Source organism: Vigna umbellata, chromosome 4 (assembly GCF_029865625.1).
Source record: "Vigna umbellata cultivar VRB3 chromosome 4, Vumbellata_1.0, whole genome shotgun sequence".
Classification (NCBI taxonomy): domain Eukaryota; kingdom Viridiplantae; phylum Streptophyta; class Magnoliopsida; order Fabales; family Fabaceae; genus Vigna; species Vigna umbellata.
The window spans coordinates 36,885,815-36,989,726 of record NC_142168.1 but is presented as its reverse complement, the minus strand read 5'-3'; the positions used below and the strand labels follow the sequence as shown (position 1 = coordinate 36,989,726).

The 103,912-nt window shown below is 29.5% G+C and overlaps 3 protein-coding genes, 1 long non-coding RNA gene and 1 pseudogene across 5 annotated transcripts; 3 read left to right on the top strand and 2 right to left on the bottom strand.

Annotated features, from left to right (window-relative positions):
• Positions 1 to 2,167: 2,167 nt before the first annotated feature.
• Positions 2,168 to 5,600, bottom strand: LOC124822647 (cullin-3A-like). 2 transcript variants are annotated; one of them, XM_047294677.2, is made up of 3 exons: positions 5,441 to 5,600; positions 5,171 to 5,360; positions 2,168 to 4,424 (listed from the first exon to the last, which is right to left on the bottom strand). In XM_047294677.2, exons 2-3 carry the CDS (start codon positions 5,329 to 5,331, stop codon positions 2,384 to 2,386), a joined length of 2,202 nt encoding a protein of 733 aa, XP_047150633.1. In that variant the 5' UTR covers positions 5,332 to 5,360; positions 5,441 to 5,600; the 3' UTR covers positions 2,168 to 2,383. The 2 variants fall into 2 exon arrangements, with proteins under 2 accessions (XP_047150633.1, XP_087969618.1); XM_088113492.1 differs by having other exon boundaries at positions 5,171 to 5,352; positions 5,441 to 5,597.
• A 6,159-nt stretch (positions 5,601 to 11,759) lies between these two features.
• LOC148200061 (uncharacterized) lies at positions 11,760 to 13,055 on the top strand. The gene is made up of 2 exons (XR_015786303.1): positions 11,760 to 12,258; positions 12,747 to 13,055. It is a non-coding gene; the product is annotated as an uncharacterized LOC148200061 (long non-coding RNA).
• A 13,826-nt stretch (positions 13,056 to 26,881) lies between these two features.
• On the top strand, positions 26,882 to 37,533 carry ABCB19 (ATP binding cassette subfamily B19). The gene is made up of 10 exons (XM_047294667.2): positions 26,882 to 27,536; positions 27,670 to 27,724; positions 28,187 to 28,362; positions 28,907 to 29,107; positions 29,734 to 29,993; positions 30,087 to 30,403; positions 30,574 to 30,797; positions 30,921 to 31,740; positions 31,817 to 32,058; positions 36,099 to 37,533. The coding sequence occupies exons 1-10, from the start codon at positions 27,291 to 27,293 to the stop codon at positions 37,305 to 37,307; spliced, it is 3,750 nt and encodes a 1,249-aa protein (XP_047150623.2). The 5' UTR covers positions 26,882 to 27,290; the 3' UTR covers positions 37,308 to 37,533.
• Positions 37,534 to 66,295: 28,762 nt separating this feature from the next.
• Positions 66,296 to 68,647, top strand: LOC148200060 (transcription factor PRE5-like). The gene is made up of 2 exons (XM_088111436.1): positions 66,296 to 66,905; positions 68,228 to 68,647. Exons 1-2 carry the CDS (start codon positions 66,783 to 66,785, stop codon positions 68,378 to 68,380), a joined length of 276 nt encoding a protein of 91 aa, XP_087967562.1. The 5' UTR covers positions 66,296 to 66,782; the 3' UTR covers positions 68,381 to 68,647.
• Positions 68,648 to 87,674: 19,027 nt separating this feature from the next.
• Positions 87,675 to 89,927, bottom strand: LOC124821585 (uncharacterized protein At3g28850 pseudogene; annotated as a pseudogene).
• Between the last annotated feature and the right edge of the window lie 13,985 nt (positions 89,928 to 103,912).

Here is a 103,912-nt window from a genome sequence, read left to right as displayed (position 1 = left end):
TTTTCAAATTGAAACAAAATTAATTTTTTCATAAATCTTAAATTGATATTTTTATTAAATATTTCTAAAATTATATTTAAGCCAACTCTATCATTTTTACAAATATTTTTATTAATTAAAATAAATTTTTATTTATCTAAACTTGTTTAATTAATAATCATATATAAATTTTTATATGTAGTTTTAATCTATATTAATAAGTTTAATATGTTTGATCTATTTTAACCAAAATTAGAATAAAATGACCAATTTAATCTTAATAAAAAATTGTTTATAAAGTAATTTATATAATATCAATTTTAATAAAAATAACAGCATAAAATTTATTTAACATAAATTTAATTTTAATTTGAAGAAAGATAATATTACTGTATTTTAACAAAAAAAATAAGATTAAATTAAATTAGATAAAAACTATAAAAAATAAATTAAAGAAAAAAAACAAAAATAAAAACTAAATTTGTTACATAACACAGTATGGTTAAAGAAATAATGGCATGGCATAACCGAAATGATAGAAAAGTATACTACAGTCAAGCCATAAGCTAAAAAGTTTCAGTTTATTGATATCCATAAATAAGCATAATGTTTTAAATAATAGGCAGAGTACAACTTATATATACTGTAAAACAATATAAAAATAGAACTAGTAGAGAAAAGAGGACCATACCCATGACTGCATGAGATGAAAGAAGAGCACGACCATGTAAAGAGAAAATTCCCAATTTAATAATTAAAAAAAATCATGGTCCTTTGTCAAATGCTTTCTAGTTCTATCAAATGATATTCTATCCTCCCCCTAATTGGACTTATGCTATTTTCACTCCAATAAAAGTTTTTTTTTTCTCAAAAGGTAAAATAAATAACAGATTTCATCAAAGTTATTATCAGTTATCATGTTATCTCAAGTTTATTATCACTTATCATGTTTGTAACACAGTAAAATAGAATATTAAATTATTATATAATAGTACCCATAACATAGTCTAAAATTTCCCAATATTTTATTTTTTTATTTAATTTAGTCTAATTTTTATTAAAACGAAATAATATTGTTTTTTTTTAATTGAAACAAAATTAATTTTTGTATAATTCTTAAATTGATATTTTTATTAAGTATTTCTGAAATTATATTTAAACCAGTTCTATCATTATTACAAATATTTTTATTAATTAAAATAAATTTTTATTTATCTAGACTTGCTTAATTAATAATCATATATAAATTTTTATATGTAGTTTTAATCTATATTAATAAGTTTAATATATTTGATCTATTTTAACCAAGATTAGAATAAAATTTCCAATTTAATCTTAATAAAAAATTGTTTATAAAGTAATTTATTTGAATATAATATCAATTTTAATAAAAATAACAGCATAAAATTTATTAAAAAAATTAATTTTAATTTGAAGAAAGATAATATTATTCTATTTTAACAAAAAATAGGACTAAATTAAATTGAAAAAACAAATATTAAAACTAAATTGAAGACAAAATTAAATTATAGGTTTAATAGGTTCGGAGGTCCTTATATTTGTGGGTTCGTTTCAATTGGGTCCTCCAATTTTGAAAGTGATCAATTTAGTCCCTAATTTAACAAAATTGAGTCAATAATACCCTTTCCGTTAAATGTAATGGACGACGTTAACTTTTTAAACATGTAGCATGTTGAGGCATCCTTTTATTTACAGGTTGCACAGTTTTATTTGAAGGATGCTTCAACATACCACATGTTTAAAACGTTAATGCCGTCCATTGCATTTAACGGAAAGGGTATTATTGACTCAATTTTGTTAAATTAGGAACCAAATTGATCACTTTCAAAATTGGAGGACCCAATTGAAACGAACCCACAAATATAGGGACCTCCGAACCTATTAAACCTAAATTATAAAAAACAAATATAAAAATTAAATTGAAACTTTGTTACATGATATTGTTACATCACATAACTCTAAATGTATTTACATTTACAAATAGAGACTAAAAAATACAGAAAAAGCAACTTGACATTTATGGACGAAAATTAAGACTAAAAGAGTAATTAAACCAATGTTCTTTTTTCTTTTTCTTTCTGTTAATTTCATGGCGAAGCTTCCTTCTCAGGCAGCGTGGTTAAAGAAATAATGATTGAAAAGTATACTACAGTCAAGGGCCACAAGCTAAAAAGTTTCAGTTTATTGATATTCAGGAAAAAAAAAAAAGCTAAAAATGATCTATTAAGTTTTGCAGCCTGAAAGAAGTGAACCTAACAAGTCTACGTTTTGTTGATATGCAAAGGAGAGTTACACTACTTGGCAGAAATATTTTATGATGAGCATCTAACTCATGACAGACAATCACAAGCTGGAGTGCCAACAAAAGAAGCAAATACACAGTTCAAGCAAGATAGCGATACAGTTTTCTGTCCACTTTATCCCTCTCCAAAAACTCACGCTCAATAAGGGATTCAATTCTTTTCTTAATAACAACAGGATTAGGCAAAAACCGTGACTGCAGCTGCTTAGTGACCTCAGCCACAATATTATTATGATCTAGAGTTCGTCTTGATTTCATTATCCTCACAATTGCTGCCTCGATCTGCGGCTTTCTGTCTTCCTCCACTCTTTGCCGAGTTTCTAGGTTTTCTGGTTCAGATTCCCTCTGTGCAACGACAGTGCCTATCTTTACCTTGAAGAACTTGCTTGTGAATTTGTCATTAAAGAAGAATGCATCATCCTCTGCTATGTCCTTGCTCATTGGCTCTTTTCGAAGAACATTTTTTCCTTTCACACAGGCAAGAGACTGAAGGCACCTCCTCAAATCTGACATGGGAATGGCTGTGGCTTGCTCTATCTCCTTACAAGTCAACTGCTCAACGTTGTTGAAAAGCATTAGTACACACATTTGGTATGTGGAAACATTCAACTCGTGCTTTTGGCCTTTACCAAATGTTGCTTTCAAATCAGCAGTCCCCATATTAGTTTGCCAGGACAATCTCCTACCATTGTGTGTGCCCAGATAATATGTTCGAAACTTGTCACATACACCCAATATTTCTTGTGGAAGATTACACGGTGGGCTAGGCTGAGTAGGCCATGATCCTGTCGTAAGCACCTGGACAGATAGTGTAGGGCCGTCCCCCAACTCAGTACCTTGGCCACCATAGAAACCCTGCATTGTGTCATGAGAAGTCTTCATGTCAGTAAACATACCCTCTAACTTAGAAGTGAATTGATATCCGCATTCTGTTTTGAGCTTAACAATCAAACTCCTTTCTGCATCATCAGATATAGTCTTCCCTGAAAGAAGCCTTTTTGCCAAATGTTGCTTGTAATATTTCTCAAACACATCCTTCTCCTGTAGGTACCGGAAGAGCATCATTACTTTGTCTAGTACAATCTCCACATCCTCCTCACCAACCCCTTTCAACCCTCGGCGAAGTTTGTCATCCACAAACAAAGAGATGAACTCTGGAGACCGGGCATTCAAATTGATGAAATATTCAAAAGAGGAATTCAAGGCATTCTGAAATGTCTTATCATTATTAAAAGACATTGTAATAACCTTGTCATATTTATCCTTCAAATCTAACAGGCGTTGAACAAAATCTACAGGATCTCTCAACCTTTCAGGATCCATAATTAGCTGTTTACCTGTATCCCGTATAAAGGAAGTCATGACTTCTTTAACAATTGTGAGCCCGGTAGGCACCCTGCGAAACAAATTATACATTCTTTGCAAGTCTTCATATTTGTCATCTACAAGCATACTAACTAGGCCTGAGTTCTCCATATGAACTAGAGTGTGCATATGGCTTTCAATCATCTCCTTCTCCACCACATTAGTTATCTTTGACTCACTCCTAGGATCCAAGTAATGAGATACTCTCTCCAACTCCTCATTTAAACGTCTCTCAGCTTTTTTCAGATAATCACCACAATCACAAGTTTCAATGAATTTCTGGGACTCACAACAGTAAAAATTTGCTGATACATCAAGAAAATGCTTCTCAAAGTCATGCTGGTAAACAGGCAAACCCAAATCCATAAGCATCTTTATTATATTTCTCATCAATCCTCTGTTTATCACCTCACCATTCCTTTCCCTAAGCACAAGCTCAAGAAGCGTATCTAGAAGCCTAGCCTGAGTTTTGCTGGAATGGATCACAACATCTCTCCAAAGATTCAATCCAAGCTCATGAACAGGTGTTTTATGGTTGCTAGGTATAAATGTTCGATCCATGTACATCAGTATATCTCGGATCATTTGCAATGCCTTGTTATGATCTACCCACTTCCTATTGAGCTCATCCAAGAAAATTTCTCCTTGAGCAGATTCAATTGATTGAGAAATTTCTTTTAGATGAGCAGTCATGGTCGTCACAAGTCCTGTGTAAAGTTTCTCCCCAAATTTGTGTAGCACCATATTATAAGCATTCCTGAATGGGCGTATCAAAATGATCAGAAATTAATCAAATACATACAAATACACGAAAATGGGTAAGGAGATCTATGGGCAAATTAATTAACCAAGCTTGGGAAATTAATTAAATAAACTGCAGGCAATAACATAACGCTGATTATAACAAACTCCTGATTTTTGTTCAATTCAAATAAATTTACGGGAGGTATGTAGCATCAATTAGTAAATAACTAGATATAGATCGGAGCTTTTTCTTCTAACTGAATGGTAGGCTGAGAACAAACTACATGCAATGTCCATGTGAATGAGAAGTACAAGCTGGTGAACTGATCATACAAAAAAGCATAATAATCTACAATGGCCAAACAGCATCACAGGGAAATGGTCAATATAATGTCATATAAGAACCTCTGTCAATATTTGCAAGTTGTAAGCCCTGAGGCAACCACAACATCTTTTATATAAGGTCATAATACTTCTTTTTTTACAAATAATTAAGGATGAATACTATAATGTTCTTCAAAAATTAAGGGGATTAGTGCAGCAACTGAAAAAGAAGAGACATCATGTGCAAAAACATAAGGAGTCAGTGTAATTTACTCCAAACAACACGAAACAGAACCACATAAAATACAACAAAATAACACTATTGAAAAAAAAAAGCAAAAAAAATCCAAAATCGCATCTCGCACAGTTCACACCAAAGTTGGAGCACTGAAATCGGAAAAGCGTTAATTGATAGTTAAACGAATAAATCAACACCGGTAAAGCTCTTCAAAGCTAAGTCCACTGGCGTTGTGGTTGTATATCTCGTGGATAGCGTGTTCTAGAACCTTCCATGTCTTCTCGGCGTACTTGGGATCGACCACCACGCGGTGCTTGAACGCCTCTATCTGGAACGCGCGCTTCTTCTGCGTGCTCATCTTCCCCGGCGAATCGGAACCCTAAAGCGCTACGCGCAAAGTTCAATTCAGAGAGAGAAGAGACGGAGAAAGGGGAATTGGAGAAATCAAGAGAGGAAAGGAGACAAACCCTAGCGACGGGGCGAGAAGGAAGAAGCGATTGGGGAAATTGGGAATTAGGGTTTTTGAGAGAGAAAAGAAGGAATTGCAGGAAGCAAAGAATGAATGGGAGTGAGTGGTGAGTAGTAAGTAACGTTACATAGTTGAGAAGAGGGATTGACAAAGGAGGACTTTCTCATAAACCAAATCACATATATCATAAATCTTTTCACCAATTTGGAAAATTTTATTTATTTATTAGTTAGATATTAGTTTTTATGTTTTGTATTAGAAAATGAAAGTATTCAGACACACACAAAAATTTATATTCATTTAATTCTATCGTTCATTACTTTTTTATTCATTTTTAACTTTTTATTTATTTTTATTTTTATAAAAGTTTATTTTTCATTTTTATAAAAGTTTATTTTTCATTTTTATAAAAGTTTGTTTTTCTATAACTATTTTAAGTCTATATCGTGTAAGAAATGAATGTAAATATTGTAACGGTATCATTACTTTTTATATTAATTCCATTATATGACAGCTAATGAAATCTTTATTGTCATTGAAATTTCAATTTTTGTGTCTTTGTAATAATCTTGGTCCTTTAATTTTGTTAACATTCATACATCTTTATTTTTCTTTATCTTTCTTTTTTTAAATTTAATAATTGATGAAATTTGTTTATCGTTTTAAAAATTAAAATCAAATAGTTTAATTTAATATATAAATTATAGGGAAAAGAACCAAGATTAATGAATGGTTGTGTCAAGTATACAACCTTTTTAGTTTTAAATATCATTATCCTAAATTATAATACTTGTATGTATTTTAAAAATAATATTATTATCTTTTAAATTTAGTTATTATTTTTAATAGGAAAATGTTAACTAATGTCTTTACGGTATTGTTTAAGATATAAATAATGATTCTTAATTATATTATTTATATTTATATTGAAATTTGAAATAATTAAATTTATTAATTAAAATCATATAAACTCATAAAAAAAATAATTATTTTTTATTAATAATTATTGATTTCACTAATGTTAAAATCTTGAATAATTATCTTCATTAACTAAAATAATATAAATTTATGTAACATATTTTAATTATTTTTTTTAATATTTAGATATTTAGTAATTTATTACTCGGTAGTTGACATACTGGATTGTTTACTTTTTTTATTTATTTTCGTTTGTTGTTTTCTATGTTAATTTAAACTCTTTGTTACGTTTAATTATATTTTAATTTTTAGCAATATTAAAATAAAAAACAAACAGTTAAAAAAATGGTATAACAATATTATAATTATTTTATTAATTTTAGTTTTGTTTGTGTATATGAAATAAATTATTAATTACAGTTTTATAATATTTATAGACATTTTTATCTTCTACATAAAGTAAAACTATATTAAAAATTATTAAGCTCAAAATTGATTTAATGTCACGTTTAATTATTAACTTTTGTAAAATTTAATGTTTATTAATTATTTTTACATAATTTGTCTGTTAGCAAGATCGTATTTTATAAAACATATAAATGTAGAGTTGGCTTAAAGTACATTTAAATTGCAGAGTAAACGAAGGAAGTAAAGAAAGTCTTTCTGATTATTATAAGAAAAAAAAACAGTCATCCAAAAAGTAAAAGAGAAAAAAATCAATAAAGTGTCATTACAATAATTAAAAACAACGTTTACTATTTAGTAGAAGAGACGTTCTCTCTGTACCTATAAGTTTTATGAAAAAGCATGCAATATCTGAAACAAGTGAGATATTGGGAAAATGAAAAGGGTAGATACAAAGGTTAAAGTTGTGTCGAAAGGATGAGAGAGGGAGCACCGAGAGAGCTTGTTCTTGGAAGCCATACAATGAAAGCGGGAGTTGGAAAATCTGTACACGGATTGAATTGAGAGTTGTCGAGAACGGGAAATAAAAAAGGTACGAGAAACTAACCCTACTTGTCTATGTTTATTGTTGGATGATATGAATTGGTAAATCTTGTTCGAGTTTGATGATTGAGGGTTTGATTATGGTAATTATGAAGGAAATTGATGAGATTGTATTCACTATTAGATATGATGAAACAAATGAATTTTGTTGTGTTGTTATGTTATTCATTCAATTGTCAGACTGTACTTTTAGGAGTTGTTAGATGAAATGCTTTGGTGAATTGTAATTTCATGAGAGATATGCTATTGTGGTGTTTATGTGGTGCTAACTGGTGTTTATGTTTATAAGATGGTGGAAGAGATGAGTCTCTTCGTCCATGATGACGATGGAAGGGATTAAGATTCGAGTGTTGCCATTTCTTTTTGCGAGAGGATGGAAAGGAGTGAATGTCTCGTCCGTAGGATTCTGACTCATGTTGAGTTTAGAGTTGATGTGAGCAACTTGAGGAGTAAGGGATGTAGGTCCAAAACTACACTGAAGGACCACTTGAACTGTCTAGTTTGTTGAATAGGAATTGTGCGATGAAGGTTGGAAGAAAACATACATTTATAAAGATGGTGGTATTGGCCAAGGTCATACATGCAATACATAGAAACCTCGCTTGCATGGAAAAATGTGAAAACGGAGAAAGAGTAAAAAACTTACTTATATTTGAGAAAAAATCGGATAGACTTGAAGATCTCACTGTAATTATCGTACAACATGTCTCTAATATTCAAACAAATGAATAAGCACAAAGAGAAGAAAAATAGTTTTTAAAAAAATAGTATGTTTTAAAATAATAAAATCTGTTTATAAGAATTTCTTTTATATTAAAACTTTTAACCCACCCATCTCTAAAATAGCATTTTCTTAAGAAAAACACCTATTTTTAAGTTTTATAAATAAAATGATGAAATGAAAAAATAGAGTATTTTATTTAAAAAAAACAATAATGAATAAAGAAAATAATGTAACATTTTTATTGCTTAAAATTAAATAAATCTGACCATGAAATTTATTAGTTCTGAAAACTGGGTATTCAAAATCAAACTCATAAAAATAATAATAATAATAATAATAAAAGTTGTGAAGGCTAGATTTTCTTTCAATATTTTCTTTTTATTATTTGTACTTCTATACTTCTGTACTATCTATCATATATAAAAGTAATTCACTCTTTTTCAATCTTATCATTCAATAAGTAATATTTTTTAAATCAAAATTTTAAATATTTACTTTTCTAAATTTAACTTTCTTTTTAGTTTTACAATTTTTTTAACTTAATTATTAAATTCATATAACTATTTATAATAAAAATGATTTACAAAAATAAATAAAAATCACATACATAAAATTATAAAATTATTTATATTTATTTCTACAATTATAATTTTATTATTTTTTGTTAATAAAAAAATGTAAATATCCATGTATGTAGTGTATGCGTGTTTTACTAATTGAATTCAAAGTAAATATTAAAATTAAATAATTAATTATTTTTATGTAAAATATCATATATTTAGAATTAAAGATCGATTAACAAATATACATAAAGCTGTATCTTAAATTGTTTTATATTTTAATTTTGTTTGTTACAAATAATAATTAACTTGTATTAGAAAATTTAATTACAGAATTGAATTTTATTTTGTGAATATAAAATAAAGTTAAAAACTTTTATTGTAAAGAAATTTTGTTGAAACACATAAGGGAAATATTTCTCCATTTGATGTACCAATAAAAAGGAGAGGAGGGGGATTGTATCATGGACACATGTTTGAAATACAATTCACAATATTTCTAATTATACAATTTTAAAATTTTAAAATTAATATTTTTTTGAATTTTAAATTATGTAATTCGAAATAATCACGAAATTGTATAATTCAAAATTATAATTAAAACAAGAAAAAAAAATCTTAAACTATCTTTTTTCTATTAATTTTAGCCAGAACACAATTGAAAGTTGGCTTAATACCCTATTTTGTCCCTAGTTTCGCTCGACAATGTCAAATTAATCCATTCTTTAAAACGTGCGTCAATTACGTCCCTACTTAATAAAATTTATACCAATGACATCCCTTCCGTTAAATCCATACAAACGGCGTTAATTATTTTTCTCTCTCTTTTATTAACGCCGTTTGTACGGATTTAACGGAAGGGATTTCATTGATATAAATTTTATTAAGTAGGGACGTAATTGACGCACGTTTTAAAGGATGGACTAATTTGACATTGTAGAGCGAAAGTGGAGACAAAATAGGATATTAAGCCAAAGTTTAAAAATTATGGTGGTGCAGGAAGAAAACATGGAATGCCAACAAATTCCCATGAAGATAGATTTTAAGAGAAGTTTGGGAGTTCCAATAACAAGGCCTTAAAATGAGATGGTAATTTCCTGGAGATTTTTTCTATTCACACCTCCACTTTTCTACATTTTGACCAAAAATATTTTGTCCTCTGTTTTCACTATTACACCCCAGGAAGTTGCTCCCTCCACCACCCCAAATACTCTCTGCACCTACTTGTAACCCTCTACACCCCATTAATTAGAAAAAACTAAAATGGTTTTTGTAATATGGTCTCTATGTTTTTACTTTCTGCAGCCCTACAATTTCTTCCAAGTTTTCCAAACCATTTTAACTTTCGTAAAAGTGACTTATGGATTATATGTTTATGAAATATTTTAGAACAAACTTTTCAGAATAAAATTTTTAGAATGAGATTTCCGAAGTAAAATTTTCAGAATGTATGAATTGTATTTTGGATTTTGGAATAGGATTTCCAAAACAAACTTTTTGGAACATATAAAATGCCTTCCGAAACGAATTTTCTAGAATACAATTTCAGAATGAGCTTTTCGTTTTTGGGTTTTCTTTCTTTTTCCCATAGTGTGTTTTTCTTCTTCTTCTTCCAAAGCTACATAGCAACGGTGGTCACGGTTAGTATTTTGAAACATAAAATAATTTAATTAATTAATTATAACTAAAAATTTATATGTAGGAAAGGTTTATTATGGAGAGACCCATTAACAATATTTTAATTGGTTGAAATTTTAAATTAAAATATTGGAACTTAAATCCGTGAGTATATATTTTCTTTCTCTTCATCTCCATTAAAAAATAAAATTAAGAAAGAATCTAAGGTGTTTTATAAAACTAAAGATCATATACCTATATTTATGGTTCATTTCTGTCTAATCCAATTTTTCAGTTTTTATTGTAAAGAAAATTAAAAACTGTCTTATTTATGAAAAAAATTTATTGTTCATTAATTATTAATATGTATGGAACAATAATGAATATTAATTTTTTTTTTTATTATTATTATTAGTATTATTATTAATGTTGGAGTGGAGTTGGTAATTGTGGGGTATAGGAAACAATGGGCTATGAAGTATTACTAAAACTATTTTTTGAAAGAGGCTATTTTTGTTGAAGGAAAATATTAACATGTTGATTAAATTTTATGAAAACTCACAAATTCATACTGTTATATCATTTTTTAAAATTTTTTTATTTTATGGTTTTAACAAATTTTAATTAATCTGACAATACATTTTAGAATAAGTATGTTGTTGATATTTTATTTTGTTAAAAGATACAAAAATAAGGTACGCGTGTGAAGAGTAAAAAGGGGAGTGTGTATATAGTCAGTAAGCCTATTATTGAGGTTGGTTTTGGGCCACTTGACTGAAACCCAAGACATAATTGATCGTGGTAGACTTAGTCCCCATAAAATTCTCAGACACATTTGATTCATTTTGGAATGAAATTTTTATAATCCATTTTTTTACCTTTTTTTTTCTTTCGAAAATTCGTTTCAAAAGGAATAGAAGATATTGTCTGTCTTTCTTTTCAATGGTTGAGTTTTTTTAATAAAAAATTGATTCTTTTTATTTGTTAATTTATTTTTAAAATTTTAAGATAACATAGTTACGGACGTCTCTCAATATTTGGGCCAACAAAACCCAATCAATCAAAAGAGAACTATTTGACACAGTTAATGAATAAATTGGAGCTTTGACTTTTTGGAAAAATAAAAAAGAATGTTAGAGTTTTTCTTTTGGATTCACAACGAATAACGAAAAAATCCAAACGAAAGGTTGTAAAATATAAAAATAGTGAGGATTAAATTGTATATTTTACAAATAATAGTGAAATTGTAAGTGATGAAAAATACAAATAATACAAAAACAAAAAAGAACTTGTAAATAACCTGGCATTATTATTATTATTATTATTATTATTATTATTATTATTATTATTATTATTTTGGTACTATTGGTGATCCAAAATTCAAGCCACACATTTATCTCATTATCAATGTTGTGGAAACCTGGAGCATATGGTGTCACCAAATGAGTTGTCTAATCCAGAAACCTCTCAAGAGATAAAGTTGGTATGGTGTGAGAAGAATTTATTTATTTTAAGAAAATGCATAAATGTTCATCCAAGATCTACCTAGACCAATTCGTAAAATTTATTTAACAAATAAAGTTGAATTAAAATTAAAATCTGATCAAATTTATCGATTTATTATTTATTAGATATATCATAATTTTGTTGAAATTGATGATATTTATTGTAATGAAATTAAAAGACAGGAACATGTTTTTGATCTGTGTTGGAGATCTGAAAAGAATAGGTAAAGATTGTGCATGTTGATGAAGAAAACTTTGTGGCTGAAGCTTCTTGTTCTTGTATTTGTTGTTGAAATTGTGATGAGGTGCCAGACATGGTTCACTCGTCAAATTTATGACCACTCATGAAAGTTGCAAAGGGGTGTGTCCACATGCAAAAAGCTACCTGCTGGTGCCTTCGATCATTCATTGTTCGCCGTTATTGCTTAAAATAGTGTTGTTTTTCCCTCAGCAATCAAAGCTTATAAAGTGAGAAAACAGTGAGGTATGTTTGGTCATATCATTAAGATAATCATGGATTCAAGGGCCCCCCAAAAGTATACAGTGAAGTGTGCTTCATTCAGGTTGTGTTCTGTAAGGAAGGAATAAAAAAGATGAAGTGATTTATTGATTTAAATTTTTCGGATAGGTCTAATATCTTGTTTTTTTGAGTTTGTTCACTGTGTTCGATCTGTTTGATATATTGCCTCAAAGAACCTAAGAGTTATTACAACTGTGTTTTGTCACGTTTTAGTGGGAATAACATTGCAGAGTTTTTTTTACCAAATGAATGTGATTTACTTAAATGCATGTTACTCAGTATATTTTGTACTTTTTGAATCCTTAGGATGAAAATCTCACTACATGTTGAAGGGCCTATCTACGATTCATGTTACTCCATGTTTCTAAATAGCATTGGACTTGGACACTGTATGCTAGGGCCACAAGCAAGTTAGAAAAGAATAGGAAAGTAACATTTTGGTACTCTTGTAGGGCACCCATTTAAAGTAGAAGACAACCTTTTTTCCAGAGCTGAATGTACAGAATGGACCAGGTCAAGAAAATGGAAACTGAGGCAAACTGCATGATGCTATTCAAGCATATGGGACAGAGGGATTGCACATTTTTCATGGTGCCCTGAACAACTACATGAGCAAAAAGCAAGCAATAATAAATTAGCAGTAGTGGTGGGTAAATAATTGAAAGAGTTTGAATGATTTGTTGCAGTATGTGGTATTTGACCCTCTTGTGCTGCCATGTTTAAAAGAAATATAAAGGGACAGCAATAATCATTTAATCTTAGCTGCTCGTATGATTCTACCTATTTGAACCAAGGATCACCACTACATCAAAGATCTTTAATAATTATGGTGATTAAGAAGGGAAAGACCAACTTACAGCTGCTAATCTAATATTTATTTCGTCTGCAGGTACTTAACATTATTATAGTGTAACTAGCTACCCTATACAGAGTAGGACCCTATACTCCAAAGTTTGTGGTCCTCTACTTTGTACCTCGAGTCTCCATTTTAAAGCCTAAATACATAACTTTAAATGGTTACATTCTTTGCCATTCAACAGCAAATAGTTACTGATATCCACCTATTCACCTATGAAGAAAGAAAACCAGTCTAGTTTATGTTGGATTGAAAAATACTCTAGAACTATAGAGTATAACTTTTCTTGTATGGTATTAATCACATGGAAGAATGGAATAGTGAGATTAGCAAGAGATAAGGCTATAGGGTATGATCTACAAGCTAGGACAACAAGGATTTAAAGGACAAAATGGAATCCTAATTAAGAAAAGCATGTCACATGCTATATGATATGTATGGTGTTATTATTAATACATATACAAGGACTGAATTAGCTCACCAAAACGGATCCCATGTTCCCAAAAGGGGCTACAACACAGCTAAAGCCACTTCATCAGTTTCTAAATATATTTTGTTGAAAACATTTTCAAAAACTGTATTGGGGTTGTTTTCATCACACTTGAGACTATAAACAAATTTTCCTTGACTTTTGAGCAAGAGAGGTCCCAATAGCCACACAAAGTACAATTGAGTGCTGAAGAACTACCCGACCAATTCCAAATTCTGTGTGACCTCAATTTCTGAGGCTGTTACCACCAAGCATCTGTGTTGTTTATACCTTTCTTTTCATTGATTAATGGACTAAGTTATCAAATGCTAATGATTTGTTTGCAAGTGAGTGAAGCTTTCATCTCTTTCTTCTTGTCATGTTAATGGATTAATAACACCAAAAGTTGTAACTCAACCATGCTTCTAAGTTGCAGTTGCAGTTGAGAATGTAAATCTATTTCAAGATTTTCACATTGTAAAAAACTTTAAACACAACTTGTGCAGTAATAATTGTGATCATGATACAATATATAATTTAAATTTAGCACTGTGATTTAAAATCTGAACTGAACTGATATAATTTAGTTAATCTTTTTGGAGGGATTAGACTTTTATTGTATGTTCAATGTGATTATGGATTGATAAATAATGGTAAATGCTGTTGTTTTCCAGAAAGATGCCAAAACTTGTCACATGGATTTATCATGTAGTGTATGTCATTAGTGATCTCAAATATCTCTATCATTTTGGATTTTGTGTGAATGATTAGAATTAAAATGAATGGTTGAACTAATTTACACTTGCATAAGAAAAAAAATAAAAATAGAACATACTTAACCAGTTTTTTACAAGTATGATTTGTGAGGAACAGAGGTTTAAACAATGCTTGATATTAAAATGAAACTTTTACTTGCGGTAATTCTGTCATATAGGGTGGAATATGAGTTTTAATGATGGGATTTTTAATAGTGAATAAATAATATATGTATTAACCTTAATAATTGAAATTGAGTTTAGTAGAAAAATTCACTGAAAAAGGTAAGTTTAAGTCTAGTTCAGATTTACATAATCGATTTATAAAATAGTAATTAGTTTTATTTATTTATTTTAAATTAATTTTATCTTTAATTTATATAAAATCTTTAATGTAATTTATCAAATTATTGAATGATCATATTAAATAATTTAATATTATTTTTAAGAATAATACGTGAGAAAGAAGAAAATATCCAAACATACATAGTCCTTTAAGGTATTTTTTTTAATTTTTTTTTAATAATTAGCTTAGAAGGTAAAAGCTCAAACTACTAATAACGGATGGCCATTAACTCTCATAACTTATTAATTAGTGTTAAATTTATTAATTTTTCACTTCCCACATGATTTTTTTAGAGTAAAATTTATTTGAGAAATGAGAATATCTTTAAAAATTCGAACTTTGGTGACACTATAGAAGGTACTACTAGGAAGTAGCCCATTTCACTACCCTTATCCCTTTGAACTAATGTGTTAAATTAGTTTTACCTTATTTTTTCTTTTAAAGGATTCCAACAACAAACAAGCACAGCTTTGAAAACATTGTATAGGTCAAGAGTTATAGGCTAGGCCTTATTTTATAGGGAAGGAGTCAACAAAGGGTGAGTTGCAAACCCATAACATCTTATTGGGCCCACTGGACCTAAAGCCTCATCCAAGCCCATATATATATAAGAAGTGTGATTGATTGAAAGCAAAAGCAATGTAGATAAGGGTTTGGATGTGACTTGGTAAAGTGTGAGGAATGTTTTTGTAGGGTTGCTAATAGAGAATTTGTTACTTCCAAAGTTTGATAGTGACAAGCATAGCTCGTGTGAGATTTTAGGGCATAGCTAGGATCGTTGGTGCAAACTATGTTTTTCACTTGATTTTGCCATTCTAACTACTCCAAACACATAACATTCCCTTTTTAATACAAAATAATAATAATAAAATTGACCCAAACCTTTCTCTTTCAAAACTAGAACAAACCAAGATTTTGGGTATTTGAAAAGTACACAAATAGGTCAAAAAGTAAGTTTATTATCCCATATCAAAATATTATTCTATCTCCTATCTTTTTACCTTTAACATTATCTTTGACCTATTTTGAAAAAAATGTCCCAAAGGTTTGGTTTTGCTCTAATCTTGTGTTTTCTACACATAGAGAAATTCATATTGCTATAGTCCTTATAATCACACAAAAAGATCACTTTTTTTTTTTCAAAAATAAAATTATTTTATATGGCAATGGAAAACATAAAAAAATAAAATAGAAAAGCTTCATTTGCTCTCTCCTTTTCACTTTTTTTTCAAAGATGAAAACAAAAACTTATTTTAAACTGAAAAAAAAAATACTTTGTGAGTTAAATATTTCTTTTGTCTCATTATAAAAAAATGTGTTTTTATTTTTATTTTTGTACTTTATTAAAATCATGTAACCATATTTCTCCATCAATAACATATATAGTATTTTTCATGTAACAAGCGAACCGTGAACTATACTATAACTACTTCGTATAGTTTGTTGGAAAAATGTTTTATATAACTTTTATAGAATATAAGAATAAAATAATTTATCATTTAATTTAAAGACGAAGCATAAGTTTGTATAATTATTTTAGAATAAAAAACTTATTTGATCCGTTGTTTTTTATTGAAATCAATTCAAAATTTTGTTTCATTTATCTATTTGTGATTTTAGTTCATAAGTAATATTATTCTAAATAAAACCAGTTTCGCTTTACCAAAAATAAATAAAATTTACACATTATACATGAAACTATTTTTTTATTGTTGTATGTCTTATAAATTAGTTATTGCAATGGTTTGAATATTTATGGGAAGAAAAAGTAGGTTTAATTTGACCGTTGCAGTTTGAAGAAAAAAGTTTTCCAATTTTATGTGTACTTACTAATATGATAGCACACAGTGTTTGGTGTGTGAAATTATTGTTCTCTCCTATGAATGCTTGTGACGATCATTTATGCAATTGAAGAAGAGACATAAATTCGCATTACAAAATTGGGACCACAAAAAATCTTATTACCATCATTCTCACAGCTTTTTTCTTTCAACAAAATTTGTTTTCAACAACAATCTTAAACCATCATGGAAGAATAGCATTCTTAATAGACAAAACTTTTCAACTCAAAAGGAAAAACACTAACATTGTTTTCAAATCATACAACAAGTCTTTTGGGCCATGCCTATTATACTATTTCTTCAACTTTTTTTATTTATTTTAATAATAAATCTAAAATATTTATTTTCAACTTTTTATTATCTTTGATAATGTTATGCAAATTTTACTTAATTAAAACAAGTGTTAATTAACTCTTTCTCAACTTTTACCTATTTTATAATAAATTTGAATGTGCCTTGTTAGTTGCAACTCTTTTAACTGGTTTTTGTCATTCATTTTAACTGCAGAGTTTAAATTAAAAACAATTTGATAACTATAGATTTGAAGCAAATGCAAATGTATTATAATGATTTTTAATTTCTCTCAAAGATTAAAAATAATAGAGTTGAAAAAGTATAACAATTAAGTTTTATGTCGTGAAATCGCACTTTTTTTATTTATTTAACAAAAATGGTCCAAACTTTTCACTGAAAAATGAAAGGAATCATTTAAAATTATCTATCTATCTTAAAATTTAAACTTAAATTATTTAAAGAAGTCACGTGTAGATATTTAATACTTTTAAAAATGAGCAGAATTTAATAGTTTTTTATTTTGCTTAATTTTGATTATGTTTTATTTAGTGTAAAAGATGGAATGTAATTAAAATTCTTTCTACATTCTCGTGTTTTAATTATGATTTTGTATAAGATTTTATATAAAGTAATAAATGTTACCCCTTCCATCACAGGTTGGATTTTCCAGTCGTAAAGCTCAAGTCATACCATACAAAAATTCAATATTTAAAATGTATCACTAACTTCAACTGCTTTAAAATAATTTTTGTTTTGGTCTATTAAATTATATATATATATATATATATATATATATATATATATATATATATATATATATATTAGTTATTATGACATGATTCAAACATAAACAGGAAGGATTGTCTTGTAAGCATGGAAGCAAAAGAAAACTAATCTCATTTACTATTTTTCTATTATTTTAAGAAGCAGTAAATTTTTACACGGAAATTTTTGAACTTAAATGAATTTATAAATTAAAAAACAAATAATATATTTTTTTTATTAAAGTTATATTTTCATGAACTATAATTGTGATTTTTAACTATTTAATTGTGTAAATTCAACCCTTTTGTGAGATTATGAAACCGAGACAAGCTCTTTATCAATATTTTGTTGGTTAAACAAATATAATTGAGGGAATAATATTTTGGTACTATGTAGAACATAGTAATTAAAGTCCGAATGATATTCGAACCGATTTCAAAAAGATACTAATCACAAGGGACCTTAATTGTAAGTAAATAACGTAAAATAATGTTAAGACAACATTTGATCTTTGTTAATATGTTAATTAGTAGAAAATCCACCAACTATCCTTATAAATAAAGGGTGAGATAATGGTAAAATGTTAGTGAATTCATATAGATTAGTGATACTTTGATCACCCAATTTAAACTTTTATTGACTTGATCATCTAAGTACTTTTGACAGATATATTTCCTCTTGTGTGAATTGATATCGAGAACTGAAGACCGAAGACTAACTACTAAGGACCGAACACTAAGTGTTGATAATCGAGAACCTAAGAGGAACCGATAGAGAGAATTGTGATCAATCGATAGGAGTTGGCCGAAAAAAAGCATAAAGTGATGAAATATGTAAGCTCAAGTGATGAGTGTAAGCTCATAATGTTAATCATTGTATACATCACTTCCCATTGCTTGAGTTATGAGTGTAAGTTCAAGTGATGAAATATGTAACTGAAGCGAAAGTTTGTAACTTAGGTGAATATAGGTTACTCAAGAGACGATGGACAATTGTGCTAATTCCTTATTTATGAGTTTAATCATATGTGTGTATGTGGTAGATTTTCTACATGAGTTCAATTTTATAATTTTTAATGATAATGATGTATAAAATGGAAGGATTAATTATATATGCATTGAGATATGTGATTAACAATCGATATGTATATAATAAATATACTGAATGAAAAATATATGTATGATTTGAGATCTTAGGCAATGGTATTAAGCATGTTAACCATTAATGTAAATGAGATATTCTAATTTCAATAATGACCTAATCAAGAACACACAAATTAATTCATCAAATGGTGATAAGTTCAACGAGATCTATGCACTAGGCTCAAAGAAAGTGCATATACTATATGGTAGGCACTTTAATTTTTAGTGGAGTATGCTTAATATATATGTGTCATATGTAGAAGTTGTCATGTGGTGATGTATATAAGCTTTTAAATTACATTAGTTCACCCTATCATGCAAGGGCGTCAATTTGAGCCAACTTAGCTCAAACAAGTTGACTCACCATAAGTCGAGCTAAAACTGAGTTAGCCCAACACGATTCACTTTTTAATGAGTAAAAAAATTTGTAATCTGGTTCGACCCACCATGAGTTAGTGGGTTAATGAGTTAATTCACTTATAAAGATGTTTTGTTCTTTTGATTTATGTTTTATATTTATTGTAGTATAATCAAAATGAATTAACTTGATTCATCTTTTATAGCACTACAATCAAAGTATTCACCTATTTCACCTATAAATATAGAAGTTGTAAACTAAAGTATCAACTTATACAACTTGGTAAACAAATAAATTAAACATCTAAACTATTAAAAAAGTATTAAACAATATCTATTATTTAAAAATTAAATTGTGAACATACATAATTAAAAAAAGTAAATAATTATAATAAAAAAACTTATGAAAAAATGTTACAAAATTAATAGAGTTATTTTTTATGGGTTACGGGTCAATTCACTTTTAATTTGGTTCAAAGTTGTTTAACTCATGGGTTAAGTTGGTTGAGTTCAATTTAAACCTTGTTTAAAAAAAATTGAATTTTCCAATCCATCTCAGCTCGAACCCGTGTGAGCCAAGTCGGCTAATAGGTTGAAATCTATTTTGATATCTTTACTTGCATGTTTGTGTATGATGATTGTTATGATTTTATATGGTACGAGAACAAATTATATTGCAGGTGATAGTAGTAAAGTTACCTAAAATGTGATATATTTCAATATTATTAAGATGCATATATTAGTTTAAGGGGCTTATAACACAATACACTAAATACATATGTACATTTGTATACACAAACTAATATATGTGTAATTTTTCAAGATATTACATTAGTGGTATCATAGTGACCCATGCTAAGATTACCTATGGGAATGGGTGATACTATATATGTTGTGTTAAGATGTATTAAATGTAATACAACTTGATTAAGATATGTGTGTGTAAGTCCTATCCTTTAGGTGTTTGAAGATGGACACATAAACCCATTACTACTTATCTAACAATCGATATACCACATATGTCATTGCCAATGACATACGAGATTATGACTACTAAATCATAATAACATAATGTCTCTATGTCGTAGTAGCACTAGGCTATGTTACATTAATTGGAGACAATTAGAAGGATAATTGAAACAACTCAACCATAATTTCATCATGTTATGAGACATAAACCTCTTAAATTCAGTGAACACTTAAAGTCTGATTAGGTAAATCAATGAATCAAAGACATGAAGAAGATCTTTCAACATTATATGGGAAAAAGAGATATTTTTATGTTATATAAATGTTGGCTGATGATAAAAATTTATAACTTTTTTATTAAGAGAATTTAGAAAAGTATTTTCTTGAATACATCCAAACTTTACAAGACTTAAAAAATGGCCTAATATATAAAATAATAGGAAGTAGTGATTTTTTTTTATCTATTTGAGAGTTTTGCACTTTAATTAAAAAAATAAGTTTTAATTACTCATTCGGTTTTTGTTTTTGTAAAAAAAATGTCAAAGTTGGTTCTTCATTTGGTACCATGGACAACACAAGGAAAAACGAAAGGGTAAGCTTAAGTAAATTAATTTATACATCAACATATACACCAACATTTCAATTCACACAAGCACATAACTCAACATATAACATCATCCTACATATGTATATATATATATATATATATATATATATATATATATATATATATATATATATATATATATATATATATATATATATATATATATATATATATATATATATATATATATTCTAGACCGACCGTCCGGACTGTATGAATCTGTGTAGTTACAAGCGTCCTTGCACCCGAGTGATGTAGTAACTGGGATACACCAAACAGCTGCCACTCGAGGTTAGTCCGTTCTTACGTCACCCATGTTAACTTATGGACTAAGGACCTCCTGCCGTTCCCACACATGACATACTCCCTCTACATGAGGATGAGTACTCACGGAACATCAGGATGGACAGCGAGTCTTAACTTATCCACAGTCATACTTTACCAAATTTAATATTCCATATAAGTAAGAGTCGTTCCACCTTGGAACGCTCGTTCAAATTCCATAATCGTATAATCGTTCCATATAATGTTCACCTTTTAAATCTTCATACTTTATTATCATTTTCATCATTCGTTTTAAATACTCAAAATAACGAACGTTCAACCCTCTGAAGGATGAGAACGAACGTGAGCGAGACCGAGAAGTACTCGTCGCCAATCAGGATAACTCGACATATGATTATTTGACGAACGTTACTGCTACTCAATTCAGTTGAATGAAATGACTCTAAAATGATACCATCAATATTCAGAATATTCTAAGTACTAAGATGTTAAACAGAATCCAATCGGATGAAGATACAACAAGATGAGGAATCGACTACACTATGAACCATTAGTTTAAAGGAGTCGACTGCCAGTCAATGACCGAACGTGACAATATACTTTTACGAAGTATTTGGACGAACGCTGGTTACATCCGTTAAGAAAATTCAAGGTAAGGACGAACGTTTGGTATAAGACCGAACACTTCATTAGCACAAACGCTGGGTAGATGACCGAGTACCAATTCTGACGAACGCTTAGTACAAAACCGAGTGCTACTTAAGACGAACGCTTGGTTTAAGACCGAGCGCTATTTAGAACGAACGCTTGGTATAAGACCGAGCGCTACTTATTTTAAGGTGTAATTTAATATTGTTTGATTTAAGGTATACGACATCTCTATGCTAAGCCGAACGCTCAAACATAGTAATTCAAATGGGGACGCTCGTTCTCGATCAGAGTTCTTTCCAAATGAAAGAATTCCATTCTAAGTCATTTTCAGGGAAACCGAACGGTATAAGACCGTACGATGACGAGCGTAATTTATCATAGAGAGAATTATCAAATTCATATTTTTCAACTATCTTGACTCAACATTTTTCATACAACTCAAACTTTATCATTTTCATCTCCATCATTAGTTCACATACTTTATAGAATTCCTCATAGTACAAATTAAACTATACAATAAATATTCATCTTCCAACCCATACGTATCAGAATCAACATGCAGTTTCAACCAACAGAATCACATTCATTCATGCATAAAAACGATCGTTCATGCATACTCAATCAGCACATATACATACAGTAAATCCATATCATGCTTTCCTACAACATACCAGTATAAATTAAATTATTAAGCTTCCCTTACCTGGATCAGAAATGAACGTCCTACTCAAAGTGTTTTGATCCGTCCGCTAACAGTTTTCTACCCTCAAAGGATCACTTAATTCTTCCAACCAGATCTAACCATAAAACCAAGAAATACTAAGAACTTAACCTTTCATGCTACCAGAATTTGGCTTTGCATGAGACAGAAAACGTTCAACGAAGAAGAGAAACTTACCAGTTTCAAACGTGAACTTGTTCGATTTACTGGAAAGCTTAGGACGCCGGAATCTCTTCTACTGTCTCTGAAATGGGATCGGAGTAGAAAATGGTGAATTACAGTAGAGAGAAGATGAGGGGTTCTAGAGAGAAGGTGGAGAAGAAGAAAGGTCAGAATCTTGGTGGAGAAGAAGGTGCATGTAGAGAGTGGGGAAATGTTTTCAGAAAAATTAGTTTTCTTCCCAAGGTCAAAAACGGACGTGCACTCTCATGCGGACACCTATTTTCCACTACCGATTCAGAAGGTTCCAAAGTGACATTTGACAGACGGGTGGCAGAGAATGTGAGTGGATTTTAATGTTCTGAGTAATGACGTGGGTGCGTTTTTCAACGCACGGCAGAGTGGTTTAATTGCATTAAATCTGATTGGACAGGTGTTTTGCAGAGGTAATTATCTAGGGTCTTACACAATTTATGAAACGATCTTGATTTATAAAAAAAAGTGTAATTTGGTATTTTTTTTGTTAAATTTCTTAACAAATAAAAAAAATTCATTAAAATAGAACCTGTTAATAAGGATGGTTAATTTTATTTATGTAATTAACATAATCTTAGTGTCATTTCTAATAAAATATATTTGTTTTATTTTAAAAAATAATTAAAAAATAATTAAATTGTATCAATTTTTCAAAAATTATAACCAAGTTACATCATTTTTCACAAACGAAAATGACCGGGACTATAAAAAGCTGCATTATATCAACTTGACATTCTTGATTTAACACACTAGCCAAAGATAATTAATAAAAAAATAATAATGATTAAGGAAGTAAAAGTCACTATAAAAGTGATTCGAATAAAAATAAAAGAATAATTTTTAAATTTTATTTGTATAAATATTTATTGTTCTTTTAAAATTAAAACAATTATTATTTCTAATCGTAATATTATGTAATACTAATTAATAATTATTTATTAAATCAAATGTTAAATAAAATATTTTGATATCTCTTTTTCTGTCCACATCCATTTTTCAATTTTATCTCTAAAATGAAAGTTATTTTAAATTTAAAAAAATATTTTATCAATTATATCTTTTAAGTGATACTTTCTTTAAATTTAGTCATTTTATTTGATAGATCGTTTTTTAAACTTAACTATTTTTTATTCAAGTAAGATGTTGTAATATTAGTAATTTGAGCATGGAGAATCTTGTATATTAGAAGTAAGATGTTGTAATATTAGTAATTTGAGCATGGAGAATCTTGTATATTAGAAGTAAGATGTTGTAACTATTTCCTTCTAAAATTCATGATAGAAAAATGTTGTTATTGCAGTTTAGAAATTATATATATATATATATATATATATATATATATATATATATATATATATATATATATATATATATATATATATATATATATATATATATATATATATATATATATATATATATATATATATATATATATTATTTTTCCACCAGTCTTTCTGAGTCAAATTATATTAATAACAATGTGATTGCTATTAATTTGAGAAGCTTTCTATACTATAAAAGGTCTAACAATTTCCCTTTTATATAGATAACAATGACGACAACCTATGAGATATTTAAATTATATTTTTTCCACATTGCATTTTGACTGTGTATTATATTTAATAAATATAGTATTAAATGAACTTTTACAAGTATTTGAAGTCAATTATTTTAAATACTATTTTCTGGGTAACAACAGAATGGAGGACTTTTATACATAAATAAGAACTAATAAATATGTTACTTTTTTTATGAACAATTTTACCTTAACTCTCTGTGAATGAAATCTTGTTATTGCAAAAAGGAATACTTAGTTTAGAAACACATTGGAAAGAAGTCAAATAGGCTAATTCCACTTGCAAAATGAAATATTAGATTTCATATTTAATAAGTGTTAATAAATGTTACATTTATAAAATTGGATATACAGCCTTCTTCAACATTTACTACTGTAATATTCTCCATAAAAACTAATTGAATAATGTTTTCAATTTAAATTATAAATATTGATCGGATACTATATTTAAATTATATAGTATAATTTTATTTATATGTAGAATAAATAGCTTACTTCCTTTGAAATTCTTAGTTTTACATTTAATTAGATTTATGTAGTAGATGTCACCAAATTTAAGTTAGTTACTTGATTATTATTTTATTATTTTTTTTAAAGTTATAAGTGAGTAATTTTAACTGAAATTAATTTAGCCAATAAGATGAAAGGTGTATTAAAAATTAATATTGGTTTTTAACTGAATTTAAATTTTGTTTTGTATAAAACTCCATAAACTATGGGAATGAACAAATGCTGACAAAGAATTTTAATTTTAATTGCATTAAATTATAATTGGATAACAGCTATGACCAAGGATACAAATAACAATAATTTTTAATTGCATTAACTCTCAGTTAAATTTGTGTTTTATTTGTACTAAATTTATCCATACAAGAATGTGAACAGTTGATAAAAAAAACTGATATCGATTTTAACTAATTTTTTTTGAAAAGAAATAAATAAAAATGAAAAAAAATAAAATATAAAATAAACAAGAAATATTGTTCGAATGAATAGAAGTAAGAAGAAAAAAGAAAATAGTTCTTTCAATTGTTTGAATGGATGTAAAAAAGAAGGTTGAATTATATGAAAATAATTTCATATTATTACTTTGTTTTCTCCTAGTACAAAAAAGAGTTATTATTATTTTTTTAAATAAAATTGTTTTGTCACATAATAAAATAACAATTCAATATTCTATCTAATTGACTTGTCTTTAATAATATTTTTTTTATTAATATGAATATTTGTTTTAAAAAATAAGGGTTAAATATGTTTTTAGTCCCTAAACTATTGGGCGTTTCTGGTTTTCGTCCCTGTTTCAAAGTAAGGTACAATCTGATCCTCATTCTTTTCGAAAACGTTCGTTTTAGTCATCGAAAACTAAACACTGTTTAAAAATTTGGTCCTCATTTAGCAACAAATGAGGACTAAAACCAAAATTCCGGGAACTAAAACGAAAGTTTCGAAAAGAATGAGGACCAAATTATACCTTACTTTGAAACAGGGACGAAAACCAGAAACGACCAATAGTTTAGGAACTAAAATCATATTTAACCCAAAAAATAATTATTGGATTGAAAAAAGTAAATAACCATCAATTTGAATTTTTTAAAAAAGAAAAATTAGCATGAAATGAGGTTAAAGAAATATAAACTGATTGATGTTTTCACCTGAAAGAAAAACTAATTTGTTATTTTTTTATTAATCTATCCTAAAGTTGAGTATTTTGTTCTGGCATCAATTTTAAGTGTTAACATTGTTAGAAATATAAAGATAAAATTCTGCCATTGTTATTTTTTATTTACGAATTTAACCCTATTGCTACTATACCATAAATGTTGAAGTTGCTAAGTTTATTCCATACATGCTGAAAATTTCAAAAGATAGTTATTAGTATGAATTAGCACCTATGACCTTGTATTAAAATTTTCAATTTTTTACCAATGAAAGAACATTAGTAGTGTAGTACTACTAAGTAAAAACCAGACACTGCACGAAATCCCATATCACTGCACAAAAATGGAAATATTTTCATATGATTACTTTGTTTTCTCTTATTACAAAATAATATATAATTTTTTTTAAAAATAAAATTATTTTGACACATAGTAGTGATGAAAACAGTTTCCACTTGACACCTACAAAATTTCAGTACATAAAAAAATTCTATCTAATTGACTTGTCCTTAATAATATTTTTTTTATTAATATGAATATTTATTCAAAAGAAAAAATATTGGATTGAAGGAGATAAACAACCATCAACTTCATTTTTTCTAAAATGCTTAACAGGAAATGAGGTTAATGAAGTATTCTAAAGAAAAATATAAACTGAGAGATGTTTTCACCTCAATGAAAAAAATGATTTTGCTTTTTTTTACTAATCTATCCTGTAATTAACTATTTTGTTCTGACATGAATTTTACATAATAATATATTGTTTCAAGGGTCAACATAATTAGAAAGATAAGGATCAAATTCTATTATTATTTTTTATACTTATTAAATCCTATTGTTACTATACCATAAATGATGTTGAAGTTGCTAATTTGACTATATGCACATTGAAAATTTAAAACAAAATATATTAGTATGAATTAACATCTAAGACTTTGTATTAAAATGTTTCATTTTTAACCAATGAAAGAAAAGTAGTAAAAACCAGACACTGCACAAAACCCCATAACACTATTCACTGGATTCCTTTATCTTTGTGGCTTTATCAACCAAACCGAGTTTCATTGTTATACATTCCAATTCACAACCACAGTTAAACCAAACCACTCACTCTATAAAACCACACTTCACACATCTCTCTCTTCCCAAACTCTTTGTTCTCTCAACTTCCTTTGACCACTGTCCAACAAAACACACACACATACTCTCTCTCTCTCTCCCTCTCTCTCTCTCTCTCTCAACTTCTTTGCTCACTCTACCAAACCAAACTTACAGAACCAAAAGCGATATTGACACTGCAAAAAAGAGAGTATATTGCAAAAGGGGTTGTTGTTGGTTCAGATCTCCTTCATTCAATGTCCAGAAAAAAGTCACATTACACACTCCACTAGGCCTAGATCTCCTTGTTCATGGCATTGAACCACGAGTCACTCTAAAAATCCTATTTTGATTCCACCCTTTTGTTCTCCCCTTCCCAGAAGCTGTGTTTTTCTGTGACTTGCTCTCATGGCTGATGCTGCTGAGCCTAAAGCATTGCCAGAGGCAGAGAAGAAGAAAGAGCAGACTTTGCCTTTTTACAAGCTCTTCTCATTTGCTGACAAGTGTGATTGGATGCTCATGGTCTCTGGCAGCTTGGGAGCCATTGTTCATGGTTCATCAATGCCAGTTTTCTTCCTGCTCTTTGGTGAAATGGTTAATGGCTTTGGCAAAAACCAAATGGACTTGAAGAAAATGACAGAAGAAGTATCAAAGGTTAATCAGTTCAATTATTGATTGATGTCCAAATTCTCAATAACACCCATATTTCTTACTGGCAACACCATCTCAGATCCAAGATCTAATTTTTTTTCTCTTCTTTGCTTTTTTCTCATGATCATGATTGCAGTATGCTCTCTATTTCGTGTACCTTGGCCTTGTCGTTTGCATATCATCCTATGCAGGTATGTTAATCTTCTTTCTTTTCCTCTCAGAAAATCTAAACCTTTTTTTCTTCTGCTTTCTCTTTCTCTCTGTTTTGTTGGTCCTAACCTGTGAACAAGATCGATCACACTTATTGGACCATTACTTCCAAGCTTCGTGTGTGACTGTTGTTGTTCCAGCAACTTCACATCGATCCCACGTGCTGTGTCAACAAAACACACTCGTCTTTTACTCCCTTCACTTGTCAATCTCACCACATCAGATTTTCCTGCCTAACATTATCTATCACTCCATTCTCATCTTTATCATGTAGCATTTTTTTACCATTAATGATTGGTACGCATTTCTATTATCTTAATTAATAGTTCAACCTCTTTCATTGTACCATGCATCAAATTTGTAACACTATAGAAAAAAAGTAAAAATAAAAAACTTAGTACTGTTTCTTAATTTTTGGGTGATGATTTTTTCTTTCCAACCAGAAATTGCATGCTGGATGTACACTGGGGAGAGACAAGTGAGCACACTGAGAAAGAAGTACTTGGAAGCAGTGCTTAAACAGGACGTTGGTTTCTTTGACACGGATGCAAGAACAGGAGATATTGTTTTCAGTGTCTCCACAGATACACTACTAGTTCAAGATGCTATAAGCGAGAAGGTGCTTTGAATTTGCCATCTTTGTGTATTTTTTACCTTCATGGTATGTAAAAAAGGCACAAGTAGAAACCTTGGCCTTAAGGGGTAGTTGATTCATATCCATTGGTAAGTGGGGTCACGCATGATCATGGAACAAAGTGGCGCACGTTAACAAAACACACTTTAAGGTGCGCAGGATGAATTGACATAGCTGATGGTATGAGAGATAGAACAAATAGAAAAAGCCGTGGCCTTATAGGTGTTTGATTGATATCCATTTAAGTGGGGCCCATAGACGATCATAGAAGAAAGTGGTGCACGTTAGCAAAACATTGTTTAACTTGCGCAATTCCTTTATGGTACAAAAAAAGAACGTATAGAAACCATGGCCTTCCGGGGGTTGTTGATTGATATCCACCGAAGTGGGTCCATAGATGATGATGGAACAAGGTGGCGCATGTTAGATGCTAACATGCACCGGGGTTCAGTCACATGGTTGATGTTGCTGCTTTTTCATGAGTTTTGTAGTTTTATGTTTGTTGGTTTAACGTTTTGTGATTGTTTAGGTGGGGAATTTCATACACTATCTATCAACGTTTCTGGCGGGTCTGGTGGTTGGTTTTGTGTCAGCATGGAGGCTCGCACTTCTGAGTGTTGCAGTGATTCCCGGGATTGCTTTTGCTGGTGGATTGTATGCTTACACACTCACTGGCCTCACATCAAAGAGTCGAGAATCTTATGCAAATGCAGGAATAATAGCTGAGCAGGTGAGGTTAATTCTAGGTTGAAGAACTTGAACTTGCACACCTTTCTTCTTATGGTAAAAACAAAAGATCAAATGTTCATAAAAAGAAAAGAAAATGCTTGGCTTGGCCGAGTTGGTTGTGTTCTGTTTTTGTTCTATTCTTTTCTGTACCTTTTGTTTGTGGTTTTTTTCCTGTATGTTTTTTATGGGGTTGTTCAAAAGCTTTTTGAATTTTGATCCTCCTACTTTTTTGAGTACATGGAGCGCATGCTCTTCTTTCATATGAATTTGCGCCTTATTTGATGTTCAGTGGCTGTTTTAGTGTGAAAATGATGTCTTGTCGTGTGGAGCACTCATGAAAGTTCCTGGCTAGCTTTTCTCTTTTGTGAGAAAAATAATCAAAAAGCATGGTGATGATGATTGTGGTCTTGTGTCGCTCTAATGCCAACTATGGTCCTTGTTTACAAATAAGTACATGAAACGAAATTATGTTTTACCTAAAATTGCTTCTTCTTTTTTGATTGTTTAGATCTGTCCTTCACATTGATTTCCATAATCATTGGCTCAAAAATGGGCTCCATTGAAAAAAAAAGAAGAGTGACAGATTAATGTAGGGACTAATTGGTCTTCATTATGCAATTTGAACAGGCCATTGCTCAAGTTAGAACTGTTTACTCTTATGTTGGGGAGAGCAAGGCACTGAATTCTTACTCTGATGCAATACAAAACACTCTGAAACTTGGATACAAGGCAGGAATGGCCAAAGGTTTAGGCCTAGGATGCACATATGGAATAGCATGCATGTCTTGGGCACTGGTTTTCTGGTATGCTGGAGTTTTCATCAGGAATGGACAAACAGATGGAGGCAAGGCATTCACAGCTATTTTCTCAGCCATTGTTGGTGGCATGTGAGGGCCTAATTTTAGTAACTTTTGATGATTCTGTGTTAACTTTTAATGACACCATTCATGTGATCATGACATTTTGGTTTACTTCAACAGGAGTTTGGGACAGTCCTTTTCCAATTTGGGTGCTTTCAGCAAAGGCAAAGCAGCGGGATACAAATTGATGGAGATCATCAAACAGAAACCCACCATAGTGGAAGATCCATCTGAAGGAAAGTGCCTAGCTGAGGTTAATGGCAACATTGAATTTAAAGATGTTACTTTCAGCTACCCTTCGAGGCCGGATGTGTTTATCTTTCGCAGTTTCTCAATCTTTTTCCCTGCTGGAAAAACTGTTGCGGTTGTTGGTGGCAGTGGATCTGGAAAGAGCACAGTTGTTTCCTTGATAGAAAGGTTCTATGATCCAAATGAAGGTAACAGAACACTTTCAACTCTCTTGGAAGTAGAAAATATTTTGTACTACCATGACAGTTCTATGTTAGAATGGTTTTGGGAGCACATGAAACATCACAGTGCATTGAAATTTTGAACTTTGGAGTCTTGGATTTACAACTATGTTGATCTCTTTGAAATGGCCAAGCAGGTCAGGTTCTGCTGGATAATGTGGACATTAAGACTCTACAACTAAAATGGTTGCGTGATCAAATTGGGTTGGTGAATCAAGAGCCTGCACTCTTTGCAACTACAATTCTAGAGAACATACTCTATGGAAAAGCTGATGCAACTATGGCTGAAGTGGAAGCTGCTACTTCTGCTGCAAATGCTCATAGTTTTATCACCTTGCTTCCTAATGGTTATAACACTCAGGTTTGGAATACTGATAATTTTCAAATCATAAATAAGTTGTACTAATTTTTCTGGGGTACGTAAAGTTGATCATTTAGTTCTAGACAAGGGTTTGTTAATAAAAATGTGTTCTGTTTTGACCAGGTGGGAGAGCGAGGAGTTCAATTATCTGGGGGCCAAAAGCAGAGAATTGCAATTGCCAGAGCCATGTTGAAGAACCCAAAGATCCTTCTATTAGATGAAGCAACTAGTGCTCTTGATGCAGGGTCTGAGAGCATAGTTCAAGAGGCACTAGACAGGCTCATGGTTGGAAGAACAACTGTGGTTGTGGCACATCGTCTATCAACCATAAGGAATGTTGATACCATTGCAGTTATACAACAAGGACAAGTTGTTGAGACAGGCACACATGAAGAACTCATTGCCAAGGCAGGCACATATGCTTCACTCATTCGGTTCCAAGAAATGGTTGGAAATAGAGACTTCTCCAACCCATCAACTCGCCGGACTAGGTCGTCGCGGCTGAGCCATTCACTGTCAACAAAGTCCTTGAGTCTCAGGTCAGGCAGCCTGAGGAACTTGAGCTACCAGTACAGCACTGGTGCAGATGGCCGTATTGAGATGATATCAAATGCTGAAACAGATAAGAAAAATCCTGCTCCAGATGGATATTTCTTCAGGTTGCTTAAGTTGAATGCTCCCGAGTGGCCTTACTCAATCATGGGAGCTGTTGGTTCTGTTCTTTCTGGATTCATTGGCCCTACTTTTGCTATTGTTATGAGCAACATGATTGAGGTCTTTTACTTCAGAAATTATGCTTCCATGGAGAGGAAGACTAAGGAGTATGTCTTCATTTACATTGGTGCCGGTCTCTATGCAGTTGGTGCATACTTGATACAGCATTACTTCTTTAGTATCATGGGAGAAAACCTCACCACAAGGGTCAGAAGAATGATGCTTGCCGGTATGGTTTATTTCATGTGTTGGTGTGTGTTTGTTTGAGTGAGATTCTCTAAATTTTGGTGTTTGTACTTGGTTAGCTATTTTGAGGAATGAAGTTGGATGGTTCGATGAGGAGGAGCACAACTCAAGCCTTGTTGCAGCTCGCCTTGCCACTGATGCAGCTGATGTGAAGTCTGCAATTGCTGAGAGGATATCAGTGATTCTGCAGAACATGACATCTCTCCTTACTTCTTTTATAGTTGCTTTCATAGTGGAATGGAGGGTTTCCTTGCTCATCTTGGCAACCTTCCCTCTCCTTGTGCTAGCCAACTTTGCTCAGGTAAACTCAATTATCATGACTACATTATATTATATATTATATGCAATACAAAATTAGATCCAAGTTCTGATGCAAAGTTTTTATACTACTTTTCTTCACCCAAGAGCAGAAGAAATTGTTTAAGTTAGTGAACTTACAAACTTGTCTTCTTGTTATCTGCATGTGTTGACCTTAGACTATATATAGTGGTGGGACCAGGGGGTTACTCTAGATTTTTACCCAAAATTCATTACCTTACAGTTACCCTTTTACACTGAGAATCTATCTTCACACACAAGCTGGCATTAGACGACAAAAGCTAAAACAACAAAGAGCCACACAAAGTGGAACTGTGCACGTGTTCCTTCCAAGTCCAGTGCATTAACTTCTGGGAAATAATAACTCATATTGGACCATAAAATCTCATTAATAATGGCATTAAAACCTCCCTTTTTTTAACATAGTGAAATTGTACTTCAAATTGACAACTAATGGAGGGAAAAGGGTGCACAAAAGGACAAAACTTTAATCCAGAATTTCAAAACTTAGTAGGGTTAAAAACTCTAGACTTTCACTTCCATAATTTTTACAGTAAATTAGTTAACACTGAAGATCATATAGGTTAACAGAGTGAAATCCATCTTCAAATTGAAGAACTCCACGAAAAATACCAACCCTTTAAAATGGAAATAACATAGTGAAGTACTCCATGAAGAGATAGGGCCCAAGTTCCCAAATTCAACCATGACAGAGATTATAATGCATGTGGATGATAGAGGGCTTAATGGTGCAACAGCAGCACTGCATTTTTCTGAGTTGGGGGGGTGGGGTCCTCTACGTATTCAAGTTAGATTCTTGAATGGTACGTGTACAGAAGCTTGTATCAGCTTTTGCTGTTGAGGTAGTAGTGACTAATGAGTCTTACATTTTTGACCATATGGTATGATATGGGAAAGTCAGATTCTGAAGACTCCAGCTAGCAACTAGCCCCATGTCTTCTGGCAAGACCACACCCCATTTTTGTGCTTGGGATATGGGGTTTGATAATTGAGATTCTGCAAATTTCAATACTCTTCTTCCTGCCACTTCTGAATATTAATAAATAAATCACAACAAAAAATCACTGTTCTTCTGGCTAACTAATGCACCACACTACACTACACTACACTGCCTTCACCGTAGTGTGGCTTATTCATTACACAGAAAAGGGTCCCCTGTCAGTTCTCTGTGACATGAAGCTAGATAATTTTCCTGACCCTTTTGTTTTCTCTCCTCCCTCTGACATCCTCTCATGGCCCTAAACCCTGCTAGAGTTTCAACCAACGGTTCTCAAGGAGACATTTTTATATCAATTTATTCTACAGTTTGGTGTTTGGCCGGGTTAGATAATCTGCATACTGCATTTTTTTTTAAATCTCTAGGAAACATCTTTTTCAATGTGTCCAGCATATTTTTTCTCTTTCATGTTCCACACTAGTTACTGTTTTACAGAACATGCATCAAATATGTTGTTTTTTTCCAAGTGAAAAGTACTGTAATTATACGAGTTGGAGAGATAACACATGGTAAAAAGTTGCAGTAACGAAATTCAAAACAGTAATTACATTTTTTAATGTCTTTTACACCCAAAGTATAACTTCACTTCCCATCTAAGGTGACATTAGACGACAAAAGTTAGAACAGCAGAGTTCCTCACGTAGTTGAACAGTGCACGTGCTTCCTTCAAAGTCCAGTACATTAACTTCTGTGAAATAACACATTGGTGTATTGAAAACCTAGTTAATAATGGTCATGAAAAAAAAGATTTATTTTATGGATGCAGATTCCATACCTGATCATCAACTTCAATGTCACACACTGAGACTGGTCTTGCACTTGTTCAACCTTCTTTATTAAATTAAAATCACTGTACTTTATTAATATACTATTATTATCATTGTGGAGTATATCTGCCAGCTGGCTGTGAAATATTAGAATACTTTATAAAGAAATATTTCATCATAAGACAGAAAACACAAGCTCTTCATTGGCAGAAGATCCCTGCAGAGCTAGAGTATTTTTTTAACAATATTTTTGGGACACTGCAAGAGGAAACTTCATTGCATTCCTTTTATTATTATTCATATATTTCCTACAAACCCCAAACCTTTTTTTAGTCCGTCTGGGAATCTGAACTTTTATTTTTTTAGCTCCTCCACCCGTGATCGGTTCCCAGTCTTTTTCAGGTCCTAGGCATGTGACCTTCTCACATAGTCTTCTATATATTATATATATATATATATATAGTATTTTGTTCAAGTACATCCACTTATATTTCAGTACTATTTTAATACTAATTTCAAATTTTGATTTCACAGAGCATATCTAATGTCTAAAGGGTTGTTTGTTAACTTATTTTGGGAAGGGTATTTTTCTAAAGTTATGATTTTTATTTTCTAAAACCGTTCATAGTGTATGTTCTTCAGTGATCTTTCTCACTCACACGTGCATACTCATATATTCTTACTGGGGATGAATGGGTGAAAAATTCTTGTATCTGAGTTTTTAAGCCATTGGAGATTTTTGACCATGCACGTGAGACCATTTGGGTCTTGCTGCATATGTAGACGGTTTAGCTGTATATGGATAACATCTCAGTTCTTTAATTAGGGCATGCATGTGAATGATTCTGGAGATAGCTTCACATGGACTTTCTTTATTCTATCTTGCTTTTCTGGTGCACATTTCTCTATCATGCTCCAATATATTTTGTTTGGTAAGGTAGATTTGGAAGAAAATCAAGAAAGTTTAAATACATATTTTAATGCTTGAAATATTTTATTATATAATTTTTCTTTTTTATTTTCAAAGGGAGTATTAGAAAAATCATTTTTAAACAATTTTAAAAGAAAAAAAATTGAAACAATCAAACAAGCATGATTTGCACGAATTTTCCACGATACAAAAGCATAAAGGTAGTTACGAATTTATGTTTTCTTTCTCTTGTGTTGATGATTCCCACGCAAAAGCATGTTGTACAATTTTTCTTTTTTTACCAAGTGTGTTATTTTACTTTCACACGGTTAACTTTCTCCTGCAAGAAAACATGGGTTAACTTTTTTAATTAAAGCTTAGCATATTTTAACATAAAATTTCAGTTAAATCTGTCACACTTACACCTCTGCAACACATAAGGTACATAGAGTGACACATTAATTAATATTTGAAAAAAAGTAGTATCACATTTACACACATCATTTTCAAACTAAGAGTAACAATCACTTCTGATTAATACTGTTAAAGGTAGTATTCTACGTTCTGCGCATGCTATAGGCACAGGGCAAGAAAATAGACTGATTGATCAGGGACACGTACCTTATTAACCATCAATGTCTTTCAATGTAGTTGGTGACCATGTAATGTATGCTGCATGAACATGGACATTCTCTCTCCTCTCTGGGTCCCACCACTTTGGCCCTTTTGTTCTTTTTCACTGGATTTTGGTGACTTCTTTCTCCCCATCAGATGAAACTTTTTACCAAAAATGAACAGTGCAGTTATTGAAATTACCAAAATCCCTTCCTCCAATCTTGGCAGAAGCATGTCTTCAATTATTAATGTTTTACCGTTATACTTACAGTTAGTATTTGATACACCCTCATGCCTTGCATGGATTTAGTAGGCCAAAAACCAGTGACATAGCTTCAAGGTGTGTGAAAATTCCCCACAAAATTGCTCTTATTACTATTCATGCAAAAAGAAAGTTTCGCAGAGAAACATAAGAAAAGTAGAGGATTGTTTTGATCGACAAAACCTTTATTTATAGCTTTCGATTTTAGTTTCTATAAGTGTTATAATGCCATCCATTTTCAGTGTATTTGTAGAATGTTTTTGAAATTAAAAATAAAAAATCACTAGTTGCACGTAAAATAAAACTTGTTACTACATAATTTTTAAACTACATATTCCTACGACTTTATGAAGTCCAAGGAACATAACTGGTTTACGTAGGACTTTATGTCGGTGTTTGATTCAGTGCTAGCTAACAATGGATGTTTCTGTATGTGTTTTTGATCGTGCAGCAATTATCTCTAAAAGGGTTTGCTGGAGACACAGCCAAAGCTCATGCAAAGACGAGTATGATAGCAGGAGAGGGAGTGAGCAACATCAGAACAGTTGCAGCATTCAATGCTCAAACCAAGATGTTATCAGTGTTCTGCAACGAGCTTCGCGTGCCTCAGCGCCAGAGTCTGCGGCGGAGCCTCACGTCGGGCTTCTTGTTCGGTCTCTCTCAGCTTGCCCTCTATGCCTCCGAGGCTCTCATTCTATGGTACGGGGCACATTTGGTGAGCAAGGGTGCTTCAACCTTCTCAAAGGTGATCAAAGTGTTTGTGGTCCTCGTGATAACGGCGAATTCAGTGGCGGAAACCGTGAGCCTGGCGCCGGAGATAATCCGCGGCGGCGAGGCGGTGGGGTCGGTGTTCTCGATCCTTGATCGGTCGACGAGGATCGACCCTGATGATCCCGACGCGGAGCCGGTGGAATCTCTGCGCGGGGAGATCGAGCTGAGGCATGTCGATTTTGCTTACCCTTCGAGGCCTGATGTGATGGTGTTCAAGGATTTGAGCCTGAGGATCCGTGCAGGGCAGAGCCAGGCTCTTGTGGGGGCAAGTGGGTCAGGGAAGAGTTCTGTGATTGCATTGATAGAGAGATTCTACGACCCTATTGCCGGGAAAGTGATGGTGGATGGGAAGGACATAAGGAAGTTGAACCTGAAGTCTCTGAGGCTGAAGATAGGGTTGGTGCAGCAAGAACCAGCACTTTTTGCAGCGAGCATTTTCGAGAACATTGCATATGGAAAAGATGGTGCAAGTGAGAGTGAGGTGATAGAGGCTGCACGTGCAGCGAACGTGCATGGGTTCGTGAGTGGTTTGCCCGAGGGTTATAAGACACCTGTTGGTGAGAGAGGGGTGCAACTTTCTGGAGGGCAGAAGCAAAGGATCGCCATTGCTAGGGCAGTGCTTAAGGACCCTACGATTCTTCTTCTGGACGAGGCCACCAGTGCCCTAGATGCTGAGTCCGAGTGTGTGCTACAAGAGGCCTTGGAGAGGCTAATGAGGGGTCGCACCACGGTGCTTGTGGCTCACCGTTTGTCGACCATCAGAGGGGTCGATTGCATCGGAGTGGTTCAAGATGGTCGCATCGTGGAGCAAGGTAGCCATGCAGAACTTGTGAGCAGGCCAGAAGGGGCATATTCTAGACTCTTGCAGCTACAACATCATCACATTTGAGACAGTGACAGTGACAGATTATTGTTTTTCATTTCATAAATATGACCTTGTGGGGTGATAATTATGTTTGGCTCCCATTAATCTCATGCTTTGTTTTTTTTTCTTCTTTTCTCTTTTAGATGTAGATATGTGGGATATGATGAGGTTTGTAACTTGAGGACAAAGTCATCTATTATGGGCTATCAATTATTATATTAATCACATGCCAATGTGCATAAGCATGTCATCCAAGTGTTTTCTTTTTCTTTTGCTCTACCAACTAAAACATAAGTAAAATTAGCACTTCTCAGATCAATCAAGAGTTAGTTTATGTTACTTAATTTTAAAAAAAAAATTAGACTTAATCTAGTATTTTTTTTAAAATGAGATATCTAATAAATTGAATTAAAACTATTTCAAAGATCATGTGAGAAAACATAATAATACTATACACAAAATTTAAAGATGCATATTCTTAAGAATTTAAACTAAAACTTTATAATTTATTATTTAAGAATTTTTTTAATAATAATTTATTAAAATACACAAGTAAAATATTTACATTGTATGTTGTTTTATCTGATTTTATGTTATTAAAATCAAATTAGTTAATATAAAATTTTAAGAATATAAAAAATACAATCATATTGAAAAAATATAATGGATAAAAAATATTCTAAAATAAAATATTATTGTAAAACCCAACTATTTTAAAAACAAATTTTAAAATGAATACGAAATAAAATCTAAGTTAAGTATTTAGTTTTTTTCAACAATTTCAAAAACAAATTCTATTTCTATCTTTTCTCTAAAAGCACAAGAGTTTCTAACACTGAATTTACTTTTAAATTAAGGCGCTACAAAGCTAATGAAGAGTACATTGAGTTGAATTAATCAAATATTGGTTTTGGTAAGTAATTTTAGTTATGTTGGCGTTTTAAGTTTACAAAAGTAATTAAAATATTAAGAAAATAAAACAAATTCAATTACATTGTTTCAAAAGTCTATACCAAAAGAGTTTTGTAAAGAAATTCAAATCTTTCCCTTGTTATGCCTCTGGAACATCTGCAACATTATCTACTCAAGTATAGCACATTATATGATCATCGCTGAGAATTTCATTTTCACAAATACACAAATATCTCTGGAATATCTGCAATATTATCTGCTCAAGTATAACACATTATACTATCATCGCTGAGAATTTAATTTTCACAAATACACAAACACACACGTATGGGGTAAGCTATGCTAAACAATCATAAAAACAAAATACATAAATATTGATTATATAAAAAATAATCAAATACCCCATATACTGAAGTAATAACAATAAAATTCCTAATCCTCTAAATATAACAAATCAATCATATCTGATTACTCGCTTCCCGAGCCTCAATCATCCATCCTCAATCCTTGATCACTAACCCTTGATGTCTTTACTAACATCTCACACATAAGCCTTTGGTCTATCCACTCATTAGCACATATGTTAACTACTTATTATAACCATTGTAGTAACACAACTATCAACATAGCATAACGTGGAGCATTCGATACTATGATCATCATCGTATATACACCACCATCATGACTATCCCAGTCATGAACAAACCATGAGCATCACCGAACCATAAACACCATGGAACATTTGAATGACACATGATGGATCGATATGGACCCCATATGGATATCATCGGATTAGTCGTCCACATTTGGCCATCCAATATGTTTTTTGGCCTAATCATGGTTATGATATTTGCGTATAACCTTCAATACTCACCCCTCTCCATTAGAAATTGGCCTTCCCATCAATTTAAAAGGACACTCGAATTTTCTTGTATTGTATATACTTTGTTGAACATCAAATTTGTATTTTATGTATTTTTCACTCATTTCACATCCTAACAACACATATTTCTTTCTCCTAGGTTAACCATTAGCTTTATTAGATCTTATAATAAAAAAAGCCAAGATATAAAGCAATCCATCAAACTCACTCAATTAAGTCATCACAATTAGAGACAAGATCCCTTAATGTGTGGATCCAATGATTTGACTTGATAGTGTCAATCTCTGTAATTAGTGTAATTACCAATCAATGGCTGTCAGCATTATTTGTTACCTTATTTGGTTGTAGTATCTTAATGCTAGCCTTAATCATAGGATCTTGTATTGCTAGCATCTGCTATATATGTACACGGTAATCATCAGATTAAAGATATCTTAATTTACCTCTCATTACTTTTCCTAACTATCACTGTGGGAAAAATCAGATCAATAATAAAAACTATTTGTATAATCTCCCTTGTACATTTCATTGATAAAAGAAGAAGAAAAATATGACATGAAGCTTGAATTTACTTGTGAATCCACCAAACGGAAAGGATGATATAACATAAGATCATCACTATTGAATACCTCACTTCTTTGATAATGATAATAACAATAATAACAACAACAATAATAATAGTAATAATAATAATAATAATAATATAAAACATGTTAATAAAATTAAAATAAAAAAGTTAAAAAAATTATAAAAAAATAATATTAAATGAATACTAGATTTTGAAATCTGATAAAGAATGTCAACCGAATTTTGAAATCCACATAATCGTTGACTGGATTTCGAAATCTAGTGACACTCTTATCAGTGATAACTTCATTAACTAGATTTTGAAATCTGGTTGCTATCTTAACCGAATTTCAAAACCCTATTGTTATCGTAATTGGATTTTGAAATTATGTGACTTCCTTAACCAAATTTCAAAATTTAATGATTACCTTAATTAGATTTTAAAATTTGATGACTATTTGAACCAAATTTTGGAATCCAAATATATTTTAAACTAGATTTCAAAAGCTAGTGAACACTTAACTGAATTATAAAATTTAGTGAATTTTCATATTTGATGACTTTTCTTAACTAGATTTCAAAATTAAGTTATTTTCTAGATTCGATTTTGAAATCTAATACATCCAAAATATAATAAAAATAATATATATCAAATAATCTTAAGGAAAAAAAACTCTTATACTTATAAGATGAAATGAAACGAAGAAAAAGATGAAGGGGAAGGAAAGAAAACGAGAGGTTTTACTTTTATGATGAAAAGTTACCACCACAATATACGAGAAGCACATAAACATAAGAGAGAAAGAAAGAAAAAATATCAAGAGTAAAAACTTGAAAGTGTATGACATTTGAAATGTAAATATACAACTGATAATAAATATAATTTGATAAACAATAGTTATTGTTTACCTAATTTTTTTATATTACTTCTACCAATAACATAAATGTTAATTTAAAAGAACAAGCTAAAGGCCTGGAAATGTAGAAAGAAGCGCCCTTCTTTCTTCCACCCAGCTACTTGTTACTCTTCTTTTCCTTAGATGTTAAATAAGACTTGTTCTGCAGGTGAATTTCTATTCACAAAAATGACTATATAAAATTATTTAACTTTTTTTATTATAAATTTAGTTTTAGAAATTTTTGAGATATTTGTTGAAAACCTAAAGTAATTAATCTTTTAAAAAATTGAACATTTTTTTGGAAGTCTAACACAATTAATACTAAAAAGAATCTTTAAAAATCTTTTTCTCTTGGAAGCCTATAAGAAAAGTTTTGCCTAGTTAAACTTTGATCCGACACTCATAATACATGAAGTTAATGTAACAATACTTGTTATTTCCAATTGTACTTACTATATACATATATAGAGATATAAATAAATGAGTTTGGCTTATTTATTACAGCAGTGCACAGAAAAAATGGGCCAGTCTGAGTTGCTGTGACATGAAGCTAGGTAAATTTATAGCCCTTCTGTTTTCTATCTTCACTCTGACATTCTCTCATGGCCCTAAACCTCTGCTAGAGTTTGCAGCAACGGTTCTCTAGGAGACATTGTATATGACACTCTTTGAATTTATTGTGGGGTTTAGACATTGGCCACTGAAAGATAATGCATGCTGCAGTTCTTCAATTTCTAGGCAGCATCTTTTTTTCTTCAATTTATGCAGCATATAAAACACTGCTGCCATGTCTACCTGCACTCACATAATTTTGGTGTCCCACACTGCACTATAAAAATTAGATTTAATAGGTTCGGAGGTCCCTGTATTTGCAGATTCGTTTCACTTGGGTCCTTCAATTTTAGAAGTGATCAATTAGGTCCCTAATTTAACAAAATTGAGTCAATAATACCGTTTCCGTTAAATGCAAGGGAATCTGAATACAAATTAAACAGGTGGCATGCTGAGGCATCATTTTATTTGTAGGTGGCAGAGTTTGAGCTTAATACGTGGCAATTTCTGCAATTTTTAATTTGCATTCAGATTTCCTTGCATTTAACAGAAAGGGTATTATTGACTCAATTTTGTTAAATTAGGAACCTAATTGATCACTTTTAAAATTGGAGGACCCAAGTGAAACGAACCCGCAAATATAGGGACCTCCGAACCTATTAAACCTAAAAATTATTAAGGTTGATGATTTTGGTAAAATAAAACAATTATAAAAGTTTAGTTAACGTTGTTAGAATGAGTTGAAATTTGTGGACTAATAGCCTATAACTGGTTTATTGAGTTGGATTTAAAAAAATAAATTTTTTTTATGCAAGTTAATTTTCAATCTGGCTTACTTCAAATTCAATTTACTTGAGTTGAACTTGTGGTGGGCTGATTAGTTCACCAACTTACCTAATTTAATTTAATTATTTATTATTTTGTGTTTCAGTATTATTTGTTAACATTCTTTTATTGTATTGTAAAGGTGAATAAAGAAAAAGATGTTTCAAGGGAACAAAATATTATAAATTTATCCATCTAATCTCATAAATGAATAAGTGACATAAAAATTATCAATATTATAAATTTATTTATTCGTTTTTAAGTTTATTTTTCGATTATATTTGAATTGTATGTTAATTTTTTATTTTAGTCTTTGGGGTTTAACATTATTGTAGAGTGAAATTATTTAAATTTGAATTAAAAAAATTATGATTTTTTTTATTAAAAAGAAACTTATAATAAAGTAAGTTAGTAAATCACTCGTTTAATCATTAACCTATAGATCAGACTAAATTTAAATTTTTTTTATTCACAAATAAATGAACTGAAGTGGATTGATTTACTAATTTGATAAACCAAGGCGGGGTTTGGTCACGTTAGTTCTAAGGTTAATTCATCATTAATCTCTGTGAATTATTATGGGAGGTATTAATAAGAGTTTTAGGTAGTTGAATAGAGAGGTGAAGAAGAGAAGAAAGGAAGTGATGGTGGATGTTAAAATGTGTTTGGTTAAAATGGTTATCCAATGGGTTAAGATGCATTGATAATGACAATTGCAGAGGTGTGAATGAAACAGCCATATCTATGCTGCTAAGCCTCATAAATATATGTATGCTAATGGACAAATGGTCTTCATGGTGAGAATCTAGAGGACCTCACATCGGAATTGGGAACTGCACATTGTTGACTAATCTGCATTATTATCTATACCAGTCTGTCCAAAAACAAGAAAAAGAAAATAAACTATGTATTTCCTTTTCAACTTTTACCTTTTGGATGAGATGAATCTTATTTTAAAGGCTTAATACCCTTTGTATCCAGTTTCGTTTAAAAATGTCAAATTAATTCATCCTTTTAAAAATGCGTTAATTATGTCATCACTTAATAAAATTTGCATCAATAAAATCTCTTCCGTTAAATCCGTACAAACAACGTTACTTAATAAGAGAGAAAAATAATTAATGCTGTTTGTACGGATTTAACAGAAAAGATTTCATTGATGTAAATTTTATTAAGTGAAGACGTAATTAACGTATTTTTTAAAGAATAAACTAATTTGACATTTTCGAACGAAACTGGAGACACAATAGAATATTAAGCCTATTTTAAAAGCTTTAAAGCAAAACATACTCATTGTATAATCATTCAACCTCTTTTTTTTTTCTTTAATTTTATTTTAAGAGAAAACGTGTTTCGGTCCTTCTATTGTGGACAGAGATGTGTTTTTAAATTGATAATTAATTTATATTTTATTTTTAAAAATTGTGTGAATTTGGTTTTACGGAGCTTGTGATGATAAACATTTATCCCTAAATACCAACTTCAAATATTAAAAAGACCTTAGGTTTTCAAAATCTTAAAAATAAATTCACTAGTTTTAAGGAAAATGTTAATCTGCGTCACGAGACCGTATTCCTACACATGACGTGTCACTAAATTTTATATGGCACTTAAAGGTGTATGCATATTGGTTTCAATGATTTTATTTTTTAGTTATTAAATTTAAATAAAAATTAAAATATATTTTTTTCTTGATATATTTTGTTTTTCAAACTTTAAAAATAAATGATATATTTTTTAATTTATGGATGTCGATATTTTTATAAGTTAAACATTTCATACTATTATTTGAATTAGAATATGTTAAATGATAAACAACTTAAATATGTCAATCACTTCACATTTTAAAAAGTTCAATATAATTAAATTAAAAAATATATATTCATTAATTTTTAAAATTGGAGAATAAAATTGTATCAAAGTTTAAAATAAGAACTAAAATTATATTTAATTTTTAATTTTTTTCCTTTACATTATCCCTTCTTTCTAGTTCATCATCACATTTCACTTCACGACAACAGTTTTCCGTAGGAAAATTACTTCACGGTAGCCAATGCTCTTCTCAAACAAATGATAGTAATTTTTTGTGTTTTAATTTCGTGTTAGTCTCCTTAATTAATTTGTTTTGCTGTCTCTACCCCTTCATTCTGTTCCACTCTTCATATTTCCCTTGTTGGCAACATGATTCGTTCTCATACACAGGTCATGGCAAATGTTATAGGATTTAAGCACTTGTGTAATGATTTAACCGAGTTAATAACCTTTAACCACTTTCTTGTTATTCTAGAGTTTAAATGAAAAATAAGTAAAGTATGTTTGCCAAAAACTCTCAATCATTGCATAATATAATGAAATTCAAATATTTATAAGGCTTAAATGCTTACTTCGTCCCCGTATTAAGAGCTGATTTTCAGTTTAGTACCCGGTTTTAAAAATGAAGACATTAAGTCCCTATGTTATGAAAATTGTATGATTTCAGTCCTATCCGTTTAACAACATTAAAATTAATAACGGTGAACTGATTGTGGATGTGAGGTGTGCAAAAACTGTCGTCGTGGCAATGACTTGGGCTAAATTAGTTGATGTGGCAGCCAATAGATTATATTACGTGTTTTTAAATTGAATAAATTAATTAGGGTTTTCATTAGAAAATTTAGGTCATAACGGACTAACCTCGTGAGTGTGGTAGGGTGAAACCCATTGGCAATGGCTATGCAAAGCAGTAGAAGCCACCACGAGTGCATGACCCGCCATAGCTCGATAATCATTCTAAGTCCGGATGAGTCAAGTTTAAAGTGTAACAAGTTGTGTTAAGTGACCCAGTATATGTGAATTAAACTTGCATGTTGTGTGTGATTGTTATAACATGATTTTTTTTATATCTAGTTCACCCTTCTGTTTGTGTTTATCTTTTAATTGTGTTGTGTTTTCTGTTGTAATGATCTTCCATTTGGGTGTGAGCAGAGGTAGATAAGATGCTTCTGGAGCAGGCCTTGGAGGGAGTTGACACCGCTGCTTAGCCTAGTTAGGATCCATAGGCGTTCTGTTTATTTTGAAATACTTTATTGTGTTAAAGTTTTAAATTTACAACCATTTTGGGATGACTGTAACCTTAACATCTTATCTGCAAGTATACTTAGAACTGTTCTATTATATTAAAATGTGGACTACTAGATTATATAGTTCTATATAATCTGGGACGTTACAAAATGTAGAAGCATATGTTAAAATTTGACTTAGTTACATTTTCATCCAATTATTTCCTTATTTTATTCCATATATTTCCTCCATAAATAAAATATTCCACCAAATTTAATAAATTAAAAATATAACAATATAACTCTTTTTAGATTCAACCAAGTTCATATTTTTTAAATGAAATTAATTTTGCAAATCAGCAGTATGCATGGATTATAAATTGCATTATGCATCATTGTCAGTATTGATATATTAGTTACCTTATTTATAACTAAATTGGAAATTGATACACTGTCCTATTTAAAAAAAATTGGAAGAGTTGATGGAACCTTTTATTAGCAGTCAAACAAAATTTAATAAAATAAATAAACGATAGAACTAAAAAGTGATTAATTCTTAAAGATCTAATACTTCACTATGAAAATAATTTCCAGAAAAATAAGTGGTTTTCATAATTCTGAAAAGTAGTTTTTTTTTACTAAAAGTGTATTAACGAGACTAGAAACGTAAATGACAAAGTCAAACACATATTAGTAAGGTGGGTGTTGCTCCCTCCACCTCCACAGCCTTCTCCCTCCACCTCCCCTTTACTATTTTGCCCCTCCCTCCACCTCTCCTTTACTATTTTGCCCCTCAGTAAAATTTTATTTTTAAAATTATTGTTTTTTAATTTTACTCATTTATAACATATTTCACTGATAACCTACGTTTCTTGTATGAGTAAAATATTTTTCTGCAAAGCTTGGTGATCGTGAAAAGAATTATCAAGCAATCTTCCTCTTGTTCTCTGTGCAGTGGTGCAGTGTTCGTTTGTGGTATAGTGTGCTTGTCGTGGTTCCTGTCCAGGTACGTAGTCATAATCCTTCCAATAATCCTAAACCCTAAACCCTTCCCATAATGCTTCCAATAATCCTTCTAATAATCTTCCAATAATCCTTCGCATGAGCCCCCCAAAACGTAGTAAAATCAAAACGAAACGTAAAATGAAAACCAAACCTAAACGGATGACATCCTTCAACGGATGTCAACATCCGTTTAAGGCGAAACGGATGTCGACATCCGTTTTGCCTTAAACGGATGTTGACATCCGTTTAGGCTTATTTTCATTTTACGATTCTGTTATTATTATGATTGAGTTTAGGTGAACCACAAACTTTCGAAGCCTTATCTTTAGTACAACACATGTTAACAGATAGAACAGTTTGAGAGACAATCAAGTTAATTCCAACCACTAATAAGAATCCTACACAAAACTAAAATCAATCAAAGGACATGTCAGAAATAAATAGACAGCACCACTTTTTGAGGATGAAAGAGACAAAGAAGATGATGATGATGATGATGAGCACATTTTATGAATGTCGTACAGAATATACACTTCAATGTCTGATATGAGAAGCTTATGTTAATGAATGCATCGATAATAAGCTAGAGTTCAATCCCTGGTTCCTCCATATACAACAAAACGAGAGTTCATAATTTGACTTATGAGAGATACAATCATTCACGTATCTTACTAAAGAAAGAGTCCAAGTGCACTAAAATCCGCAAGCTTAAAATTCATATCATGAAACCATGGAAAATATGAGTTGCTTTTTTGGTGTGCTTTCAAACGCATAAATATAAAGGAAGACAGTGGATTATCAACTAAGCAATGTTCCATATCCGTTTAGGCTTATTTTCATTTTGTGGTTCACCTAAACGGAAATGAAAGAGAGAAAGAAGTGCAGAGCGAAGTAAAGCAGATGTTTTAAATAAATTAAAATATTAAAATAATAAAAGTAAAAATTTTTAACTTTTGAGGATATAATTGGCATTTTAGAAAATTGGGGAGGTGGAGGAAGAGACGTGTGGTGGTGGAGGGAGTAACACCCTAGTAAGGTAGGCCTTTACATAGTGTAATGGTGTTAAAAACCAATGGGCCTCTTTGCATCTTAGTATGGGCTTTCACTTTCTGTACTCATTATTTTTTCTGCATTTCCCTAATAATTTTAATACCCATTTTATCTCTGAAATTATTAAATAAAAAAGGATAAAATGGATATTAGATTGATTAGGGAGGTACAGAAAGAAAGAAATAAATGAGATGCAAGAAGTAGTAACCCTTGGTCTGAAGTGTAGACCCATATGTATTATAGGGCCCATAAGAAAGTTAGACTTGGGCCAAAAATAAAAGCCCATTAGATTACTGTGTTTTTAAGTCACAAGGTAATAATGTCATTGTTTTGTTGACCATAAAATTAATGCAATGCATGTCGGCATGTGGAACATATTAAGAAGCTAAATCCAAGGAATTAGAGAAAAAAAAGAGACAAAAACAAAAAACTTTCTTTTCATGTTTCTATGAATTTGATTTAATGAGACAAGACATGTTCCTAATATTTCAAAACTTTGGAATACAAATTTATTTCCAAATTACTAGACTATTTTTTTTTTTATATTTTTGTCTCTTATAGTTCACTTCACAGAATTACCAAAACATAGACAATAGATCATGAACATGGATAATAGTGCTCTCTAATTAAGTTTAAAATTTTACTTTAATAATATACATCATAATAGTTCATAATTTTTTTTATTATATAAATTATTAAATGTAACTCTAATTTTGATATTAAATCAACATCAACAACCCATATAATGTTAGAATTAATTTTTGTCCCTAGTGATGTATCTTAAACCGAAAAAGAACATATGAAAGTAATGAGATTTTAAGGATTAAGGGGGGACAAATGTTGAGATAAATAGACTTGATTTGAACATGAAATGACAAATCCGGGACCAATTAATCATGATTCAGCTATATATATATATATATATATATATATATATATATATATATATATATATATATATATATATATATATATATATTCTTAAAGAGAGACAAAAGAAACTTTGGCATACTATAATAAATTAATCCTAATCTCATTTTCAAGAAATCCAAATTATCTCCATGATAGTGGCCTAAATAGAAAAAGTTAAGTTATGAGTCAAATAATCCATCCAAAAACCCTAAATTAAGTTTCTGAGAAAGAGAAGAACTAATCATTTGGGATTCCTTAAAACAACATTTATTTTTAGCTTATATATATGTAACTCACATTATTATAGTTTAAATTTCTTAATTTTATCCTAAGAAATAGGACTTCAGATTTTTTAATTGTTTGTTTGTTAGATTTTTCTTTTTTGGAACAATAAATAATTAAATTGCGATTTCCTCTGCATTGTATATACCAATGTACTTCTAAAATTTATTAACACAAATTTGACCACACTTTTTTAATTTTATGAAAAATAATAACACTTTTAGAATGTTATTAGATTTGTTTCTGCATCTTCTGATCACAGTTGCTGATGAAACTTTTGATCATATGCATATTGGGATATTGTTACACTTTGATATTATTCTAATCAGATTCTATTTTTTTTATATATTATATAGTCTATATATAAATATTGCGAGTAAAATTAAATAAAAATTACAGTTTCAAGTATTAAATATAAATTAAAATTACAGTTTCAAGTATTAAATATAAATTAAGCTTTTACATAAGATATTTTAACTAAAGTATAATATTTATACTACTGAAATAAATATGAATAACATAAAAATAGCTATTTTACATCAAATTTTCTCATTACATAAATGATATATTCCATGTAAATTAAAATAGTTACTGACATAACAAAATTTTACTTCAATTTCGTACGTCACATAAATGAAATATTTTTTGTTAGTTAAAATAGCTGAGTAAAGAAAAATGTTATAATTTATACTTAATTTATAAAGTTATAAAAATAATGCCAAATGAAATATTTTATGTAAGTTAAAATAGCAATCGACTAAAAAAAATGCCACTTTATACTTGAGTTATAATAATAATTAACCTAGATTCTCTATGTTAAAAAAAAATACATCATATTTTATATTATTATAATTATAATTATATAGAAAGTCACTTTTTCATATTGGTTCTAATTATAATCCATAGAGAAGATGATTATTTTCTTAAGTACATGAATTATTTTGATATTAACACCCGTAAAAATAAATACCAGTTATACAATATTAATTTATTCAAGTGTAGTTCCAGACAATTATAATAACTTAATTGATTCTTTTAACTTAAATTATCTAATATGGTAAATGATCGAAGAATATAAAATATTTAAATAAAATAAAACTAAAAATAACTACTACTTATGTTGAAAAATAGTCTATTAATATTATTGGTGTATTTACAATGTCAAATAATGAGTCCAATCATTATAACATGTTAAAACATTTAACTTTTATGAAAATAAATCTAAATTAGTGAAATATGTATAGTTTATATTATCTTTGTCAAAGAATTATTAATAAATTGTATAATGATGACCCTCGTCCAATACACAATTTAATAATCACATTAATGAGTCTTTTATTTTCTATTATGCTAAAATTAGAAACAAATCATAAAATAATTAGTGTATACATTAAAAAAAATTAACCTTATGGAAAATATATTGCTTTGTTCCTTCCACTAAAATACAAGTGAAAAAAAATAGTTTAAAATAAGATTGAAAAATAAAATCACACGGTAACCTGTGATTAAAATGACAATTAATTGTCCATGAGAGTTGTATATGCAATATGACAAACTACTTAGTGATATAAGTATCATATAATTACAAAATAAAATATTATTGCTTATCTATCTATGGAGCCAAATATATTTATTTTTATCAGTCACTCATTGTTGTTTATAAATACTATTGGATCTGCATCTTCGTTTTCTTAAACTTCGGATATTGATTAAGACTTAATAAATTCATAACTTGTGATTTTTCTTTTCTTTATACTTAATTTTTTGATGTAAAAAAAGAACATAAACATAATTATTATATTCTTAGAAAACATAATTACAAAACTTCATAAATTAATTATCCTAGATTTCAATATAAAAAATATTATTTTTATTTTAAGTATAGTCATAACCGATATAATCTTTCTACATTAAATTTAGAACAATTAACATAAAAATAATTCAACATATTTAAAAAAATGTTAATACATGATTTTTTATATTGATTTTTTCCAATCAACATAAAATGAGTGACAAAAGAGTTTTTCTTTTTATCAATCAAATTAAATATAAATATGTTCTTACTATAATTTCATATAGTTTAAAAGTTAAAATCTAAGACATTTAAAATATTTATTTCTTTTATCACCCTCTAATATCTTTTAAAGATAAGTTTTTCTCTCTAAAACAAATAATACTTAAAAAATACAGAAATTAACTCTAACAATATCATTCAATAAACTTGAAATTAAAACACAATATAAATAAATTAAAAATAATAAATAATAATTTTATTAAATTGAGTCAGATTTTAAGTTCAACAAAAATAACCTATATTTCTAATAACAAAAAAAACCTATAAATCATTCAATACAATTTTTAATAATAAAAAAGGACAAAACCTCATCCCATGAATAAAATTATCTTACCCAATTAATATCTTTTACTATATTCCTTTTGAAGAAACTATTGGCCACTAAGTTTTGTCCATCCAAGCCTATTAACTAATATAACAAAATAAATGCTAAATGTCTCCTCCTAGATACATAGTAATCATTCTCCTATACAATAATTTGATCATCTAATATAACAAAATGAATTGTTATTAGTGATTAACATAGCAAACAATTATATATATCCGTATAAAATTATTTTGAAAAATTTGTCACTAAGACATTATATTAATCATCTTAGAGCGAAAGTTGGTTAACCCATTGATGTTTGAATTAAGTAATTGCTAAATTAAATTTTAGGTTAACTAACATAAGTGTTAATAGTAGCAATCAAATTAATTGATATCTAACTATCAATTAAATCCTCAAATAATGTTCAAGATTTTTATTTTTTATTTTCATTTTCACCATTTTTCTTTTCTTTTCTTTCTCCTTTTAGTTTTTTTTTTCTTTGACCCTCCATCACTTATTGACATTTCTCATCGTTCTTTTATAGTCTCTTTCTCTCATTTGGTCCTTTATTTTCTATCTTATCTCTTTCCTCTTTTCATTTTGTTGGCCATCAATTTGGAAGACAAACATTTAGTACTTTGTTATTATGTCTTCTACAAATTCAATTCCTATTTCTCTACCTCTCTTTGTTTTCATTTTCCTTTAAAACATAACAAATTCTTTGTACGAAATGCAAGTTTTTATTTCATTATACCTTTTCTCTTTCTCTCTTTTTTTTAAAAAAAAACTTTGACCTTAGTTCTATGTTATTCATATTCTTATTCTTTAATATTATGATACATCACAATGCAATGTCTTTTTGCCGTTGTACGAAGAACTTTTCCACTTTCCAACTTGAAGCCTTTTAGTTATAACATTTATAAAATATAAACATAACTTTGTTATTTCACCATACATTTAATCCCATATATTAGTAATGTTATTGTCTTTGAATAATTTGTTAAAAAAGACAATATAACGGGAAACTTTAGCACGATAAACTAGTTTTATCAACCACCACCAACCTAATAATTTACAAATATAGATTACAAAATTAGTTTCCAAAACATACTTTTTAAGAAACGATTTACATTTTAAGATGTCTTTTAAAAACAAAATCATAATAGAATTTTGAGTTATAAAGTAAAATATTTAGAATATAATAATTGATCATAAGAATAACTCTCACAAGAAATTTGAAATCAGAACAATAAATATAAACACATTAACGAATATCCAATTCAATCACTAATATACTTTACAATCCAACTTTGATAACCTTTTCTTTTAAATAATTAAATTTTTGTAACTAATTCCAGAATTTTAGCAATGAATTAGGTCTTATTAAAATAAGTTACATGTGATAAAAATAAACAAAATTTGTTTCTTGAATTGAAATGAGTTTATATATAACTTTTAAAATCTCTAGCAAATTAAATGTTTATGTTTAAGAAGTGTTATAATTTATATACTTTAAAGTAATTTTAATTTAAGAAGGATCTATGAAGAAAAAATTATTGAAAGAAACCTTAATGAAACTATGTTAAACTACATATATACTTTCTTTTGTTGTTCAAGTGTTTACTTACTAGTGGAAAGAAGTAATGTGATATTCCTATTGTTGTAAACACCAAATGAATGAAAATCTAAAAAGCATAAGATGTCCCTTCACACCAAAAGATTAATGTGGCCCTCATTATCCACCACTCTCAAATATGCATGGACCAGTTCATGCATCTTCAATTTTTCTAAAATCTTATATGTATTAGCAGCCTAGACATTCTGGACCAAAACCACTCCAATTTTCACATAAAGTATATATAATAAAATAAAAAATAATTTTGACAAAAGAAAAAATTAAAAGCAATGAAATCAATACTTTTAAACTTGAATTTGAACACTTCAAGTGTGAGTTATAATTTGAACCAACATATAATAATTACAACATTTAGGGTAAACATTTTAAACTGTAAATGACATAAAAAGTAATTTTAAAACTAAAAAAAAGTATGAGTTGTAGAATTTAAAGACTCAATCATTTTCATCACAATGTTGAGCTCACTAATTGTAGGTTGACAAAACATATAATCATTATTATCACTTATGTTCTATGAGGAACATAGAACCAAACCTCTTGAACTTTAAACCTAACTTTAATTTGTGTTTTCTCATAAATAGAGATATTAAGTTTAGAAGAATGTTACTATATTTGTTATAAAGATAATTAAAATGAAAATTATTATTTATTATGTTAATTTATTTTAGCATTTTGTTACTTTTTTTTTCATTTCAATTTATTTTTGACATAAAAAATTCAAAATATTCCATGATAAAATCTAACCCATAATTAAATACTAGATTTTATTAGAAAATTTTACACATGAATATTCTAATTAAGGTAGTTTTGAAGTTTTGTTTATCTCATTTTAGGGTGTTTTAGATACAATATTCACCTAAATGAAAGAATATTATCTTTGCCAAAAAAATTTGTTAATGAAGTCAAATTTTAATATTGAAGCACTTCATCTGAATAAAAAGAATTAGGTGGATCTGATGAATCTCTACACTGATCACGTTGCATGGGACCCTGTGAACACCATATTTAATTGCATATACCTACTTGCATTATTGTGCATGTGGGGAAAAAGAGAAAAGAAAAAGTTTTTATTTTTATTTTTATTTTTATTTTTATTTTTGAAAGAACACATCCTATCAACTTGCACCTGAAATTAGTATTCACATGCATTTATTTTATTTATATTTTATGAATATTTGATGTAATATTTATCTTCTTAATTTCTCTCCCTTTCCATACATATTGCCTGCAGTATGACTTGTTAAAACATGTACTTTAAGTGCATTTGGTACAAAAATATCAATCACCAATTAATTTATACTACAACACCCTTATAGCCCTTTATTTTCTTAAGTAATTAATACTTTAAGATATGTTTTTAGGAATTAATGAAATCAGCCTAAACTGAACACACTTGGATTTAATATATTATTTGATTAATTAATGTAGCTAAACATATGGGATCCATTGCATAAATATAATATTTAATGATTTTCTTGATTAATTATATTTGGTCCTCAAATATAAATGTATTTGGTTTTTCTTTTGTTTAGTATTTGTTTTTTTAATTATTTTTTGTTATTTCGTATTAGTTATTTGTTTAATATGTACCTATTTTCTTTTTAAGTTTATAATATGTAAATAATAATTTGTTTTAAGACTCTATCCAGTATTTTTCAAAGAAACTAGTTCCTAATAAACAAAAGACATTACTAAAACAAAAAATAGATATAATAAGAAGATTGAAACAAAATTACAAGGAACAGAGTAAAAGATCATTTTTTTATATGAAAAAAAAGATAACCCTTGAACTTTTTATGAACTATTGTAAAATTTCTCGAAAAACCTTAAACAAAACTAAAAAGGAAAATAATTATTTCATAAATTAACTCATAAATAACTTAATTTATAAGAAATCATCTCATCTAGTTTTTCTTTTTTCTTCTTAAAAGATTCTTTTCTTTTTTCTTATTCTATGCAATTTTATTAAAAAGGCATACAAGTAAGGCTATAGAAGTAATAAAAGATATAAAATTCTTAAATAGTGATTTGAAGAAGCAGCCAGAGAGATATTAGTGATAGATGGTGGTCCAATTTTACTTTAATCATAGTTTCCTGAAAAAGATATGTGGGGAGGACTCTATATGTATGTTCAGCAAAAAAGAAAATAAGACCAAAACTTATAAGGTGGAAAGTCATTTTCTTAGCACTTTCTTTTGGGAACAAACTTTCTGCATAATATCAATAAATTTTTTTGGTTCTTATTATAACTATATCATCTTTTAAATCTATACCATATTTACCTTCATATTCAGTCAAGCTTTTTCCTCTAAATGTTCTAACAATCAAACCAACACAAAATTCATGTTCTAGCAAAACCACCTAAGAAATCAGTATCTTATCAAAAATTAATTCTATGCTGTTTTTCTTTTCATTTTCTTTCTGCCCTACTTGTTTTTGTCCATTAAGACTTTAATCATAACTTTCTTAATGTTAGTTTTTTTTAGTTTATAAATCATATTGAAAAAAATCAATATTAGTTTATAAATTCATATTAAAAAGTAGGTTTAATGTCTCAATAGGTCCCTATTTTTGTTCAGAATCTCAGATAGGACCTTTTCTTTTTTGGCATCTCAAGTGGGTCTTTATTTTTGTAAAATTGAATCAAATAGGACATTTCCGTCAAATTTTTTGTTACATGGCATTAAAAAGTGACTGAACTTTTTTTTTAATTTTTAAATTAAAAAATAGAGTTTAAAGTGAAGGCAAAGTTGGGAAAGCCCCATTTAGGAATTTAGGTCTTTTTATTTATAATTGAAAAAAAGAAATTGATTAGGGATACAAACTTTTTTAAAGTAGAATTAATTAAATTCAATTACAGAAAGTCTCACTCTCTCTGCTATGACGAGAAATCTAACCCAAAACAATCCAGAAATGTTCTACCCATACGCAGAAACAATACGCAAATCACCAATTCAATTCGAATAAAAAACCAATTACACCAGAAATCCCTAATTTCCCAATTTCAGCAAACCCTAATCCCCAAAATAAGAGAACAACAGGAATCCTAAACCCAAACTCGATACTGCCGCTACTTTCGCCAAGTCACGGCGTCACCGCCGCAAACCACCAATATCTCTTTCCCCCTGTAAGACGAAACAGAAACGGAAAGGAGGAGGAAACCTCCCTCTTGCCCTGATCCAAAACGGAGAGGAGAAAGTAAACCTCCGCCACACCATCTCTGTTGAACCTGACCCTTCTCTCCCTACGAGGAAACACTAAAGGATAGAGGAAAGAAGGGTTCTATTTGAATCGCGCCACCACTGCACCGTCGGCGACGCCCTCGTCGTGCACTTGCCGCCACCGCAGCGCCATAGATGATTCTCCAGGTCGGTTGCCTGCGAGATTAGGGAAGGTTTGCCCCTTGCGCGACCCACTGTGTTTCTTGGTTCAAAGTTGAACCCAAAGTCTAGATCCTTGTTTAGGATCTCTGTAAAGTGACTCTCCATTAACAAAAAAACAAGGAAATTTTAATTTTATTTAAACTTACCAAATCTGATGGAGAAACTAATTAGGAATAGAAATTAGCATTAAATAAAAAAATCATTTCATTAATTAATCTTAATTCTACTTTAAAAAAGTTTGTATCCCTAATCAATTTCTTTTTTTCAATTATAAATAAAAAGACCTAAATTTCTAAATGGGGCTTTCCCAACTTTGCCTTCACTTTAAACTCTATTTTTTAATTAAAAAATTAAAAAAAAAAGGTTCAGTCACTTTTTAACGCCGTCTGATCAATTTGACGGAAAAGTTCTATTTGATTCAATTTTACAAAAATAAGGATCCAATTGAGATGTCAAAAAAGGAAGGGTCCTATTTAAGATTCTGAACACAAATAAGGACCTATTGAGACATTAAACCTAAAAATATATCATTATTTGAGAAATTAATATTTTTATGTAATTTTTTTCTTACTTACTTGTTTATATACATTATTTAACTCATAAGATTTTAAAAATAACTTTTCCTAATCAGATATTTTCAAGAATTTATCTTAATAAAATTTGTGTATGAAATTATAGCAGCAATGTGAACATAAGTTCATTTATGTAGAATAAAATTTCTAGTTAAAAATTAAAAAATATAAATATTTTAATTAGATTTATATTTTAAATCACCTTTTCGTTTCCATTTATAATATCAATATTCAAGTTTTAAGTTCATTGAAATAATGTCGTTACCGTATTAAAAATATTATTTGTTTTAAGATTTAAAATCTTGACATAATTTTATTCTTCAAAAATATCTCTAAAAATTAAAAGATAAAATATATTTAAATCATTCTTAACTTTAAGTTTTAATCTTAAATTATGTGAGATTAACCTATCATTACTATCGTTTTATTAACTTATATTATTATTATTATTATTATCATAATATATATATATATATATATATATATATATATATATATATATATATATATATATATTATTTGAAGTTGTTTGAGAAATAAAAAGAATAATAACAAATGATGAGGTCGAGATTTGTGCAGTGATTGTGGATGACCCAGGGAAAGGAAGCATGAAACGAAAAGCATCGAATCGACGATGTACCTACCTCATTACACTTTGTTCCCTAAGATGTAGGGCACATCAATATGTTTCCTTTTTTTTCTTTTGGAAAATAGAAGAAAACTAATAAATAAATTTATTATACTCTCTAGTTTTATTTAGTAACAACAACTAGTACCTTCGTCTCTATATATAATCATTTTTTTAATTGCATACTTTTAAAATTTATTTTTAAGTTATTTCTTGTATTAATTATTTTGACTAAAAATGACTTAAATTTGAGATTTGGTTATCCTTGTAATAAGAATATTTTAAAACTTGATACAATTAATTCATCTTTCTATAAAATATTAGTGTCCTAAGAAAATCTAGTTTCTCTTATATCATTATGCCATTAAATATCTAAAAATAGATTATTCAAATAATTATACTTTAATTAATTGGTGCAGAAAAATTATGAAGGTATACCCTAGATTTAATTTCCAATTTAAACTGTGAAACTTGAAGTATGCTTTTTAGAATGACATGGAATGAGGGAAAAAGTGAAATATATTATTATTTGGGAAGATTACTGATTAGTCATGTCAAAGAAATATGGTCTTTCTTACCCGACACAATGCGATTTGAAAATAAATGTTACTTTAATTAGGTTGTTAGATTTAGTATCAATCACACTTTTAACTTTGTTGATTTGTTAAAAAGTTAATGAATAAATTTAGCACCTTATCCATGGCAAGGACTTAGGTTAATTTGATTAATTCCCCCACATTAAAAATCATATTAGATTTCATCTCTTTTAATCTCGAAATTGGGTTTTTCAGCAATCTTATATGCATGGTAGAACAAGCAATGCATATCAATATATATATATATATATAACGATATTAAATTAATCATGTCCTAAAAATTTGACATATGCTGTGACACTTTTCAACATATTAAATATGTGGAGAAGATATTTTGAGCGTGTTATTTTAGGAATCATAAAGTCTCAAAGTCTACTTTAATTTTAGGAAACTCCAAGATTCAACTTACTTTTTCTTCTTCTTTTATATTAAAAAATTGAATATTGTAAAAGTTTCACTATTTATGTTTTTGTTGATTGTCCTTATGAGATGACATCTGTGGTCAGTATCTCTACATAGAAATTTTCAATATTTCTCAAAGCCACAAGTCGTTCCCTTTAAAATTAATGTTATGGTTTTAAATCTATCGTATAAGATAATCACATAAAGAAAAATAATATTTTAATGCTTTTATAACCATGTCACATTTTATTCTGTTACTAGTTTTTACATGGAGAATGTGATAACTAGAGATCATGTAATATTATTTGTATACATAAAAAAAGCAATACAAAGCAAACATGATTTTAATAATGTTGAATAGGATAAATACAAAATTTTCTAATAGCTTTCAAGACAAGAACAAAGTAATAGAGAAGTTTGAGAATGTGCATTACGTCCCACAATTAACATGCAATTTAATTTATTAATTGATGTAACTCAATTAGTAAACGAATCCAACGATATTATAGAATTTATTATTAATATTTGTGTTATGCAAGACCAACTAATAAAGAAGATGACTCGACTTGGTGAAAGATTGAAATGGACTGTATTTCTTAAATTTTCTTCATTTTTGATATTTTCTTTTCTTTCTTTCTTTAATTGTTCTTCCATTCTAATTTCTTCTCTTATGAATTGGTGAATGTTATCTTTGTATAGTATTGTTTATGTTATTCTTTCAACAACTTGTTTCAGTTTGTTATATTCTTAGAAGCAAACTTTGACATTTACATAATTCACTTTGAAACAAGTATTTCAATATTGGTTTGCAAAACTGTCAACAACATTGAATAATTATTCATTTGTACAATCGTATTCAAATTATTTCTTGTTTGGTTTATGCAAAATAACTCACATCAACGTATTTATGTTGATAACTTGATTATTGCAGGAGTGATTATTTGATAGGATGATTTGTATTGTTTAATGATTTTCCATTATTGTAGAAGATCAAGAAACAATAAAACAATGTTTCGATCATTTGGAAAAAATAAATATAAACTAATTACAAATGTAAGGTAAAAGTGACTTAAAAATATAATAAAACTTCTGTTTATGAAATAAAATTAATAAAAGAAAACATACAAACCTAATTGACACAAGAGTTAACAGTTTGAGTTATTTAAGTAGGTGGTCAAAAGTTCGATTTTTTATAATGTCACTTTAAAATTAAAAAAATAAATATGTTACGAGAAAAATTTCCATATTAGGTATGTTCAAGGTATCCAATGAAATTAGTTTATGATAATTAAACCGTAATGTAATATCACATTTAAAAAAAAACTTGATTAACGAGAAAAGGCATAACACCCAGTTGAAAATATAGATAATTTCCTTTTCAAGGATAGCATAAAGTTGATTTTCATTTGAAAATGACACCCCTTAATCTTCTGGATCATGAAAATTTGGCAACTGAATATTTTTCTTATGGCTAAACGGAAACTGCATAAAGCAACCTAGCTACCTATAGATTCATGGCTTACGATTAATATTTTATTATCCACAAGTCTTCGTCAAAAAAGATGAACTTTTTTAAAACTTAATAATAACTACTTTAAGCTTGGAATTTTTTTTTATAACGACTTTAATTAGATTTCGTTGTTGAAAGATCACAAAGTTTTGGGTCAACGATGATAATAATTTTTATGGCGTTGAAGGGTAACTTTTTATTATAGTTCCATGAAATCCGTTGTACCCTTTAGACCTACCAACCAAAAGTTTGGACATATATATTTGTGTGTGAATTAGGTATTCAAATCATGATTAATTATGCCCAAAAAAGATGCAGTAATTTTGGGACAAAGGAAGTTTGACCCATCTCTTATGGAAATGCCAAAAAGAAAAGAAAATAAATTGGAACTTTGGATAGAATTTATAAAGGAGTATAATTCAATGTAACTCATTAAATAATTTTATTATCCTGTTTTTAGCAGTGGAAATATGGAAAACATTTAATTACCTAAAGACAAATAAGGGTATTAACAGTGTAACGAGTAACCAAAATTACTTTTTTAGTATGGATTGGAGTTTTTAATATTCAGTTTAGATATACTTTATAGTTAAAATATAGTTGATTTAGTTAAAATAGATCTTGATTTTAATATAGAACTATTTTAATTGGATTAACTACATTTAGATTTTTTTATAATATTCTAATTTAAATTTGATTAAAACTAGATTGAATTTACTTTTTTCAATTTAATTAAATTGTATGAGATCAATAAAATATATTTGACTATTAGATCAATTAGATAGAGATTGTTTCGACTTGACTCGATATTCAGTTTAGACCAATTCAAGTCCACCTTAGGTTTTAATTGATTCAGCTTAACTTTCGACTAGAGTCGATAGAGCCAATTTATAGTCGAATATGACTTGGCCTATCAGAGTTAACTCGACAACCTTTGCCTGGACCTGACTTGGCCGATATTTTGGCATAAAGTGACTAGGGTTGATCTTTGGTTGGGATCGACTCGAGCTTATCTTCAGTCAGGGACAACTCAAACCGATCTTCAATTAGGATTGAATCGGGCCGATCTTCAATTGAGGCTGACTTGATTGACTTGTAGTCGAGACTGATTTGTGCTGACCTTCAGTCTAATCCTAACCTATCTTGGCTCGACTTAGATGCACTTTATTTAAGATTTTTAAAATTAAAAAATTGATCCAATCCAAATCTAATTAAATGGTTTGGGATTAGGATTTTGAAAATCCAAAAAATATACAATCCAAATCAAATTAAATAGATTGGATTAAAATCCAAAAAATTAGAATTTAGAACAAATTTATTTAAATGGACTTAAAACAATATGAAGTTGAATCATTATAGAATCTCAAAATCTGAATCTTTTGCCGACCCTTACTTTTTTTCTCTTTGAATAAATCAATTCCTATGGATGCTAATATACCTCTTTTATTTCTTATGATTAAATAATTAGAATGAAAATATGTTGACTAATATTATAACAAATAAGGATTTTTATAAAATTTTGCATTTGATGGTATGGTTAGTAATTAAATGTTGTATCTAATGTCTTCTGTGTGACTATCTTATTAGAGATGAAACTTTTGTCTAATGAAGTTGGTAAACATATGAACATCAAAACATGGTCTCATCTCTTATTTTATGAAATGTTAACAAAGTTGATAATTATGATTTTTCTTGTCACTATTGATGCAACCAAATTTTATGGTGGAAATTTGACACATTCTGAAGAGATATTAGAAAGAAACAAATTAGAAGTAAAAATGAAAATCTAGCATGATAGAAATATGAAAAAGATAAATGATCTAAAAATTTACAAAAAAAAAGCATGTCAAGAATAATTGTCTAAACCAAAAAAATTGTTTCATCTGAGTATTAGAACATGATAAAAGCATTTAAAGTCTTAATTGATCATTTTGTTGTTACTATGTCAAAAAAGATCAAGTTGTTATTTTTTATATTGTCCAAGCATAAATTGGTAAAAGTCCTTGATAGTTAGTACACGGACATGTTAAGTTTAGATTAATTTGAATTGAGTTTAGATTTGTTGTAAGCCGAGTTAGAATGTCTTTATAATTAATTTAACTACAATATAATTGATTAGGATAGTCACGAAATAAACCATTTCAAATACTTAACTATCAAAATTGTCACATTAACTAATTAGATTAGTAACATAATTGATTAGGTTAAATCAAGAGAATAGACATTGATTTGCAATTAGATTAATCAATTAGGTTAATACATAATCAGTTAATCTCGTTAGGAAGAAATATCTGAGAGTTCTTAGAGAGATTAATATGATTTTTCAAGTTTCTATTATAAGATTCAGAAAATATTGGATTTGTTCTATGATTTTCTTGTTTGTCCTAGGATTGGAATGTAAAATCTGCATATAATACAAATATATTAGTTTCATATATTTTTGTTGTTGCTTTTTTGTATTCCCTACGGTATGTAAGTGATAGGTTAGGGTAATTGTGTGTAACATTACTTTGGTTGAAAATCTTGAAATATATTTTAAGTTCTTGTATATCTAGAGTGTAGGTTTTATATAGGTGAATCTTATAATCCTAACTCTTGATATTTTAGTGGAATTCTAGCTCAAGTTGCTAGAATTGGAGGTAGATTCTTAAATAATTAAACAAGTATAAAATTTGGTGTTTTATACTCTTTCTTTCATCATCTTTTAGTATTTTAGTACTTGTAAATGTTTCAAAAGCTAAACATTATATTATACATTATGTTAATTGATTAAAAAAAAGTTTTCAAAATTGTTTTAAAACAGCAAAATAAACTAGTTTTTGAAAAAGAACCAATTTATCTCTTTTCTTGATTGAGGATATTAGAGATACCTATTTTAACAATTGATACGAGAACTGGTTAATCAAAACCTTAATTAATTAAAAAGATGATGGATATGGCTAATATATATCATAACTTTGTTGAAGGCGCTTCTATTAATAAACCACCTTTATTTGTTGAGTTAATGTGACAAATGTGTGTGAGATGTTATAGTAAATGGTTCTTTTTAACCACTAAAAGTTATAGACAATACACCTGAAAGAAATAAAAAACTCATTATAATGTAAAAACAAAAAATATCACATCTTGTACACTGACATTATATGAATTTTTATTCTAGCATTGGATGAATTTTATTAACCAAGGTTCCTTACCCACTTTTACTCCTTTTTACCCACTCTTATACTTTTTTATACATTTGTTTATATGTTGCCAATGTATATTTATTGACTTTGTATTTTTATTTTAGAAAATCTAAATAAATTTAAATCAATGGAAGAGGGTTTGAAAGAATTTGTTGATAGCATTTTTTCTTTTAAAAAAACATTACCTTCTTTAATGCTACATTGATTTAAAAAAAAGAAGATAAACATATAATAAATTTAATTGCACCACATATCATAAAGCACTTCTAACCCCATATTCTCCCGTTCAATAAAGAAGAAGAAAAAATTACTATAATTAGGTTTGCAAAATGATGAAAAGCCCTTAAGCGTGGCCTTAATCAACTAATCACACTCTTGATTGGGTTTGAACTTGATGAAAAGGAGATTTCCCTTGATATTAAAGTAACCTAATCACGGAACTACGCATGCATTAATTACCAACATAATAGGTAGGTTAATTATATTATTTTCCCCTAGTTTACTTTATGAACTTTGATTCTTTTTTTTTTTCTCATGATGAATTCCAACAGAATTCTAACTTCCAACTTCTTGTCGGGTCGAGAGATAAGTCTACACATTGTCGTGTCATTGGCTCCTTTTTGACCGCAAAAGGTGAAAAGTGATGATGTGAAATATTTTACTTGGACAGACCTAAAAGGGAATATGCTCTCTTAAATAACGTTTGTTTGGTATGAAAACACAGTTTGGTATCCAACAATCATGGTCCACACCTCTTACTCTCTTCGATAAAGTCAATAGTGACACTACCTTTTCTCTTTATAACATAGAAAAATGCATGTGAAATCAACAATCACACAACTTTCACAATTTCTTTTACCCATAAATGTTATAATTTTATTTTATTTTTTGTTTATACGAAAATTTTGTTAAATAACATAATCAAGATCTAAATTTGTTAAGTTAAACATATTTGCGGTGATGTTAAGTAGAATAATCAAGATGTTGACTCAATGGTGTAAGTTAGGTATATGTTTGTATGCAAAATTCATAAAGAAATAAGAATATGATTCATGATCATGTAGTCATGCATATACAATATAATTTTAATGTCAATAAATTAGTCATGTTTGAAGCTTCAATCATGAATATAATAGGGATGCTACATAACATCTAGTCATTTGTTTTTATCTGTTTTTATCTCTCCTCTTGAGATAAAATTATTCAATTTAATATATAATATTGGTAGATGAAACCCCACAAATTGATAGAACAATAAAATTTCTATTTAACTAAATGTCGAAGAATATGCATTTGAATAAATGTCTCATAATCCAATTAACGTTGAGTGAATGATTGGAGAAATGAAATATTATGAGATAGAATGCTCTGGTTAGCGTGTTTAGTCAGGATATTTGGGGAATTTCTAATCTAAATTAGAAGTTAATATGATAATTTATTTAACATTTTTATTAGCTGTACCAAACTATTTATTATTTAGTCATTGAATCACTCAAAAATCTCTAATTATTTAAATTTCATATATGAATGAGTAAGCTGAAAATTGATCAAATAATTATGAATGAGTATGTTGAAAATTGATCAAATATAATTTAATTTTAAATATTTTTATCTGAAGAATTATCTGAAGAATATAAAGAGAAGGTTAATCTTTATATATATAAATAATCCCTTTCTGTAGCACCATATTGACCAAAAATAAAGAAAAACCTAAATAATAAGCATTCATGTATTTTGAGAAATAATTAACAAATATTTAATATAATTAAGTTTAAAAATTTCAACACGCGTCGTAAATAAATGATTTCATTTCTGTATTTTAAAACTTTCATAAACGTATAATATACAATATAAACTAAGTGACAGGTTACATGTCGAAATAATTAACTCAATTTGAACAGGAAGTGTTAATTAATCTATAATTAACAATTTATCATCTAAACCTAGCTACACATATATACAGTTTGTTATTGTAGGTCGGTCTATATTTTGATCATAATTTTTGCTATACAATAATTAAACTTCACTGAGTTTGGACTCAACATCAAACACCTTATGATTGCAATAGCATCTATGCTCCATGACTGCGTCATATCAAATATTTCATGTCTCACATGCATAATCCTAAATCTTATCATGATTAAAAAAAAAATTCAAAGAACACATAAATTCATTATTTCTAAAAAAAGAAAAATATTTTTAATTACTCATTTGATCTCATAGTTACAATGCTTTTTTTCTTACATTCTTATCATCTGAAACATTGTCGTGTCGTAATTGTCAATTTTTTTACTTCCTTAATTACGGTTTAACACAGTGATACATACAGTTTGAGATAAACATTGTATCATTTTAGAGCAAGAAATTATAACAATAGAATCAAAATGTGATGTTTTAAAAAAAATAAACAATATATATATATAGGGAGACAAAAAGAGAAATTAAATTTAATGATTAAACAAGTGAGATCCTTGGTTAATTAATTTAATTAGTCGAACAAAATTAATCATATTCTGAAGGCACCATTATGTAAGGCGACTTGGACCTAGGTTGATTAATAATTTAATATAGTAGGTAGGAAACATTAGTTATGGCCATTTTATTCTCTATGGCCCTCACTTTGGATATGGGAGTTGAGGGTAGGAAATGAAGTTAATCGAGTTTGATTAAGTAGGGATCAAAAGGACTTAATTACTAACCTAAACTATATATATGTTATAAAGTATTTAAGATTTGAATTTTTATTCGATGTTGGAGTTATATATTATGTGTTAATGTCACGTTGTTTGGTAGAAATAGATTTTAAATCTAGTTTAATTTCATAAAATCGGTTCGTAGGATAAGATTTACACTCACTTATAAATTATGAATTGGTCTTATTTTTAGTCATTTAAATATTGTTAATAAGTTTTGGAGTAAGAAGGAAGGTTGTTCTGGTATCGGTACACAACAGAGACAGGAGGATTAACAAAGGAAGAGGTCCCCTCGAGTGTGCAAGAGGGGTCTCCAATATGTGTAGCTGCACGTGGTGGTGCTTGATAAAAGTGTGAAATTCCCAATCTCTGCTTGATTTGGGAAACCTCTTTTCCTTCATTATATAGGTACTGCCTCTCAAGAATTATGCCACGTGGCATGTCTCGTGAGCCATGGAAATGACATGTGATCACTTTCATGCCCTCACTCTCAATGTCTTGGCCCTAGCTACCTTCCTCTCACGTAGTTCAGTTCTGTTGTGTCCTTTGAACCAAGAAAATATTCACACTAATTTCTAAATCTTTACTGATCACTTTACTTAAACTTAGTTTACCAAAGATTAGACGGTGATTAATACGAGATAGAGCATCACCCATGAATTCGGTTTGAGTTTGTTTTTGTTTGATCGATTCTTGCATGCCATGTGGGAAAGTGTTTACACTACTGGTTTGGATTTGACCCAGAAGCCTGAAACATTGGAGCGATGAATGTTGAAGACGGTAGAGGTTTAAGGGTACAACTACTTTGAACTATGTGATTAGCAAGAGCAAATTTACAGGGTATCCCTTAATTACAAGAGGATCAGTTTCCTATGATCACATGGTCCTGCTTATAGAGACATGTACATTATGGCCCACTTTGTTAGCTTAAAAACAAACACACTCTTCTTAACCCACTTGAACCTCAACCCCAATAGGGAACACACACAGAAGAAGAAACCTAATCTTTCTTTCTCTCTCTCTCTCTCTCTCTCTCTCTCTTTTCTCTTACTCTTCATTTTAATTAAACACCATGTTTTTGACACTGCCTTCCCAATGCAATTGTTTTCTTCTCATCCAACATCACTGTCTACTATGTTATTGTACTCTCTCTCTCTCTCTCTCTCTTTCTTTATTTCTTTCTCCATCTTTCACTCTTTCATTGTGTGTGGTCCTTTGATTTTCCTTCTCTTTATATCCCTCTTATCACTATCTCCATTTCTGCATCCCTAGCTTGCATCCCAACACTGCTATATTATAGCCTTTCTCTCCCTCTCCATATTATATAGCTTGTCTTTTATTTGTTACCCTCCATACCAAACCAAAACCATTTTCAATCTTTTTCTCTATTCCCTCTCCCACCTTCTTCTTCATCATCATCTTCTTTACTTTCTTTCTTCACTTCTAGCTACTTTCAATAGTAATAAACTCAACTGAAAGCTACATACCAGCAAGTGCTCATAATTAAGTACTAGACAATTATATTTCACCAATTAAGGTCTATCTAGCTATATTATATATATAAATAGAGAGAGAGAGAGAAAACATGTCTAGCAGAAGGTCAAGGCAACAATCTGCATCAACAAGGATCTCAGATGACCAAATCATCGACCTTGTTTCCAAGTTGCGTCAACTTGTTCCTGAGATTCGTGATAGACGCTCTGATAAGGTATTTCAGAATCTTCCCTTTCTCTTTATATCTCTCTCTAGGTGTCTATCGGAATTAAAACATATGTGTCCACTTGTATAATATATGTGATTATCTTCGAGTTATTTAAATATAAGCAAATATTGCACTGAAAATATAAAAATTTACTAACTATATGATACTATTCATCAAGATATTAACAATATTATCATTTAAGAGCTTTCGTTTTCGTGAACATTGTTTAGGCCTTATATAAGTAAATAGTTTGAACAATGGTTCTCATGTACGTATAAAGTACTGTTTTTACAATGAAGAGAGAGGTAAAGAAGATTAAAAAGATGTCGTAAAAAGTGCTAACTAAATAAATAATATAACTATATTATACATAGTTTCACGTGGCCTGAAGCAGCTATATATAATTATATATATAGATAGATGATGAAGCCACTAGAAGAGAAGATCAAGGCACTGGAATCATATTTTGCCATGTTTTGTTTGTATGTGACATGTTCTGGACTTTCGATGGCATATTAGTCGGGTAACACATGTACTAAATTCATATATATATATATATATATATATATATATATATATTATATGTATAATGATAATTTTAATTGGTCAAATAATATAGTCAGATATTGACCATAAGGGAAAAGTTACAAACAGCTCCAAATCTTATGCAGATCCCTATAATAGTCAAAGGGTTCACATTGACTCGATTGTACAAATATATGTATAGTTTTGAAAATATATAACTGTTAAAAGATTAATAACAGTAACACAGAACCCCAGAAAGAAAGAGACTTCAAAAAGAAAAAAGGTCTGTGCAGTGTAACAATCATGTGGTTAATTTGGACCAATTCGTGAAACGAAAGTTCCTGTATGGTCTCTGAATAGGATTGCATCGTACATAAAGATACATATCATTCACTCAATAGAAAAAAGAAAAAAAAAATTACATAATATATATATATATATATATATATATATATATATTCAAAATTATGGTTTATTTAAAAAAGTTAAATTACTCGTTTTTTTAATTTTATTTTATCTTTTGATCATCAAGCTACTTCTTCTGATAAACTTTGTTAAAGACTAAAGATATATGTCTTAAGCTAAAACCAGTGACAACATTTGAAGAAGAAACAGATAAGTGAAAGTAAGTTAATTAGAAATGTTGTGTTTTAGAAATGTGATTAAAGAATGTTTAGCCATGTGTTAATTAAGATAATGATAATAGTTATAATCTGTTAAGTGGTTTTTTGTGCAGTATGAATGAGTGAATGATATCTGTTTGTATATATAGAGAGAAAAGAAAGTGACTTATGGTTTTGCAGGTATCAGCATCTAAGGTCCTACAAGAGACCTGTAACTACATCAGAAGCTTACACAGAGAAGTGGATGACTTGAGTGAAAGACTGTCTCAGTTGTTGGCCACAATTGATGCTGATAGTCCTGAAGCTGCTATAATTAGGAGCCTAATTAACTAGTAATAATCATAATTAATAAGCAAGTCATGATCTAATTTTCCTATATTCAAGGAGATATCATATATAAGAGTGTATTAGTTTCTTCTTCTTAGGTGCCATAGAGTGCAGTTTGAGTTGCCTCCTTCCTTAGTATATGGCAGGATTGGTGCACTTGTAATTTAAAGGTTTTGTAATAATCAAAATTAAGGACTCTGTATTATGGCTATAGTGCTATATATTAATATATGCATGCCACGTTTATAGATGGCCAAACTGTATTATTTCTTAGATTTATTTGATTTTTATTTTATATGTAAGAACTTGGATTATATTAGAATCTAATGACGTCGTGTGATATTTTATCTGTCTGACATAATCTAGACAGTGAAAATGAGGTTATTATTATTATTATTATTATTATTATTATTATTATTATTAGTATTAGTATTAGTAGTAGTAGTAGTGGTGCTATTAGAGTTTTTAGTTTGTTATTGGATATTTTAATTAACAGTTAGAGCTCGAGACTAAAATTTTCTTATAAGAATTGAAAACAGAAAAAGAAGTTATTAAGATGTGAGAAACTATTTTCTTTTAATAATTTTTAATGTGCCATTTCATAAAATAATGAGTTATTTAATAAAATTACTCAACATACACAATCAAGACACTTTTTTTTACATTAATATGAATCAAGAAATAACATAACTATAATATATACTTTTAAAGTAATTGCCATAAAAATTAATAAACATTAACATACCTAATAGATAGGTTTTGTCCTTATAAAGTAAAATTTACATTTATTATTGTAAATAATTCTTATTTTAAGTTGATGGGTGATCTCTAATTATTAGGTCTACTTATTAGAGATACACTTTGATTAGTGTTATACTTTGATGACTTATTATGATATATAGGGTATGTTGAAAAATTTTCAAAATTATGGAGGATATATACATAAAAGATGAATGTTATGCATAGATATGTGATTAGTTTGAAGTTTGTCGGCAAAGTTGAGTTCAAGTTTGTACAATATGACAATATTAAAAACAAGTTCAGACTGCAAGAGTTTGACATGAAAGTGATTTGATCTAAATGTTGGATATTTGGCTATATAATAGAAAGAGATAGCTGAATTTTGTATTCAGAAAGTGACAACAAGCCAAGACACAAACCCAAAAGTGTCTTGATTTTATGAGTTAAAGGTTAAAAAATTAGGAAACAAGTGGTTACTCAAGGAAGCGTGCTCCACTTTACTTTTGTCTATAATTAACATGCTTTTGTATAGTATTATACAAATCATAGTTTAGTACAAAAGTTTATCTGTGTTAATTAATTGTTAATTTTCTTTAATTAGACATGTTCAGTACCACACTAAGTTTTGTTTAATGTCTACACTTATCAACTTGTTTCTTTCTCTTTGTTCTAAAACTAACCTTATAGCATTATTATGTCCTTTTCTTAATTAAGGATGTTTGCACTTTTTGTCCTTCCTTTCTTCTTGATCAAACTCTTCAGGAAGTAGTATGGGTAACTGTGGAAGAGGCACTTTGCCATTTAACTTATTTTCAATTATATTTGTTTTAAAAAAATTGAATAATTAATTACCGTTTATTTCTTAAAATTTAATGATTTTTAAGGAGGCATGCATTGATTAGTAAAGTATATTGAAGGTGATGTAATGATGTAGTTCATAGTATTATTTGTACATGATCTTTTTAAAAGACCATATATTTCTTTCTTACTTCTTTTTGTTGTATAGAACTCTCGTATTTGTTTTTTATATATTATACTTTTGAATAATTGTAATAGAAATTAGTTTAGATGTGAATTATTTGTTTGTGATTATTGATCTTTTGATAGTGATAAATTATTAAAATAAAATATTTTATATAGAGAGTGATAGAGAGTAAAAAGAAAAAGTTATAAACATATTATATTTTGATTTTATATTGTGTAATCCACATTTATATGGTATTTGTAATATGATTAATGACCGTGTATATTGATCTAGTTAATAAGAATTAATTAAACGGTTAGATTAATCAAGTTTATACTTTACATAAAAGTTATTAAAAAAATTTAATTTTAGCATCAACATATCAACAATATATCAGGACACGAATATATTTTTTATCAAATGGTATATTATTAATAACTATATTAAAAAAAGTAGTTTTAACTATTCAACCATTGAATATTTTTTATATCATATTTAATTATTTAACATTTGTAAAAATTATATGGATACGTATGATTTGACACCTACCTACCTATATATATACTCTAAGAATATATAATTTTACAATATTACTAGGTTCTGCCGACAAATAAGAAAAAAAGTTAGAGTTAATTTTACATGTAAGTCCAATTTAAAAACCACCATGTATGAGAACAAACGTGCCTGTGAATAGGTCATAAAATTTTGGTTGATTAGCCATTGAAACATTTTTTTTTAGTTCTGAAGTTAAATTTCAGTGCTAATAATTATCAATGTAGTTGAAATTCTGAACTTTGTTATTGCCACCATATTCAATAAGAAGCTAAGATAAATACCCAATAAGAACTAACAAAAGAAAGGGAATAAATGTTTTCATGAACATTCCAACACCAAAATTATAGAGATAGATACCTAACAAGTGCAACAAAAGAAAAGGGAATGATATTCAACAAATTTTTAAGTTCTATTTAAACTTTCTTTTTTTTTATAAAGTTAAGAAAATATGAGATGAGAAAATGTGTACAAACTAATTTATATAAATTGATTTTAATTTTTAGAAGTGTTTATGTGTAAATTTGTTCTAGTATTATTTTAAGGTCTGTTTGGTAAATTTCTCCACAACCCTTATACAAAAGAAAATTAGAAACAAAACGACATTTTTTTTTGTAAATTAAAATTAGGTCATACAAGTTAATTTATGGATATTTTCTTGTAGCACCTATCCTTTTGTTTTTTAAGTCGTGCATAAGTTTATTTTATTTCTGTTTTTTTTTCAGAAAGTGTCTAAAAAAAATAGTAATATGAACCCTAGATAAGTACAAGTTAGGGACTATATAGCTGATATGAAAGGATTTAAGTGGTGGTAAAAAACGGGTTGAAAAAAAATAATACTACCTTCACTCCCTTTCAATTATGGTTTTTCTTTTGGAAAATCCCAAAGAAATATAATGTTGTTCTTGATTTTAAGAACATATTTATAAAAAAAGCTGTTTTATTTTTTATATTTATACTATAATAAATACATATATGTACACTAATTAAAAATTAAATGAGCTGAAAAAAAATCTTTAAAAAAATGTGAAACTAAAAAGTTTTCGAACTTGCACATTCTATTCATTTCATAAGAATATGCATTATCAACTATACGTTTTGAAAGAAATCTAACTTAGGTAAAATTTTGATGATGGATATACATAAAAAAAGTGATATTTTGATATAAATTAATACTTTCTATGTATTATTAAATGTCTTATTTCTTTAATCTAGGTTACCTTAAAATATGTTATTATTTAGCTTAATAACCATCGTTTTATCTAGAAGAAATAAAAGGAAGTTTATAATCTCCCACACCGGATGTAAAAACAAAAGTAAAAGAGACAATGTTGTAAAGAAAGTCAAATGGATTTTATTTGCTTGGTTTTGAAAAGATTTGTAAGAGGACTTATTGTGATCTTACATTATTTATAGTCATCTTCATTTTATAATACATGTGGGTCTAATGAATTAATTAAACTCACTATTTGCATTGACTTTTAAATATTGAGTCTATAGTGATTTATTAAATTTTATTGCAATTCACACATAAATTGAACCATGATGAATTAAATAAACTCATTTTCATTCATTATTTTCCATTATATTTTTTATGTTTATATCAGCCCATTTGTATAATTTTATGTCTTTATGTTAGGCGATTTCGGCAAGCGTATCAAATTGTTCAAGTAATAAACCGTGGTAAGACCAGATATCGTTTTCCCAAGATACTCGTAATACTAGAAAATTGTGCGATTAACAACTCATCTAGACTCAATAACATAACATCAATTTACAAACAAGTGCAGAAACATAAATTTATACATAATTACAAGGTTGGACTTTGGTAGTGAAGACACTTAGATATGGATAAAGGTCAGAAATGATATGGATCGGCTTTGCTCAGATTAGATTTCACCACTTTCACTCTTGTGCATAAAAAGTTTCATCTCCTCTCTATTAATTACTAATGTCAACCATCAAATCCATGATCAATTAATAAGAAAATCCGCATTAAAGAACAAAGATCTTAAGACAACTAATGTAGTAAGTTCCCTACTAGATTTCATACATTCACTAGGCCCCTTGTTTCAGATCTAGATCACAAGATACGTTCCCATACCCCATGAATCCCAAAAATCAATTCATGAATGTTTCCATTACAAGAAAGCATTAAAGATTGGAAACAAGAAACTAGAAATTAACACAGCAGACATATATATATTCAAATCATTCAACAAATACACAAGAATCTAGTAATTACATCAATTCTTAACAAGATGAATTTAGTTCTCCATTTCCATGGAAGAACCTCAAGCTTACAAACATGGTGGATGGAAGAAAAAGAAGACCCAAGGAGGAGAAAAGAGATGCTTCCATATGCCCCAAGCGGCCTCCATGAGCTCCTATAGTGAAGTCGCACCTCCACACCGTCGTCCCTGAGCTCTGGGAGAGTTTCCCCCTCCAAAACTGCCTTTTCTGCCTCTGGTTCGCGTCCTTAAAGAGATGGGTCTTAAGTGATTTTTCGCTGGGCGAGCAGGGTCAACTCGTTGGGCCATTAGGTCCTAGTCGCTGGGCCACTGGGTCCTGGTCACTGGGCCACTGGCTCCTTTTGCAGGCCAATCTGCTCCCTCTGGCTAGGCCACTGATGCACTCTGACTAGGCCACTGATGCACTCTGGCTGGGCTACTGATGCACGCAGGGTCTCTTTGATATTTTCCAATCCTTATTCTATTGCGAAATAAACACACAAAAACACTCATATTGATATAAAATCAATTATATATACATTTTATACAACTTTTCATGAGATTTTACTCCATAATACATCAAAGGAGATTAAAATAAGTGCTCAGTATATGTAATTTTTGATACTTATCACTTTATTATTTTCATTTATCTTTTCCTACGCACCTTAATTGCCTAGAGAAAGATATGGAAGGAAACACTTTTTTTTTTATAAATAGTATAATGAATATATTATTTATATTATAATCAATGTAGGATGTTAATATTTTCATTCAATATTTAGATTGTAATAACACTCTTTATGTATGAAAAAGACATTAAAAACATAAAAAAAGTTAATTCAAGATCATTTGTGATAAACTAAAATCATTGCAGAATTTAAAATTAATCACATAAAACAAATTAGAGTATCTCTACAAGGTCGCACACTCCTCATAACATTAAAAATTTAGTTCTATAAGACTTCTCATTAGAATATGGTAATGACATTAAAAATGAAACTCATGATCTTAAATAAGTATTAGAATAAAAAATTATTGTTGTCTTAAAAATATGTTAATGATCAAATAAAATATTAATTAAAGTATGAATCTTATAAACCTATTATAATTGAGTAAAAAATTTAAAAAGGTTAAAAAAAAATATTGTGAAACTTACAAAAATTAGATTTAAATTTAATACATTCAATACATAGTTAAGATCATGTTGTCACGTGAGATGACTTGACCTTGGCATACTCCTAAAGGTGATTTTGTGTCACAAGTCAATTCATAACGATGAAAAAGGATATATAATGAATAAATAATTAAGATTTGTACAAGAGATTATAAAACCTTAAGATCACTAGATTAGGCTAAACCTATTTAACATAGGCCTATGCAAGTAAGAGGCTTGTGCGAATACTATAAAATGACAATGTTCAAAAGGTATAACATCTAATTCATTCATTGCTACATTTTCAATTTTTAATACCTTGTTGATTAGGCATCAAGGTGTCTTTGTAGACACCTCAATTGAAGGATTTGTTAGAAGAAGACATTTCATCCGTCCAAGTCTAAAACACCTCGATCATTTGGTTCGTGATTCGAAGTTAGCACGTATACGCGGGGATCGATTGGATACATCTCGACCTTATAAGAACATTATATAATGACTTTTATGGTGAAGATGCGAGATATGTAAAAAATTATCACATCTTTAGTTAATAAAATATTTCAATTTATCCTTTTCAATTCCTTTCCACTTACATATATTAGTGTAGAATTCGTTAGGAAAAATTGTATAGTGAGCAATTTGTTTTCAAGGAATTTTATTTATTTATTATGAACCTTTTTAAGAAGAAAACATTTAATTGTAAGTTGGTCTATCTAATAATAGTCACGAAACAATTGATATAAGTTATAATAATTTTTCTCTCAACAATTTAAAATAATTTATGTAACTCATAACGTAGATAATTATTTTATTGGTCCAGGGTAAAGTTATGCAAATTTAGCTCTCAATGAAACATATTTGATCTTTGGGCAACCATTAAATCTTGGTTTGAAAATGGATCACATATTGCAGGTAGAGATTTCCTAAGCCTTGTGTTTGAATGATGGATTTCAATGATTCTAAGACATTAAAATATGTAGTGTTCTTGTTAAGTCAAATATGCCTCACAAAGATCTCTAACTCCTCTTCAAACGTACTCAAAACTCCACCCTAGCACCTTAAAGATGAGATGTTCCAAGTCTTCATCTCTCCAAGTTCGAATGGGGTGTGCCTGCAGAAAATACTTTAACGATCCAGTCAGTTAAGTGCGCCAGATAGTATTAAATGTTGTTATAAGGAAATGTAATTAATTTACATTGTGTACTATTCTATTTATACCATATTTTTGGGCTTTTACCTGAATGAGTCTAGTCCATGTGACTAATTACCTTGATTAACTTTGCTTAATACTCTACTAATATGGTTTAGCCTGTCTTAACTTAAAAACATTTTGCCAATGTTAATGTTTTGGCAAATATGATGTCGTCTAACCAGGTATACTTAGGTCGAGTATATCATAGCCCAAGTGGTCGAGATGTTCACGAATGTGTATAACATAGTAGCCTCCCAAACTTGACATGATATATGTTTAAGTTCTTCGGGCAAAACGGTAAGTGCATTAGTTGCACATGGCAACTAATAAATATCATTATCTTTAGAGGAACTTGTGCAACACATGACAAATCTTACATTTCACAACTCAATTAGAAACAAAGATAACAAAAGCACAAAGAAACTCTTTTTAGGTTTTTAGCAAACAATTGATGTGCAACATAAAATTTAACATAGAGTATTTACAATTGTCAAAACTAGATTTCATTCACTTCATTCTCATGCATTCACAAACATCTCAATTCCATATTCAAGTTAAAATCAACTCACTAGTTTACTCAAATCCTATTTCTAGTGACTTTAAGCCTATTATAACTCATGAAAGTCCAATCCCTTGGATCACTAACAAGCAATCATGCATTAAGTTTAAAAGTTTTAAGGTTACTAATAAATAATGTTCTATCCCTAGATACAAGCTCTGTTACGTAGTAGATTTCATTTCTAGGCTCAAAAAACATTTTCCTACACCTTAAGAATCAACAAACAAGTCATGGATGATCAAGTAACAACAAGCATTAAGCATAAAAATCAAATACTAACTTGAATTGGAAAAGCATATGTATATTAACAACACAAATTACACAAGAATTTAGTTCATTACATTTAATCTCAACAAAATAGGATTAGCTCTCCATGGTGGATAACCTAGAGTTTACAAATAGAAAAGATAGGGAGGAAATGGAAACCAAAGAGAATATGCAAGCCCTTTCCTAAGATTCTTGGCAGCCACTCCATGCTCTAATTGGGCCTCCAATTCGCTTCTCCATCTCCAAGTCACAACCCATCTTCTTCTCCAACCCTAAAAGGGGGAAAACCACCTTAGATGAAGGAGGAACCCCAAGAAGGAAAGGGGGAGCATCCTAACACCCTAAACAACCTCCCAAGCACCCAAGGTGAAGAGAAATTATGAAAATGGAGAATATCCCAAATCCTCTTGAGAAACTTGATTTAATACCCAAATTTTGACATGTCAACACCACAATTTCCCAACACTATCTCAGTACCACCGGGCGCTATTAGATAAAACATGAATAGCAAGGCCACCATCGACTTTGTTGAGCATCACTTGACGTCGGTGAGCCATTGCCATATATATATATACACACACACACACACCTTTGAGGCTTATGAATGAAATTCAGTTTCTCTTAATACTCACATTCTTTCTTTACTCATTCCTCAACTTATAATTTCTTCCCATAATGTTTATGCTAAAGTTGATATATACACAAGTCTATTATCTATCAAATGTTATTGACTTTTGTTGCCAAATCATGTTGAATAACTATTGAAGTAACCATCATCATTCACTTAGAAATTGTTTATAACGTTAAGCCAAGACTGAGGTGGCTCTCGGAAGGAAGCTGTGAAGAATGCTCAACTAGAACCGAAAAGGTAGTCAAAAGGAAAATATGAAAAATGTTCAACCAAGACCGACAAAGTAGCCAACAAGGAACAGTGAAAAGTGTTCAACTAGGACCGACAAGGTAGCCAATAGGGAATTGCATAGTGTTCAACCAAGACCAACAAGGTAGCCAACTAAAAAGTGTTCAACCAAGACCAACAAGGAACTTTGAAAAATGTTCAACCATGACTGATAAGGTAACTGGTAGGGAATTGTGAAAGGTTTTCAATAAGGACTTCGGTAGAGAATTACGAAAAATGTTCAACCAAGATTGACAAGGTTACTGACAGGGAACTGCAAAAAATGTTTAACCAGGACTGCAAGGTAGTTGGCAAGGAACTGCAAAGAGTCTTTAACTAGGACCGAGAAGGTTGTGTGTAATGAACTGCGAAAAGTGTTCAACCAAGACCGTCAAGGTAGTGGACAAGGAACTGCAAAAAGTATTCAAATAAGATTGACTAGGTAACCTGTAGGGAATTACTTGCAATTGAACTATCTTCATTTCTTAAAATAGTTTTTTTGATGGAGTAATTGAAATATCTTAGATTCCAATAGGTAGATTATCCCCCTCCCCCTCACATTCTATGAACTCCTTAAAAAAATTTAATGAATAAATATTAAGAAGTAAACCTTAAGTCTTACTTAACCTTATAAAATTGACTTGTAAAGTGATATTTACATCCATTTATATTGTAACTTGACTTTATCTCAATGTGAAACTTTCATCACATCCAAACATATACATCTCAAATATGGTACTAGACATTTATGAGTGATCCAATAATGGTATGATAGCAGGTGAAACAATAAACCTAATAAACAACAAACTTGGTAGGATAGGTTCTACACATGGCTTTGATATCATGTTAAGAAGTGGACTTTAAGTCTAATTCAATCTCGATTTTGTTTAGGCTTAAAGTCCAGTTCTTAACAATAACCACTGAGAAATTCAAATTTTACATCAACAAATTTATGATACACAAGAAAAACCTCACCTTGTTGATTTAGTTTAGTGAAGTTTAGTTATGCCTAAATTCCACTACTTTAGCATGGTATCATAATCATAAAGAGTCTATCCTAGTTAAGATTTAGACATATTCTAATGTAAACACTTAATTTAGATTGGTTGGTATAGCTTAACTTCTTTCCTTAACCTTCTCTGTCTTTGAATCATCTTCAAGTTCTCTAGCAAAACAAAAACAAGCCATTAACGATACTAAAATAGTGATAAGTATTAAACAAACAAATTTTATTTATATTCTTCTTAAAAAATAAATTAAGTAAAGAACTTAGTAGGGTGGATAACACGAAACTAGCATAGATCATCTTGAATAGCATAGATCATCTCGTTTATTCAAGTAATGACAATAATAAAAGAAATGAAGGTTTTGAGTTTGAAAGTAAAAATAAAAAATGTAAAAAATCAATGAACGAATTAGGCAATTAACTAATAAACATTTAATACCAAGAAGATTATAGCTTAATATACAATCTTATTTTAGTTCATAGTTGCATTTTTGTTGTTAACAGGTCGTGGTAATTTATTTAGTTATTAACAATATGTTGATTAACTAGAGAAATTCGTTGATTACTTCCCTCACCAACACAGTTGTTCTACTTTTTTAAATTCCACGCTAATTTACTTCTCTTTACACAATTATTTAGTAGTTATGGAAAAATAATTTGTGTATCTTAATCACTTAGATTTAATGCTATGGAACTTAAAATATTTAAGAAACAAATCTATCTCATTAACTCTTTTTAGATTTTTTCTTAAGTCCTAAAAGGTTTATTTTTTTTATCTTTTTTTTCAAAAAAAATTGCACGTTTACAATATTTTGGTTCATGATAACATTGACTAAAAGCAATATATATTCTTTTTCATGTACATAAAAGTAGTTATTGAAAAAAATATTTTTTATATAATAATTACAAACAAAAGTCATTACAATTTACATGGACATAGACACAATATGGCCACATTTTCAGGAACGTAAAATATGTGGTTGCTAATGACAGGTATAATTAAAACAAATAGCGACAGACATTATAGAAATAAAAAAAAATCATTATTGCTAAAATAAAATTTTAGATAATATTGTAAAAGTTATTTAGAAAAAATATAATTCGACCAAAATTTGTCTATCGCTTTTCAAACAGAGAAAGATCAAATTCGCAATACCCATTACTCATTACCCAGTTGTTTGAAATGATTTAGGGCAAAAATAGGCCCAAACTATGGGTGTTGCTCCCTCCACCTCCACCTCCACAGCCTTCTCCCTCCACCTCTCCAATTATCTTTAATTTCAATTATATCCTTAAAATTAAAATTTTTTATTTTTATTATTTTATTATTTTAATATTTTAATATTTTAATATTTAAATATAAACTAATATAAATATACATTATTAAAATACATTAAAAAGATATTCAAAAATAATAAATCAAAATATTAAAATATCTAATAAAATAATAACAGAAACATAAAATTAAAACAAAGCTTAAACGGATGACATCCTTCAACGGATGTCAACATCCGTTTAAGGCGAAACGGATGTCGACATCCGTTTTGCCTTAAACGGATGTTGACATCCGTTTTGCCTTAAACGGATGTTGACATCCGTTGAAGGATGTCATCCGTTTAGGCTTCGTTTTCATTTTACGTTTTAGGGTTAAAGGATTATTGGAAAGATTATTGGAAGGATGATTGGAAGGGTTTAGGGTTTAGGGTTTAGGATTATTGGAAGGATTATGACTACGTACCTGGAGAGGAACCACGACAAGCACATTACACCACAAACGCACTGCACCACGTACTGCACCGAAAGCAAGAGGAAGAATGCTTGATAATTCTTTTCACGATCACTAAGCTTTGCAGAAAAATATTTTACTCATACAAGGAACTACGTAGGTTATCAGTGAAATATGTTATAAATGAGTAAAATTAAAAAACAATAATTCTAAAAATAAAATTTTACTGAAGGGCAAAATAGTAAAGGAGAAGTGGAGGGAGAAGGCTGTGGTGGTGGAGGGAGCAACACCCCCAAACTATTCTGTATTCTTTAAAGCCCAATTAGTATTTTCCCCAAATTGTGTATAGGCTTCTAGGAAACATGTTTTAAAAAATTTATTCTATAAATCCTATTTAAGAAATCATATTCTATAAATTCTAAAAAACTTGTTCTGGAAGATCTTCGAAAGAAACAACCCACAAATGGAATAAAATATCATTTTAAAATTATGAGGTGCAGTTCGAAGTTATTGGGTGCATAGAGAAAAGGCCGATAGATGGTTTTGATGAAGCCCAATAACCACCTGTGAAACCTTATTGCCGAAAAAGAAGGTGAAACCATTACATGTTATTATATGCAATAAGAAATATTAATTTACGTATAAAAATTATTTTTTATTTATATAACTTATTTAATTTAAATCTCATTATTTCATACTTCATAAATTCTTTAAAATCTAAATTAAAAAATCATAATCATAATTTTTTTTAAAAAGAAAACATTACATTTTTATAAATTACTTAAAATCTATCGAATTTTTAGTATAAAAAATTATTTTGAAATCACAATCAAATATACCTATAAGAATTATACATTTGGAAGTCTATAAAGATTTTAAATTTATTTAATAATAAAAAAATTCAATAAATTTCATTGCTAAATCTAAAAAATAATCGCATGTAATGAAAAATCATTGAGTCCTCAAGGACTTGCCATCCTTTTACTGAAACTAACCTAAATATGTAATCACTTTAGAAAGTACGGTTTTAGAAGCAGAATAGAATGATGATAACTTGCGAACTATTTCTGGATATTTTAATGCCCATAAATACGAACAAGTTACGAATATGAGGGACAAATAATATTATTTAAAATAGAAGGTCAAATAAAATTTTAATCCAAATACGTAATTCAAATAAATTTATACATTAGAAGAAATAATATGATTTTTCCAAAAACCAAATTCAAGTTACTTGTAAAATAAAGTATAAGTTAAAAAATCATAAATTTATAAATCAAAATTTAAATTATTATTTAATAGGTTATTTTTTCCATCAATAATTTTTATTTTATTATTATTGATTTCGTTTAACAATTAAAAACACAAGAAAAAAAATGAAAGAAAATAATAAAATAATATTTCATAACGATATAATACATGTAATATACAAACAAAAAAAAATCAATATATAAAACAAAAGAATCTGAATATCAAAAAATCATTAAAACAAAACATCATTTGATACAGGTTATAAATAGATTAATAAAGACGGTATTGTTATAGATTATTTAGTAGATTATTATCTGAATTAGACAAGTATAATTTAGAATCAATACATCACAATCATCTAATTTAAAACAAATCAAATACAAGTTACTAAAAATAGATAAATATTAATATTCACAAATTAGGTATAATAATAATAAGAATGAAAATATGGTAAATAAATGTGAGTTTCATATCTCCGTCTCCGTCCGAAACAAATATAAAAACTTGTTTTATTTTTAGTTTTTCTCCATCAATATCCTTATATATTGTAAGAATATAGAATATAGAATATTAAAATAAAAAAGTGTTTTAAAATAATGAGATCTTGTAAAATTAAAATAATTTAATAATATAAATAAAATTTCATAAACTCGTTTCATTATCTAAAACACTAATCAATTTTTTAAAACTTTTTCTCTGAGTTCCTTTTCCATCCTTTTTAATATTTTTTACTCCTCGATCATCTGTTTGACGATCAAAAAGCACTTAGGAGATCACAATAGTGTAATGTCCATTTTTACCCGATCAGATTTTTTTTTAAAATAAGTAAGTTTCAACTCCTTTTTCCTTTCGCTCTTAGTCTAATACCATGATTAGAAATTTCTTCACATGTGTCATTTTTGTTATTTTACTAGTTTTTTGATAATCTGAGATCCTAAGAACTCACTCCGACCACAATTTAGTGATTTGTAGACATTTCTAGAGTTCTTTGTGCTTAAAGCAACTATTGTAAGTATTTAGAGCTTGATGTTATTTCTAATATTATCATGAGTTAAACCTGATTTGGTGCTTTCATATTGAGTGGTATTGGTAGTTGGTAATGCTATATGCATATCTTGATGAATATGTGATAGTTGAATGAGGAAAATGTTGTATTGATTTATGTGTATTGATGAATTGAAGTATGTTGATGTGAGTGAATTTGATATATTGCTGATTTATCATTGGTTAGAGCTTGGTTGTGAAGTGGTATCGTGTAGAGGTATGATGTAACATTGTTAAGTAGAGAACATGTTGTGTTCAGGTTTGTTGTGGTATAAAATGGAGGTTGTAACAGGTGAAAATTTGAGAAATGGTCAAGTGAGGAAAACTAGAATTTAGGGTCCGTTATATGGTCATTAGAAACTTGTGCAAGTTATAAGTTAGTAAATAGGTGATCCAAAATAGGGTGGTAGTTATATGTTTGGATGGTTTTAGGTACATTTTTGGAGGTTTGGAGTAGTGAATTTTAGAAGTAGAAGGTCCAAGGCAAAATGGAGAATTTAGGGTTGGATGTTGGGTCATTTTGGACTTGTCCATACCCCTTAGTGGCTTATTTATGAGCCAAAACTTGCATAATGGATTTATGGTCTACAGAGTGGAGATTGGTTGTTTTTTAGTGGAATTTATTGATTCTTTGAGTTGAATTGAGTCTGGGTTGAGTTACATACTCTTGGGTAGGCCATTGATGTTTTAGAACACGAAGTAGAAGTAGTAGAAATTGGTAGGAGTAACTAAGATAGGACATGTTAGGATTAGAGGGTGTAAATTCTGCAAAATTGATGTTTTGTAGAATTATGTAGTGGTGTTGGGCGAGTAGAGGGCTCGCTGGATGAGTAAGTGAGTGTTTGAGCAGTGGGTTTTAGTGGCTATGTGAGCTAGCTCGCTGAGCTAGTGAAACTCAATGTCTCTACTCTCGTTGGGCGAGTGAAGGGCTCGTTAGTAAGTTTTAGGGGTCTTGGGCAGTGAATTTCAGGGGCTGGGAGAGCTCCATCGCTGGGCTGGAGAAGCCTCTAGTTCGAGCTCTGGCTGGGCGAGCAGTTTATGCTCATTAAGTGAGTGGGTTCGAGTTATTTTTATTATTTTGTTTTCTCTTCTCTTTTGTGTTTGGTTTTAGATGGTGGAATGTTATGTCTAATGCTTAGTGATATGATTTTAAATGATATGATGATATGAACAGTGTGATTGAACTTAGGAATGGTTTGGAAAAAAAATTCTATGGTGAAATTCTTAGTGGTGGTTTCAAGTAAGTGATGTATTGATGTAGGGACTCAGTATTGGAAGTTATCTTGACGCTTCAATAATTGTGTCATCTTAGATAGAGAAGGAGATTATGTGGTGAGAAGTAACAAGAGATCCTAATCTATGGTCTGGTGTTCTTTGTCCATAGGGATGGATTAACTTTTGTGCTTTTGTGGTAGTTTGGAGGGGGCAGCTGTTTCACCATTATAAGTGCTACACTTGCCACAATTTGACATTAATACATCTATTCGGATGAGTTACCTATGTCAATAACATGATTAAGATGATTGGTTTGCCTTAACTGGAATGAAATGTGTACTGAAAATTTTAACATGGATTAATTGTTTATTCTTTTTATCATTAGTTTACCCTTCGTTTGTATTTTTTATTGTTTGTACTCGTATACGTTGTTTTATGTAACATTGATCATCTAGTAGATGTAAGATGAGAGAGATAATGCTTTAGTTGAGCAGGCACTCAGTAAAAATAATGTAGACTGAAAACATTTTAGTTTATGTTTTTCATTTTTATTATATAAGGGAATCCATGACTATAGTAAAACTTTATGTATTTTTCTATTGTTCAATTTTATTGACTATTTTATAACCTATATATAATATTTATACTATTGAGATGTCACATATATAATTAAAAAAAGTAATATTATAATACAGAAATTATTTATTAAAACGTGATAAGTTTGAAAATATTTAAAGAAATTGATTTATTTGTTATCCAAATGTTATGGAATAAATATTAATATATATGACATATTTTCCCACCAATTTGATTTATTTATTTTTCATGAAGCACCGACTATGCTTTTATGTTTATGCTTTATAGAGATGAAGAAGCTATCTATGATAATTTCTTTAGAACCGAACAATATTCATTGTTGCCGGCCTAGGTTTCATAACAACACCAATGTCAATCATGTCACATCCTTTGTCCCTTTTTTCTCACATTCATTCTTCACACTCACCGCTGGAAAGATATCCATATAATAAATAAACCATCTTTGCTGCATCTTTCTTCTTTTGCTCACGTTACTGTTCTGCTCTTGCTTTTGCTTAATTTATGCAAGGATAATAATATTTTAATAATATATTTTTACAATATTTTAATATTATTTACGTCTCATTTTAAAATTATTTTATAATTAATGATAATAATCATAAATATTAATATGGACCAGTTACAGAATTATTATATTAAAAATATTATAAAATATCTTATTCTTTCTGTAATGTCATTCTCTTTTCTTTCTCCACAACACCAATTGCAATCCATCTCATTACTTACAAAGACCCCTCTATTTTTTTTTCTTTTCATTTTAGATCCAAAATTAATCAAGACAAAAAACTTTAGGTGAACAAGATTATGTTTAAAGATAATTATAATTGTCAAGAATCTATATGCAAATAATAATAAAAAATTTACAAAGTTAATTATATGGATTGTTCGGGTATTTCTAATGTAGTTCATTGTTTAGAATTCAATGGTTAAGCATGGTTAAAATATTATTAAGAAAAAATATTAATAATACACAAAATACACAAGTTTTTGAATTAGGAGTTAATTAGATCATTGTACCTTCCATAATGGCAATAAAATATTTGAAGGTTTATATAATATTTTCACATGTACTACATCAAGAACAGTCTTTTAAAAGCTATAGTTATCAAGCTTTTTCACTGGAGTAAGAGGACAGGGATTCTTTTCTAAACATAAAGCTGACTAACTATTTTTTATTTTCAATACTAATATTCACTCTCTTTTGTCATGCATTCATTCGTTGCTAAACTTCAAAGCTGCCCACATATATTTGGTAGGACCACTCAGCCAAACCCAGATCTTATTAAGGGCACTCAGAGGCTCTTTCACCCACACTTTTTGTAATTGTTAAAATAATTTAATATTAGTCTAATATTTTTTAGATAAATATTTCATTTCTCTTTTTGGAGAAATTTTTTAGTGTTTTTATTTTATTGAATATTAAAACTATTTTTTGTCTTTTATTTTATATAAATTTAATTATAAACTGTTTGTGAATGTAGTAAGCTAAATTGTGAGCATTATACAGGTACTGATGGTTTGAAGATTAAGATATACAGATTACTATATATTCTTCATAAGTTCCCATCTTTGTTTTTTCTTGTTTTTCTTTCCTACACCCTTGTTTCTAAGGCTCTGGCATGTTCCAAAGAAACAAGTTGAATACCATGCTACACTAAAGACTTATTGCGATTTGTTTCCGATACTTGATTTTGTCTTCACCCGATTTGAAAACATTTTACTTAAGTGAATAATAAAATCAACTTTCTTAGGTTATTAACGGTTTTCAATATTAGGTAAGTATCACTTCACTCAATTGCTCGTATTTTAATTTCCTCAATCAACACAGAATCAACTAAAACACTCAAATATTACATGACAATCGTTAAAAATATATCAAATTCATTATAAACAATCAAATTTTCATCCCCAAATGCATTAGAGCAACAACATGCAAACCATCAAATTTATCAAATTCATGCACACGAAAAATAACTAATTTCCAATTGTAAGATGCTCTCTCTACACATAGAAACATCACAAAAATGATCACAACATATCACTATGATCACTGATAAGCAGAAACTCATAAATGACTAAAAAACCACATGCAAATGAAATAAGACTCACATACAACAAATAACAAAAAGAAAACAAGAAAAAGATTAAAACTCAACTTACGTGAATGAAAAAACTAATCGGTTCAAATTGAAGAATTTACTGTTTAAATTGAAGAATTTATTGTAAGAATCAATTATATAATCTCGGTTCTTCAATCAAATAAAGCGAAAGAAAGAATGTATAAAGAGAAGTAAAGAATTCTAAATAGATAATTTTTAGTATATTTTAAAATAGTAAACCGTAATAAAACTTTTTATATTAAAATATTTTAATATTAAAATAATATAATCTTATTATTTTTAACCTACTATAAATACTTTTACATTTTACTACAAAGTATAAAATAAAGTGAGAAGTAATCCTAGTAGGCATTAACCATTAGGTAGTGATGAAAACGTTGGTGTTTTCTTTGTAAATCGTACAAGTTCTAATATCCTTATAGCATTATCATACTGAAAAATTTCCTAAATTTAACGTTGTTCACTTCTTGTCCATTATCGACAATATAAACATATGATCAACATTTCCTTCATTATTATCGTAATGGTCATCCTCCACTAATTTCTAAACTGATTATGATTTGATGGAATGACTATGACAGGGAAACTTACAACCTACTGGGATTTTCTTACCAATTGGCCCCCCATTTTCTGCATGAACACATGATGCATGATTGAAAAAGGAAGCTTAATAGGTTCAAGAAAAAGTTCACTTTTTTTTTGGCACAGATCTTTTGTATCATTAGTTGTTCCATGCTGGTTCATCCTTTTCTAAATGGCACAACTAGATTTCCAACTTTTAATTTCATAAATTGATACTTTATTTTTATTTCACATAATCACTCATCGTTAAGGCTCAATAAATTCAATTTAATGGATGTGCTTAAATTTGTAATTTAAGATAAATTTATCCTAACTGTAATATAACTGCAATTCTTATAAAGATTAACCATTTATTCTTATATATGTTAATAATTTATTTCTTTACGATAAAAAATTAAGTGGGGGCACCATCTGTATTATGATTCTGGAAAGAAAAAGTGTAGCAACCATTTACAATGTGTTGGTATGATACCAAAGTCAAAATTGGTGAGTTTTCTTGCCTTCTATATTTATGTGCATCCACCTTTGACAGTGTATCTTTTTCTTGCTTGTAAGAAATTCAGTACAAAAGGTATAAATGGCAATAATTTAAAGCAAATGGTTGAGGACAACCATGAGAGAGAGAGAGAAAAACCGACACCCTTAAATAGGTAGCAAATAACTAGTTAAAGCTGTTACATTTAGAAACTTTCTTTCAACTTTAAAATTATTTATGTGAGGTTGAACGGTTCTGTTGGTTCCAGAAGAAACCGTGTATTTGGTTACTGCAGTCACAGATTCCTTGAGTCCAGAAAAACAACATATTTGACTTACCCACAAAGGTCACCCTAAGAAACTGTCTAATGTTACTGTAGGTTAGACCGGCCGGCTAAGGCATGATGAGCCGTTCGGTCACAACATCAACTTGACATAACAATTCGACAGAGTTAAAATGTAATCAATATATAGTAACGATTATTGATAATCGGTTAAAACTGATATTAATAATCAAGGTAAATTAATTCATTAAATTCTAGTAAACTTAACAGAGATTTAATTTTGATGTAATATTTACGTTTTCATAATCACAGAGAAAAAAAATTCTGACTTGAATATCGAAGTGTATTTTGCATGTCATCCTTCAAACTGATTCAGGAATATAAAGAAAAGCATACTTTCCTCCAAGCAGGAGAGTTGAATAGGAGTTATCTTCGTCCCGATCTAACATAAACATGTAATACTGTTTTGGAAAATGTTTTATTAATAAAAGAAATATAAAAAAAGTGTTTATTAACTCTGCATTTCTTTTGCAAGAAAGGAAATTGTATACACCAGGCCTTTTTTGCTTTCTGAAATGGAAAATGAAGAAAAGTATACAGTATGCAGTAGATTGAACTGGTTCTGCATAATTAGCACGTTATTGTTCACTCTTGTATCTCCTTCCTCTTCTCTAATATGATCAACCACACCGAAAAAACCTCACTGTACAAAAGTATAAACAAAATACCACAATACACAACTCAAAATTTGTTCAATTACCTGTGTTAAATTAAATGTCATCATGATCATTCTCACTCACATTCATCCTACTCGGCTCAATCTGGATTTTCTTTTCTCTTGTGAATTTGATGCAGAAAGTGGGAACTAGTAGCAGCAGATGGGGCAGCGGATCAGTCCATTTTCATTGCAGTCAGGGCAACGATGAAATCCATACTCACCAACCTCACCATCATCATCTTCTTCTTCTTCTTCTTCATCATAACCTTCATAGTATATTTTACAACTTCCATAGCAAGTTTCACATGGCACAAACCTTACATCCCCACAGGCCTCACATACTCCCTCATCATCAACATTGTCTTTAATCTTCTCACAACAATCAAGCAATTTCTCAAGTTTTCCATCCTCATGCAGTTGTTGAATGTCTTCTGCTCCACCAATGTAGTTCCTCCCAATAAACACCCTTGGCAATCCTAATCCTCCCTTGCCATATCCATGACCCAATAGCTCTTTGAGCTCCTCCTTGAACCCTGAATGCATCGACACATCTCTCTCATCCACCCTCACACCTAACCCCTTCAGAATTAGCCTCACGTGGCAGGAATCCTCATAAGTCTTTCTCACACCACGCAGGCTAGTGAAATACAACACCACCTTCTCCTTCTTAAATCGTGTAGCCTTCAAATCCACCACAACATCATCATCATTGCTGATCTTCTTCTCTTCCTCAGTAGAAAACGAAAACCCCTTTCTGGCCATGTTCCCTTGCAATGATTCATCTGATGAGGAAACAACAACCACTTGCGGATCATCAAAATCTGAAGCTGCAGCCTTGAGAACTGAACAACCATTTGATCCCTCCTCCTCCTCCTCCTCTTCACTCTTCTGATTGCATATTGATTTGGCTGAATCGTTGCCATTCTTAACGAACCCACAAGGCTTGGGTGGATCATGAACATGGCCTTTGAAATTAACATCAAAAGAGAAACTCTTGAGGTGCTTCGGTGATCTATAAGGGCTTGTGTCTTCAAGGCCTTCCATCAGTTCCCACGTGTTGATAGTCTCTGGCTCACAAGGCGGTGTTGAGATTGGAGTCTTCATAATTGCTTTTGGCAACATTTGCTCAATCATTTCAGACCATGTCTTTTCCTCTCTCTGTCTCTTTCCCTTTTCCTCTTCCTCTTCCTCTTCCTCTTCCTCTTCCTCCTCATTCCGTGGCCTGAAACTGTCACTGTCAATGACCTTGCCACTGGGAAACCTTAAACCATTGCCAGGGTTGATGTGAGGCTCCTGGTCCAGAGAACCTAGAGTGGTTGATGTCAATGCCACAACATGGTAACTGTCTCCTTTGCTTTGAGGAGGGTGATGTACATGCACTGAGAAGCTTCTAGGCACAGAGGAATTGTAAGGGCCATCGCAGTGACAATGTTGACACCCCTTTTGCTTGGAATTAGCACAACCCATAATTGTCACACAAAAACGCAAATCTGAATAGGTAATTAATCAAACACACAGAAGGCAGAAAAGAAAAAAGATAATTTGTTTGGGGAATCAAAAACACCCCACAAACAGCCACAAAAGGACTACCACAAACCCAGTCCACTCAGACCAAAAAGAAAAGTGAAAAATGGTAAAATGAAAAAGCCTGCACAGAATTTGATGCGAAGGCTCATTCATATACCAGAAATGGAAATCTGAGATAAAGATTTTGAACGGTTAACTACAATTGAATGGAAGAAGAAGAAGAAAAAGAGAAAAGAGAAAAAAAGAAGAAGCTCTCACACACACGCAGATGCCAGAATAGAAATGGTGAAGAAAGTGTGATTGAAACAGAAATGAATGGAAAGTCAAACAAAGAGGGCGAGAAATGAATCATTCAACCACCATTCATCATCCCCACACGCTTGCTCTCTCTTTCTAGAATTTTAGAGAGAGAAAACTGAAACCATAAACTAGATTCTTATGACGTAACTTTTCTGACTAGAGAAGTTTTTAAGTATAGACACAGCACAACACACAAATCACAGAACTCAAACACAAACTGCTGTTTAAGGTATAATAATATTCCACTTCAATGAATCAGATTTTCAGTAATAGATCTTGTTTTAAGAATGTTTAACAAAAATTTACATTTATTCAATGTAAAAAATGAATTATGAACTAGGATGTGATTTCTATTTTTATCATACATAAGATAATCCATCTTTTATTATTACAAGTGTAAAAAGTAAAAACATAAATATCTTACTCCCTTATGTTATTTTTGTTTTAATTTAACAAAACAACAAGTTAATTTAGTTTTACGGATTAAAACGATTTATAGAATTCAAGTAAAACTATTAGAATTTTTTCGAGAAGATAACTTAATTTAATGGTATTTAATTAAGACGTTGAAAGATTAACAAAGTTATATGGTATTCAGTATTGTATAGATTTCAATGACTTATTTTATCGCGTAAATTTTTATGAAATTTTTGTTTGATTTTTTATTTGTATGAATAAATGTTATTTTCATGTGACAATTTCATCTAAATAGGTGGTTTTTCAAATTTGATTTAAACCTTTTCAATTCATAGTAAAATTCAATTTCTCAATTTCAAACATTTTCATAATTAGGTAATTGTTTCATGTTATTATTCATATATTTTTCATAATTAATCTTAATTATTGTTATTGTTATTATCTTAGTTAAAACATATATGTGTACGTGTATTCACTTTTTTTACATGTTAAAAAAAGTTATAAAATTATAATTTTATTTACTAAATTTTAAAAAATAATTAAATTAAAAAACAATCACATAAAATTGATAAATAAATAACAATTAAAGAATTATATATATATATATATATATATATATATATATATATATATATATATATATATATATATATATAAACTGAATCCTCTTTATATAATATTATAGGATAGTATAAATAATATTTTATCCCATGTCAAATCTTGCCAATTAATCATGTAATTATCATGGTGTTTTTTTACTTATTTATTTATTATTGACGAGTTAACAATTTTAATATGATAAATTTTATGAAAAAATAATAGAAAAATATTGTTAGTGATTAATATTTTTATTCTAAAAATAAAGTCGATCAATAAATTTATTATATGAGATTTTTTTTTTAAATTTCCAAGAAAGAGCAAAAGGATAGGAGTATTAGATATTTGTATAACTATAAACTTTTTATTAGATATTTGTATAACTATAATTCAAAAATATCAATAAAAAATATATATAACTATGCCTTTTTATGATAGAACTTATATAACTGTTGTTTATTTAATTTAATTGTCAGTTTTATCATTTAACAATAATTTTCAGTAATTTGTCTATTAAAGTTGTTCTTTTATTACCAAGTTTTAAAGTTGCTGTAAATTACATAAAATTTAAAAAAAAACGATAGCAAAATATATAAAAGAGATTTGAGTAATAAAATTTACAAACAACAATAATTGTTTGGTAAACTATATAAAGGAGGACTTAACAATAAATAACAAACTACAATGGAAGCTACTTCCACTCACGTTCTCTTTGTTGTTGTCACGTTATGTTGTATGTGTCATGTTTTTATTTTTCTTTTCTTTTATTTATTTATTTACTTATTTATATAATTATTAAGTTAAGTGAATATAATTATTTATAAGTATTTTTATATTGGTTTTATTAATATAATTTTACCTTTTCTTAAATTAAAAGAATTTTATCACATTTAATAAAAATCATAAAATACAAATTTACTATTTTCTTTAACAAGAAATAAATATATAACCCATCAACTAAAAATAATCAAATAATTTTTAAAATTTTATATTTACAAATGCTACCAAAAACTACTATACTTACCTAATATATATATATATATATATATATATATATATATATATATATTTTAATATTCGGGTTAAATATGTTTTTCATCCCTTAAGTATCACACGATTTTGGGTTTAGTCTCTATTCGAAACTTTTGTTCCTTTTAGTCCTCTTAGTTTTGAAACTATTACAATTAGTTCTTAAAATTGATCGGCGTTAACTTTTGTTTGATATGGCAAACAGCGAGTCCACGTGTAATGTCATCTTCCTCATTACTGTGCCACATTACTTTTCTTTTTCTGATAAGTTTTAGACCACACAACCTCTTTTGTTGCTTTATATTTTTCTCATACTCCACCTGATAATTTCCTTCAATTTCTTTTACTTGTTTACGCTTTTCTTGCACATTAGATGTCTCTCTTTCCTTTTGACCATGTTTTTGAGCTCCAGTACCTTGCACCAAATTCTTCCATTCCCGCCAATTCAGAAAAATCATATTCATCTTTCCATGTTCCAACTTTTGTGCTTCCATCGAATTCTATAGATGATCGGAATTGCATCTAGTTCTTTTCCTCAAACATGGTTACTGCGCTTTTCCCTTCTAAATTTTCCATAGTTTCTGGGGATGTTTACCAATACTTCACTAGGTGTGTTGCTTCCCACTAATAGAAATAGTTCTTTATTAATTTATCTATTTCCATCAACAACAATTTTCTCTATGTTTCTTCTCTCTAAGCACTTCAAATGATTCTTTCCCAGCTAACTGAACTGGTATCCAACTAAAACTAAAACAAGCCTGCTTCTACAACATAAATTCAATTCAAGCTCAAAAAATAGCACATAAAAATTAAATTAAAAAAATAATATAAAGCAAGAAATATAACCTTGTAAACGGTAATGTTACCAACACGATCTGACGCAGCGGCCTCAAACACAATGACCAAATCCGCAACTCAATTGAAGTAAATCCCTTCACAGATCTTTTGCAAATTCTCTAACACGGGCTCAAACGCCAAAACCCAAAACCCCATGGCAGAGGCGGCGAAGGTGGCCATACCCACATTGGCACCAACGTCGACGACCAACCCATCCTTGTCCTTCTCTTGGCCTTATTAAGCAGGTCCTGAATGGTGATGGAAATGTCGGGCTTGCGAAAGGGCTTCCCTTTGAGCATCCTTACGATGTTCTTGTGAGGCTTGTCGGGGAGGGTTTCAAAATCGCAGAGGGAGAAGAGGAAGGGGTAGTGCAAGCCCTCGACGGTGTTGGCGAAGACGGGATGAGCCTGAGGAGAGGAGGAGCAGTCGAAGGGGGAGACTACTTTCAAGGAGAGGAACCAGAATCAGGCTTGGCCTTCGTGGGTTTTTTTGGGCTTGTGATTTTGGGTCTTGCTTTGGATCTGCCGATTAATTGAATCCACCGACTCTGGTGAAATCATGAATCAGAATAGAAGAACCCTAATATGATTTAGAGAAGAAAAGATACGTGGTAGACACCTAACATAGAAGCTGACATTGTCGACCTCACATGTGGACTCGCCATTTGCCACATCATACAAAAGGTAACGCCGTTCAATTTTAAGGACTAATTGTAATAGTTTCAAAACTAAGAGGACTAAAAGAAACAAAAATTTCGAATAGGGACTAAACCCAAAATCGTGTGATATTAAGGAACGAAAAACATATTTAACCCTTTAAATTCTAATCAAAATTCCAATATAAATTATTCTTTTCTTGAAAAGTTTATTTAAGCCAAGCCATACACTACACATGCAGGAAAAGATAAGTCAGTTTTTTAAAATTACAAATACACAAGATACTCAATATATAGTATTATTGTTATAAATTCCAACTTAAATCATATACCTTCTGTTTCTATGCAAAATTTACCTCATATATTTTAAATTTTGTATCTTATCATGTACATTCAGTCACATAATAGACACACTCACATGTTAAATTTATTATTTAAAACAATATATTTTCCAAGAATGATACTAAATAAATTTTCACCAGCCATCATATACTATAAATATATTCAACTATAAAAGGTTAATAAAAATAGTTTATATATAAATTCTTTTGACATTTAAAAATATATTTATTTAAAGTTAGAAAAAAATACTATATTTGGTCAACTACCACTTTAATAATAGTCATATGTTTAAATTTGTCTAATTAATATTTTGTTTGTCCAGTCATATATATAAGTTTGTTCATTCAAATACATTTTAGTCATAAAAAAAATTAGTAGATTTTCACTTAATTGTATTTCTTCCAACTATTTTATAGTTTTTTAACGATCAAATCTCTAAATTTTACAATTGATTAAATTTCGCTAAACAAATGAAATGATAACTCAACTATTAAAACTCGTGATCTTTCAACTAAATAAATTCATATTAGATGAACATAATGGTCATCCAACAACTTCAAATAAAAAATTGTCTCAAGACCAAATATTCCTTTCTTCTTCCTTCGATCCTTTGTCTCATTCCTCTCCCAAGTTTCTCACTTTTTCCCACATTCTCAATCCACTCCCTCGTTCCCAATTGGGTCTCATTCCTATTCGAATTTCGTTTCTCGATTCTTTCAATTCGAAGTTCTGCACTTTCCCTTTTTGTAGTGGAATTTCTCGTTCCTGGAGAGTTCAATTCCATTGTCTCTCACTAAAGCTGAAAATTTGGAGAGAAAGTGTCATACTTTTCTATTCAATTTATTTTTTTGACAATTGGGTCTATGATCTTCCTGTGTGGGTAAGCAAGGTTACGAAAAATTGTCCGATCGTGATTTTGGCTACAACTAAAAAGGTTTTTGGAGTTGCTATAATTGGTTGAATCTGTCTCCTTTGTTCATAATTTCTCGTAGAACTAAGGATCGTGATGAAACTATAACTGCTGTTGAAAACCTTGAGTGTGAGAATGCGTACTACGACGAAATTTCAAGGTTCTGTTCTGAATCTTCGTGGGGTTCAGGTTCACTCCATGGAGGGTTCAAGCATGGAGCAAGAGCTTGATTTGTTTCAGAAGCATGTGACTGAGCGGTTCCTGGAGCTATCTTCTGGCGCCCAAAGCCCAAGTCATGAGAGGGCATATATATGAATGATTTCCATCACTCCGCGCAATGTTTAAGAAAACGGTCTATGACCATGGTTTTTGGCTGCAACATCAAAACGAAGTTTAAGAAAATATCGAGTCCGAGAACACAAACCAAAACGACGTCATCACACGGTTGCAAACCTAAATCGCTCCCATGAGGATCGGATCAACTGGATCTTCCCAGAAACCAATTGAAAGAAAAGTTTTTCAGATACTACAAAGCTGGAAACAAACGGACAAAAAAAAGGGGAGAAATCATCAACACATGACCGTGCAAATGAAAAAATTATATATATATATATATATATATATATATATATATATAAAACAAAAAATGAAAAACTAAAGAGATTAGATATGAAGGAGATTACCGATTAATAGAGGAGTTGGTGTTGTTTTGTTAGAATGTCTGACGGTGGTTTGAGAAAAATAAAAATAATATGATTAGAATGAAAAAGAAGAAGAAGGTGAGGAAGGTTTGAAGTCAGAAGGGGATATGGAAGAGGAAGAGTGTGAGAGTGATATATATTGTACAGGGATTGTGGTGAGATTTTCGTGAGCTCGTCGCCGGAGATGACGAGATACGGGAGGTGCTGTCAGGTGCTGATCCTAGAAAGGATTTTATTTAAAACTTAAAATAAAATAAATTCCACCACATGCGTCACATTATAATTAATTGCTTCATCAGCATGTCACGATATACTAAATTTAACACCATCCATTAAAATTAACGGCATTATTAATTCATTTTTATCAAAATATAGATTCAATTGAGTACTTTAATAATATGAGAACACAACATATACAAATCCACCAAAATAAGACCTCGGAAGACATTAAACATTGTTTTAAAATAGTGTTACTGGAGAGAATAGAAGCATCAATCGCAATTTTGGCGCGTGGGGCCGGCTCCCTAGTCAGACAGGAATGCCCGTCCTTACGCGCTATTGCAGTTTTGTTTAGGTGGCTTTTACCACCGTAGACAGATTATCATAAAAAGACGTTACTTTAACTTTTAAATTTATTATTTTTCTCTTTAACTTTCATAATGCTTAATCAAAATTTTAACTAATCTTTTCATAATTTTGTTATCCTTCTCATTATTGGGTGTAGCATTATCTGGTCAGATTATATTTCTGTTATATGAGTTTACGACCATATATTCCCACAAGACTTGTGGAATTCTATTTTTGTACTACCACACCAATGTTTCTACTTGTAAATAAAAATTTAAAAAGTGTTATTACCTTTTAAAATCTAAATCCTTTTTAATATTGTAACATCTCAAATTTATACTAAAATTTGTATTGTAACACCTAAAATTCTAGAATACATGTAACATCCCGATTTTTATAATATTTAATTATTATATGATTCATCACAATTTTCAATAATATAAAACAAATAATTCCAGAAAAAAATATATAATTTGTAACTACAATTGTCTATATATAACATATAATAGCTAAATATATATTTAAAAGATTATTCACTATAAGAAGATATATTACACAAAATCAAAAGTGTAATATAATATTTATAAAACAAAAGAAAACGACGAAACGTCATATTCTAAGCTTCAGCTCTGCCACCAGTTAACACCTACTCACCAGAGACATCCTCTTCCGTTGACACCATTAAAGTGATCATTACAAAAGAAAACATAAACACACATAAACAGACAAAGACATAAGGGTAAGCTAATTTACCAAAGAAACATTCATATATAATTAAAAATAATAATTTAAGTAGATACAAGTTATATCAATTTATCCTAAAATATACAGCCATGCATTCTAGACTTGACTGTCCAGACCAATATTGATATCACATCTCGTGAGGTTGTGCACTTGTGGTGGTGATGTCCGATTAACTTAGATGCTCTATTGAGCTACCACTCACAAGTTTAGTCCTTATCACGATCATAAGAACAATGGGGCCGCTCTTATGACAGGACTTCCTGCTTTTCTTACCACATAATTATCATTCTCTACTTGAGAAAGAATGTTTATTAGATCCAAAGTCTAGACTCCCACATCAATACTCACACTACTGAAACATCACCATAGAATCTCTCCACGACATCCATGGAATTATGCCAATCACAACCACCATGCACATAACCAACAACATACTTATCATCACCATCGCATCATATATGAAATGAATACCAAACACACTCACATTCAAATTACATTCAATGAACATGATCAATCTAATAAAAATCACACATAGGATACAAAATAACCCACTTCAAACAGAACAAGAATTAATAAAACACAAAAATACCAAAGGCCTGAAAACAGGGGTGCGTCCAATGCCAGCTTCTAGCACTCAGCACTGCAATTCATGCAAGAACTCTCACCCAACAAGCCTATCTTCTCGCCTAGCGAATTATGGGGAAAAGGTCTTAGACTTGTAGTGAAGAAGTGGCGTTCAATGCCCTTAATCACCGCTCAGAAGTGGTATGTTGTTAGAACCACTGAACATCAGAAAACCTAAAGGAAGACTTGGATGACACATGTAATGGAAAATTGCTCATATGCATTGGAAAACATGAAAACTAGAGAAAAAAGTATAAACTAACTTACTCTTTTGCAAGAACTATTTGGATAGACTTAAGATCTGGTCGCAGTGATTACTTTAAGATCCTCTAATCTTTAAAATAGATGACCCAACAAAAGGAAAACTTAAAGAAAAGTAAGAGCTCTAAAGGAAAATAATTTCTAGAGAGATAATGTGGCTTAAAAGGATGAAACTTGTTTTATAATGTTTTTTATACTTTGAATATTTTAACATTAAAATATTTAAGTCTCATTACTTAGTTATTACTTAGGACACACTATTAGTTTATCTTTTTTTCTGTGTTTGTCTCTGTATTCTCTTTATTTGTAATTATTAGTTTAATGATGTGAACAAATAAGAAATCAGCACTGGATAGCATAGCTGCATTACAATATAGGTGTGCTATAGTTATATTTATGTTTTTCTTGAAATGCAAAGTCTCATCTCAAATCCTAGAAGATAACCTGCATTAAATGTAGGGAATATTTACTACACCTAGGTATTCTGTATAACGGGTTGATAGCACAGTGGAAGGAAAAAAAAGAAAGGAGGATAGTGAATGAAAGAGACTTGCAGTAAGAGAAAAAGAAAACAAAAGAAGAGAACGTGTAGGAACAATGAACTAGAATAAAAGAAGAGAGAAAGAGGCACAGTTTGCCGGAATAATCGAACAATTTTTACAACTTCTAAGGTAAGAGGAGGAGATATCTACTATTTCTATGTACATTTTTACTTCTTTTATTTTATTATATGGGGGATGCTCCTAACTTCATCTTAATTCCTTATTTTATGTTATTTTACTGTGTATGGTGTTTCTAATTTCGTTCTATTAAATTAGCATATATTAATCCTAAAATATATTCTTCATAAATGGCTGTGTAATAATATATGTATTGATATTGATATATTAACAAATAATAAGTATATACTTAGTTGTATATGTTTTTTTTGTTGTTGTTTTTTTTAATTATTTATTGTAGTATGTGTGTTTATATTGTATAGCAGTAAAATGAAATTTTATATGGTTACCAATATATGTTACGCTGATTGATTGATTTATTTATTTATTTATTAACGATAAATATTAATAGAGGTGATTAAGTTTAAATTAAATTAGTTAGAAGTTTCACCTTGAGAATTTAAATGAGTGAGAGTTTTATTAAGTAGAGATATTCTTGATTTATTGTTATTAGTTATAATAAAAATTATTTATTCTGGCTAATCACTAAAAAACAATTTATACTTGTTATATATATATATATATATATATATATATATATATATATATAAATATTGGTTTTTATATTATATTATTATTACGATTGCCTCATTTTCCTTTGTTATGATTGTGTGTGGAAAACAAAATTTTATAATTTTATTGTAAATGGCCGCTCTTAATATACCATATTCCTTTCTTGCTGACATTTTTGAAATGTTTTATTTATATTTTTTGAAAAAAGACATGCATCTTTGTTTGTGGTTATAGATACGAAAATTGAAGTAATTTGGTAAGGATTATACAGCATGGATGGAATTGGTTTGCCTTGTTTTTAGATGCATGTAATAATGTTACATTCTAAATTTATCATTGTTAATTTCAAACATAATTCATGAATTGATTTGCCTTGTTTTCCTAACTGTCTCACATGATTGAAAACACGTGGAAATGGCTCTTTCCAGCTTTCTCATCATGTTGTGTTGCCCTAGCTATGGAGGCTCTCCAATAATCATCACTGCATTGTGTTGGGTTTCACCTTTTCTTTCCTTTTAAATTTTCTTATGTTAATAAATATAGTCTATGTTCTTCTTTTGGGATTCATCTTCTTCTATTCATTCACATCCATCTTCATAACTTTACTTTAAACTTTTTTTCCCTTTGATCTTCCATCCAAGATAACCTCAGGTTTCTTTCGAATATCAATTTCGATTATATATGTAAACTCTTTTTTTTAATTGTTAGGGCAATTTGTTTATCAATTAACTAATTAAGAATCATTTTATTAGGTGGAACTTTTAGAATATTTATTGTAACAATTAACAATCTTATCATATGATGCTTGTTGTACAGAAATAAGAAAATATGTCTACTATTAGTTTTAATTATTCGATTTTGGTCCATCTAATGATGAATTTTAATATTTTGAATGGTTCATAACAAGGATGGACATGGATAGAAGTTGATTCAATGTATTTGAAATTTAAATTCATTTAAACTACATCTAATTGAAGTTTTTTTCAATTTAATTTAATTTGATTAAAACTAAATTGAATTTATTCTATTAATTATATTAAATTCAATGACATCGATTTAATATGCCTAATTATTAGGTTTATTATATATAGCCAGGACAACTAATCCTTTTGTCTCCACCAAATTTCTTTCAAGACGACTTGAGTGAACCTATTATTAGAGACGACTTAGGTCAATCTTTGGTCAGGATCAGCTTTGTCGACCTTCAACCTTGATCGAGTCAGTCAAGGTCGACTAAGGTGTTGAAGGGAAAAAGGGTCAAAAACAATAACAACTCAACAAAGAGTAATAACACAACGAAAAGTAAATCCTCCTTCTTTCAATAATCTACTGAGAAGCACAAAAAACAAATAAAGCAAAAATAGGATTCAAAGCACAAAGAGACACCAACAATTTTTAACGTAGAAAATTCCTCAATGTAAGGGTAAAAACCATGAGTCATCCAGACCAAAGAAAGATCCACTATGATCAATAATAAGGTACAAAATAGTCTCCAATAAAAACACTAAATGGTGTTTTCAATCAACCAAGTTAACTGAGTACAAATGCTTTCAAATGAGAACAAAGAAGATGAAACTTTTCCAAAATAGAGTTGTTGATGCGAGACTGTTTTCTCCCAAACTAGACCTTTGATTGATGATCTGAACTGTCAAAATGAAAAACTATACGTCTGGAACCCTTTGTCCAAACATCAGTCTAATCCAACGGTGAACGACTTCACAACGATGAAAACACAAGTGCAGACTTTGTGCTATGCGGGAAAGACTTTTTATCTCTTTCTTTCTCTCTCACTTGTTTTTTCTCTCTCTGCAAATTACTTTGGTGTGCTCTACTAATATGATCCCTCTCCAGTAAAGCAAAGTGAGACATAATGGTCCATATCATTTGGGCCTATTCTTCACATGGGAAGGGAGCCCAATAACCCAACACATCCTTCAATTGGGGCTGATGTGTGCCAACCTTTGGTCAAGACAGACTTAGGTCGACCTATAGCCTGGGTCGGCTCGAGCCAATGCTCGGCTGGGACCAACAAGAACTAATCTTCAACCTAGATCGACTATAATTGATCTTCAATTGAAGTCGACTCAAACTTACATTCAACTGATGACCTTCGATCGAAGTCAACTTATACTAACCTTCAACCTATTTCTCAACCACCTTAGCTTGACTTAGATATACTTTGATTTTGGGTTTTCAAAATCCAAAAACTAATCCAATTTAAATTCAGTCGAAATTCAATTAATGGTTGAAATTTAGGTTTTCAAAATCTAAAATAATATCTCATCTAGATCCAATTAAGTGAATTAGATTAAAAATTTTAAAAATATGAATTTAAATTTATGTAGATCCATTTAAGTATACTTAAAACAATACGAATTTTAATCATTATAAATTGAATATTATGTTTACCTCCCTTTGTTGATTATCAACACATTTTAAAAATTGATAATTTAGTCTTATCATTAACTTATCTTCCCCCACACATATATATTACATTAATATATAAAATAAAATCATAGAAAATACTAACAAACCAGAAAGAAAGTAACATTGGATTTTTATTTCATAATCAAAATCATTAAAAGGTGGATGATAAGTTAACAATGACACTAAAATTTTTTATACTTCAAACCTGGAGCCAAAATCCAACAATCAAAATTTCATAAATCAAGACCTGTTTTGTTAAAGTATAATAAATTAATTAGCACTGAGATTTATATTAACTATTATTTTGATGAAGTAAAAATACATTCAAACCTAATATTTACATTGATAATCATTTTGATTTCACAAGATTTATATTAACTATTATTTTGCAGTAAAATGTCTTGAGATTTGCACGTGGGAATGTGGGATACCACATTATCTATATGACCATCCATGCTTCATATGATTCAATGTGATTTTTTTTGTTTGAAATAATGTTAGATGTAGCTGTGATTGTCTTGAGCTTGTCTATATAAATGACTGAAAATGTCTATATCCAAAGCATTGGATAAGAGCATACTTTTTCAACATTTCTCCTCTTTTAATAGATTTTTTGTGAATAAGAGCATTGGTTTTATCTAAAATTACCTTATGTACTAGATCTGATATTATCTTTAATCTTAATTATCACTACTCAACAAAAAAAAAATTGTCCACACCTGAATTTATAAAAAAAGGAGGAAAACTAAAATGAAGGTCAAAGTTCATTACATGAAGAAAAAACCAAGAATTTGGATTTATATGCAAATATATGTGATTTTTATAAAATATTTCTATGATGAAATGGTTTATATGTGTGCGTGTGTTAGAATAGTGTTGAATGAATATTTTTTTAATACATTTTTTAAATTTGAATATATTTTAATTAGGAGTTAAAGATTTTAGATTTTTTTATCGATATTTTTTTCATATACACATATTAAAAAAAACTACATTTATGACCACATGTTTAAGTGACCACGTGTTTAACACATATGGTGAATTATCTCTCATCATATTGATCTTATTATATTTTTCTAGATTATGTAATTTTGCATACAGGAGAGTATTTCATGTTGTGATAATTGGTTAGTGTCACGGTTTAGTATAGTAAAACTAATTGACATTTTAAAACTCTTTAATTTGATAATGTAGAAAAATAAAATATTTTCTACTTTATTCTTAATAATATTTTTAAGTCAAAATAAAATTTACAATAAAGAATAGTAATTTAAGGAAAAGAAAAATAAATTAAAACATAATGAAAAAAAGAAAGGAAATAGAATAGTGGGAAATATATTTGTCAAATTAGTTCATTTTATAGTACTTGGTCTTAGCCCATGTGAGTTGAAGCCAAAAAGGTTCACAAGATTAAAATTTATTTTATTAAAAATGCTCACGTGATCAAATATCCACAAGAGTTCTATAGTCTGGATCACCCATAGATCTTCCTTTTTAGCATGAGAAAAATATAATAATAAATCACAAATATAAAAATAATTAGATATAAGTAAAGAGTACCATAGATATTATATGAAGACAAAAATAAAATTTAAGTATATACGTATACCACACTTAAAAATAATTCTTGCAGAGAGTGTAGGATTGAGTTTTCCTTTAATGTACTCAATCCAATAATAACTCGTCTACTTTTACAAATTGCAGAAAAAAAAGACTACGAGAGCTGTGTTCAAAATCAATAAATTAGCATGAGACCTAACATGTGCAAATGATTCAGAACATGAAATTCAACCAATAGAATGATACCTGTAAAATTGTATAAAGAAGTATCATTCTTGATAACTTTCAACATCTTCAAAATGTTTAGATTCATCAATGATTCCTTGCCAAAAATATCTTCAATATCTTCATCTATCACAACTAATTGAAATACAATCAAACAATTAGTCTAAAGTTAATAATTTAAGGTAAAGTAATTTTAAAAATAATAACATATATATTGAAAGTGGACTTTAAGTCTAACTCAACCTCACAAAATTGACTTGTAAGGTGAGGTTTGCACCTCACTTATATGTTATATTTTGGTCTTATCTCTAGTCGATGTGGGACTTAACTCTAGTCGATGTGGAACTTAACTCTAGTCGATGTGGGACTTAACTCTTAGGATTTTCAGAAAATATATATAGTCAATTTTGAATACAAATTAACATTTGGACATGCTCAGGAAGAATGGAGCTTATATATTTCGAAATACACACTCACCTTTGTTAAAATCTAACTTTGATGTCATTATAGTAATGGTAAAACTATACATATCTTGAACCATTATAGACAATATAACAAATGTTTTCTCATTATTCTTCTAATATTTGAGCTAATCAAAATTTTCATTGTCTTCATCATCATCCAAAATTGGTTAATTTAAATAAGAATTTATCTCATTGTTGGCAATGATATATTTTGATTCATTGTGATACATTTTAAATTCATACAATGCATTACATATTAATTATCAAAACGAAACTAGGAAAAACAATAAAAACAATAAACACTATGTATAAAATGCTTATCATATGTAAGGACTTTCTATCTAATGGTCTGAGATGAACACCATTCTCAAGTTCAATTTGTGATGTTGGTGAAATAGCTAAATTCACTGGTAAGAAGTATCCAAGGAGGTCAATAAAAATGGTGTGGAATGTAGAACGAATTCCACTAAAGTAGTTAAGGAGGTTTAATTTTAAGACTTATCAGAGCGAGATAAAATCTGCAAGCAAGAGCAACTTAGAAGGTG

Bases quoted from the DNA above. Each gene is read 5' to 3' on its own strand.
- ABCB19 (XM_047294667.2), top strand. From the start codon at position 27,291: ATGGCTGATGCTGCTGAGCCTAAAGCATTGCCAGAGGCAGAGAAGAAG. The intron at 27,537-27,669 runs GTTAATCAGTTC...TCATGATTGCAG, and splicing joins TGACAGAAGAAGTATCAAAG to TATGCTCTCTATTTCGTGTA. The intron at 28,363-28,906 runs GTGCTTTGAATT...GTGATTGTTTAG, and splicing joins AAGATGCTATAAGCGAGAAG to GTGGGGAATTTCATACACTA.
- LOC124822647 (XM_047294677.2), bottom strand. From the start codon at position 5,331: ATGAGCACGCAGAAGAAGCGCGCGTTCCAGATAGAGGCGTTCAAGCAC. The intron at 4,425-5,170 runs GTGTTGATTTAT...ACGCCCATTCAG, and splicing joins AGCTTTGAAGAGCTTTACCG to GAATGCTTATAATATGGTGC.
- LOC148200060 (XM_088111436.1), top strand. From the start codon at position 66,783: ATGTCTAGCAGAAGGTCAAGGCAACAATCTGCATCAACAAGGATCTCA. The intron at 66,906-68,227 runs GTATTTCAGAAT...ATGGTTTTGCAG, and splicing joins GTGATAGACGCTCTGATAAG to GTATCAGCATCTAAGGTCCT.